The 126,892-nt window shown below is 40.4% G+C and overlaps 7 protein-coding genes across 10 annotated transcripts in view; 6 read left to right on the top strand and 1 right to left on the bottom strand.

Annotated features, from left to right (window-relative positions):
* Window positions 1-5,985, top strand: part of LOC145481064 (serine protease 33-like) — a 6,667-nt gene extending 682 nt beyond the window's left edge. Inside the window, exons 3-7 of one of the 2 annotated variants that reach the window (XM_081459454.1) lie at window positions 1,171-1,317; window positions 2,600-2,662; window positions 3,683-3,937; window positions 4,548-4,798; window positions 4,999-5,985. In XM_081459454.1, coding sequence (XP_081315580.1) covers window positions 1,171-1,317; window positions 2,600-2,662; window positions 3,683-3,937; window positions 4,548-4,798; window positions 4,999-5,301 — 1,019 coding nt within the window. In that variant the 3' untranslated portion in view covers window positions 5,302-5,985. The remainder of the gene's footprint in view (window positions 1-1,170; window positions 1,318-2,599; window positions 2,663-3,682; window positions 3,938-4,547; window positions 4,799-4,998) is intronic. The other variant, XM_081459455.1, reaches the window with a different exon arrangement.
* Window positions 5,986-10,848: 4,863 nt separating this feature from the next.
* LOC145481068 (alkaline phosphatase-like) lies at window positions 10,849-27,273 on the top strand. Of its 2 annotated transcripts, none has more exons than XM_081459459.1 (8): window positions 10,849-10,952; window positions 20,436-20,771; window positions 21,435-21,674; window positions 22,328-22,564; window positions 23,931-24,071; window positions 24,691-24,798; window positions 25,584-25,865; window positions 26,193-27,273. In XM_081459459.1, the coding sequence occupies exons 1-8, from the start codon at window positions 10,892-10,894 to the stop codon at window positions 26,420-26,422; spliced, it is 1,635 nt and encodes a 544-aa protein (XP_081315585.1). In that variant the 5' UTR covers window positions 10,849-10,891; the 3' UTR covers window positions 26,423-27,273. The 2 variants fall into 2 exon arrangements, with proteins under 2 accessions (XP_081315585.1, XP_081315584.1); XM_081459458.1 differs by lacking the exon at window positions 10,849-10,952 and adding an exon at window positions 17,465-18,681.
* A 22,007-nt stretch (window positions 27,274-49,280) lies between these two features.
* Window positions 49,281-55,748, bottom strand: LOC145480548 (serine protease 33-like). The gene is made up of 7 exons (XM_081458784.1): window positions 55,627-55,748; window positions 55,403-55,450; window positions 53,791-53,937; window positions 52,031-52,093; window positions 51,012-51,410; window positions 50,265-50,515; window positions 49,281-50,058 (listed from the first exon to the last, which is right to left on the bottom strand). The coding sequence occupies exons 1-7, from the start codon at window positions 55,730-55,732 to the stop codon at window positions 49,756-49,758; spliced, it is 1,317 nt and encodes a 438-aa protein (XP_081314910.1). The 5' UTR covers window positions 55,733-55,748; the 3' UTR covers window positions 49,281-49,755.
* Window positions 55,749-67,351: 11,603 nt separating this feature from the next.
* Window positions 67,352-73,728, top strand: LOC145481076 (chymotrypsinogen B-like). Its single transcript, XM_081459467.1, has 5 exons — window positions 67,352-67,535; window positions 67,709-67,760; window positions 71,955-72,169; window positions 72,664-72,914; window positions 73,122-73,728. The coding sequence occupies exons 1-5, from the start codon at window positions 67,430-67,432 to the stop codon at window positions 73,422-73,424; spliced, it is 927 nt and encodes a 308-aa protein (XP_081315593.1). The 5' UTR covers window positions 67,352-67,429; the 3' UTR covers window positions 73,425-73,728.
* A 2,895-nt stretch (window positions 73,729-76,623) lies between these two features.
* LOC145481063 (alkaline phosphatase-like) lies at window positions 76,624-97,961 on the top strand. 2 transcript variants are annotated; one of them, XM_081459451.1, is made up of 8 exons: window positions 76,624-77,544; window positions 82,024-82,359; window positions 92,150-92,389; window positions 92,952-93,188; window positions 94,576-94,716; window positions 95,401-95,508; window positions 96,286-96,567; window positions 96,895-97,961. In XM_081459451.1, the coding sequence occupies exons 1-8, from the start codon at window positions 77,484-77,486 to the stop codon at window positions 97,122-97,124; spliced, it is 1,635 nt and encodes a 544-aa protein (XP_081315577.1). In that variant the 5' UTR covers window positions 76,624-77,483; the 3' UTR covers window positions 97,125-97,961. The 2 variants fall into 2 exon arrangements, with proteins under 2 accessions (XP_081315577.1, XP_081315578.1); XM_081459452.1 differs by lacking the exon at window positions 76,624-77,544 and adding an exon at window positions 79,970-80,254.
* LOC145480389 (uncharacterized) lies at window positions 84,699-90,311 on the top strand. Its single transcript, XM_081458671.1, has 2 exons — window positions 84,699-89,335; window positions 89,390-90,311. Exons 1-2 carry the CDS (start codon window positions 84,699-84,701, stop codon window positions 90,309-90,311), a joined length of 5,559 nt encoding a protein of 1,852 aa, XP_081314797.1.
* Window positions 97,962-114,462: 16,501 nt separating the features above from the next.
* Window positions 114,463-126,576, top strand: LOC145481062 (photoreceptor-specific nuclear receptor-like). Its single transcript, XM_081459450.1, has 4 exons — window positions 114,463-115,366; window positions 115,847-116,128; window positions 120,583-121,140; window positions 124,799-126,576. The coding sequence occupies exons 1-4, from the start codon at window positions 115,336-115,338 to the stop codon at window positions 125,038-125,040; spliced, it is 1,113 nt and encodes a 370-aa protein (XP_081315576.1). The 5' UTR covers window positions 114,463-115,335; the 3' UTR covers window positions 125,041-126,576.
* The last annotated feature ends 316 nt before the right edge of the window (window positions 126,577-126,892 follow it).

The raw sequence follows: 126,892 nt of genomic DNA, 5'->3' as shown, positions 1-126,892 counted from the left end.
TTTTTCAGCGATTTTTTTTGCGATTAAACTCGACACCATAACACGGACATTTCTTTGACCGTCAAGGGCCCCTTGCAAAGTGCTTTTTTAGTTAAAAATACTGCAAAATGGACATGTAGGTACAAGCAAATTACGATTGCGTGAAGCAAATGCATTTTACACAACCAATTAGGCGACTCCCTGTTTATAAACAGAGGTTTATTGACAGACGTGCATTCATTGTACATCGGTTTCAGCTTTATCATCTCAAATTACTGGTGCCACGTTGCCTTCGTCTCTCTCTAAGCCGGACATCTCTATACGGACGGAGAGATGAGGCCGGTCCAGACGGTTTCCGTCTTAGAGACCTTAAAGGGAAGTTTTCACGGCTCGGCGCATGTGTAAGCTACAACGTTAATTATTCAATTTCATTGTTTATAAAGCAATCGGATGAGTGCAGTTGACTCTCGCGTGAAGACGAGATTCGAACCAATGAACTCTCCGATACCGATGCATCGCAGAGGTCATGGGCTCGAATCCTGTCCAAGCCTGAATTTTTTTCACACTTTAATTTCACAACTGCTTAAGTTGCGTATATAATTGCGATGGTCAATCATGTCTTCATACCTTTCTCGGCAGTTCAAATATAAGATCTTTCGTATATTCATTTGTAGAGCCGATATTTTTCATTAGCATTCCTTTTGTATGTTCCGACCCCACGCATTAAGTACATTTTCGTTTGTGTATCAACTGCATGTATAATTTTGTGAAAGCAAATGATAGCCTTTTTATAGCCATAGGGCTAAATCAAGCTAGCGGAGTGACTGATGCCCAAAATTCACCGAAGATGTCATAGGATTTACACAAAAAAAGTCGTGTTCCGTACTGGACATAGAATTTGATATATGTTTCTCTTCTGAATCGGAGGTATGAGTTATCTGCTCGCCTCTGATTGGTTTATACACAGTGGAATTGGGTGGACTATATCATAGCTTGGACATGCGCCGAACAGTGAAACTATCCCTTAAATACATGCAGACAAACTTGTATTGGTCTGGGCTTCAGGAACGCAGTTTCAGAGCTGAAGTTTCTCCTGTCGTTTGTACTCTCTCATGCAGAATCTCTATTCCACCATCCAGCCCCATGTGGTTTAAATTGAAGTTCTTCTCAGTCTTCTATTTATCTCCTCAGATGATCATGACAGTGGTATTACGTTAAAATCGATTTTACAAGTCCTCCAACTTGTTCGCCAGGGCGTCAACCCCTGTATGCCTAACTCAAAGCACCATGTCCCACTTCCAAAAGGAGTTATGTCTTCAGTTTGCAAGTACATAAGCGGTAAGTTTAAGGTCAAGCCCATGGGCTTATTTTCGGGATGAAGGGGGTATTATTATGCGAAGAATAATTGAGTCAGAGAAAAAGCATAAAAATCCTTTTTGTTTTTGACAAAAAGAGTTCACAAACCTTCCCTGGGTTTTGATTTAGTGACTGTGTGCACGGTTTCCGACCAGTGTTTCATAATTTTGCAACATCGTTGCTTAAGTTGTGTGAAAATTAGGTTCATAACTTTATCTTTGACTTTCGCTAAGGATATGTACAAAATGCCACGCTAGGCAACAGTGAGGTAAATTTGTTGATTTTTTTTTCGAGACGAATTAATTTACGTGTTTGTTTCGTGTTACTGCACTTGCATAAAAGAAAGTGGAAGGAAAATTCTTTGTTCTTTGTTCTGTCTTTTTTTTTTTTGGCTGCGGACAGCCACCGTTAAATGTTGTGCTCGCCTACTGGGCTCACTTTCGCGGAGGATGTAAGAGGATGGTAGTCCCTTTTATGGACTATATGGATATGTGCGGCCCCAAAGGGTGTGGTTTTTCAGCCGTTCTTTGTCAAAAATAGGGTATCGATTTTTGGCCATTTTGATCATAGATAGGGTATGGTCTTCGCACTCTAGTCTTGAATTGGGCATGTGTTTTTAGAAGAAGCTACTTTTCCATCATTATCGGTAAGACTATCAATAAAAGCCCTTCACAATGCTTTTAACATCGGTCTGAGCAAGGTAGCTAATTATAAGGCAAGCCTGACACAGAGTATTGATTAAAGGGTCAAGTCATAAATGGAGTATCGAATTTTTGGTCAGGTCTTAAATGAGGTTGGGAAAATCGCAGATTTCGGCTTTAAATAGCGTAAGGATTTTGGGAAACGGGCCCCACCCCCCCCCCCGATCTTTCTGGAAGTACCCCCGGGATGGCTGTACGGATGATGGGCAACGACGCAAGGAAGTCAAGAGTAAAGAAGAAACTCTCTTGAACAACTCGGTATTAAAGACCACTGCAACTGAGGGAGGGGAGATATAGCAGTTTTAAAATGAAGTGGTCGGATTTTGGGCAACAAGATAGCATAGAAATTTCACGTTAGCTGTTATGAAACGAATCGTCTGCTTTACCTTCAGTTTACATTCCCATTAAAGAACCAGCCGTGCACCTTGATTACGCAAAACAGATTTAAACCTTAATTTGGTTTACTTTACATCCAGGATTACTTAAATGTTCTTTACCACCAAGACAAGCCCGACACTACTAAGGCACCGCTTGCTATTATTTTCTGTCTGTTCTTGTTGTAGCCTCGTGGTCATGGATATGGCCAACTCGACCCCCATTAGACGGCAACAAAGGACGGACACCGAGTAAGAAATAACAAATTTTTACTGAAATAGAGATCGAGTTGCAATAGAACGTCTAGAGAATTATGCGATGGCTTTGAGTTTTAAATTTGTTGATGCCTTATTAGTTAAAAAAAGTTATGCTTGTTTCAACCAACCAGCAGCAATGACAAAACTTCAACCTTGTTCCCAGGGTCTCTCTTCTTCCAGTCCCTTGGAGGGCGGGAAGATGAGAGACCCTGGGAACGAGGTTGCCGTGACTTTGAATATGCGTATTTTTCCGTCGCCCATCGGTTATTACGTTCGTTGCACCAGTAACTTGCAATTGTTAGGTAGCGAATACTGATTGGTCGATTGCGGTATTAGGGGTTCGGCTCAATTTCTAGCAAGTGAGTTCAAAGTACGGAACTTGATATAGTGAACGGGTCATTTTGCAATTTATGTGCGTTGGCTGTTGGGCTGGCGTTACATATCTTCGCTACACAGTGCTGGCTAGCCCCAAGAAGGGCGAAACAGCTGTCCACTGTTGCGATCCTACTTTATCGGTTTTTGTCATGTTGGTGTCTCGAAACGTTTTTCACGTAGTATCAGCCTTGCAGTCCATTGTTTGTCTTCAATTTCTAGCCGCTGTTCGGGAAACGAGCCCGTGCTCCTCCCTCGAACCCTTCTCGGGGAGGAACAAAGACCAAACACGAGAGAGCGGCGGAAATTCAGCTTATATTAGGGGTAGATTATTAGATTATTTGGGCTGCGTAGGCACTTCAGATAATAGAAGAATCATATAGCGCAGACTTGAAAACGAAAAATCGTGCATTGTTGGAAGAAGAATAAAGAATATCGAGCATCTTAAAGCCATGCATCCCCTCCTCCCCCCCCCCGCCCCCCGCCCCTCCCATCAATAATCTGATGGTCCACCCGTTGAGTTTGCTGTGATTAGCTTGAATAGAAATTTCTCGCATTCAAAATTTTTAGTTCTCAGTTGGAATTTTGTGTTTTGTACATTGACAACTTTACACCTTCAACTGTCTTCAACCTCGTTCCCAGGGCCATCTTCCTCGAGATTGAACTCTCGTTCATCGCTAAGGAAAGTGGAATGTGGTACAAAAAAGTCCGGTTCAAGAATTGTAGGGGGCACAAACGCGCAACCAGGGTCTTGGCCGTGGCAAGTGTCACTGGACTTAAAGCCGCATCCGAGCCCTGTTTGGTGTGGAGGCTCTATTCTTACCCCGTACTGGGTCGTTACCGCAGCTCACTGTTTCGATCGTGAAAACAATCCCGCGTCTTTTACCCTGACCGTAGGTAAGGACACAATTTTCTATCGCACTTTACAATATAGATAGGACCCTGCGCGCGCACTGATTGGTCAAAAACCCATGTTTTATCAGAGAATGAAACATAGAAAAAGTGTGTTTTATTGTTTTTTGCCACATTACCTCTATATCATATCACTCCTCTATATCATATCACTCCGGACATTTGAGAACATTCGAAAAATGTAGAAAACGCTCGCCTGCGGCTCGTGTTTTCTACATTTCCCTCGCGTTTTCAAACGCCCGTTGTGTTTTATCACAATGCAATTAAGTAATGTCATAACAACATCATGACATTTTTCAAATGTTTTGAAGCCGTTTCACTTGAAATGTTTAGATAGATAGTACATTCTACATATACTTTCTACAGCTTCTTTGAACGTAGACCATGAAGAGTAGCAGAATATCTTTCTTCTCTATCCTTGGCAGCATTTAATATCCCATTTGTGGACTGAAAAACGTTTCTACGTTTTAGAGATGTCAACGCGCAAAAAATCGAAAGGCTCAAAGCTTGAACGCGGGTCTTGAAATATTCCCATTTATGGCTCTATTCTATGGATTAAATTTGTTTTCTAACTACACGTTTATCTGTGTAACAGGTGAACATGATCTTCGTAAAGCGGACGGAACCGAGCAAGTTATCCCAATTGACCAAATCTTCATACATCCTAATTATAACCGGCCGGTGACTGGGAAAGACTATGACGTGGCATTGATCAAACTGAGGGAACCAATCACGTTCAACAATGACGTAAGACCTGTATGTCTGCCCACCAAGGATTTTCTTCCTGGAACTAATTGCTCTGTCACTGGATGGGGCGATACACGGTGGGATGGTAATATTGCCCAGGTACTAATGTTTTAATCTTTCACGTGAAAAGTTTTGACTTGTATTCACAATTTAGGTGATAAGCGTTTATGGTGGGAGGAACATATTGCACGGTAAATATACTAATGTTTTAATCTTTTACGGGAAAAGTTTTCACTTGTATTCACGATTTAGGTGATAAGCGTGTGTGAACTAATGAAAACTATGACATGTGCTTTTAGATTTTGCAACAAGCCCAAGTTCCTCTTGTATCACGTGACACTTGTCAGCAGGCATACAGCGACCTCGGATGGAATATTACGGAACGCATGCGCTGTGCAGGTTTCTCTCAGGGAGAAGTTGATTCATGCCAAGGAGACAGTGGAGGGCCGCTGGTCTGTCCGAGCAATAACAAGTGGTATCTTATCGGTATCGTCAGCTTTGGATATCAATGTGCGCGCCCAAATAGATTCGGAGTGTATTCTGACGTGTTGGCACTGAAGCCCTGGGTGGAGAATACAATGAATCAAAACCCAACTCCATAATTAAAAGAGATTGAAATTGTCGCTTGAGGAATAGTTCACGTTTCACGGAAAATAAAAGAATCACGGCAAACTAGTAAAAGCAATCTCGCTTAGCGATTAATTGTTCGGGTAAATAACGGTTTGGGTCACATTTCACGAGAAAATGTTATATTTGACGATAAAATAGCTCCTAAATAACCTAATCCTGTAAGACTGATGCATTATACATAAGCAATAAAAGAGGGAATGTAAAGTATCGTCAATTGTAATCATATTTATACCAGTGTAGTCGACTCGTTGTACTTCCTTCGTCTAAATTTCAGGCTTCTTCAAGTTTTTTCAGTTTCTATTTCAGTTTTGTTCCTTACAATCTGTTCCCGAATGTCGTCATCAAATATCCTCGGTGAGCATGTAGGACTTGATATGCACTTGTTCACTTCATTGAATCAATGTCAGTCTGTTATGGTCCAAACTAAGGTCGAAATGTACCTGATATATACTCAACGCTACTGATGAGGTTCTAAACAAACTCTATAAAGTAAAGATTAAGATCACACTGAAGAATTTATCATGGTTTTCTTTAATTTTGTCTTTATCTTTTTAGCGCTTGAACGAGCTAAATATGAGCGACGGCAATAATATCAGAAGATTTTGGTGTTTGCCGTGGAGGCTGGAATGACCTATTTTCGGGAGGGCTATTATAATTTTGCATGCACAGTGTCAAATGGGGTTAACAGACCTACACTTTGTATGAAATGAGGGGCGATCCTTAAGGATTTTGTTCAGAATTAGTTGTTGTGCTATTAAATGCCATTTTTTTCATGAGAATTTGTTTTTAAGGTTTGGCACTGATGGTTGATATTGTGTGACGAAAGGCAAGAGGGAAAGAGAAAAGAGGAAAGGGAGGGAGGGACAGCGGGTATATCCTTGGAAACCAAGTTATGAAAAAGGCTACTAAGACAAGCGCATGAGAGTCGTGCAGGCCTTTCAACCCCGACTCACGGAAAGAGAGCTAAGCCAATATTCATTCCATGGGTAAAAGGAGCGTCTGGAATTATTTCGCCGTGTTTGGCGTAAGGCTGAGTTCGCTTTTTCGACTTCTTTTTTTTTTTTTTTCGGCTCAATATTTCGACGATCCTTGGATCCCTCTCTGGTCTACTGAAGTTGACAAACTTATAACTTTATAACTAGAACAATAAAGGAATAGTACTGATTTATAGAGGTTTCTAACCTTCCCAAATAATGGCCAAATACTTGGACTTACCCGTTTCCTAAACCACTATCACGGAAGTCCAGTGGAGATCCGCTTTCAAGAAAAATCTGTTTCCTTTAAGGGCCTCAACAGACTGGACATTTAGATGTCGACAACAATTTTTTTATCGAAAACTAAATGTTATCGACAATTAACTGTGTCCGATGCGAGCATTTCACACATTGGAGTATTGGTTGTCGATAACTTAGTCTGTGAGCCCCAGACCCCGCACCATTCCCCCTCGGCCACTTCACTTTTTGGCCCTTCAAGCCGTGGTCAGACCCTTCCAGCTAGGCTTCCAGGCTACAGATAATTAAGAAAGCCCAGCGAGAGCTTGAGAAATGGCGTTCACTACTCATGTTCAAAACCAGGAGCCATAATCGGGGACGGAGACCGTAAGCGCGCGCCATTTCTAGTATTGGGGCTGTCCCCATGATATGGGACAATAATTCTATTTTTAGAACAAATTGCGCCATCGCCTGAGGCACACGCGCGTACATGCTGCGAGGATTTTTGCGGATGTCGCGCGGGGGAAATGGCGTCCGAAATTCCCGAAATTTTTTATGTTTTTGGCCCACAACTCAACGCGTTTACGTCTGTTGGAATTTTGCTTAAGTATCTTCGTCGTAAGCTGCTCCAGTTTGAGTGAAGTAAGACAGTGTCGAATTTAGGTATGTTCCGCTTTAAGCTTTGATATATATCGCTGACCAAGTTGTGTTCCGACGGATGCTTCTTTTACATGAGCTGTTTATTACTCCACTTTAAATTTCACATATGTTGAAGATTAACAACTTTTCCGTTACACAGCAAAAAACTAGGTCGATATATTTAGATATAGCAGAGCTTCAGGACTTCATAGTTTCCTAGCTCCTCTTGCCACACGCTTGCGAGAATTTGCCAGTCTATCGCGACCGAAAAGTAAAACAAAATAATTGCTAGTTTGAGTTTCGCCTGAATTATAAGCAATGCTTGATGTTTCATCAAGGCCCAATAACTTTACGTCCGTAGATACTGCTCAGTTTTATTCGTGTAAAAATCCAGTAAATTATCTGTTGTCGATGAATGAGAGCGCCCGCCGATGCGTGTTTTGTACAGTCAGTAAACATGACAAATTGTACTTCCGCCGCACTTTCGTGTGAAAACGTACATCGAACTCAAACAATAACTCTATAGTTTTTAAATATGTTTAAGATTGATACATGTTTGAGAACATATTAAAAGCTAAGCTGAAAATATGCGAATAAAGCAGAGATAATCAGCAAAGTTACGATGACGCTTTCTTTAATCAACTTTGAATAACGATTTCGATTTTGTTGATTGAGTTTAAAATATCAAAACTCTTGTTTATTTTCATTTTCGTAGTGTAAAACTTCACTATGCTTATGTTGAAGAAACACACATGATGTTAGTAGCCTTTTTTGCGTTCGTGAAATCTGTTGCAGCAACTCAGCAGAAAAGATAACGAAAGAAATCTTTGTCAAGATTTGTTGACAATTGAAAACACCGAATCGGACTTGAAAGTGCACGAGCTGCACTATGTAAATGAGCTAATTGTACGCGTCAGACTTTCCCTTCAAAAACTTTTGCAAACTCACCAAACAAGCAGAAACAATAAGAAACCATCAAAACAGGTTTTGGTTATGATTAACCATTGTCTGAGAAACTCACAAATTAACTCGATACCAGAGTAGAGAGTTTTCTTGCTATATCCTTAAGTCAGAACAAACTCAAAAACATACGCGTAAGCTTACAATTAGCGCGAGCAGATCTTATTATTCATTCCCAGCGCGAGATTGGTCTTGTTTTCGACCCTGAAAAACCCACCTTTTCCGTTGGCTCAGAGCATAAAACTACATATAAGCGCCCTGGTTCGTATTCCCTGCCTTGTTCTCTGCCATCGCTGTGAAAGATACGCAAGAGAATCTCTCAACTCTCACCACTTGATCATGCAACGTGACAACATCCACGCGAGAACCCCCGACATGTGCGTGGATCCGCGCGGATATATGACGTCAGGATGGCGCACTTTGTTCTAAAAATAGAAAAATTGTCCCATATCATAGGTGCGCGCGGATCCCAAGACTTACGGTCTCCGTCCCCGATTATGGCTCCTGTCAAAACACAATACGCATGCTCAAATGTGAGTCATGTTGCGATAGTGTTTGACCACTAAACCAATGATTTCCACACGAGCGAAAAACGGTCAAAACGTACTTTTCGACAACTAAAGCAGTTTCCCTTTTCGAAAAGAGAAACTGCTTAGTTGTCGACAACTAAAAAGTTAGCGTCTAGTTGTGGACAACTCATCTCACACACTATGTTTTTTTAATTGTCGATAACGTTTAGTGGTCAAGAACATGTACTTGTCGACAATTAAGTTTGTAGTCAGTGCAGGCCCATATTCTTTTGACCACGGTTATTACGTGCGTAACAACGAAACTGAAGAGTACGATTACAAAGTTTGGTGGAACCGCGCCTTACTTTCAACCCGTTTATACGATATCTCATAGTTATTAGTTACGGCCACGCTGTTTTGATCCAAATGAGAAATGTTGAATACCAATGGTCCACAGATTGAGTTCGATTAAGTTCGATTTCCGAACGTTCGATTAACTATGCCGGGCATATTGTACTTGCAACAATTTTAAACAAACAGCGACAGATGTAGATAGCGGAAACCATGCAAACCCATGATCTTTTACAATAGGGACTTTAAGATTTTAATTTCCCGCTACGACTTTTGGAACGCGGTGACCGATCAAAGACTGGAACTAGAAAGTTTTGCGACGCGATATACACAACGCCATCGCTGCGGTATTAAAAAAAAATTGTACAACCCAAAAATAAGGGCGAATTTCCGGGGTGGAAAAGAAGGATTTTTCTTAACTTACAGACCGTCCGACTCAGTTGAAATGTTTGTGTACTCTAAGTGGCCTCAAACTTTCATTTATTTGCATTTATTAACTTTGCATTTATTATTCTTTGCTCGATGTTTGATATTTTCTTGCTTTTATGTGAGTTCCCCTCGTGCAACTTTTCTTTGGTGGGTAAGCTCCCAACACAGGATAAGTTTGTCGCTTGTCCAGAAACATAACCGACAAAAAGTACAGTGCAAGAATACAATCGTCTCACAATTTTGCAGCGCCTTTGCGTGACAAGTGTGCTGCGGCGAAACATCGACGGGTTTTTTTTTCTCGGCTAATACACGGGTCAAATTTCGGAAAGATGTGTGTAAAAGACAACAAAACTGTTTGCAACTTGTTCCCATTCACAAGTATAAGATTTTGTACATGTTATAAGCGATAAACTTTAATCCTTGGTATCGAAGGTTCGGTCGACGATGCTAGCCTGTGTCACAGCCGCCTCTCCCCGGGGAGAGGCGGCTGTGACACAGGCTACGATGATGCCAAATTTTGGATTCTTGGACACCTGTAAATAATGCCGAAAAAAAATTGTCAGAATTTTGACATTTCTGCAATTATATTATTTCGTGATTTTAGTGTACCTTATGTTTAATTTACACTGTCAAGTTTGGTTTTACGTATTTCCGGTATTACGCAAATATACTTCATAAACACTCTTCCCAATGTAAAATTCTCATTGTTCCTGAAGAAGTTTGGTTTGGCCAGCCGAAATAAAGCACACCTTGAGAAAATTATCCTAAGTTGCATCAGTCTCTGCTTTTATATTCTTCTTTATCTAGATCCTGGGGTCTCAGTGACATGGCCCGGACTGATGTTTCTGCGCATACTTACTGCGCAGGCAATTCACACGTAATAGACCGTTTTCGATCTTTTGAAATTCACCTTGGTAGTCAGGCTTAGAGGACACAAGCAAAGGGATTTGAATGACATGCTTATTCATTTCTCTTGTTTGTGTCCTCTAGGCCTCATTATCAAGCTAAATTTTAATATGTCGAAAGTGACCTACTACCATTGACGACAAACGTCAAAAGAACATGTTATTAAACTTTTATCAGGAAAACATGCAACCATTACACCTCAACCGAAACAAATACAGAAACTCTAGCTGCTCAGTTGGCACTGATTGAGTTTCCGTAAATCTGTAATATAACCAGAATCCTCCTGGAAGATTCATTAAAACCAATATTCCTAAAGTTATATTTTCAGAGCTCTTGTTTCCCCTTGTGATTATTTTTTCGAGGTACTTCACCAAGATAGTTGTTTTCCGGGAGGTCCTGACAACAAAGGCTGATGTCATGTTCCCATCACCTGATGTGATGTGAATATTTAAGAAGCTCTCGGTTACGTGACTAACAGTGTTGCATAATTGCTTCTTTTACGTATCTTGTTACACTGCTCGCACGCAAGTTGTCTCCAGTTTTGAAACTGAAAAACCATGGCGGCTGTCTATTTCAGCGTAAGGTTATGTTTCTTTGGCATACTCTTCACGAGAGCAGGTAAGTAATTGTTTTGAGCGGAGCATGACTTACCGGTAAATGAGCAATACTGATTACCGTTCAACCTTCTCGACGTGTAAACAGAGCGTAAAACTTGTAACAGAGCGATGCAACTAATGTCTTTCGCATATAAAAGTTCGAAGCCAAGGAGCGTTTATTTGAGATTAGCCTCAAGGTCACATTTATAAAGTTGTTATTGCCCAAATTGTTCGTTCTTGTGATTCCGATACTTTCACAGAGTGTATATGAGAGCTGGAAGAGTCATGTCTCTGTACGGGGGTGCACCAGACATCTAAATTTAGTGTGGACGTGTGTCTCTGACGTGTGGGCTCAGTTTAGGCCGTTCTCTCGAGATATGCATCAGATAACCACTGATCACATCAGCATTCACAGCAGGCAGTACTTAACTACATAACAGATGTAGTGATGACGGTCCCCCGGTTAACTGCAGTGTCATCTGTGCACTATACGGCATATTGTATCAGTATCTCATAAACAATGACATCTCTTACGATAGTATCAATGGAATGCGTACCACGATAATTGATATGAACACATTGCATTATCCCTGCGATTGTTGTTTTAGCGATTTATTAAAGCTTTGATTGATTCGCCCACTGAATTAAGGCTGAATTCAGATCACTTTCAAGACAGAAAATAAACCGTGTTTGCCGACAGTCTTTAAAACAAAATTAAGGAAAATGCCTTGTCTTGAGATATCAAATCGTGCACTCGAACGGAAACCGATAAAAAGTTGTAAATCGAACAATATCGAACATTCGAATTTTAAACTAACAACAACACGAACAATCTTTATTCGCATGGAATGTGACATTAGTTGCCCTGATATATTTCTAGATCTTGATTATAATATCTGAAGGATTGGACTTTGATCTCCGCTGTCGTCTCTTTCTCGTCTGACTTTTGAGCTCTCTGTTTGATTCGACGGGATAAATCACCCCATTGGCCACGTGCTTGAACAGAGTAAGGAGACCAAACGCAATTGTCATCGGGTTCTATATTTTTTTTCAGTTTACTGACCTCTCCACTGCTGTCTAGGTTTCTTGTCTGTATAGATGCGTACAATGTCTCCTTCTTGAATGACTCTTCTTGGCGCTCCTCCTTTAAGTTTCTGGTACTCACGGATCCCAGTCAGATATTCTTCCTTCCATCGATTTCTGAAGTGGGCGATGAGATTGTTCAAATATATTTCTCGCCTGACCAGCGTGTTCATAGGTGCAGTGACAACAGGGGACTGGTCTAACAGTCGACGACCACTCACAAGATGAGAAGGAGTGAGAGGACCTTCTGATAACTCATCGTAGACGTACGTTAAGGGCCTGGAATTTAAAACTCCTTCAGTTTCAATCAAGACTGTTTCAGCTTTGCGTTTCCAAGCACTTTCTTGAAACACCGCTTTACTAGTTTGACGCAGATTTCAAAGAACCCTCACCACCAACTGGCTGTGGGAACATTGAATTTCCAGTCAATGTTCAGATTAAGAACAAATTTCTTCACTTTTCCATCCTTGAAGGTTTTCCCATTGTCTGAAATGAACAAGTTTGGCAATCCTCTTCTACCGAAGAATCGCTTTAGCACTCTTATGAACGAGGATGCGGTAAGGTCTGGGACAAGTTCAACGTGAATAGCTCTTGTGCTGGCACACGTGAAAAGAGCAATGTAACATTTGAACATCTCTCCTTTTGGACTCGTAGATATTCATCACATACAGGGGACCAGCAAAGTCCACTCCAACTTTGGAAAATGCTAGATCATCTGAAACTCGAAATGAAGGTAGAGGTGGAGCGGGTGGAGTACTGTAGGCTCTTCCTAGGATCTTCTTGCATGTGACACACTTCGAGAGTACATCCTTGACCGCCTGACGACCTTTCATAATCCAGAATTGGGCTCGGATTTCAGTAAGAGTTTCTCTGACGCCATTGTGTTTCACGTTTCCATGAGCTTGCACTATCACCAACTTTGTGGAGTGCTGTTTCCTTGGTAACTGGATAGGAAATTTCGCTGAATACGGTAATGAGGAATTCTGGATCCTTCCCTTACACCGTAGAACTCCTTGTTCATCCTTGAAGACTGCTAATTGTTCCCATGTAGAACTAGATTTCTCTCTTTCTTCAAGTTTAGTTTGGACTTCTTTGTACCAGAGATGCTTAGCTTCATTTATGATCTCCATGCTGATATCCTGTGTTTCTGTCTTCTTTCTGAGCCTTTGGCGGAATTTCAGCACAAGAGCGGTCACTCTAAGAAGTTTGCTGAGACTGCTAAATCTTTCTGGTTGGATGACTTCTGAGATGCTCTGAGAACTTTGCACTGATACTGTCATAACTCTTGAGATTTCAGATGAACTTTCCTTCTTTAATTCCCTTAAAGCTTCTTCTGGGACTGCGGTTCCACCTGCTTGACAGTTGGGTAAGCTTGGTCAGTCAAATTCTTCCTTCTTTAGAAATGGTGCTCCCTTCCACCAAAGTTCGCTGGATGCAATGACGGAACTCTTAGCCCCTCGTGAAGCTATGTCAGCTGGATTAAGCTCAGATGGGCAATATCTCCAATGTTCCTTCTTCCAAAGACTTCGGATCTTCTGAACACGATTTTGCACAAACTGCTTAAACTGCTTAGACTCTCCATTGATCCACCACCACACAAATTGAGAGTCTGTCCAATTAAACACCCCATCTACCTTCACAGTGTGGACCAGTGCCTCGTACACAACTGTCATCAGATTTGCTAACGTTAAGGCAGCCATCAACTCCAGTCGAGGAATTGTTTCTCCGCTTAAGGGGGCAACTCGGGTCTTCGAGGCTAGCAGATGTGAAGAACAGGCATTAGAGGTCATCACCTTAATGTAAACATTTGCTCCAAACGCATATTTGCTGGCATCTGCAAATCCATGGAGTCGAATAGATTTAATGTCTCCCACTTCTATCTCATCCAGAATACAACGGGGAACTGCAATACTCGAGACTCTCTCCATGTCTTCAAATAATTCCTTCCAACGTGATGTGAGATCTTCTGACAGGGCTTCGTCCCAATCAATCTTTAACCGGCAAATCTCTTGAAACATGCACTTCAGTGGCAAGATAACTGGTGACAACAGGCCTAGTGGGTCGTAGAATTGAGCTGTAGTGCTCAACAGTTTCCGTTTTGTTAGAGTTCCTTCCAAGGTTTGTCCAGCAAAGGTAGTTAGATCAAACTTGAGGTTGTCTTCTATCCGATCCCACGGAACACCCATCACCTTGATCAGGGTTTCTTCATTCACAGCATTGTTTGAATAGCCATCTTCAACCACATTAGACTTTGATGCAAGAGTTACTTCAGGAAATGGTTTAGGCGTTGCTAATATTGCTGCTTCCTCTTTCTTGATCAGCTCATTTAACTCTTGACTGTTTGATGCCCACTTCCTCATGTTAAAGCCTCCTTCTCCGAAGCGCAACTTCAATTTCCGGTAAAGTTCAAAGCCGTCCTTTACCGAGTCCTTCCCGGATGCAAAATCGTCAACATACAAGGCTCTGACAACGGTGTCTACAAAACTTGGATCAGTGTTCTCATACTTTGATAAGTGATTCCTTAGTGTCACATTCAGAATGAATGGAGAGCATACAAGGCCAAACACAAGCCGTGTGAATCTCAGTGTGATTACTTCCGGGTTTGTAGAGTTGATGTCATCTATCCACAAGAACCTCAACAAATTTCTCTCCTCAGGATTAATTTCAATGTTCAGGAAAGCCTTCTCCAAATCTCCAATCAGAGCTACTTTGTGAAAACGGAATCTCAACAAGATATCAAAAATCAATGGAGTTAAGGCAGGACCTGGCAGGAGACAGTCATTCAAACTAGGTTCGGTTCGAGACTTCGCACTAGCATCATAGACTACTCGCAATTTGGTAGTGGTTCTATCTTCTTTCACCACCTCTTTGTGAGGAATGTAATGAACAGTTCCAGGAAGGCATTGTTCCTCATGTCTCTTGTCAATCATTTCAACTACACCTGAGCTCAATTGTTCCTTGATTACAGTGTCATGCTGCTGTAAAATGTCTGGCTTAGCTTTCAATCTCTTCAAGGAAGATGCGAGACGGTTTTGTGCCAACAAGTAGTTATCTGGAATAACAGGGTGTTCTTCCTTAAATGGGAGAGACACTTCATAACGGACCCCATTAAACTTCACCTTGGTCAGATAATCTTCAAGAAATTCATCTTCTCTTTCTTTAACTCCAAGAGTGTCATAGTCCCAGAACTTGCCCAGTTCATTTTTGAGAGAATCATTCTTTGAGACAGAATCTTCCTCGACCACCCTACACTCCGTCTTCATTACATGCGACATGTTAACGCTTGAGGGACTTTGACCTGAATCTGCCACATTTACAGACCCACTCAACACACACCCCAATCTTGTACGAACTGCTACAGGGTCATGAAGCTCCCCCCGTACCACGTGGTTTTGAACGACTGACCAGTAATAATCTGCTCCAATCAATATGTCCACTTCTAGCTCCTCATCCCCTTGTGGGTAATCAGCTAGAGGTAAACCTTGCAGATGTGGGTAACACTGTTGTGCAACTTCAATCGTTTGGTTTGCAATAGGGCCACAAATCGAATCAACTTCATAGGCATTAATGAACACTGTCAAATTGTCTTGGCATTCCAATGCGAACTGAACAACGTTACATTTCTTCAATGATGCTTCACTGTTTCCAAACGTTTTAATCAGAACTGTTTCAGTTACAATCGGCGACAGGCCTAATTCGTTTCCTAATCGCGTGTTTATGTAAGACTTCTGAGAACAAGAATCAAGCATGATTCTCACATTACAGGAACTCTCTCCATTAGGATTTCTGACAATCGCTTTAGCCGTTTGCAACAAAACACAGTTGTTCTTAACATCTTGAGTGAAATACAAATTAGTATTCACAGTTTGTTCCTGATTGTTGCCTCTCGCTTGTCCGGCTGGAGATGGGTGACCTGGATATTCTTGGGCGCTGCACAATGCTAAATGATGTTTCCCGCCACAACGGTGACATCGAGCCTGACAATCACGACTCAAATGACCACTCCTCAGACAACCAAAACATTTCCCTTTTCGACGGAGAATTTTCTTTCTTGTTTCGGGGTCAGTTACGACAGCACATCTGGTTGTAGGATGTGGTCCATTACAGAAAGTACACCACGTATCCTTGTTTAGTGGCGGTCCTTCGTTGCTTGAAAGTAGAGTTGACGATGTTGGGGGTCTTCTGTTTTGACCTGGACGAAATCCAAACCCAAACCCATGTTTTTCCTTTGACCTTTCCTGCTCGTTTACCAGTCCCAAAGCACATCTCTCGCGAATTCGCAATTCTTCTGTGAACGACTTCATGATAGTATCAAGATCCCATTCATCGGATGCCTCTCGACTCAGGATAAGACGTAATTCTTGCGGAATCTTTCCCATAATTACAGGCGTCAAGAATGTTCCATATGTTTCGGTTGGAACGCCGATTCCTTGAAGGCTTCTAACTGCTGCCTCTGTTCTGTCCAAAAGTTGCCGCAATTGCTTCAGATCGTTTCCGTCGTTTACCTTTGGAAGTTGCATCAATAATTCGATATGCTTCGAAATGATGACTTGTTTGCTTCCAAAGCGCTTGGTCAACAATTCAACCGCATGGCTGTAATTCGAGCTTGTCAGTGTTAATCCAGAAATTGTTTGAGCTGCAGAACCTCCTAGGAGTGATTTCAGATACTGAAATTTGTCCACATCATTTAGGCTGGTGTTTTTGTCAATGGCCGATTCAAACGATTCCCAGAAGGGATGCCAATAGATGGGATTGCCGGAAAATTTCTTCAACTCGAGTTTAGGCAGCTTTGCATGAGTCGCATTGTTTGTTGACCCGCCTGATTTCATCCCTGGCGTTTGAAGGCTTGAATTATTAGACGACTGCGAACCCAAAATCGCTCCTTACCCTTCCTGACTTTTTCCCTCATTTGTTTTCGCATCAATAGCTGATTCTAGGTCGACTATACATGCTTGGATTGCACTGGCGAAATCACAACTTTCACTCACGTTTTCTTCGATCTTTGATTCGTCTACCAAATCGAGAATTTCGTTATTCAATGTCTTTAGCTCCGACAATTTATCCTGCAATGTACAACGCAAGGATTTGAGCTTCTTCAGAGCGTTAGGCTCTTCCGGTTTGTCTAGTTGATCTTTTGCTTCGTGGATGGTTTTCCTAACGAACACGCGGTGACTTTCACGAACCTTCACCTTCTTCTTCAATTTCGACATTGTTTATTCGAAGCTTGTTTTCACAGTTCCTTTCCTGTCCCAGGTCTCGGCACCAGAATGTTGTATCGATCCATACTCTTTATTTTGATCCTTTGATAGATTCCGAGATACGACAATGCTAGACTCCGTTCCGTTTTCTCCGATTCCTTTTCTGCACACGTTTTTCAAGTGTCAATCACGAGACTCGACTCAGACCTCGCAGGTCAAACCAGTTCCAGTCCCTAACTTATTTACAACACAAATTAACTACAATTTTCAACAGGACCGTCAATCATTGAACGGTCACTAAACTCGGCAAGTTTGCTTTTTAATTATTGGTGCAGAACATGGAGAGATTTGAATAAGTACACAGTACGGTTGTTCAAGATATTATACGGGCTACAGTGAAACCTGTATTAAGCGGACCCCATATTAAGCGGACACCAGCTTGAGTCCCAAGTCTTTTCTTGCTACATTTACGGTAAAATAAACCTACAGTCAGCGAACACCTCTGTTAAGCGGACGCGGACACCAATAGATCGTTTTCATGTGACGTCATCATTTTCTAAAATCGAAAACTAAATAGCCACCAAAGTTTTGCCACAAAGCTGCAATCGCACTTGTCGAAAAATGTATACCTATCTTATGATTTTTAGCTTTTTTAGAAGTTAGATCATTAGCAAAAGTGCTCATGTAAATGTTTGTTTGTTTGGCACAGATAATCAGTTCCCTAGAGAGCCAAAGTAAGTTCCAGATGTTTACATTATTTTCCGGCCGCCAAATTGGTGCACTACAGAGGTACTGGCCTCTGTAAATTTCTGCGAAACATTTCGACAAACATCTGCAGTCTGGGAAAACGCACAAACCTAAAACTTGGAGAAGTGTCTTCTTTATCCATTTCTTATAAGATCAACCACTGAATGGTTTTCGATTTATTTTTTATTGCGTGACAGTGAAAACGATCTATATTAAAATAAGCCATTTTGTTGCACAAAACCTGCAATAAGCGGACTCTTCAAGGGCTTTTTACTTCTTAAGGTTCAGCTGAGACTCCTTTAACATCGTTCAGTGATGTCATTTTAAAGCTAAGTAGATTATTCCAGATTGATGCATTGATTGACTGGACATTGTTCTATGCTAGTCTTGACCAGTCTGTGTTTCAAAAGGGTTAATAATTAACTATTATTACACAATATATTAGAACCTGTTTTGAAGGGACACCCTGTGTTAAGCGGACGCTAGTGAGGGTCCCAAGGGTGTCCGCTTAATACAGGTTTCACTGTAGTTACCTTGTGCAAGACAATGAGTTCTTTTTTTAAAGAAATTTACATTTACATTAGACAACAATGATTTCGTGACACGGACTCACGAAACGCACAGCCATAATGGAAAAGTCCCCGCAGACAGTGTGGTCTTTACTTGTGTTTCTTGTTTTAACGAGTGACGAGAACGGATGTAGGATAACCTCGACGATAAAAGGTAAAAGCGCTTTTGATTTACGCTGCTTAATTGATTTTAGCGCAGAAAGGATAGTTACCTGTATAACATTACAATCGTATTTATTCGTTCGTTTTCGTGTAAACGCCGTGCATTGACTCGAAATCGAGCGATGGATTTTTTGCTTTAAAATTTTTTTAGAGATAGGTAAGAAATAAAGAGAAATTGATGATTTTGATAGTGGTATGGCATTTTACGTACAGTTATCGGAAGATAAAACACAGAAGATACGCTCTCTTTTACAAGGATATTGATTTTCCGGCCCAAGCCGAATATCCTTATTTTTCTGTCGATTTTAGGCTGAAATATTCTTTGTGAATATTCTTAGACCATAAGAATACAAAGTGGACAAAAAAATACAAAAGAACTTACAAAGTGGACGTTGTCGACACAATGTTAGGTCTGTACTATCACGATGGCGTTGAAGTAATTTTGAAGCCAGACTGCAGCCAATAAAGCCTGATGTAACACATATATTTTCTTGCAGAAATGTTGTTAGCATCGAACATACAGCTAGCGCTGTTTTTGGTTAGTTTTGCCGTTTAGAGAAAGGATATATTTTTATACGGTTAAGTTAAAAACATATAATTGTTTCGTATTTACAGGTTTTCAGTGCACAAAATTATAGCCTCGGGGCTACGCTTAAAATAAACTTAAAATTTCACAAATCTCAGCCTCGGTATTCTTATAAAATATATTCTTACAAAAACGAAAGAGTGCACTGCACTTAAATCGAAAACATATGCAATTTTTAAGTAGCAAAACATGACGACAAAATTGTTGATACCAGTTATCAGTCGCCTGTTGTAATTATTATGCCAACCAAGGAGCTAATGGCTGCTCAAACAAAGAGTTTTTGCATGTGTTTAACTTTTTCTCCTACATACATTTAAATGAGAAAAACAATGTTTGTAATCTGATATCGTCCTTTTGTCTTATTTGGGCTTCGCAAACATAATTCTCGTATGTAGATATCGGGTATCAAAATTCTGAGCTTGAGGTCTGTTCACAGAACACGGAGAACCGAATTCGGCAGAGTGCTCGATAATAAATTTCGTGCTGACAGCTAACACTTATGAATCTGCAGTGCTCAAAATAACAAAAGCTATAATATTAGCATATTTACCACAATGTCAATGTCAAATTAAAATTTTAAATTCAACACTAACAGTGCTGAGCTCATATTACGGCATTAAATTATCAATTCTATTTTGCCGGCGGTCCAAATCTGCGATCAGCCCTCTTTTTTATGGAGTATATGATCGCAGGTTACCACAGTTCTCTCTAAGAGGCGCGCCAGCAAGGAGTCGTAGTAGTTGTAATCAAAGACTACGCATTTGACAACTCAGATACTTTCTGGACTCTCTCGTCACTCGAGAAACGCCAGAGATTCGGTGTGAAAGAATACTTAGTAAAGGTAACCGTAAAAATGCGAGTGCATTAGCCTGAATATCATTCAGGTTAGCCTAAATAACGCTCTGGTTAGCCTGTTTACGGTTAGCTCTCAATGATGGAAATAGTAACATGATTCAGTTAATAGTCTCGCGTTTCCCGTCAGCCACATGCGTTTGCTTCGAGTTCTGATTGGTCCACTGGATTGCCTGGGTCCTTTCTGATTGGCGAGTGATCACTTTGGCTTTGGCTTTACGACACTCACTTGAATGCTACTCTAAGCACTACGTTACTGGGGCTATTAACTAAGTTCCCATTTCTAATCCGATCTCTTTTTTCCCCAGGTGTTTACGGTGATATCTTTGGGAATCAAGACAGCAATGTCTGGTACGAAGGTGGTGTCCAGCTTATTGAAGATAATCTCAAGGTAAAGGAGAATAGGAACACAGCGAAGAGCGCCGTTTTGTTTGTGGGCGATGGGATGGGCATCACGACCATCACCGCCGCGCGCATTTATGATGGTCAGCTCAAAGACGACATCCAGTATGGCGAAGAGAATGTGTTGAGTTGGGAAAAGTTCCCGTGGACAGCTCTAACTAAGACGTACCTTGTTGATCTCCAAGGAACAGACTCTGCAAGCGCTGCCACGGCCCTCCTATGTGGTATTAAGACCAACAGTGGTATGTTGTTAACTATGATCAGATCAAACATTTTAGTTTTAATTTGTTCAGTAAAATAGCTTCGTTTATAAAAACAGCTTGTTTGACCGCTCGCTTGCGTTCTTGCTTCATTGTTTGATTGCCTCCTTGCTTTATTGACCAACTGACTGACTGACTGACTGACTGACTGATCATGACTGGCTGGCTGGCTGAGTGACTGACTGGCTGGCTGAGAGACTGACTGACTGATTAATTCTGTACATGGGGTTCAGAGCCACCTTAAATTTTTATTAACATTTAAGGTGGCTCTGAACCCTATATGCAGAATTTTTTTAACCTTTGCCAAAAGATGCGTCATATCATTCTTATCAAAAAAAATCACCATGCCATTTCATTAATTATAAGCCCCTAAAGCTGTAATTGAAGGTGTTTTCAGCAGGTCATACTGTTGCTATGGTAACCTATTGTGCCACGAAAATGATAACAACGTGTTCATCAAAGATTGGGCAGTCTTTTGATACCATGATTGTAGCATCAAGTGATAAAGAGTGGTTATAATGATCCATCAAAATGTAACTGTTGGAAACTGTTTTGCGCCACCTTAAGTGGGATTACCTTGAGAAATATAGGATATGTGAGAGATCAAGTCTCTTATCCTTCTTCTTCTTCTCTTGTTTATCTAAGGTGTACTCGGTCTAGACTCTACAGTAGAGAAAGGTAACTGCACCTCGATGACTGATAAAAGCAAAGTTGTTTCAATCCTCACGCTTGCTGAGAGAGCTGGAATGTCAACCGGAATCGTTACCACCACGCGAATCACCCACGCAACTCCCGCCAGCTCGTACGCGCACTCAGTAGACCGTGACTGGGAAAGCGATGTGGATGTCAAACCCTCAGGTGGTGGATCCAAGTGCCCAGATATCGGTAAATAAAATTACTACACTCTTTAAAAATCTATAATAAAATCTATAATCTATAACAAAAATCTATCTATCTATCTATCTATCTATCAATCTATCTTTTTTTGTAAGAATATGTTTTATAAGAATATCGAGGCTAAAATTTGCAAAATTTTAAGAATGTTTTAAGATCAAACTCGAGGCTGAGATTTTGAAAAGAATATAATTTGTGTTGAAAATTTGTCAAAATAACAGAATTTTGCGTTTTTCACTTAACAGTATAAAATTCTTCCTGTCTCTAAGCGCAAAAACTAGTCAAAAAGCAACAAAAGCAGCACCAGCAGTATGTTCAGTGGTAATAAAATTTCTGCAAGAAGTTATGGGCGTCACATCAGGCTTTAATGCATTAGCACCAAATACATTCGAAAACAGAAATGTCATACGCTATGATCTAAGAATATTCACAAGAATATTTTCAGCCCAAAATCGGTAGAAAAATACGAATGTTCAGCCTCGGCCGGATTAACAATATTCTTATGAAAAAAAAGGGTGTGTAGCTTTCATTGCGCCACGATCTCATTTCTCTTTTTAATCTTCCCGTTTTGTTGACGTTCTCATTCCCATTGAGAATTACTCAACATTGCGTTACTTGTTTTTTTTTCTTTCTTTCCTCACCAGCCTTGCAACTTATTGACTACCCATACGGTAACGGAATGGAAGTGGTGTTCGCTGGGGGCCGCAGGGAACTCATGCACCAAAACCAAACCGACCCTGAGTATCCGGATAAGAAAGGAGACAGAGGGGACGGCAGAGACCTGATTCAAGAGTGGCTTGAGAAACGTTCGAACTCACATTACGTGTGGAACAAAACAGCTTTTGACCAGATTGACGTGAACAAGGTCGATCGCGTGATAGGTTCGTCTATTATAACATCAAAACTCCTTTAGTATAAGTTCTTAGAGTGCTCGACTCCGGATCGAGCGGTCTGGGTTCGAGACTTAGCCGGGGACATTGTGGCTTGTTCTTGGGCGAGACACTTTACTCTCACAGTGCCTCTCTCCACCCAGGTGTACAAATCGGTCCCGGCGAATTTAGTGTTGGTGGTAACCCTGCGATGGACTTGCATCCCATCCAGGGGGGTAGAAATATTCCTAGTCGCTTCATGCTACAGAAACTGGGATAAGCTCTGGCCAGATGGGCCACTTGGCTCGTATGCAGACCTTACCTATAGGTTCTTGAGACTATTTACCTAAGAAGATGCGTAATAAGTCTCACACTTATAAAACTTTTAACATTGAGTGGTTCTAGTTAGACGCAAGACCCATGAAATTGAAAACGTCACGCTTATTACGGTTGTAGTTGCCTAGGTTACAGAGTATAAATTATGTTTGTTCTCAGTATTTATCTAGGTTTAATAAGTCATGTGGGAGGTGCGGTGGCGTCTTGGTTAGTGCACTCGATTCCGGATCTAGCGGTCCGGGTTTGAGCCCTTGCCGGGCACATTGTGTTGTGTTCTTGGGGAAGACACTTTCGTCTCACAGTGCCTCTCTCCACCCAGGTGTATAAATGGGCGCTGGCAAATTTAACACTGGGGCTACCTTGCGATGGACTAGCATCCCATCCCGGGGGGAGTAGAAATTATACTAGCCGCTTCCAGCCTGATGGGTCACTAGGCTTGTATACAGTTTACCTACCTTTACCTTAATAAGTCAGACTGGTTTTGCGTCTTCCTTGGTAAATCTATCAATTAACTTGTTTAAAAATTTAAGATGGCTCAAAACCCTAAATACAGAATAGTTTTAAAACTTTGCCAAAAGTTGCGTCTTATCGTGCTTGTCAAAATTTGATAATGTTAAAAAAATTTTACCGTGCCATTTTTGAATTATAAGCCACTAAAGCTGTAACTAAGGGTGTTTTTAGCAGGTCACACTGTTGCTATGGTAACCTATTGTGTCACGAAAATGATAACAACGTGGTCACCAGTGATTGGGCAGTTTTTTGATACCATGATTGTAGCATCAAGTGATAAAGAGTAGTTATAATGACCAATCAAAATCTAGGTGCTGGAAACTGTTTTGAGCCACCCTAAGCATGCTGTTCTCCTATACCGTTTTAATCGTCATGAAAACGGTCGATAAGATAACGCAAATCACTATTAGTTCGCAAGTCTCCCAGAAAACCGCTGTGACGTATCGTTTATGGTTTATCTCTTTTTCTCCACAACTTTTTTTTTTATTAGGTGCATATACATTGCTTACAGTTCATATTTCTCTCTTTTTAGGGCTTTTTGAGCGTTCTCACATGCACTACGAACTTGACCGACATAAGGATAAAGCAGGTGAACCGTCCATTGCAGAGATGGTTGAAAAGGCCATAAAAATACTGCAGAAGAACCCCAAAGGATATTTCCTGCTAGTAGAAGGTATTTAGCATTCATGCTTTGCCATTTATCGTCTACCAACAGCCTGCATGTTACATGTTAAATATAACATAATTCATGATGCAGTCAGTTTTTCAATCCTTATACGGACTTCTGGCTGTTGTTCAACGCCGCTGAAAATACGGTTTTTTTTCTTTTTTTTTTCGTTGTGGCGTGAAACATCAGCTAGAACTGTTCGTCTTGCTTCGCAGGATAGCATGTCAGTGGAGTCTACAATCCTGTGACTCGAGTTTAACTTTCAAATGACCATTCACAAATGAAAAGAAAATATTTCTGTTCACCGAACGTCCAATGCGAATCAAACGGTTGAAAGTTATGGATTCTCAACCGTGAAATTAGTTTGTAGTGGTAAAAGGAAGGTCTAAAGAGTCGTAACCTTTAGAGGCCTGTTTGTTTCCATGCTTAGACTAGTGTCTCAACTACTATTCGCTACTTTCTGATTTCCTGTCAGTCAAGCAAACATCATCCTCGACATCTTTCACAACTAACCTGCATGTCAAACAACCTTCACCTATCAAGAACCTTGTCGTTGTAAAAGAGTGCGTGACTCTTCACTCTCCCTTGCACGTACATAATTTTACCTCTTTCTATTCATTTTCAGCGGGACGCATTGATCATGGGCACCACGATGGCTCGGCCATAAGAGCTCTCACTGATGCAGTTGCCTTAAATAAAGCTGTTGCTAAGGCCATAGACACAGTAAATAAGGGTAATATATCGTTCAATTATTCCATCGTTTTGATTGGCCTAGAGAACACTACGTGAAGTTTGGACAAATAATGTTCGTTAGGCTATTAATTGTCATAGTCATTACCATACATTGGTCAATTGTTTTCTCGTGCCCAGGCCTATTCGTTATTGATTCTTTACGTTAACCGTGGATCATCGGTAGCACAGGCTCTGGGAAAGAGAGAGTCTGCTCATGCAAAGCAAACTAACTGACTGCTTTTGATCAGACTCGATGTCTAGATTAGATCCCTATTAACTTGAAGATAATAATCAGCTAAATGTTTTGTTTTCCTGTTGTCAAAGAATGTCATTTTCTTTCCAATTAATCACTTTGTTTTTACTGGGAAATAGCATTACTTTTTTGGGTTTCTCGTAGCTCTGCCTTCGGCCTCAGCAAATAATTTAGTGTTTGTTCAACGCTGAGAAACCTAGGCTCGATTTCCGCCGTTCTCTCGCGTCTTGTCTTTGCTCGTTTCCCGAACAGCGGCTGGAAATCGAGCCCATGAGAAACCGCTATCTTGCTTCACACCAATAATTGAAAAATTTGGTCATGTCACAAGCTCGAAAGTTGTGTAACACATTGGGCCATTTAACAAATGAAATCGTTCGACATATTGGGTCATGTGACTTGTTGGTGCATGTTAGGCGCCATGCATAATCACAGGCTCCTAGTCATGCCGGCCATACGACTTATTGCATCCTGTATCTAACAACAAATTTTGTGCAGAAGCTTAATCCAACTGATCTTTCGTTTTGATCACGCAGACGAAACCCTAGTGACAGTAACCGCTGACCACTCTCACGTCTTCACAATTGGCGGTTACCCGAAACGAGGAAACCCTGTGTTAGGCCTGCAGGTAGATATAGGTGATACTTTCGCCGAGGATGAGTTTGGCAAGACCTACACCACACTTGGGTATGCGGACGGCCCCGGTGGACTGAACGGATCTCGTCCAGACCTGCGCACAGTGAACACGACAGCTGAAGACTTCCTTCAACAAGCGACAGTCGTATTGGAATATGAAAGTCACGGTTCTGAGGATGTTGGTGAGAATTAGGTCTTTTATTACTAACCCTGCCTCATGAGCATTAGTACAATCACCCAAAAATGCCAGGATAAAAAATCTTTTTTTACGCCATATTCTTCAGTCATGAGAGACAAATCTCATATTCGACGAAAACATTCCATACCGATAAAATGACTCCACAGATGCCTGAAGTGTCTCGAATATTGCTCCTTGTTTAGTGAGGTGGTTTTTTCTCGTGGGTAGAGAATTTAGCGCACCAACAAACCGTCTATTTACTCGAGCTTTGGCACTTCTGTCCCTTTAAGTTTCTAGGGCTTTTTTAATCAATTGTCTATTACATCTACAGGGGTATTCGCGGACGGGCCTGGAGCGTATTTGTTTCATGGAGTGGTGGAACAGCAGTATGTTTTTCACGTGATGGATTACGCCTTGTGTCTGAGTGAGAGCAAGCAGAAATCATGTGTCAAGCACGTGGACAGAGGTGGCTCAAATCCCAAAAGCGTGGCTGGACCTTCCTCTCTCGCCACTCCGTCGCTATATGTTCTGATAATTGCAGCGTTGCGGTTGCTCGTTTGACATATTTCGCTTTAAACCAAAAGTTGAACTTTCCAACTTGTTAACGAGCGAATGATCGCGATAGTGTTGCGATTATACTTCATGTAAGCATTAGCATATAGTGTAACATAGTATAAGTAGAAACATAAAGAGTAACATTGCAACGGTTTGATAACAGGCCCTTTAAATTAGAAGTGTCCAACTACTAACTGCGTAGAAGTATACAGAAATCGTATAATACTCACGCTTTAGAAGAATTTGGGATTTTAAGCAACCTAAAGGACGACGCCGAAGCCAACGTTGATAAAAGATCAATTTGTATTTAACCCTGGAATCTCGCGACAATCTAGATTCAACCACTCCGTTTACCACTGTCAAAAATTTCCCAAACTGAGCTGTAAAACAGCGCAAAAATTTGAGGAGAAGATTCGAAAAAATTGGTCTTCGCGGCTCACGTTCTCCAGGCCACACAGAATGTTTTCGTTTCAAGTTATTTTTTATTTTTTATACAGAACAGCAATGAAATGTACCAAGGTTAACGCACGTTACACCTTTTGTTTCGCGAAGTTCCCGTGGTTGTTTCCGTTGAGGTTCTCTTGAAGTCCCAACTGAATACACTTTTCGCCATACATTACATGCACCTATCACTAGACAGTGGTTCGAAGCTCGAGCTTGTACGTTAATAGTCGTTTTTTTTTTTATGTTAATAGTCTATTTATGTATTTATATATGTTACTTTGCTGCTAGCAACTTCTGTTTCATCGTGGTATTGTTGCACGCTCTTTAATAGTTCAGAGGATTCCGCTGTTTAAGTGTTAACACTTCTGGTAGATTTTAATAAAGACACGATGAAAGAATCATTCAGAATAGAATGGTTTCCATAGAAGTAAACTGAATATTGCATCTTTCTTCGACTATAGATGAAAAGAATAGAGTCTTAATAACAAATACGGACAATTGAAGACAATATGTGGTCCGAGTTAACATGGTGGAAAGGTTTTTATATGACAAAAGAACACTCGAACGTTACCGTGCCACGTGCCTCCCAACAATACTTTAATGTTGGCCTTCCATTACGGACCTCTCTCATGGCTTTTATGCTTTCCCTTTGAAAAGTGCAAGTTACTTCCCATTTAAACAACCACGCACTATGATTTTATACACATTTAGAACTACTGTTCATTGAAGGGGTCACACAAAAGTTGCTTTCACAGACTTGAGAGCTAAAACCATCTTTAGCTTGACAGGAACACATGAAAGTACTAGTAGCTAGCCTTCATTTCAAGGAATGGATTCCTACTTGAGTGAAATTCCCAGAATAAAAAAGATGCTAATTTAGCGGAGTTTTCACTCTGGCCGCGCTGGTAGTTTTAATGGTTGGTATGCAACTGAAGTACGGTAAAGGGGTCGCCGGCTGGCCGTTTCGAAATGACAAATTATGTGAAAATCCCTCTGAAATAAGATTTCAGATTATTGAAAATCTGAGAGAGTTAAATTGAAGTCTTGTTCTCGTTTTTTTTTTTTTTTTTTTTGGTTTTAAAATCGTGCTTTAAAAGTTCACTTTCCTTGCTTTGGCTAACGACCTCAGAACACTGAGTTGGGAATAAAAAACAGGTTTCGTGTTTTAACCTTGAAAACAACTAGCACAAGATGGGTGTGAATGTTAAAGAGGTCTTAAGAGATGTAACTATGGCAGCCGAATACGTTACGAGGGAGGACTTATCAATATAACACGAGACTGAACGCTAAACCAATTCACTTCATTTTTACTGTAAAGTGCACTATAGATTATTCCCGTTTGTTACCACTTTATCGTCCAGCTTGAGGTCAGCTGAACAGAGTCTACGATGCGTAAACGTAAGTAAGCGGACTTTACCGTGATTAATGATTTTAATAACTGAACAAAAGCCGTTTTGCTATTAAAAGTCATTTTTTACACTAAATCTTTTACGCCGTCGTCCTATACACACAAATGTTATTTGGAAACTTAGCGACAGTCAGTGAAAAATAACTTGCGATCAGGAATTCTATTTCGCCGCAATAAAAAGTAAAGAACGCCTGATTGCGGCTTAGTTAATAAACGGATCGCTGAGAAATCCGAACGGAAAATTTAACTGATTCCATAACTTTCAGTTCAGGCCTTCAGCTAAGTAAATGCTTTTTTCTATGTCCAGGTTTTCAGATTTGTGTCCTCCTTATGTGTTTCCTGAAGGTCAGATCTTTAGCCAGTAAACCAGGTACAGTTTACCTTGCAATATGGTAAATCAGATAATTAATCCCGCATGAGGTAACCGGTAAGTTCTGAAAATAAACCCATGCATCTCTTACAAGGAAAGACAAATTGCAACATGGGACGCATTGGAATAACTTTTCACATTCATCATTTTTTCAAGCTTTTGGTTTAACTTTCGAAATGTTATCAAATTAATTCACGAAGCTCTTTCAACGCCAGGGGGCTAACCAATGAGAATCGAATCATATTGGAAAAGGCTTGGCAAGTGTCACCAGTGTGTGAACTAAATTGTTTAATGTGGCGGCCTACCACAATTTTCCCGTTATCGGATTTCGTGTATTTGATCGGTTTACATGGCTGGTTATGGGGCATTTAGAATGGTCTCTGTGATTACTTTACTTAATTTTTTTCTACAGCAACAGAAAAACAACTTCGTCGGGATCTTAATATCATCTACTGCAAAGTCAACCCTTACGATATTAACAGAGCCACTCCTACTGCGGTGAAAAACTTCTTTGGTTTCAGTTATCAGAGATGTTAATCTATTGAAAAATCTTCTTTATTTTCGCGTCTTTTGATCTTTGTTTTTAATATTCATGTCCACAGCCTTCATCTGTAGACATAGTCTACAAATCTATTCACTTGTTTGGAACAATTTGTAATGGCCTTTTAAATGCAGATACATCAAAAAACAGTCGTTTTAAATTGGTATGAAAGACTTAATTTTGTTCAAGTGAGGATCATCTTTTCCAAACAACTGTAGAATTCAGGGGCAAATTGAGCACGTTTTTACGTTGCTTTTCACTTTTTTGTCTGTCAATTTCCCAGTCTATATTCGAATGAGACACTTCCGAGTTTACTTTTGGCTCTGTGTCACTGAACTCAAAACGACTCCTCGTGCAAAACCATTCATATGAAAATGTGTTTCACATGCACTTACATTTTAGTTAATATCAATTAAAAAACGAAACACGTTTTAAACTAAATTTTTCTCGAGGAGTTGATAAAAAAAAGAAGCAAAAGGCAATTCGGAAGTACACCTGTAACCTATTGAGTTGATGACTTCCTTGATTTTATTTTCATTTTTTTTTATTTTGGTCAGGATTTTGTCAATCAAATAATTGGGTAAAGAAAGGTTGCCGTAAAGACCACGCACGAGAAATGGTGTTACTGTTTAGTGACCGTAATCCGACCTCACCTGTTAGGATCAGCTGGACTCACTGGCAAGCCTATCTTACGGAGTTGGTATCATCGGTTATTAACCGCCTAATTAACAGTTATATATTCCACGAGCGCGCTTGGGATATGAGCTATAATCATGTCTTATAAACCATCAAATATTTTCGCTCGCGCGCGATTGGTCCAAACGCATCACGTGACTGAATATTCCCCGGCTAAAACAGGGGAATATCCGAACGATATTCTCCAATTTCCAAAACTGCGCGTGTTTCGAAATATATTTGAAGGATAATAAACACAATAGCCTCTATTTGGAGCGAAAATATGTTCGGATATTTGTCCTTGGACATTATTTGTTCCTCAAAGCTTACAAAGACAAAAGCCAAAGACAAAGTCTAAGTCTTTTACTATGTTTTAATCTTGACTGTGTGTATGCCCGCCTGAGTTCGCCCTGTTGCCAGCGCCTCCTTCTCGGAACAGATAACGCCCGCGGACAAATATCCGAGAATCTTTCCGAGTCAAATGGAGGCTATTGTTTATATATCCAACAAGCGCGAGTGGACTGAATTGTTAATTATTAAAGAAACCCCCAAAATATAGACAACTAAAATAATAATATTTTTCAACAGTCTCTCGAATATCCCTGATGTCTGGATCTCACCAAGTTTCCGCAGGCTTAAAACTTGCATTATGTCAAATGGAGTCTTATAATTTGATATTAGTTTTTAAGTTAAGTAACCCAACGCAGGAGCCCATCATTAGGAGCGTGCAACTCCCATGCTATGCCTATGTCACGGTATTTTTACAGACCGCGGGTCTATTTTTAGGCTTATTTTCCCGCGGAACAGGTCAGTTCCGGTCTCCATGAGCACGCATCGGTAAAAGCAAAAATGGATTACATCATCACTTCTTCCGGTCAAAAATTAAGTCCGTGCTTGCGGTTGGTCACTGAGGTTCGGAGCAGGTCTGAATTCGCGGTAAATTTAAACTAAAAATACATCGGTCTGCGAAAACGCCGTGACAGAAATATAGGATAGTTACACGCTCCCAGTGATGGGCTCCTGCCCAATGCAATTACCACTCTTCATTTTGGAGTGAACATAATTATGTAAAAATCTGCTGCTTAACATTGACTAATTCTGCTTAGCTGGCTATCATATAACATTTTACTCCAGTTTAGCTCGTCGTTGCGCAGCTGAAGCCAGGCGTCAAAACCTTCAGTGGTTTGCTTTACAGTATTATGGCGAGTGCTGGGCTCGAGATGGGTCACTACAAGAACTGCTTCCAAGGTGCGTTAGCTAATCTCAGTTTTACACTACAGTAGTAAGAAGAGATACGTCACGGTATGCGCATTTTGAAAAGCGTACCCTACATTTTTCAAGTTCGGGTAGGTTGTAATCAGTGTTAATCTTTTACATCCTTAACCATCCTTGCTCCTTTATGGTTTGGTATTATCTCTTTAACGGTTTTCAATCTTAGTAAATTACTTTTTTAAGGTTTTTTTTTCAGTTAAAAGGTAATTTTGTACTTGGCCAAAATAACTCAAAATACCGTAACTGAGCTCCTTTAAACCTTACTTGTGGATAAGCAGAAATCGTTAGACGTCAAAAAAAAGTGTTGGAAATGATTTTTAGAAATGAGAGAATAGTAACCCAAAGAAAAGCATATTACGTGCTCCTTCATAAATGACCTTCTTTTGTATTTATTAATAATTAACGCTTGAAAAAGCAGCGAAAAACAAAAGTGGTAAATATTATTTCCTAGCCTTTTACCAATCTGAAACATCTGATCTGAATGTAATGTGTCACAGGTATCCCGTGGATTCGAAGGACGGATGTGTTGGAGAGTCGTTCGAGTCTTGTGATGACCAAGATTCCAAGTCACTTTGTGTAGGACGTGCGTTCAGAGCTTACTTCTACGAATTCAATAGCAGACAAAATAACTCAACTTACCCCGGAGTAACTGGTGGAGGATATGGTATGGCTGCATAAAACTTCAATCCTTTAGCACTGATAGTACCACACTTTCTGTCGAAACCAAGTAATTTTCTGAAGAAGCTGGCTAGTCTGTACAAAATACTGCCAAATGCCCCTTTTGGGACTCCTATGCAGAGTGGGTTCCTTTTTCAAAGCGTAAAGATGTCACCATTTCCATCCCATTTGACCAGAAACTGTCATTTCGTGTGCCATATTTAGGGAAATTGTTGTTAAAATTATCATTATTATTCTTTCTAGACATTCAATTGTCTAGATCTGTTCGGTGGTCTTATTAGTCTCAGAACTTGCTCAAGCCAAGTGTTTAATGCCAGCGTTCCGATTCAAAATGAAAATACGAAAAATTAGCAGCCGTCGTTCGCGTTCTCCAAAATGCTCAGAACTCAGTCATTTCGTGTTGTTGTTGTACGGAGGACGGCAAAGAAATGTTCAAAGATTTCTGTCGCACGTGCACAGCAATAGACCATTTTACAGTTGTCTGCTCAGTGACCTGGCCTTTGTATGGCAGCGAGGCTAGAGTTGACCTTGTTTTGATACAGACCTCACTGCTTTTGTTGTGTAAAACAAGTTGTTCTGATGCGAACTAGGTGCATTTACATGACAAAAGCAGTGAGGTCTGTATCAAAACAAGGTCAACTCTAGCCTCGCTGCCATACAGAGGCCAGGTCACTGAGCAGACAACTGTAAAATGGTCTATTGTTCTACTCATTAAACCTTTTGTTTGGTGGCGTTCTCGTTGCCGTTGCCGTCCTGGTTTGTCTAAATTCTCTGTTCTCTAAAGTAGCACGTCCTTTTCATTCCCCGATGCAACATTTTAACGTCATTTTAGTAGCTATGTATATAACCAGATTAGGTATAAAATCCTAGTTTATTCAGTCCCTTTTAGTTCAATGAACTGTTGTTTACCCTCCATACCCAGGATGCCAGAGGACCGTGGATGTTGCATTGGTCATTGATACATCCGGTAGTGTGAAGCAAGTCAATTTCAACAAAGTCATACAGTTCCTTAAACTATTTGTGGAACGCTTTGACTTCCCTGATAGCTGTACCAGGTCAGTATCGCTACTTTAGTCTTACCAGTCTTTACTAAGGTGATAATTTGAACGGAAACTTTTTATAAGTGGTACCTGAAAGGATTCCTTGGAGGAATGACTGTTACTTTTGGACCCTAGAGAACTGGTTTTTCCAATTTCTCACCGAGGAGTCCCATGCTTCGCGTTGTGGCAAACGTACTCGTCTAATCAAATCAAAGATATGCCACCAGCCTCGTCATAGACACAGAAATGCATGGAAATTATTTAGCCCGGAAGCAAGCCAGGTACCCGAAGGAGGACATCGACTGAAGTTGTTATTTTATACCACCAAACATTTGTGTCAGTCGAATCCAGAAAACCGTCTTGTGTGCACCATATTTCTTTTTAGTGGCTTAACTCAGCTCACAGGCCCTGAAGCCAAGGCTGATTGGGGTTATGAGTTACTTAACCCTCGATCTCACCTTTCTTAAATTTTTATTTCAATTCATCAAAGGTTTGCGCTCATGAGGTTTGATCATCGCGTTTCTATAGACTTGACGTTAGAAGACTCTGCTCTGTATTCCTTGCACGAGTTGAAAAACAAAATCAGCAAAATGAGTTACACAGGAGGGTCCACTGTCACGCAATTGGCCTTGAAGGAAGTAAAGGAAAAGATATTTAAAGGGCCTCCTAGAGACGGTGTACCCAGGACATGCATCGTTATGACTGATGGAAAGACGTACCGAGGACGTGACCAAGTTATACAGCCATCCAATGAACTGAGGGTAATTTAATCAGATATCTGTTAAAAAAAATTCTTCTTTCCATTATTATAAGTTATTTTTCAGGCTTACCGATTAGATGCGTGATTATGTCGCGTAGTGTTTAGACGGTAATTGTAAAAGGTAATAGCGGAGCTCCGGCAGCCCGAAGGTCTGCCAAGCGGAGTACCATACTCATAGAGCGTTGCGTTGCGCTGCTTTGCGTTGCGTTGCGTTGCGTTGCGTAGCATTGAACAAGTCCTCTTTTTCCTTTGTGGTTAATTATTGCAATCAGGAACTCCGCCTAAAAATTTATATCTATCTATTAGTAATTGGACCGAGTGGAGTACTTTCCAGGGAGAATCGGGCGAGTAATCTCAAAATCGAGCTCAAAGTGCTAGGCCGATTGGAAATTACGAGGTCGATTTCCCTGAATTGTACGACACGAGGTTCTATTACTCTGATTAATCATATCAAAAACAAATTTAGGAGTCTTTCATAAGTTTCAAAAACTGTAGGAAACTTAAGAAAACACGCGAATGGCGAAGGTATAAAATTACAAGTATCCAATTACAAAAAGTTGTGAGGATTGGATACCTGTAATTGGACACCCACGTGATCGCCCACCGATTGCGTGACAAATAGGCGCGGGGAAAACCAATCGCGATTTAGGGTTTTGTTATAGATACGATTAAGACCGTTAGCAAAATTGGAAATCATTTGTTTGTGTGAATTAGGTCTTTGCTGCCAAATGAACCAATAAGACTAAAGAGTTCACTTTTTCTCTATGACTTAACTATTTTTGGTAGTCTGTTCATGACTTTTCTGTTTGGCCAGTCTTCAGGTGTTCACATGATCGCAATTGGTGTCGGGAACAATGTGGATTATCGTGAACTTAGACATATCGCTGGTAAACACGTCATCCTGCTGACGTCATTTGACGAGGTTCTCACAAAGGCACATCGTATTATTGATCAGCTCACTCGCAAGGCTTGTAGGTAGGTAAGTTGGCAAGGCACTACTGTCCTGATGGAGCCCTTTCAGTGAAAAAATAGTTTCAGGTAAAACCTTTGGAAGCATCTGAAGTCTTAGCAGTGTAAATGTGGTGCATAGATTGGAGGGTCTCCGTAAAACAGGCCAAAAAATATAATTTAAGTCATGAAAGTGAAAGTCTCAAGGACTCTTGTCAAGTCTTTTTTGTGTTTTGCCTCATGGCTTCGTTTTTATAGCGTACTATGGTAGTAAGCTATATTAGCCCTACAATTATCATAATAATACCATCCCGAAATGGTCCTACGACCATCAATATGTTTAACAGTAATCAAAATATATTTTTAACTTTTTAAAACAATGAAAATGAATTTTCAACTTTTACGGTGGTGAGTAATTTCTAAGATTACTGATAACCGCGCAAGGAAAATAAGTTAACCTATAGCGAGACTTAAAGACGAAAAATCCTGCATTGTTGGAAGAAGAATAAAGAATATCGAGCATCTTAAAGCCATGCATCTCCTCCTTGTCTCCCTCCTCTCCCTCCCCCCCCCCCCGCCTCCCCATCAACAATCTAATGGTCCACCCGCTGAGTTTGCTATGATAAGCTTGAATGGAAATTTCTCGCACTCGACATTTTTAGTTCTCAGTTGGAATTTTGTGTTTTGTACATTGACAACTCTCGTTCATCGCTACGGAACGTGGAGTGTGGCACAAAAAAGTCCGGTTCAAGAACTGTAGGGGGCACAAACGCGCAACCAGGTTCTTGGCCGTGGCAAGTGTTACTGGACTTTAAGCCGCACCCGAGCCCTGCTTGGTGTGGAGGCTCCATTCTTACCCCGTACTGGGTCATTACTGCAGCTCACTGTTTCGATTTTGGAAAAGATCCCGCGTCTTTTACCCTGACCGTAGGTAAGGACACAATTCTTTATCGCACTTAATAATATAGATAGGACGCTGCGCGCGCCCTCTAATTGGTCAAAAACCCATGTTTAACAGAGTGTAAAACATTTGAGAACATTCCCTCGTGTTCTCTAACGCCCTTATTGTTTTATCACAGTGTAATTTAAGTGTGGGAGCTAGTAAATTTGATCGCCATCTTTGGCTTCGGGGAGTGAGAGACTTTGCCTTTGCGGCCGACCTTTGGAGTTTGTAGGATCCGCGGAGTGCCTTTATTTTCAGCTTTTAAACGAAGATTTTGAGTGTGGATTGTGCTCTATGGAGTATCCGAAAAATTTTAGACTGCTGGTAGTCTGTTTTTCTCTCGAAATTCAGCAGGGGTTATGAGGCGAGACGCTTTATCCTGAAGGGGAATGGGACGAGACATAGGCGCGGCATGCACGAGGTTTTTTCTCGTCTCGCCTTCTTCCTTACTCGGCCACATACCGCCCTTTTGCGTTCGCGATGATTTAAGTCATTTAATACTCGTTTAAGTGACCACTAGAGAAAAAACCGGCTGCCAGCAGACTAGAAAAATTTGCGCTCACGGTCAAACTCAAAATAAGAACATTTCGTCCATGTATACAACTTTAGATCGACAAGCATGTCGCACACGCGATAGCTCAAAGGTCCACATTAAATTTACGTCAGTTAGTGAGCGTTGTTTAGGCCGGACCTTTGCCTGTCTTGAGTTGATTTGAATGAGGAGTGTCAGAGCACTGTATGACGATTGTGCGAGCACTGAAATATCTGAACTAAACTCATCTGTGGACTGAAATACACTGTATTGGTGAAAATCTGGATGCGCCACTGGATTCCTCTTGGAGACACCTATCACAAAGTTCTTTATTTAAGTCACACTGCCGGTCATCGGAGTGCATTTAATTTTACCTTTTAAACGAAGATTTCTGGGTGGATTTTGGTTTATCCAGTATCGGATAAACTTGCACTCACGGGCAAACTCATAATGCATCAGTCAATTCCAGCAGTGCCCATCCCCCCTCGGGCTAACCCCCGGGCATTAGCATTTTAAAAAAAAAAAAAAATGGGCAAATTTCCCGAGGTGGGGACGAAGAAAGAGGGTAAATGCCCCGCCCCCGAGATCGTCGCCTTCCAACACCTCTGCATCTTTTTTTATTAATCAGGAAATAAAGCGTTCAATATTTCAGTATTTTAATGCAACGGTAAGACTTCAAGGACACCAGTACGTGTTGGTTGATTCTGATTATATTATTTCTTTATATTTTGTTTTTAACAGTTTGCTAGAGGATAGCGTGACGTTAAATATTTTGTTGTATAAAACCATTTGTTTTGGATATTTCGACTAGAATAACGACAATCCCGTTAACAATGTTTGCAATAAAACAATTATCATTGTTTTAGAAATCTCACAAATTTAATATTTTATTTCAATACTTGATTATAAACAGTTCGTTGAAGAAATACCTAAAATTCAGAAAACATACCTTTAAAAACATCTACAAGTTTCTCTAGTCCCTGACGGACAAGCCATAGTTCGACAAACGTCTCGTCTTTCCCAGTGAACTCATCCATGGCACTTTCGAAAACACGTGTGTCAAATGCCCGGGGGTCGCCTCGGGGTACGCAAATGCCCAGCCCCCGGGCCGCGATAAAATTGTGAAAGCCCCACCCTCGGGACTGACAACGTGAGCAAATGTCCCGCGGTTACCCGGGGGGGGGGGATGGCACTGCTGGAATTGACTGATGCATATTAAGAACATATGGTCCAAGGTTGATAATAGGTAATAGGTATACAGTTTAAACAACAAATTAATTTCCGGTGAGGTAATTAGCGTTACGAAATGTCCTTAAAGATAATAAGGTGTTGATTTCAGAGAGAAACAATGAGAACACTGTTTGTTTTCTGGTAGCTAGTAAAATTCGCCATCTTTGGTTTCGGGGAGTGAGAAACTTGTCCTTTGCGGCCGACCTTTGCAGTTTGTAGGATCCGCGGAGTGCCTTTAAATTTAGCTTCTTCTCATTTGCCTTGACAAATTCGTTGATTTTTCGCTCAACATTGCTTTACGTGAATTTCTTGAGAATGAACAGGTCATGCTGTTCAAAACCTTATCAAAGTAAACACAATGAAAGCGTTACGCTTCCGCTCGCATGGCCTGATCTGACCCACTGGATGCCCTGATCTGACCCATGTTGTATATATACAGTGAGACATGTATTGATCATAGACCTAACAATTAATTTTTGTGAGTTATACCTGTTTGCTTATTCGCAGAAAATGCCCTTTAGAGGTTAGTTTTTAACCACTCATTGTCATCTTTAGATTTTTCTGCGTGACTGAAACCCGTCACTTCAATGTTTTAAGCCTGTTATTTGTTGCCAATTTATTTTAAATGTGAGCGAGTTGTTTTCTCACTACACGTTTATCTGTGTAACAGGTGAACATGATCTTCGTAAAGCGGACGGAACCGAGCAAGTTATCCCAATTCACCAAATCTTCACACATCCTTATCATAACCCGCCACCGCCTGTGCCCGACTATGACGTGGCATTGATCAAACTGAGGGAACCAATCACGTTCAACAATGACGTAAGACCTGTATGTCTGCCCACCAAGGATTTTCCTCCTGGAACTAATTGTTATGTTACTGGATGGGGCGCTACATGGTGGGAGGGAAACATCGCACAGGTAAATATGACTTGTATTTACGATATTCATAATAAGCATGAGTTAACTTCACAAATGAGTTGAGCTGGAAGAGACATTCATTCACTGCGCAAGGTATGAAGAGAATGAGACAATGAAAACTAAGCCATTTTCTTTAGGTTTTGCAGCAAGCCCAGGTTCTTCTTGTACCACGTGACACTTGTCGGCGAGCATACAGCGACCTCCTCGGATTGCCCATTACGGAACGCATGCGCTGTGCAGGTTTCTCTCAGGGAGGAGTTGGTATATGCCAAGGAGACAGTGGAGGTCCGCTGGTCTGTCCAAGGAATAACAAGTGGTATCTTATGGGTATCGTCAGCTGGACAGTTGGTTGTGCGCGCCCAAATAGATTCGGAGTGTTTTCTGACGTATTGGCACGTAAGCCCTGGGTGCAGGAAACAATAAACAACAACTCAGCTCCATAATCGTCGAGGGCAGTAAAGAGATTGAAATTGTCGATTGAGGACTAGCTCATGTTTTCATGGAAAATAAAAGAATCACAACGAACTAATAAAAATAATCTCGGTTAACGGTTAATTATTCGGGTAAATCACGGTTTGTGTCACGTTTCACAAGAAAATGTTATATTTTACGATAAAATAACTCTTAAATAACTTAATCCTGTAAGACTAATGCATTATATGTAAGCAATAAAAGATGGAATGTAAAGTATTGTCAATTGCAATCATTTTTATATATTTGTTGTCGACTCGTTGTACATTCTTCGTCTAAATTTAAGGCAGTTCTTCAAGTTTTCTCAGTTTTCTATTTCCAGTTTTCTTCTTCCTTACAATCTGTTCCTGAATGCCATCATCAGATATTCTCGGTGAGCATGCAGGACTTGATCTGGGAACTGCACTTGTTTACTTTATTGAATCAATTTCAGTCTGCTAACGTCAAACCAAGGTCGAAATGTATTTGATATGTAGCAAACGCTACGAGGTTTCAATAAGGGCGAAATTTCCCATTTTCTCTCCAGAAGCATGCCCCTTTTCAATACTGTATGAGCAAAGTTTTTGGTAGTTAAGTTTATTGTTTGTTTGGATGTTCTTCAGTGCCGTAGCTTGTAACAGGCAAACCGAGGCATTTGCCTAAACACTTTTTTCATTGTTGTTGTTGTTAATAATCGATTCTGACTACACTAACGAGAGACTTTCAATGTAAATAGTTTATTGAGGATGCGTCAGTCAGGCATCTGCTATGAGTTCCGTCTTTCCGGTTTGAAAAGATTTTTTCGATGGGGATAAATTGCATGTCGTTACCAGTGTGGTTAGGAGAGGAGAGGAAATGTTCTGCGACTGAAGAAGGTTTTGATTTGGTCTTAGAGTTATGTTAGGGTTTTTTGCTCAGGTTCGTGACTTTGTCGTTCTCTTTTGACTTTCGGTATCCCCATCTTTCTTTGCTTCACAAGAGTTTCTGAGGCGCACTTTAAGTTGTGTTACTAACAGGGATTGTAAGCAACCTCGTTCACAGTGTCTCTCTTAGCTTCTTCCTCTCTCGCTCCGGGAGGGCGGGAAGATGAGAGATCCTGGGAACGAGGTTGGATTGTAAATAGAGTGGAGCGATTTAGTCCATGGGCCACAATAAATTTTCTTACCAGTTTTAGGGACAAATAATTATGAGTTGTGTCATTTTGAAGAATGAACCAAAGTGGTGAAAAAAAATTATGATAGCCATCTGCAATTTGCTTCGATCTTCGCTGCTAGAGTGGTAGGCTGAAGGAGTTCTGAGTCTCCTATCTTGACTTGGTCGATATTCTGCTGGCAATGATAAGAGCCTCAAGAGAGGGCTACTTGGATCTTCACCTTTCATCCATCATGGAAACCTCATACTGTGGTGCTTCGCCCACGACAACACAAATTACGCGAGGTACCTCTCGTCATATCTGTCGGAAATGTTTCACCTGGAAGATGAACATCTAGACATTTTCACATATTTCAAGTCAGGTGGGTTTGCCGTTCTGTTAGGAGAGGACGATCCCTTCGCTAAGATTCCTGTCAACTGAGCATGTGAGGAGACAGTCAGCTAGGACACACAAACCCGTGGAGGCACCAAGGGTGTTAGCCTGAAGCCCAAAGCAGTCAATAAATATGACTTGGTTGCTGAATATAGAAGTATTTTATGAGGAATTTGAAGGGCATGCTTCACTTGAGCAAATCAAGCTGTCATCACAATGACCTTCAAAAGAGTAGAATTGCAAGAGATGAAGCTGATGCACAGTCCTTACTGACAACAATGGAGGACTGGGTGAACCCTTTTCAGGGCGACATGCAAGACCTTATCTGCTTTTCCACAGGTAAGATGGCTTCTGAGGATGTTGCTGGTGATCTCCTACAAGCCAAACGTTTGGGCAAAATGACATTCCAAAGTTTTAGTAAGGAAAGGCTGGAGGCTAATCCCCCCTAAGAAAGATTTCATGATTCGATGTCCAAGGTAATGCTGAAGACCCTCAAACACATGAGCAAGAAAGTGGAGCTCCAAAAACGAACTGCTAAAGAGATTGTTCTTAAGGCCGACCGCTCACTGTTCGCACAGGTGATTGTTATTACAGAGGCATGGCAACTCAGCAAGAAAGAAGTGCTCTCCCATCCTCTTGGTCTCTGGCAGCTACTAATGGCTCTCTCAAGAAAACAGCGAAATCCTCATTAGCCAAAGAATTACAAAAAGATGCTCCGGCAGTTGAAAGTCTTCTACCTCGGTCAGCGTGTATTATCGATGGCATGGCAATGGTTGAAAGACTTAAAGGGATCAGAAAACGTTTAAAGAAATTACAGAGATGCTGTTGGCCATGGCTCTTCGGGAAGGAAGTAGCAGCAACAGGATCGAAGCTGTATTTGATGATTATCGAGAAATATCGATAAAGAACTTGAAAAGAGAGAAGGGAGAAGCCGAGATGGGTAATACATACAGGAATACTCGCTCGATCTGACTATCGTGTACAGAAGTGGAGGCCGTCTTTGTCCAACACAGAGAACAAACAGCTACTGATTCACTCTATTGGTGACGAATGGCGGAAAAAATATCACAGTGTCAAGCTTGCAGGGAAAAAGCTATACGCCAATAAAATAACAGGGGCACCCAACGACCGTTTTCTCTCTAATGCTTTTAAACGCTGTTTTAGGCTATCTGGAGTTCTTTTAAGGCTCTGTAGGTTAATTTTAGGTTGCGCTGAAAAAATTTTATCTGTTCGGTTATTCAAGGGGAACTTGAGTATTCTCGAATTTATTAGGGCTTTTGTGTCCATTTCCCGAAAACCTTAGGTCGTATCACCTTTCCGAAAATGGTAGCTGACCTTTCTTCGGTGCCCAAAACGACATTTTTAACAATCCGAAAACAACAGACATTAAATTTCTCATATCATGAAAGTTCGAGGGGACAATTCTGTTAAGAAAATCAAAGGGGATTAAAGGCCTTCCGAACAGATAATTTACCGAAACGATCCGTTGGGTGCCCCTGAAATAACATCATCAGATGGTTCAGAACTGTCCGAAGAGCTAGGATCTACACAAGAGGAGGCAGACACAATGCTGTGGCTGCATGCGTACCATGCAGGAAGAAATGGTTTTACTACAGTGGTGATTTCATCTGACAATACCGATGTGTTCGTGCTAGCCCTTGCTTTCAAGAGTTCCGTTACTTCCTCGGTGTATATTAAGTGCGGAACACAGGCCAGAACGAGGTATATTGACACCACGCATGTTGTCCAGTGCCATGGTTGATGTTTTCCTGGACTACACGCCTTTACCGGTTGTTACACTGTAAGTGCCTTTTCCGGAAGAGGCAAAATGTCTGCATTGAGGTTGACGAAGCGACACGTGAGATTGAGAGAGCTCTTCCAATTGGTGAGTACAGATTGGGATGTGTCAGATGAGCTGTTTTCACGTCTTCAAGAGTTCACCTGGTTCGTGAACAGCTCAAATCCGGGAACGAAATATGTCAATGACTTGCGATATCGCCTCTTCTGCGCCAAGACTTGACTCTAACCAGTTGCCACCATTCATCGACACTCTGCGCAAGTACTGTGAAAGAGCCAACTACCAGGCTGCGATCTGGTGCTGGAGTCTCAAGAGCCACATACAGATACCTTCACCAGCTGGACACGGTTGGAGTCTCGAGGAAGACAGGCCGGTAGTTAACTGGATGATCATGAGTGGGGAGCTAGCGCCCGTGGTTGTGTTGGAGTTGTTATCGTGCCGCTGTAAGAGGCGCTGCCAGCTGCCAAACAGCACTTGTCTTTCAAATGGTTTACAATGCACGGATTTGTGTACATTGAAAGACTCTGACAATGAACATGATATGAGAACTCAGTTGAGGCTATCACTGACACAGATGACGAGGACGACAATTGAACACATACTGCCATCGAAAAAAACTAAACCCGGGTCTTGTAGTGATGAAAGAAATGACCTTTAACTAGAATCCCCTTACCAGTATAACTGCGATTTTGAAGAGGAATATTCTGCTTCTACGTCATGTTGGAAGACAAGAGATTTATGTTTATTTATTCTGTATCTGTATCAATGTAATCAAAGAAATATGGCTTCCACAGAAGTGTCTTTTCACTCAAATGTGCTTTATGTTTAACGTTAAAATGCTAAAGAAGCGTGGTCAGTTTGTTCTTGAAAAGAATACGACTAAACTGTGAGGAATTCTTGTTAGAAGGTCGCAAAGAGGAAACAAAAAAAATCAAGGAAAAAAATGTGGAGAAACGTTTTAAGAAATGAAGCTTGGTTGCCATAACAACCATACAGAAACGCCTTTACAAAGATATCTCAACCTCGAAACATGCTGTAGCACTCATTTATTGTATTTTATCCAGAGTTAGTTCACTTTTTCAAAGTAGAATATTCTATATATTGCAACAGTCAGTCAACAAAAGTAATCATTAAACAATATCAGTGACGTCATTTGGCCACGTGATTGTCAAATGAAAGCTACATCGTTAGCGTGGCTATCATGTATAAAGATAAAGTAGAGTGAACAAAGTTTCTATAAAGGTGTGATGGCCTTTGTCCTTAGGAGTGGTAAGAAATTCGAAATTTTGTCGCCCTGGCCCATGGACTAATTTGACTGTACTCTTGTAAAAGATCATAGGTCAGCATGGTTTCCGCTATCTACATCTGTCGCTGTTTATTTAAAATTGTTCCAAGTACAATATGCCCGGCAGAGTCAATCAAACGTTCGGAAATCGAACTCAATCGAACTCAATCCGTGGACTACTGGTATTCAACCTTTCTTATTTGGATCAAAACAGCGTTGCCGTAATACTGAGTGGTCGCATAAACAGGTTGAAAGTAAGGCGCGGTTCCATCTTACTTTGTAATCGTACTCTTTAGTTTCGTTGTTACGCACGTAATAACCGTAGTCAAAATAATATGTGCCTCCACTGACTACACACTTAGTTGTCGACAAGTACATGTTACTGATTACTAAATGTTATCGACAATCAAAAACCCTAGTGTCTGAGATGAGTTGTCGACAACTAAACGCTAAATTTTTAGTTGTCGACAACAAAACAGCTTCCCTTTTCGAAAAGGGAAACTGCTTTAGTTGTCGACATCGACGACTACCTAGGCCTTTCGACCGTTTTTCGCATATGTGGGAATCATTCGTTTAATTGTCAACAACCATCGAAACATGACACAAATTTGAGCTTGCGTATTGTGCTTTGAGCATGCGTAGTGAACGTTATTTCCCAAGCAATCGCTGACATGACTCAGTTATAGACAACTAACACTTCAATGTGTGGAATGTTTGCATCTAACAAAATTAATTGTCGATAACCTTTAGTAGTCGACAACAAAAAGTTGTCGACAACTAAATGTCTGGTTCGTGGAGGCCCTAAACATGTGGAATGTTGGGCGGAAAAGGGTTGAAGACTATTTTTGTAAACGCCATGATTGTTTCTATTTTTTATACCTACTTATTAGCATGTCACTTACTAGCATGTATTGCATCTTCTGTCATATTTTTTGCACTGAAGAAGGCAGAAGTTTCTGCCGAGACATGTTTGAATTGTAAAACTTAACATGGTAGTTTTATACCGAAACTTGGACTGGAACTGTGTTTGGACCGAAGTCAAAGACTTTGCATGAACTTTAGGATTGTGCATACGCAGTGTAAATTGGGGTTAACAGATCTGCACTTCGAGGGGCGATCTGTGAAGATTTCGCTCAGTCATGGTTGTTTCCTATTAAATGCCGTTTTTTTGGCACTGATGGTTGATATTGTGTGACAAAAGGCAAGAGAGAAAGAGGAAAGTGGGAAAGAAATGAGGAAAGGAAGGGAAAGGAAAGTGGGGGTTGGCTCAAAGATATGCTCGTGAGAGCCAAGTTATGAAAAAGGCTAACACACGCTCTTTTTGATCCTTGGATCCCTTTCTGGTCTACTCAAGTTGACTATCTTTTAACTGGACCAATAAAAGAATTGTACTGATGTGTAGAGAATTCTAAACTCCCCAAATAATGGCTAAATTGTCGGACTGAGCCATTTCCTAAGCCACGATTACGGTAGTTGTAATATTTAGGCTTCAAAGCAAGGATTTATTCCGCATACAAGACATACAATTCAAGAAGTGAACAAGATGGTGGATCACCAAAAGCACATGGACCCAAGATGCAACGGGGTCTTATAACCAGAAAACCGGAAGTCTGATGTAATGAACAACTAATCCAACATCTCCCCACAAAGTTTGAGTGCTAACTCTGTGCACACAGTTCGGTAAACTCAACAATAATGTAACAATGTTCAAGGCAAGTTCGCTTTGTTAAATGTTCACAGATCTAGCCGTTGTGGCGGTTTTACTACTCGTCCTGAACGTGTAACACGCTCCATAAGAGAGTTCCCTGTGTTCGGATGGCCTTCTTGGGTTGACACAGCTGTTGTGGATCCGGCAGGTGTTGAAGTCAGCCGGTAGATTCTCTCGCACATGGGTAGAAACCTTTGGAGGTGTTTGGTCCGCGGGCAGTGCGTGATCGCGAGGTGCCACAATTAGGCCATCAGAGGGAAAGGCTGGCTTCGAACTGGTTGGAACTAGAGCAGACCGATTACGTCGCAATGTGCTCATGTCGGTCTTTACCAAGTAGGATCTAGGTAGAAATGGGCCCTGTTTTCCCAGTAGGGACGTAGTAAGGGTTGGTGAGGCATATATGCTGGCCATCCTTGACTGCAATAGTTCCTGATTTGAGCGCATTCTTCGTCAGCGATCTGTGCCTCTCGTATCTGTGACAGGCACTGTGTTTCTAGGACAAAATTCATGCCCACGACATATTCACTAAACTTCTCACATGCCCAAACTCCTTCCAGTGCTTCTTTCTCTATGACAGCATAGCGTTTCTCAGCATCACTGAGTGATCATGATGCATAGCTGATGGGTCTACGATTCCCATCATCTTGTACCTGGAAGAGGACTGCACCAATGCCGTTTAAGGAGGCATCAGCTGCGATGATGGTTGGTCGACTTAGGTCATAGCATGCTAAAACTTCAGCTGATGTGAGGGCCGTTTTAATCTGTTCGAAGGCTCTCTGCTGGGGGTCTGTCCACAGCAATGTGGTGTCTTTGCATAACAACTGACGCAGGGGTTCGCTCATCTCGGCTAGTCGGGGAATGAATTTCCCCAAATGGGTCACCATCCCCATAAAGCGTTGTAGGTCCTTCACATTTTGGGGATGTGGAAATTCTGATATGGCTTTCGTCTTCATTGGGTCTGCATGTATTCCCTGTTCGTCAATAATGGAGCCTAGGAATTTCACAGAGGTCGTGAAAAACTGGCATTTCTCAATGTTGAGGGTTATGCCAGCCTCTTGCAGACAATGCAATGTAGGTCTAACACGTCTGTCGTGTTCTTCTTGATCAGCTCCATGGACTAGAATGTCATCCATTTGGCAAATTACGTCCTATACATCTTTAAGGATTTCGGACATTGTACGCTGTAAAATCTCTGGCGCAGAGCTTGTGCCGAACGGAAGGCGGTTGAAGCGGTAGCGGTCAAATGGTGTTACAAATGTGGTCAGCAGTTTTGACTCTTCATCAAGGGGAAGCTGCCAAAACCCACTATTTGCATCGAGTTTGGTGAAGAAGCGACCTTTTCCCAGCTTGGCAAGACTCTCGTCAACTGATGGCATTGGATGGATCTCTCGCTGGACCGTCTTGTTTAACTGGGTTAGATCTACACAGGGTCGGACATTGCCATTAGGTTTGGGGACTGGGACGAGACCAGAGCACCAAGTAGTTGGTACTGTTACTGGTGAGATGACTCCCTGTTGAAGCATAGAGTCTAATTCTTGTTTGACCTTTGGCAATAGCGGATTAGGGATTTTCCTTGGCGTGTAAACGCAATGGGGCTTTGCGTCAGGTTGCAGCGTTATGAGGACTTCAGTCTTCACCTTTCCCAGGCCACTGAACAGTGAGGGGAATTCGGTTTTGAAATCAGCATTTTGTGGAGTGACTTCACCAATCTCATCATCTGTACGAGTGATTAGCCCCAATGTAACGCAGGCTTTTCTGCTTAGCAGTGGACATGTCTGGTCTGGTATGACATAGACTGGTTCAGTAACTTTTCTCTGGCGGTATGAGAGGTTAGCTTGAAACATGCCAATGACTGGGATTTGAATATTTCCAGGACCTCGTAAGGTTTGTTTCGGTTTGGCAAACTTCTGATCTTTCAGCCACGAGGTATGTGCACCAATGACTGTGACTACGGCACCGGTGTCCCCTTTTTTACATTTGTTACAGGTAGCATCTTTAGCCGGGCAAACTTGGCGCTGGTGTCTTTCGCTGCCGCATCATCCACAACTTTGGGCAGGTTTGGGAGTTTCTTTGTTCGGAAGTTTTTTTATTTCCAGACTTTCCTGAGTTAGTAAATTCAACTGAAGCTGGTTTGTTGTCCCCACGGACAAGATCACGGTTTTGTGCTCTAGATTCTGCCTGACGACTCATTTGAACGGCTTGTACGAGTGTAAGAGAAGCTTTTGATTGAAGTCGATCGGAAAGTGAATCATCAAGTACCCCCACTACAATTCGGTCTCGAATTAAGCTATCCTTTAACACACCATAGTCACAATTATCTGCTAATCTGTATAGATCCTGGATGAATGTGTCGACCGATTCTCCCGCCATTTGAGACCTTTTGTCAAAACGCGGTCTCTCCACGATTACGTTTTGCCGTTCAGCAAAATGGTCGTTTAATGATTTCTTGATCTCCTCGTAGGAGACAGTTCCTTCGTCTAATTGAAGCGTTCGAAGAATACCGTTGGCATTGTCACCCATTGCATAAAGGAGAGTACTGACCTGCGCCGTTTGTGGTTTATTGTTGAGCCCTTACGCTACTCTGTACCTGTCGAATCGGCGAAGCCACTTTGGCCTTGCGTCTGCTGCTTGTGGGCTGTTTGCCTCTTCGAAATTTCCGGGGAGAGGAATTTGTGTGGTCGTTTGGGCCTGATTAATCGTCTCCGACGCTGGTGAACTAGATTCGTCGCCTCCTGGCATTGTTTAGCGTTGCGTGTCTCCAGCTACCGCTGCCACCATGTAATATTTAGGCTTCAAAGCAAGGATTTATTCCGCATACAAGACATACAATTCAAGAAGTGAACAAGATGGTGGATCACCAAAAGCACATGGACCCAAGATGCAACGGGGTCTTATAACTAGAAAACCGGAAGTCTGATGTAATGAACAACTAATCCAACAGTAGTGGAGATCCGCTTTCAAGGAAAATTTGTTTCCTTTTGGAGCCTCCACAGACCAGACATTTAGTAGTCGACAACGTTTTGTTATGGACAACTAAATGTTATCGACAATTAATTGTGTCAGATGCAAGCGTTCCACACATTGGAGTGTTAGTTGTCGATAACTAAGTCAAGTCAAAAGGTGCTTGAGAAATAACGTTCACTACGCATGCTCAAAACACAGTACGCATGCTCAAATTTGTGTCATGTTTCGATAGTTGTTGACAACCAAACCAATGGTTCCCACACACACGAAAAACGCCAAAACCTAGTTCTCGACAACTAAAGCAGTTTCCCTTTTCGAAAAGGGAAACTGCTTATCTCAAACACTACGTTTTTTAATTGTCGATAACATTTAGTAGGCAAGAGCATGTATTTGTCCACAACTAAGTTTGTAGTCCGTGGATGCCCTTATTCTTTTGACTTCGGTTACACCGTAGGTAACAACGGAACTTGAGAGTGCGATTACGAGTATGGCGGAACCGCGCCTTACTTTCAACCTGTTTATACGACAACTTAGTATTACGGCCACGCTGTTTTGATCCGGTCAAAATAAGAAAGGTTGCATACCAATGGTCCACGGATTGAGTTCGATTGAGTTCGATTTTCGAACGTTCGAACGACTTTGCCGGGCATATTGCACTTGCAACAATTTTAAACAAGCAGCGACAGATGTAGGTAGCGGAAACCATCCAGACCAATGAACTTTTAATATAACACAGTTAAACCGCTCATCTCTACTTACAATCCAACCTCGTTCCCAGGATCTCTCATTTTCCCACCCTCTCGGGCAAGAGAGGAGAAGGCGGGAAAATGCGAGGCCCTGGGGATGAGGTTCCTTATAATCCCTCTTACTAACACAAGTTAAAGAGCGCCTCAGAAACTTGTGAAGCAAGGAAAGCTTGGGAGACCAAATAACAAAAGATTACGGCAAAGTCACGAACCTTAGCAACAAACCCTAACATAAACCTAACATCAAATCAAAATCTTCTTCAGCCGCAGATCATTTCCTCTCCTCTCCTAACCACACTGCTAACGACATGTAATTTATCCCCATCGAAAAATTCTTTTCAAACCGGAAAGACGGAACACATAGCAGATGACTGACAAATGACTATCTCTCGTTAGTGTTGTCAAAATTGATCATTAACAACAGCAACGATAAAAAAAATGATTTAGGCCAGTGGCTCGGTTTACCTGTTCCTAGCTGCGGCACTGAAAAACATCCAATTAAAACAATAAAACTTAACTAACTACTAAAAACGTTGCCCATACAGTCTTGAAAAGGAGCATGCTTCTGCGAATAGAAATGTAAATGAAACGGGAAATTTCGCCCGAATTGAAACCTCGTAGCGTTTGCTACATATCAGATGCATTTTGACCTTGGTTTGGACGATAACAGACTGACATTGATTCAGTGAAGTGAACAAGTGCAGTTCCCAGATTAACTTCTGCATGCATCACCGAGGATATCTGATGACGACATTCGGGAACAGATTGTAAGGACAAAGAAAACTGGAAATAGAAAACTAAGAAAACTTGAAATTTAGACGAAGGAAGTACAACGAGTCGATTACAAGTATAAAATGATAACAATTCACTTTACCTTCCCTCATTTATTGCTTATGTATAATGTATCAGTCTTACAGGATTACGTTATTTAGGAGTTATTTCATCGTCAATCATAATATTTTCTCGTGAAATGTGGCCCAAACCGTTATTTACCCGAACAATTAATCGTTAAGCGAGATTATTTTTATCAGTTTGCCGTGACTCTTTTATTTTCCGTGAAACGTGAACTATTCCCCAAGCGACAATTTCAATCTCTCTTAATTATGGAGTTGGGTTTTGATTCATTGTATTCTCCACCCAGGGCTTAAGTGCCAACACGTCAGAATACACTCCGAATCTATTTGGGCGCGCACATTGATATCCAAAGCTGACGATACCGATAAGATACCACTTGTTATTGCTCGGACAGACCAGCGGCCCTCCACTGTCTCCTTGGCATGAATCAACTTCTCCCTGAGAGAAACCTGCACAGCGCATGCGTTCCGTAATATTCCATCCGAGGTCGCTGTATGCCTGCTGACAAGTGTCACGTGATACAAGAGGAACTTGGGCTTGTTGCAAAATCTAAAAGCACATGTCATAGTTTTCATTAGTTCACACACGCTTATCACCTAAATCGTGAATACAAGTGAAAACTTTTCCCGTAAAAGATTAGAACATTAGTATATTTACCCGTGCAATATTTGCCTCCCACCATAAACCCTTATCACCTAAATGTGAATACCAATGAAAACTTTTCCAGTAGAAGATTAAAACAGTAGTATACTTACCTGTGCAATATTACCATCCCACCGTGTATTGCCCCATCCAGTGACAGAGCAATTAGTTCCAGGAAGAAAATCCTTGGTGGGCAAACATACAGGTCTTACGTCATTGTTGAACGTAATTGGTTCCCTCAGTTTGATCAATGCCACGTCATAGTCATTCCCAGTAACTGGCGGGTTATAATTAGGATGTATGAAGATTTGGTCAATTGGGATAATTTGCTCGGTTCCGTCCGCTTTACGAAGATCATGTTCACCTGTTACACACGGATAAACGTGTAGTTAGAAAACAAATTTAATCTATAGAATAGATCCATAAATGGGAATATTTCAAGACCTGCGTTCAAGCTTTGAGCCTTTCGATTTTTTGGGCGTTGATTACTCTAAAACGTAGAAACGTTTTTCAGTCCACAAAGGGGATATTAAATGTTGTCAAGGATAGAGTAAAAAGATATTCTGCTACTTTTCTTGTTCTACGTTCAAAGAAGCTGTAGAAAGTATTTTCAGAATATATACATATATATCTAAACCTTTCAAGTGAAACGGCTCTTAAACATTTGAAAAATATCATGATGACAAATAAAGAAGCCTAAGCCGTCAATTACACTGTGATAAAACAATAAGGGCGTTTGAGAACACGAGGGCATGTTCTCAAATGTTTTACACTCTGATAAAACATGGGTTTTTGACCAATCAGAGCGCGCGCAAGGTCGTAGCTATATTATTAAGTGCGATAAAGAATTGTGTCCTTACCTACGGTCAGGGTGAAAGACGCGGGATTGCTTCCACGATCGAAACAGTGAGCTGCGGTAACGACCCAGTACGGAGTAAGAATGGAGCCTCCACACGAAACAGGGCTCGGGTGCGGCTTGAAGTCCAGTGACACTTGCCACGGCCAAGACCCTGGTTGTGCGTTTGTGCCCCCTACAATTCTTGAACCGGACTTTTTTGTGCCACACTCCACGTTCCTTAGCGATGAACGAGAGTTCGACCTCTTGGAAGATGGCCCTAGGAACGAGGTTAAAGACAGTTGAAGGTGTAGAGTTGTCAATGTACAAAACACAAAATTCCAACTGAGAGCTAAAAATGTTGAATGCGAGAAATTTCCATTCAAGCTAATCATAGCAAAATCAACGGGTGGACCATTAGATTATTGATGGGGGGAGCGGGGACGGGGAGGAGATGCATGGCTCTAAGATGCTCGACATTCTTTATTCTTCTTCCAACAATGCAGGATTTTTCGTCTTCAAGTCTCGCTATGCGATTTTTCTATAATCTGAAGCGCCTACGCACCCCAAATAATCTAATAACCTACCCCTAATATAGGCTCGTTTGTCGCCGCTCTCTCGCGTTCGGTCTTTGTTCCTCCCCGAGAATGGTTCGAGGAAGCAGCACGGACTCGTTTCCCGAACAGCAGCTGGAAATTGAGCCGAACCCCTAATACCGCAATCGACCAATCAGTATTCGCTACCTAACAGTTTACTGATGCAACGAACGTAATAACCGATGAGTAACGTGAAAATGCGCATATTCAAAGTCACAGCAATCTCGTTCCCAGGGCCTCTCATCTTCCCGCCCTCCAAGGGACAGGGAGAAGAGAGACCCTGGGAACAAGGTTGAAGTTTTGTCATTGCTGCTGATTGGTTGAAACAAGCATTACTTTTTTAACCAATAAGACATCAACGAATTTAAAACTCAACGTCATTGCATAATTCTCTAAACGTTCTATTGCAACTCGATCTCTATTTCAGTAAAAATTTCTTATTTCTTACTCGGTGGCCGTCCGTCGGGACCATCTAATGGGGGTCGAGTTGGCCATATCCATGGCCACGAGGCTGCAACAAGAAAAGACAGAAAATATTAGCAAGTGGTGCTTTAGTAGTGTCGTGTTTGTCTTGGTGGTAACGAGTATTTAAGTAATCATGGATGTAAAGTAGATAAAATTAAGGTATAAATCTGTTTTGCGCAATCACGGTCCACAGCTGGTTCTTTAATAGGGGGAGTCATGCTGACGTCATTGTTTACATTTTTCCTCATTTACATACAACTTTGCATATAGAAGGAAATATGGCAGCTAAAGAGCTAGTGAAACTTTGTGCATGGTGAAATATTTAGCTCTTTGGATGTAATATTCAAGGAGATATTATCTTTCAAAAACTACAAAATTTCTTGGTGGCAAAAGCGCTAATGAGCTCATACATTCTTCGTAAAATTTTGAGTTTTTAAACCCGTGTTGCACAAAGTATTCAATACATCAGGTTCATATTCATTGGCAGAGTTAATTGTACTACGACCTTTCAATATTGAGAACCGATTTATTTGTAGCTCTATCGGAAACTGAACTGCTTATGCTAATGAGGCAAATATTGTAAACAAGGATTCCCCTATAGGAATGTAAACTGAAGGTAAAGCAGACGATTCGTTTCATAACAGCTAACGTGGAATTTCTATGCTATCTTGTTGCCCAAAATCCGACCACTTCATTTTAAAACTGCTATATCTGCCATTCCTCAGTTGCAGTAGTTTTTAATACCGAGCTGTTCAAAAGAGTTCCGTCTTTACTCTTGACTTCCTTGCGTCGTTACCCATCATCCGTACAGCCATCCCCGGGGGGAACTCCCGGAAAAATTGGGTGGGGGTGTGGGGCCCGTTTCCCAAAATCCTTACGCTATTCAAAGCCGAAATCTGCGATTTTCCCCCTATTTATGACCCGACCAAAAATTCGATACCCTATTTATGACCTGACCCTTTAATCAATGCTCTGTTTTAGACCTGCGTTATAATTAGTTGCCTTGCTGAGACCGATGTTAAAGGTATTGTAAAGGGCTTTTGTTGATGGCCTTGTCGCTAATAATGGAGAAGTAGTTCTTCTTAAAAACATACCCAATTCAAGACTAGAGTGCAAAGACCATACCCTATTTATGATCAATATGGCCAAAAATCGATACCCTTTTTATGAAAAAACGGCTGCCGAAAACCATACCCTTTGGGGCCGCACATACCTATATAGCCCATATAACGGAGTACAACTCCCCCCCCCCCTCCCCCGTTACACCCTCCGCGATAGTGAGCCCAGTAAGCGAGCACAACAATTAACGGTGGCTGTCCGCAGCCAAAAAGACATAAGGGAAAAAAAGAACAAAGAATTTTCCTTCCACTTTCTTTTATGCAAGTACACTAACACGAAACAAACACGTAAATTTTAATTTACGTGTTTAAAATTCGTCTCGAAAAAAAAAACATCAACAAATTTACCTTATTATTGCCTAGCGTGGCATTGTGTACATATCCTTAGCGAAAGTCATAGATAAAGTGATTTTCACGCAACTTAAGCAACGATGTTGCACATTTATGAAACACTGGTCGGAAACTGTGCACACAGTCACTAAATCAAAACCCAGTGAAGGTTTGTGAACTCTTTTTGTCAAAAACAAAAAGGATTTTTATACTTTTTCTCTGACGCAATTATTCTTCGCATAATAATACCCTCTCCATCCCGAAAATAAGCCCATGGGCTTGACTTAAAACGTACCGCTTATGTACTTGCAAACTGAGGACATAACTCCTTTTGGAAGTGGGACATGGTGCTTTGAGTTAGGCATACAGGGGTTGACGCCCTGGCGAACAAGTTGGAGGACTTGTAAAATCGATTTTAACGTAATACCACTGTCATGATCATCTGAGGAGACAAAGAGAAGACTGAGAAGAACTTCAATTCAAATCACATGAGGCTAGATGGTAGAATAGAGATTCTGCATGAGAGAGTACAAATGACAGGAGAAACTTCAGCTCTGAAACTGCGTTCCTGAAGCCCAGACCAATACAAGTTTGTCTGCATGTATTTAAGGGATAGTTTCACTGTTCGGCGCATGTCCAAGCTATGATATAGCCCACCCAATTCCACTGTGTATAAACCAATCAGAAGTGAGTAGATAACTCAGGCCTCCGATTCAGAATAGAAAAATATATCAAATTCTATGTCCAGTACGGAATTCGACATTTTCTGTGTAAATCCTATGACATCTTCCGTAAGTTTTGGGCATCAGTCACTCTGCTAACTTCATTTAGCTGTATGGCTATAAAAAGGCTATCATTTGCTTTCACAAAATTATACATGTGGTTGATACAAAAACGAAAGTGAATGCATGGAGTCGGAACATACAAAAGGAATGCTAATGAGAAATATCGACTATACAAGTGAATATACGAAAGATCGTATATTTGAACTGCAGAGAAAGGTATGAAGACATGATTGATCATCGCAATTATACACGCAACTTAAGGAGTTGTGAAATTAAAGCGGCTTGAACGGAATTGAAGCCCATGACCTTTGCGATGCATCGGTATCGGAGAGCTCATGGGTTCGAATCTCGTCTTCACGCACCGAGTCAACTGCACTCATCCGATTGTTTTAACAATGAAATTGAATAATTAACGTTGTGGCTTGCACATGCGCCGAGTCGTGAAACCCTCCCTTTAAGGTCTCTAAGACGGAAACCGTCTGGACCGGCCTCATCTCTGCGTCTTATAGAGGTGTCCGGCTTAGAGAGAGACGAGGGTAACGTGGCATCAGTAATTTGAGATAATAAAGCTGAAACCGATGCACAATGAATACAAGTCTCTGACGTCTGTCAATAAACGTCTGGTTATAAACAGGGAGTCGCGTGTTTGGTGGTGTAAAATGCATTTTGTCTCACCCAATCGTAATTTGCTTGTACCTACATGTCCATTTTGCGATATTTTTCACTAACAAATCACTTTGCAAGGGTCCCTTGACGGTCAAAGAAATTTCCGTCTCATGGTGTCGAATTTAATTACAGAAAAATTGTTAAAAAACGGTGGAGACCGACACAATGTTTCCATGTTATTGAGATGACCAAACATTTCTGAAACGCAGAATTTCCCTTCAGTAATTTGATTGACGAAGAATTTCTTACGATAACACGTCTTGAAACACCCTTTCGAATATGAGCCCACTAGAAGGCCATTTCAAGAAATACCGAAGCCGAGGATTTATCATCGAAACTTTATAACTTAACTTATATAACACAGCAATTAGCGTTCGTATAAATACCGACAATGATAAAAGCCAAACTGTTAACGTGGTGGATCTGCTTAATACGAAACTAGGCACTCATACAAACCATCACGCTTGTTTCTGAATTTGTGTTCGCTAAACAGCTTCAAGGTATCTGAAACATATGTAGACAATGATTCATTATCAGAAACAAAAACGAAAATGTGATGAATCTTCTTCGCGCACAATAGACAAATGGCGTGTGAACAAGAAGAAGACTATCAGTTAAAAAAACTACATTGAAGATCCCCCAAAAAATCAATCCTTCATAATAATTCAGGTCAAATATACCATCATTTACGCTGTTTGGTTGATTTTCACTTCCTTGACTGATCTCTGTAAACGAAATAAGCAAACACAGGACAAAAGTGGCAACAAAAGTATAAGACGCCAACATTTTGCCTGAATACGTCTTTAGCAAGTTACCAGATCAAGTTTGCTCTAGGCTGAAGAACAACAGCTCTATATAAACACCAATCTGATATAGGCCCTGCCCATATGCTAGTCAAAACTGACCATAACAAGAAGATTGCTTATTTATAGAATAAGAGTGATATTACTAGATCAACATCAAGATTCGCTGGTCATTTAAAAACACTAACATTCACAAATGTATATTTAGATATAGTGTAGCTATGAATACACGAAAGAGGCTAAAAATGAATGAAGTTCGCATATTCGTTAAGATGCGTAAATTCAAGATCAGTAATAACATAAGCCCTTTTTATTTCCCTTGTGATGGTCTGTTTTTATGTGGGGTTTTGACTACTTTACAGATCGTCCATAAGGCTTATTTTTATTCTTTGTAGTAGTAACTAAATTGTAATAAATATTTAGATATATCTAAGAGACAGAGAAAAGGTTTGTGTGTTTCTAACGAATCTTAGAAGCCACTTGGCTGTGTACTATTGGATATCTGCCAATCTGATCGGTTTATTCATCGTTTTCTCTTGGCTGATAGACAACTCTTGCACCAGCTGCTCTTGAAATTTTAATTATAGCCCTCCCGAAAATAAATCATCTCAACTCCAGCTGCAAACACCAAAATCCTGCTGACATTATTACCTTCACCCATGCCATATTTAGCGCTAAAAAGGAGAAAAAATGAAAGAAAACCATAACTTCTTCAGTCCGGATCATAATCTCCACCTTTATAAAGTTTCTCTCGAGCTTTTAGTTCGTCAGTGTTCATCTTCTTGTCGTTATATTTAACTAGTCTTACTATTCCACATTCTTGTGTATTTGAATTTTTGAAAACAGCATTCCTTCCAAATATAAAGCTCCCAGGAGGATGATCTGATATATCATATATCTTTATATCTAACAGCAACTCAAATCACTCAGACGGGTATGGAGACCATTTATATTGTTAATACGTCAGTAAGGTAAACACTTCACGCGCTCCACTAAGGAGAGCACGGAAAGGCACATGACAGTCTTAGAAGATCGATAATAACAATTATTAAACACGTTGAACAAAATATCACGTTTTGTCTGTGGCGAGCAGATTGATTCTTTGCGGAAGCCGAATTAAAACGCTAAGGCAAATAATGAATCTGCGAGACACTGACAAATCACGATATTTTACGATAACCGGGTTCGATAATTGTTTTATTATTCTATCACCAAGTTTCTTTTCGTACCTTTTTCACTCTCTGACAGCTCAGGGAAGCCATCTGCCATTTCTATCACAAGCGTGGTTAAAATTATGCATGAGCGGTCAGAATATTACTATTTACGTCAGCAAAACGCATTTAGACGACTTTCCGTATGACCAGACCATTATCTGTAGACGGTTATATTCTCAGATCATGTGATAGGCCGGCTCTCGGCCAATGAAAAGGGAGAAAAAATACATCCAATAATAATAAATAATATTTGTTAGAATGATTTGTGTCGAATAATGTTTATTACTCGTTTTTTAAGACGCACCAAACTTGGAGAGCTTCATATATTTTTGTCTTGGTCTGCGAGTTTTGCCGTTACTTTTGACAGGGAAGCTTACGTTGAAGTTGGAATCTCAATCGTGAGAAAGGCTGTTAGAAAATGAGCCTTGAGTAAGCTGCCGCGGGTCACGCGTGAATTCTAGAAACGGAAGGCTGCCGACGATGTTGCAGAGTGTTATTACAGAAGGTACGGCGCGCAACCAAAATACTTTCGAGAAAGACAACGATCTAGTCCGCCAAATATACAACTGAATCGATTGCGGAAATTGAATATAATTTCAAGGATTCAATCACTGTTTAAGGAGCCTTTTGCACATCCTGCGAGAAGCGCTTCTCCTTAATCGGCAACTTTATGACGTTATTAACTCTTTGACACCCAAATTTTCACCAAAGAAAATGCTGTTTTTAAACGTTAAATCAATTTCTTTAAGCTCTCTTGACTCTAAATGGCCCTTAATTCTGCTGAAAAAACTCTTTTTCGGCTAAAAAGATAGAATGCCGGAAGATAAGTTACAAAAGTGTGCAATATTTTAATTTGTGCATGCGCATAAGCCAAAATTTTGGACTTTTTTCTGTTTTTTTTTTTTCGATTGCCCGTTCCGAATTTTTTTCTTGCATCTTTCCTTTCCTTTTTATCGGCCCTTTTACTCTCGCTACCTTTTGCGTTTCATATTCTTTCTGGCTGCCGCAAAAGACGGGTGTTAATTATGGGCAAAGCCTGGAAATGGGACCTTGATCAATTATAAGTATTATGGGCCATTTTACCACCATTTTTGCACCAAAACTGAAAACGTTGTTTTTCAATTTGCTACCTCAGAATGCCGTCGATATCCAATACCGCCTGTTGTGCGAATAGATCTATACTAGCTCTACTGTCTGCTTATCAAGACTATCTATTAACATTTAAATTGATGGCGTCACAAGTGATATAAAGAGGACGACCACTCAGTGCCAATATTAGCGACCTTACGGAAAACACGATGGCAACGGCAACGAGAACGTCACCAAACAAAAGGTTTAATGAGAAAAACAATGGCTGTGCACGTACGTTATAACTCTTGGTACATTTCTTTTCCGTCCTTTCCAAAACAGTAACGTGAAATGACCAAATTCTGCGTTGTCTGGAGAACATGAACCAAAACGGCTAATTTTTCGTATTTCTATTTGAAACTGAACGCATTCGTAGCATATTCAGCAGGGGCAAGTTTCAATACCGACAGACACATGCACTGGATAGTCCCAAATAAATGCGAAATTCCAAAGTAAATAGAAACACATTTTTTACTAGGCGTCTTCCTCGCCGTCGCCGTCGTATATGCGTAAGGTCCGTAATATATGGAATGTTGGGTGGAAAGGGGTTGAAGACTATTTTTGTAACCGCCATGATTGTTTCTATTTGTTATACCTACTTATTAGCATGTACTAGTTATTTATATTCAATTTGCATCTTCTGTCATATTTTTTGCACTGAAGAAGGCAGAAGTTTCTGCCTAAACATGTTTGAATTGTAAAACTTAACATGGTAGTTTTATACCGAAACTTGGACTGGAACTGTGTTTGGACCGAAGTCAAGGACTTTGCATGAACTGTACGATTTTGCATGCACATTGTAAATTGGGGTTAACAGACCTGCACTTTGTATGAAATGAGGGGCGATTCTTGAAGATTTCGCTCAGTAATGGTTGTTGTTCTATTAAATGCCATTTTTTTGGCACTGTTGGTAGACATTCTGTGACAAAAGGCAAGAGGGAAAGAGGAAAGGATGGGAAAGGAAAGCGGGGGTTCGCTCAAAGATATGCTTGTGAGAACCAAGTTATGAAAAAGGCTACCACACGCTCTTGGGAATCATTCAGACCTGTCAACCGGTCCCAGTTAAGATTTAATAGAATTGCCCCAAGATATGACGGGGCTCGAGCCGTGAAACATGGCGGACACGACACGAAAGAGCTCCTAGAATCTTTTAACCTGGTAGCCACAGTAATGGTTGTTATATCTTAAATGCGACAAAATGCCTAACGATCAAGCTAATAGAAATGACGTGAAGGAGAAAGGGAGGAAAAGAACTCGAGAGGGAGACTCCCAAACTGACGAAGAAGACTGCAGGCAGCCATGTGGACAATGCAGCGATGCAACGAACTCAAGACTCAGCAGCATTGAAGAGAAGCTCAACTGGCTCTTAAGTGTCCTTCCCGAGTTGGAAAATTATAAGTCCAGAATCAATCAACTCGAAGAAGAAAATAAATCCCTACAAACAAGCCTGCAATATGCTCAAGTAGAAATCGAAGATCTAAAAACCAAGGCAAATGACGCAGAGTCTCGGCAACAAAAGATCAACGCCGATCAAGAGCGAATAAATAAAGAACTCAAGGAATTACAAAGATGGCATATCAAACTGGAATGCCACAGTCGCAGAGGCAACTTAAGATTCTTTGCAGTGAAGGAGGGAGAACGTGAATCTAACAGCGATACCGAGACTGCTTTACGGGAATTTATGCGCACGAAGCTGAAAATTCCACCCAACGATGTAAAGGAAATACACTTTGACAGAGATCATAGGATTTCTACGCATACACGCGACGGCCGAAACTCCGGATCCCGTCCAATTATAGTCAGACTCTCCGCTTATCAAGACTAGAACTTCATAAAGTCGTTATCAAAAACCTTCCTAAGGGCACCAACATTGGAATATCCGACGACTTTCCAAAAGAAGTGGATGAGATAAGAAGGAAGTTATACCCCGTTCTCAAGGCTGCCAAACGTGAAAAGAAAGAAGCGTACTTTAAGGTAGAAAAACTTTTTATCAACGGCTCACTCTACCGAGGACCGGAAACAGCTCTTTTTCCTCTGTACGGATGTTTAATGAACGGTTAGTTTTAAATATGTTTAATTGACTTTCTTGCTCCGCCGTACAACTCAACCATTGCTAAATTGCTGCTGCTAGTACCCCAATTTTAACCCAGTCAGTAAACGCCGCACAAAAGCATAGGTAAGTCTGAAGTAGTGAGTAGCTTGTGTTGTGTGTGTAGTTGTATTTCTGCTGTAAGTATGTTCAAATGTATTTATCTATCTAACTTCAACTCGGTCAACAAAAGAAAATTAATTCTAAGTTATGATATCTCGCCGCACAGTGAGAACTATAGTATAAACAAGTGCTTAATTTTTTCTCTGGAATATTGTGACTTCTCCTTCTGCAGAGAATCTAAATGTATAAAATTATATCGCTAAATGTAAGAGGGTTAAACGGCTCGAGAAAGCGAAGACAGGTTTTTCGTTGGTTACATCAACAAAAAGCAGATATTTTTTTTGCAAGAAACTTGTTCCTCGCTCGATACTATCGGAAGATGGGAGACGGAATGGGGAGGCAAAATCGTATCTAGCCATGGTTCGTCTCATAGCAGAGGAGTTATGATTCTTTTTAAACCACGGCTTGACATAAACATTGAAAAAATTGCCTCAGATGATCACGGGAGATATATTTTAGCAGAGACTGTTATTTATAATACTAAAGTTGTACTGGTTAATGTTTATGCACCAAACGATCCAAACCAACAGGTTGTATTCCTAAGGGGGCTTTCAAATAATATCCTCGGCAAACATGGAAATGAAAATCTTGTGTTGGGGGGCGATTTTAATTGCGTAATCGGCACTTTAGACAAAAGAGGTGGCAAACCTGTTGACATTAGAAAAGCATCGACTATTGAACTCAAGGCTTTGATTAAAACCCATAATCTGCTCGATACCTGGCGCTACAAAAACCCGGACTCATTTGGCCCTACGTGGGCGAACCCCTCGATGAAAATACAATGTAGACTAGATCACCTCTTCATTTCAAATCAACTGAGTAATCGAATTTGCGAGAGCAAAATAATTCCAAAAATTTATTCTGACCACTCTGCAGTCGTGCTCTCTATATCTTTCATCGAACACGAACCCCCTCGTGGGCCCGGCCTCTGGAAATTTAACAACTCGTTGTTGTCGGACACGAAATATGTAGAATTATTGAATTTCTTAATTCCAGAGTTCGCCAAAAAGCATCAGGGAACTGAGGACAAGGGTTTGTTCTGGGAAATGATTAAAATGGAAATCAGAGCATTTACAATAAAATTTTCGAAAAAAAAAGCAAAAAGCAAGCGTGACGAAGAGTCTGCCCTTTTGTCGGAGATGATCAAGCTGCAGTACAAGCTCCAGACAGCGTACAGCGATTCCCTAAGGAGCGAAATAGAAAGAGTAAAAACCAAGCTTTCAAAAATAGAAAGCGTTAAGACGCGTGGCACGATTATACGAAGCAGAGCGCGCTGGTATGAACATGGCGAGAAAAACAGTAAGTATTTCTACAATTTAGAAAAAACAAACCAAAGGAAAAAACATATAACGGCCTTAAAAGTCAATGATCACGCAAAATTAACCGACCCGAGAGAGATTCTTGAAGAGGAAGAGCGCTTTTTTAAACAGATATATACATCAAAAAACACGAATCCGAAAGGCTCGGCGTTTATCGAATTCTTTAATACGGAAAATGTATTGTCAGAAGAAACTGCAAAAATTTGTGAAGGCATTATGTCTATCGATGAATGCAAACGAGCGCTTATGAAGATGGAAAGCAATAAAACACCAGGTACAGATGGCCTCACTTCAGAGTTCTATCGCTTTTTTTGGAACGCTGTTGGTAAATTCATGGTGGAAAGTTTTAATTATGCATTTCAACACGGATCACTTTCTATCTCTCAACGACAAGGTATTATTTCTTTAATCCCAAAAAAGAACAAGAACGCGGAATATTTAACAAATTGGAGACCAGTTTCGCTACTTAATGTTGACTACAAAATTGCGACCAAAACTATCGCTCTTCGCTTGGAAAAGATCTTGCCAAGCGTAATACATCCTTGTCAGTCCGGCTACGTAAAGGGTAGATTCATTGGAGAAAGTATCAGACTAATAGCAGACACAATGGACTTCACTAAAATTCAAAAAAATATACCAGGTATAGCTCTTTTCTTAGATTTCGAGAAAGCTTTTGATTCAATTGAATGGGACTTTATCCAAAAATGCCTTGAATCTTTCACCTTTGGACCAAATCTCCGGCAATGGATCAGCGTGTTCTATAAAGACATCTCTAGTTGCGTCATTAACAATGGCGTTGCCTCTAAACACTTCTACTTAGAACGCGGTGTCCGTCATGGTTGTCCCCTTTCAGGCATACTCTTTGTTATCGCTATGGAGCTTCTTGCCCAAAGTATAAAACGGTCAAAAGACATCAAGAGCATACATATCCAGGGAAATGAAGAGGTCAAGCTCACACAGTATGCTGACGACACAACTGCCCTTCTTGCTGATGTCCAGTCAGTTTCTAATTCATTTGACTCACTCTCACTGTTTGAAAAGTGCTCTGGCCTAAAAATAAATCAGGCAAAATCAGAAATGCTATGGCTTGGCTCCATGCGCCATAGGAAAAATGCAATATGCAACCTCCAAATCAGCGATGATCCCGTTTACGCGCTCGGTGTGCATTTTACCTATAATATTGAATTGTCTCATAAGAAAAATTTCTTTGAAAAATTAGGATCCCTAAAGAAAACCTTAAGTGTCTGGTCCCGAAGAGACTTATCTATATACGGTAGAATAAATATTGTTAAAACGTCAGCCCTCTCCAAACTTGTATTCATCTCCAGTGTTATGGAGACTCCAAAAAACTTTGCAACAGAGGTCAATAAAATAGTGTTCGATTTTATCTGGAAGCAAAAACCCGCCAAAATAAAAAAGACAACCCTCATCAAGAAGAAATCGGATGGCGGTCTTGGCATGAAAGATTTTGTACTTTTCGATAAGGCTTTGAAACTAACTTGGGTAAAACGGCTGTGCTCAGACTCAGATGCACCGTGGAAGTATATTCCAAAATCGTTTCTCTCTACTGTACTATAACGTGCAAGATGTTATACGACAAACTGTTAACCTTAGAAAATCTTCCTCCTCCCACTTCAGAAAAAAAACTCTTATCATACGGCATCGCAAAAGAGAATCTAAATAAAATTTATCTTCTGCCATTCACAGCCACAAAAGAAGTTAAATTGGCAATGTTTCAGCACAAAATTATACACAACATTTTAGCCACGAACAGTACATTATACAAAATGAACAAGGTTGCCTCCCCATCCTGCCCTTTCTGTCCCTCTGATAGTCAAAGCATACGTCATTTGTTTATTAGCTGTCCGCAGGCGTCTTCCTTTTGGTATAAGTTCCAAAGTTGGTATTCTACCGTAAGTAACGCGAGTTTACTTCTCTCCGAGCCAGAGGTATTATTTGGAATTACTCGTCCTTGTACTCACCGTTTGACCCTCAACCACCTCATAATACTAGGCAAATACTTTCTTTATATCAACGCTCTGAATAATACTATGTTCGTTTTCAGCGACTTCATCTCATTAGTGCAGGATAAAATCGAGACAGAAAAATATATTGCTGCCACGTTGAATGGCGAAAGGGAATTTCAACAGAAGTGGAAATTCCTTCTCACCATTTAAGGCGTTTCCCTTAGTAATTAGTTGCAAGTCTTTGTTTCTCTTTTTTTTGTTTGTTTGTTGTTGTTGTTTTTTTTTTCTATAATTAAGTAATTACATTGTATTGTAACTCCTTAAGTAACGTAATGTGTAAGTCATAATAAGTAATTAATGCGTATTGTAAGTAAGTAACGTAATGCCAAGTATTGTAAATAGGTGTTTTTTGTAAGTGACGTTTGTAAGACAGTAAAAGCATTAGAAATAATAATAATAATAATGATGATGATGATGATGATAATAACAATAATGTAGTGTATTGTAAGTAGGTTAGTTATTGTTGTGAGTAGAGTAAGGCAATGTAAGTAATTATGTGTTTAGCAATAAGATATATATGTATATATATATATGACGGCACACGGAAAGAGAGCTGAACCAAGATTCATTCCGCGAGTAAAAGGAGCGTCTAGGATTATTTCACCGTGTTTGGCGTAAGGTTGAGTTCACTTATTCGATTTTTTTGCACCTCAATATTACGACGATCCGTGGATCTCTCTCATGGACTACTCAAGTTGACAAACTTTTAACTGGAACAATAAAGGAACTGTGCTGATCTGTAGAGGATTCTAAAATCCTCAAATAATGGCCAAATTGTCGGACTGAGCCATATCCTAAACCACTATTACGGTAGTGGAGATCCGCTTTCAAGAAAAATTTGTTTCCTTTTAGCTTATGGCGGTTACAAAAATAGTCTTCAACCCCTTTCCGCCCAACATTCCATATATTAGGGACCTTACGCATATACGACGGCGACGGCGAGGAAGACGCCTTTAGTAAAAATTGTGCTTTTATTTACTTTGGAATTTCGCATTTATTTGGAACTATCCAGTGTGTCTGTCGATATTAAAACTTGCCCCTGCTGAATATGCTACGAATGCGTTCAGTTCCAAATAGAAATACGAAAAATTAGCCGCTGTGGTTCACGTTCTCCAGACAACGCAGAATTTGGTCATTTCACGTTACTGTTTTGGAAAGGACGGCAAAGAAATGTACCAAGACATAACGCACGTGCACGGCCATTGTTTTTCTCATTAAACCTTTTGTTTGGTGACGTTCTCGTTGCCGTTGCCGTCGTGTTTTGCGTAAGGTCGCTAATATTGGCACTGAGTGGTCGTCCTCTTTATACCACTTGTGACGCCATCAATTTAAATCACCAGATAGTCTTGATAAGCAGACAGTAGAGCTAGTATAGACCTATCCGCACAATAGGCGGTATTGGATATCGACGGCATTCTGAGGTAGCAAATTGAAAAATGTTTTCAGTTTTGGTACAAAAATGGTGGTAAAATGGCCCATAATACTTATAATTGATCAAGGTCCCATTTCCAGGCTTTGCCCATAATTAACACCCAACTTTTGCGGCAGCCAGAAAGAATATGAAACGCAAAAGGTAGCCAGAGTTAAAGTGTCGATAAAAAGGAAAGGAAAAAGGAAAAGGAAAAATTCGGAACGGGCAATCGCAAAAAAACAAAAAAGTCCAAATTTTGGCTTATGCGCATACACGAAATTAAAATATTGCACACTTTCGTAACTTATCTTCCGCAAATCTATCTTTTTAGCAAAAAAAAGAGTTTTTTCAGCAGAATTAAGGGCCATTGAGACTCAAGAGAGCTTAAAGAAATTGATTTAACGGTTGAAAACGGTATTTTCTTTGATGAAAATTTGGGTGTCAAAGAGTTAATAACGTCATAAAGTTGCCGATTAAGGAGAAGCGCTTCTCGCAGGATGTGCAAAAGGCTCCTTAAACAGTGATTGAATCCTTGAAATTATATTCAATTTCCGCAATCGATTCAGTTGTATATTTGGCGGACTAGATCGTTGTCTTTCTCGAAAGTATTTTGGTTGCGCGCCGTACCTTCTGCAATAACACTCTGCAACATCGTCGGCAGCCTTCCGTTTCTAGAATTCACGCGTGACCCGCGGCAGCTTACTCAAGGCTCACTTTCTAACAGCCTTTCTCACGATTGAGATTCCAACTTCAACGTAAGTTTCCCTGTTAAAAGTAACGGCAAAACTCGCAGACCAAGACAAAAATATATGAAGCTCTCCACGTTTGGTGCGTCTTAAAAAACGAGTAATAAACATTATTCGACACAAATCATTCTAACAAATATTATTTATTATCATTGGATGTATTTTTTCTCCCTTTTCATTGGCCGAGAGCCGGCCTATCACATGATCTGAGAATATAACCGTCTACAGATAATGGTCTGGTCATACGGAAAGTCGTCTAAATGTGTTTTGCTGAAGTACATAGTAATATTCTGACCGCTCATGCATAATTTTAACCACGCTTGTGATAAAAATGGCAGATGGCTTCCCTGAACTGTCAGAGAGTGAAAAAGGTACAAAAAGAAACTTGGTGATAGAATAATAAAACAATTATCGAACCCGGTTATCGTAAAATATCGTGATTTGTCAGTGTCTCGCAAATTCATTATTTGCCTTAGCATTTTAATTCGGCTTAGCTTCGGTAAATAATCGATCTGCTCGCCACAGACAAAACATGATATTTTGTTCAACGTGTTTAATAATTGTTATTATCGATCTTCTAAGACTGTCATGTGCCTTTCCGTGCTCTCCTTAGTGGAGCGCGTGAAGTGTTTACCTTACTGACGTATTAACAATATAAATGGTCTCCATACCCGTCTGAGTGATTTGAGTTGCTGTTAGATATAAAAATATATGATAAATCAGATCATCCTCCTGGGAGCTTTATATTTGGAAGGAATGCTGTTTTCAAAAATTCAAATACACAAGAATGTGGAATAGTAAGACTCAGTTAAATATAACGACAAGAAGATGAACACTGACGAACTAAAAGTTCTAGAGAAACTTTATAAAGGTGGAGATTATGATCCGGACTGAAGAAGTTATGGTTTTCTTTCATTTTTTCTCTTTTCTAGCGCTAAATATGGCATGGGCGAAGGTAATAATGTCAGCAGGATTTTGGTGTTTGCAGCTGGAGTTGAGATGATTTATTTTCGGGAGGGCTATAATTAAAATTTCAAGAGCAACTGGTGCAAGAGTTGTCCATCAGCCAAGAGAAAACGATCAATAAACCGATCAGATTGGCAGATATCCAATAGTACACAGCCAAGTGGCTTCTAAGATTCGTTAGAAACACACAAACCTTTTCTCTGTCTCTTAGATATATCTAAATATTTATTACAATTTAGTTACTACTACAAAGAATAAAAATAAGCCTTATGGACGATCTGTAAAGTAGTCAAAACCCCACATAAAAACAGACCATCACAAGGGAAATAAAAAGGGCTTATGTTATTATTGATCTTAAATTTACGCATCTTAACGAATATGCGAACTTCATTCATTTTTAGCCTCTTTCGTGTATTCATAGCTACACTATATCTAAATATACTTTTGTGAATGTCAGTGTTTTTACATGACCAGTGAATCTTGATGTTGATCTAGTAATATCACTCTTATTCTATAAATAAGCAATCTTCTTGTTATGGTCAGTTTTGACTAGCATATGGGCAGGGCCTATATCAGATTGGTGTTTATATAGAGCTGTTGTTCTTCAGCCTAGAGCAAACTTGATCTGGTAACTTGCTAAAGACGTATTCAGGCAAAATGTTGGCGTCTTATACTTTTGTTGCCACTTTTGTCCTGTGTTTGCTTATTTCGTTTACAGAGATCAGTCAAGGAAGTGAAAATCAACCAAACAGCGTAAATGATGGTATATTTGACCTGAATTATTATGAAGGATTGATTTTTGGGGGGATCTTCAATGTAGTTTTTTTAACTGATAGTCTTCTTGTTCACACGCCATTTGTCTATTGTGCGCGAAAAATATTCCTCACATTTTCGTTTTTGTTTCTGATAATGAATCATTGTCTACATGTGTTTCAGATACCTTGAAGCTGTTTAGCGAACACAAATTCAGAAACAAGCGTGATGGTTTGTATGAGTGCCTAGTTTCGTATTAAGTAGATCCACCTGACGTTAACAGTTTGGCTTTTATCATTGTCGGTATTTATACGAACGCTAATTGCTGTGTTATATAAGTTAAGTTATAAAGTTTCGATGATAAATCCTCGACTTCGGTATCTCTTGAAATGGCCTCTTATTGGGCTCACATTCGAAAGGGTGTTTCAAGACGTGTTATCGTAAGAAATTCTTCCCCAATCAAATTACTGAAGGGAAATTCTGCGTTTCAGAAATGTTTGGTCATCTCAATAACATGGAAACATTGTGTCGGTCTCCACCGTTTTTTAACAATTTTTCTGTAATTAAATTCGACACCATGAGACGGACATTTCTTTGGCCGTCAAGGGACCCTTGCAAAGTGATTTGTTAGTGAAAAATACCCCAAAATGGACATGTAGGTACAAGCAAATTACGATTGGGTGAGACAAAATGCATTTTACACCACCAAACACGCGACTCCCTGTTTATAACCAGACGTTTATTGACAGACGTCAAAGACTTATATTCATTGTGCATCGGTTTCAGCTTTATTATCTCAGATTACTGATGCCACGTTACCCTCGTCTCTCTCTAAGCCGGACACCTCTATAAGACGGAGAGATGAGGCCGGTCCAGATGGTTTCCGTCTTAGAGACCTTAAATGGAGAGTTTCACGACTCGGCGCATGTGAAAGCCACAACGTTAATTATTTAATTTCTTTGTTAAAACAATCGGATGAGTGCAGTTGACTCGGTGCGTGAAGACGAGATTCGAACCCACGAGCTCTCCGATACCGATGTATCGCAGAGGTCATGGGCTTCAATTCGGTTCAAGCCTGAATGTTTTTTTCAGGCTTTAATTTCACAACTGCTTAAGTTGCGTATATAATTGTGATGGTCAGTCATGTCTTCATACCTTTCTCTGCAGTTCAAAGATGCGATCTTTCGTATATTCACTTGTGTAGCCGATATTTCTCATTAGCATTCCTTTTGAATGTTCCGACTCCACGCATTAAGTACATTTTCGTTTTTGTATCAACTACACGTATAATTTTGTGAAAGCAAATGATAGCCTTTTTATAGCCGTACGGCTAAATGAAGTTAGCAGAGTGACTGATGCCCAAAATTCACGGAAGATATCATAGGACTTACACAAAAAATGTCGAGTTCCGTACTGGACATAGAATTTGCTATTTGTTTCTATTCTGAATCGGAGGCATGAGTTATCTACTCACTTCTGACTGGTTTATACACAGTGGAATTGGGTGGACTATATCATAGCTTGGACATGCGCCGAACAGTGAAACTATCCCTTAAATACATGCAGACAAACTTGTATTTGTCTGTGCTTCATGATCAATGACGCAGTTTCAGAGCTGAAGTTTTTCCTGACATTTGTACCTTCTCATGCATAATCTCGATTCCACCATCCACCCCATGTGATTTGAATTGAACTTTTTCTCAGTCTTCTCTTTATCTCCTCAGATGATCATGACAGTGGTATTACGTTAAAATCGATTTTACAAGTCCTCCAACTTGTTCGCCAGGGCGTCAACCCCTGTATGCCTAACTCAAAGCACAATGTCCCACTTCCAAAAGGAGTTATGTCCTCAGTTTGCAAGTACATAAGCGGTAAGTTTAAAGTCAAGCCCATGGGCTTATTTTCGGGATGGAGGGGGTATTATTATGCGAAGAATAATTGCGTCAGAGAAAAAGCATAAAAATCCTTTTTGTTTTTGACAAAAAGAGTTCACAAACCTTCACTGGGTTTTGATTTAGTGACTGTGTGCACAGTTTCCGACCAGTGTTTCATAAATGTGCAACATCGAAGCTTAAGTTGTGTGAAAATTACTTTATCTATGACTTTCGCTAAGAATATGTACACAATGCGACGCTAGGCAACAATAAGATAATTTTGTTGAATTTTTTTTTTCGAGACGAATTTTAAACACGTAAATTACAATTCATGTGTTTGTTTCGTGTTACTGTACTTGCATAAAAGAAAGTGGAAGGAAAATTCTTTGTTCTTTTTTTCCCTTATGTCTTTTTGGCTGCGGACAGCCACCGTTAATTGTTGTGCTCGCTTACTGGGCTCACTGTCGCGGAGGGTGCAACGGGGGAGGGAGGGGGTGGTACTCCATTATATGGGCTATATAGGTATGTGCGGCCCCAAAGGGTATGGTTTTCGGCAGCCGTTTTTTCATAAAAAGGGTATCGATTTTTGGCCATATTGATCATAAATAGGGTATGGTCTTTGCACTCTAGTCTTGAATTGGGTATGTTTTTAAGAAGAACTACTTCCCCATTATTACCGACAAGGCCATCAACAAAAGCCCTTTACAATACCTTTAACATCGGTCTCAGCAAGGCAACTAATTATAACGCAGGTCTGAAACAGAGCATTGATTAAAGGGTCAGGTCATAAATAGGGTATCGAATTTTTGGCCGGGTCATAAATAGGGGGAAAATCGCAGATTTCGGCTTTAAATAGCGTACGGAGTTTGGGAAACGGGCCCCACACCCCCACCCAATTTTTCCGGGAGTTTCCCCCGGGATGGCTGTACGGATGATGGGTAACGACGCAAGGAAGTCAAGAGTAAAGACGGAACTCTTTTGAACAGCTCGGTATTAAAAACTACTACAACTGAGGAATGGCAGATATAGCAGTTTTAAAATGAAGTGGTCGGATTTTGGGCAACAAGATAGCATAGAAATTCCACGTTAGCTGTTATGAAACGAATCGTCTGCTTTACCTTCAGTTTACATTCCTATAGGGGAATCCTTGTTTACAATATTTGCCTCATTAGCATAAGCAGTTCAGTTTCCGATAGAGCTACAAATAAATCAGTTCTCAATATTGAAAGGTCGTAGTACAATTAACTCTGCCAATGAATATGAGCCTGATGTATTGAATACTTTGTGCAACACGGGTTTAAAAACTCAAAATTTTACGAAGAATGTATGAGCTCATTAGCGCTTTTGCCACCCAGAAATTTTGTAGTTTTTGAAAGACAATATCTCCTTGAATATTACACCCAAAGAGCTAAATATTTGACCATGCATTAAGTTTCACTAGCTCTTTAGCTGCCATATTTCCTTCTATATGCAAAGTTGTATGTAAATGAGGAAAAATGTAAACAATGACGTCAGCATGACTCCCCCTATTAAAGAACCAGCTGTGGACCGTGATTGCGCAAAACAGATTTATACCTTAATTTTATCTACTTTACATCCATGATTACTTAAATACTCGTTACCACCAAGACAAACACGACACTACTAAAGCACCACTTGCTAATATTTTCTGTCTTTTCTTGTTGCAGCCTCGTGGCCATGGATATGGCCAACTCGACCCCCATTAGATGGTCCCGACGGACGGCCACCGAGTAAGAAATAAGAAATTTTTACTGAAATAGAGATCGAGTTGCAATAGAACGTTTAGAGAATTATGCAATGACGTTGAGTTTTAAATTCGTTGATGTCTTATTGGTTAAAAAAGTAATGCTTGTCTCGACCAATCAGCAGCAATGACAAAACTTCAACCTTGTTCCCAGGGTCTCTCTTCTTCCTGTCCCTTGGAGGGCGGGAAGATGAGAGGCCCTGGGAACGAGATTGCTGTGACTTTGAATATACGTATTTTTACGTTACTCATCGGTTATTACGTTCGTTGCATCAGTAAACTGTTGGGTAGCGAATACTGATTGGTCGATTGCGGTATTAGGGGTTCGGTTCAATTTCCAGCTGCTGTTCGGGAAACGAGTCCGTGCTGCTCCCTCGAACCATTCTCGGGGAGGAACAAAGACCGAACGCGAGAGAGCGGCGACAAACGAGCCTATATTAGGGGTAGGTTATTAGATTATTTGGGGTGCGTAGGCGCTTCAGATTATAGAAAAATCGCATAGCGAGACTTGAAGACGAAAAATCCTGCATTGTTGGAAGAAGAATAAAGAATGTCGAGCATCTTAAAGCCATGCATCTCCTCCCCCTCCCCGCTCCCCCCATCAATAATCTAATGGTCCACCCGTTGATTTTGCTATGATTAGCTTGAATGGAAATTTCTCGCATTCAACATTTTTAGCTCTCAGTTGGAATTTTGTGTTTTGTACATTGACAACTCTACACCTTCAACTGTCTTTAACCTCGTTCCTAGGGCCATCTTCCAAGAGGTCGAACTCTCGTTCATCGCTAAGGAATGTGGAGTGTGGCACAAAAAAGTCCGGTTCAAGAATTGTCGGGGGCACAAACGCACAACCAGGGTCTTGGCCGTGGCAAGTGTCACTGGACTTTAAGCCGCACCCGAGCCCTGTTTGGTGTGGAGGCTCCATTCTTACCCCGTACTGGGTCGTTACCGCAGCTCACTGTTTCGATCGTGGAAACAATCCCGCGTCTTTCACCCTGACCGTAGGTAAGGACACAATTCTTTATCTCACTTAATAATATAGCTACGACCTTGCGCGCGCTCTGATTGGTCAAAAACCCATGTTTTATCAGAGTGTAAAACATTTGAGAACATGCCCTCGTGTTCTCAAACGCCCTTATTGTTTTATCACAGTGTAATTGACGGCTTAGGCTTCTTTATTTGTCATCATAATATTTTTCAAATGTTTAAGAGCCGTTTGACTTGAAAGGTTTAGATATATATGTATATATTCTGAAAATACTTTCTACAGCTTCTTTGAACGTAGAACAAGAAAAGTAGCAGAATATCTTTTTACTCTATCCTTGACAACATTTAATATCCCTTTTGTGGACTGAAAAACGTTTCTACGTTTTAGAGCAATCAACGCCCAAAAAATCGAAAGGCTCAAAGCTTGAACGCGGGTCTTGAAATATTCCCATTTATGGCTCTATTCTATAGATTAAATTTGTTTTCTTACTACACGTTTATCTGTGTAACAGGTGAACATGATCTTCGTAAAGCGGACGGAACCGAGCAAATTATCCCAATTGACCAAATCTTCATACATCCTAATTATAACCCGCCAGTGACTGGGAACGACTATGACGTGGCATTGATCAAACTGAGGGAACCAATTACGTTCAACAATGACGTAAGACCTGTATGTCTGCCCACCAAGGATTTTCTTCCTGGAACTAATTGCTCTGTCACTGGATGGGGCAATACACGGTGGGATGGTAATATTGCACAGGTAAGTATACTAATGTTTTAATCTTCTACTGGAAAAGTTTTCATTGGTATTCACAATTTAGGTGATAAGGGTTTATGGTGGGAGGAAAATATTGCACTGGTGAATATACTAATGTTCTAATCTTTTACGGGAAAATTTTTCGCTTGTATTCACGATTTAGGTGATAAGCGTGTGTGAACTAATGAAAACTATGACATGTGCTTTTAGATTTTGCAACAAGCCCAAGTTCCTCTTGTATCACGTGACACTTGTCAGCAGGCATACAGCGACCTCGGATGGAATATTACGGAACGTATGCGCTGTGCAGGTTTCTCTCAGGGAGAAGTTGATTCATGCCAAGGAGACAGTGGAGGGCCGCTGGTCTGTCCGAGCAATAACAAGTGGTATCTTATCGGTATCGTCAGCTTTGGATATCAATGTGCGCGCTCAAATAGATTCGGAGTGTATTCTGACGTGTTGGCACTTAAGCCCTGGGTGGAGAATACAATGAATCAAAACCCAACTCCATAATTAAAAGAGATTGAAATTGTCGCTTGAGGAATAGTTCACGTTTCACGGAAAATAAAAGAATCACGGCAAACTAATAAAAGCAATCTCGCTTAGCGATTAATTGTTCGGGTAAATAACGGTTTGGGTCACATTTCACGAGAAAATGTTATATTTGACGATAAAATAACTCCTAAATAACCTAATCCTGTAAGACTGATGCATTATACATAAGCAATAAAAGAGGGAATGTAAAGTATCGTCAATTGAAATCATATTTATACCAGTGTAGTCGACTCGTTGTACTTCCTTCGTCTAAATTTCAAGCTTCTTCAAGTTTTTTCAGTTTCTATTTCAGTTTTGTTCCTTACAATCTGTTCCCGAATGTCGTCATCAAATATCCTCGGTGAGCATGTAGGACTTGATATGCACTTGTTCACTTCATTGAATCAATGTCAGTCTGTTATGGTCCAAACTAAGGTCGAAATGTACCTGATATATACTCAACGCTACTGATGAGGTTCTAAACAAACTCTATAAAGTAAAGATTAAGATCACACTGAAGAATTTATCATGGTTTTCTTTAATTTTGTCTTTATCTTTTTAGCGCTTGAACGAGCTAAATATGAGCGACGGCAATAATATCAGAAGATTTTGGTGTTTGCCGTGGAGGCTGGAATGACCTATTTTCGGGAGGGCTATTATAATTTTGCATGCACAGTGTCAAATGGGGTTAACAGACCTACACTTTGTATGAAATGAGGGGCGATCCTTAAGGATTTTGCTCAGAATTAGTTGTTGTGCTATTAAATGCCATTTTTTTCATGAGAATTTGTTTTTAAGGTTTGGCACTGATGGTTGATATTGTGTGACGAAAGGCAAGAGGGAAAGAGAAAAGAGGAAAGGGAGGGAGGGACAGCGGGTATATCCTTGGAAACCAAGTTATGAAAAAGGCTACTAAGACAAGCGCATGAGAGTCGTGCAGGCCTTTCAACCCCGACTCACGGAAAGAGAGCTAAGCCAATATTCATTCCATGGGTAAAAGGAGCGTCTGGAATTATTTCGCCGTGTTTGGCGTAAGGCTGAGTTCGCTTTTTCGACTTCTTTTTTTTTTTTTTTTTCGGCTCAATATTTCGACGATCCTTGGATCCCTCTCTGGTCTACTGAAGTTGACAAACTTATAACTTTATAACTGGAACAATAAAGGAATTGTACTGATTTATAGAGGTTTCTAACCTTCCCAAATAATGGCCAAATACTTGGACTTACCCGTTTCCTAAACCACTATCACGGAAGTCCAGTGGAGATCCGCTTTCAAGAAAAATCTCAACAGACTAGACATTTAGATGTCGACAACAATTTTTTTATCGACAACTAAATGTTATCGACAATTAACTGTGTCCGATGCGAGCATTTCACACATTGGAGTATTGGTTGTCGATAACTTAGTCTGTGAGCCCCAGACCCCGCACCATTCCCCCTCGGCCACTTCACTTTTTGGCCCTTCAAGCCGTGGTCAGACCCTTCCAGCCAGAGTCAGTTCACAGGCTACAGATAATTAAGAAAGCCCAGCGATAGCTTGGGAAATAGCGTTCACTACTCATGTTCAAAACATAATACGCATGCTCAAATGTGAGTCATGTTGCGATAGTTGTTGACCACTAAACCAATGATTTCCACACGAGCGAAAAACGGTCAAAACGTAGTTTTCGACAACTAAAGCAGTTTCCCTTTTCGAAAAGAGAAACTGCTTAGTTGTCGACAGCTAAAAAGTTAGCGTCTAGTTGTGGACAACTCATCTCACACACTATGTTTTTTTAATTGTCGATAACGTTTAGTGGTCAAGAATATGTACTGTAAGTTTGTAGTCAGTGCAGGCCCATATTCTTTTGACTACGGTTATTACGTGCGTAACAACGAAACTGAAGAGTACGATTACAAAGTATGGTGGAACCGCGCCTTACTTTCAACCCGTTTATACGATATCTCATGGTTATTAGTTACGGCCACGCTGTTTTGATCCAAATAAGAAATGTTGAATACCAATGGTCCACAGATTGAGTTCGATTGAGTTCGATTTCCGAACGTTCGATTAACTATGCCGGGCATGTTATACTTGCAACAATTTTAAACAAACAGTGACAGATGTAGATAGCGGAAACCATGCAGACCCATGAACTTTTACAATAGGGACTTTAAGATTTTAATTTCCCGCTACGACTTTTGGAACGCGGTGACCGATCAAAGACTGGAACTAGAAAGTTTTGCGACGTGATATACACAACGCCATCGCTGCAATATTAAAAAAAATTTGTAAAACCCAAAAATAAGGGCGAATTTCCGGGGTGGAAAAGAAGGATTTTTCTTAACTTGCAGACCCTCCGACTCAGTTGAAATGTTTGTGTACTCTAAGTGGCCACAAACTTTCATTTATTTGCATTTATTAACTTAACATTTATTATTCTTTGCTCGATGTTTGATATTTTCTTGCTTTTATGTGTGTTCCCCTCGTGCAACTTTTCTTTGGTGGGTAAGCTCCCAACACAGGATAAGTTTGTCGCTTGTCCAGAAACATAACCGACAAAAAGTACAGTGCAAGAATACAATCGTCTCACAAATTTTGCAGCGCCTTTGCGTGACAAGTGTGCTGCGGCGAAACATCGACGGGGTTTTTTTTTTTTTTTTCTCGGCTAATACACGGGTCAAATTTCGGAACGATGTGTGTAAAAGACAACAAAACTGTTTGCAACTTGTTGCCATTCACAAGTATAAGATTTTGTACATGTTATAAGCGATAAACCTTAATCCTTGGTATCGAAGGTTAGGTCGACGATGCTAGCCTGTCTCACAGCCGCCTCTCCCCGGGGAGAGGCGGCTGTGACACAGGCTACGACGATGCCAAATTTTGGATTCTTGGACACCTGTAAATAATGCCGAAAAAAAATTGTCAGAATTTTGACATTTCTGCAATTATATTATTTCGTGATTTTAGTGTACCTTATGTTTAATTTACACTGTCAAGTTTGGTTTTACGTATTTCCGGTATTACGCAAATATACTTCATAAACACTCTTCCCAATGTAAAATTCTCATTGTTCCTGAAGAAGGTTGGTTTGGCCAGCCGAAATAAAGCACACCTTGAGAAAAATATCCCAAGTTGCATCAGTCTCTGCTTTTATATTCCTCTTTATCTAGATCCTTGGGTCTCAGTGACATGGGGCCCGTTTCTCGAAAGCCCCGGAAACTTTTCGGGCCCGGAAAGCCATAGCAAAATCTCGAACCTTACGATTACAGCGCTGTTTTATTCACATATTCTTAATATGAACAGAGGTTCTCTACATACAAGACGTTTCAGGCGTATACGTTTCTCCGTTTTTAGATACAGATGAACTAAAAATCTCTTTACGGGCCCGAAAAGTTTCCGGGACTTTCAAGAAACGGGCCCATGGCCCGGACTGATGCTTCTGCGCATACTTACTGCGCAGGCAATTCACACGTAATAGACCGTTTTCGATCTTTTGAAATTCACCTTGGTAGTCAGCATTAGAGGACACAAGCAAAGGGATTTGAATGACATGCTGATTCATTTCTCTTGTTTGTGTCCTTTAGGCCTCATTATCAAGCTAAATTTTAACATGTCGAAAGTGACCTATTACCATTGACGACAAACGTCAAAAGAACATGTTATTAAACTTTTATCAGGAAAACATGCAACCATTACACCTCAACCGAAACAAATACAGAAACTCTAGCTGCTCAGTTGGCAATGATTGAGGTTTCCGTAAATCTGTAATATAGCCAGAATCCTCGTGGAAGATTCATTAAAACCAATATTCCTAAAGTTATATTTTCAGAGCTCTTGTTTCCCCTTGTGATTATTTTTTCGAGGTACTTCACCAAGATAGTTGTTTTCCGGGAGGTCCTGACAACAAAGGCTGATGTCATGTTTCCATCACCTAATGTGATGTGAATATTTAAGAGGCTCTCGGTTACGTGGCTAACAGTGTTGCATAATTGCTTCTTTTACGTATCTTGTTACACTGCTCGCACGCAAGTTGACTCCAGTTTTGAAACTGAAAAACCATGGCGGCTGTCTGGTTCAGCGTAAGGTTATGTTTCTTTGGCATACTTTTCACGAGAGCAGGTAAGTAATTGTTTTGAGCGGAGCATGACTTACCGGTAAATGAGCAATACTGATTACCGTTCAACTCGCTTCTCGACGTGTAAACAGAGCGTAAAACTTGTAACAGAGCGATGCAGAACTAATGTCTTTCGCATATAAAAGTTCGAAGCCAAGGAGCGTTTATTTGATATTAGCCTCAAGGTCACATTTATAAAGTTATTATTGCCAAAGTTGTTCGTTCTTGTGATTCCGATACTTTCACAGAGTGTATATGAGAGCTGGAAGAGTCATGTCTCTGTACGGGGGTGCACCAGACATCTAAATTTAGTGTGGACTTGTGTCTCTGACGTGTGGGCTCAGTTTAGGCCGTTCTCTCGAGATATGCATCAAATAACCACTGATCACATCAGCATTCACAGCAGGCAGTACTTAACTACATAACAGATGTAGTGATGACGGTCCCCCGGTTAACTGCAGTGTCATCTGTGCACTATACGGCATATTGTATCAGTATCTCATAAACAATGACATCTCTTACGATAGTATCAATGGAATGCGTACCACCATAATTGACATGAACACGTTGCATTATCCCTGCGATTGTTGTTTAGCGATTTATTAAAGCTTTGATTGATTCGCCCCCTGAATTAAGGCTGAATTCAGATCACTTTCAAGACAGAAAATAAACCGTGTTTGCTGGATAGCAGCTGCTCTTCACACAGATTAATGGGGTGCGATGTTTTCGACCGGAAATGTTTGACAATCATTTTTATTTGCACTCGCGTCACCTGCCATGTATTAATAGATCGCAATTTACACGAATCCCGACAACCTATGTTTAAAAGAGCTTCAAGGTTCAAAAATCCTGGCAACCTATGCTTGTAAAGCTGTAAGGTTCAAAACATGTAAACTGTAGTTACTGTAAATTGCCGACAGTTTTTAAAACAAAATTAAGGAAAATGCCTTGTCTTGAGATATCAAATCGTGCACTCGAACCGAAACCGATAAAAAGTTGTAAATCGAACAATATCGAACATTTGAATTTTAAACTAACAACACCACGAACAATCTTTATTCGCATGGAATGTGGCATTAGTTGCCCTGATATATTTCTAGATCTTGATTATAATATCTGAAGGATTGGACTTTGGTCTCCGCTGTCTTCTCTTTCTCGTCTGACTTTTGAGCTCTCTGTTTGATTCGACGGGATAAATCACCCCATTGGCCACGTGCTCGAACAAAGTAAGGAGACCAAACGCAGTTGTCATTGGGTTCTATTTTTTTTTTCAGTTTACTGATCCCAGGCCTATGATTAATTTAAAGTGACCAGTCCGCATTTCTTATGCAACAATGTTTTGTTGAAAAATGTGCCCCTTTGTTGACTACCGATTGAAAATTAACTACAATTTTCGACAGGACCGTCAGTCATTGAACGGTCACTAAACTCGGTAAGTATGCTTTTTAATTATTGGTGCACAACATGGAGAGATTTGAATAAGTACACAATACGGTTGTTCAAGATATATATTATACGGGCTACAGTGAAATCTGTATTAAGCGAACCCCATATTAAGCGGACACCAGCTTGAGTCCCAACATTTTCTTGCTACATTTACGGTAAAATAAACCTACATTCAGCGAACACCTCTGTTAAGCGGACGCGGACACCAACAGGTCGTTTTCATGTGACGTCATCATTTTCTAAAATCGACAACTAAAGAGCCACCAAAGTTTTTATCCCCATCAGGCATAAGACGGGGTAAATTTATATCTGTTTACAATATTAATGCTCAATAGTGTGCTTCGTTTGAAAACCAGCGTATTTTGAATTTCAGAGTTATGGCGGTGCCTGCCACAAAGCTACAATCGCACTTGTCGAAAAATGTATACCTATCTTATGATTTTTAGCTTTTTTAGAAGTTAGATCATTAGGAAAAGTGCTCAGGTAAATGTTTGTTTGTTTGGCACAGATAATCAGTTCCCTAGATAGCCAAAGTAAGTTCCAGATGTTTACATTATTTTCCGGCCGCCAAATTGGTGCACCACAGAGGTACTGGGCTCTGTAAATTTCTGCGAAACATTTCGACAAACATCTGCAGTCTGGGAAAACGCACAAACCTAAAACTTGGAGAAGAGTCTTGTTTATCCATTTCTTATAAGATCAACCACTGAATGGTTTTCGATTTATTTTTTATTGCGTGACAGTGAAAACGATCTATATTAAGCCAGTTTTTTGCACAAAACCTGCAATAAGCGGACATTTCAAGGGTTTTTTACTTCTTAAGGTTCAGCTGAGACTCCTTTAACATCGTTCAGTGATGTCATTTTAAAGCTAAGTAGATTATTCCAGATTGATGCATTGATTGACTGGACATTGTACTATGCTAGTCTTGACCAGTCTGTGTTTCAAAAGGGTTAATAATTAACTATTATTACACAGCCAGTATATTAGAACCTGTTTTGAAGGGACACCCTGTGTTGAGCGGACGCTAGTGAGGGTCCCAAGGGTGTCCGCTTAATACAGGTTTCACTGTAGTTACCTTGTGCAAGACAATAAGTTTTTTTTTTTGAAGAAATTTACATTTGTATTAGACAACAATGATTTCTTGACACGGACTCACGAAACGCGCAGCCATAATGGAAAAGTCCCCGTAGACAGTGTGGTCTTTACTTGTGTTTCTTGTTTTAACGAGTGACGAGAACGAATGTAGGATAACCTCGACGATAAAAGGTAAAAGCGCTATTGATTTACGCTGCTTAATTGATTTTAGCGCAGAAAGGATAGTTACCTGTATAACATTACAATCGTATTTATTCGTTCGTTTTCGTGTAAACGCCGTGCATTGACTCGAAATCGAGCGATGGATTTTTTGCTTCAAAATTTTTTTAGAGATAGGTAAGAAATAAGAGAAATTGATGATTTTGATCGTGGTATGGCAGTTTACGTACAGTTATCGGAAGATAAAACACAGAAGATACGCTCTCTTTTATAAGGATATTGATTTTCCGGCCCAAGCTGAATATCCTTATTTTTCTGCCGATTTTAGGCTGAAATATTCTTTGTGAATATTCTTAGACCATAAGAATACAAAGTGGACAAAAAAATACAAAAGAACTTACAAAGTGGACGTCGTCGACACAACGTCAGGTCTGTACTATCACGATAGCGTTGAAGTAATTTTGAAGCCAGACTGCAGCCAATAAAGCTTGATGTAACACATATATTTTCTTGCAGATATGTTTTTAGCATCGAACATACAGCTAGCGCTGTTTTTGGTTAGTTTTGCCGTTTAGAGAAAGGAAATATTTTTATACGGTTACGTTAAAAACATATAATTGTTTCGTATTTACAGATTCTCAGCGCACAAAATTATAGCCTCGGGGCTATTCTTAACATAAACTTAAAATTTCGCAAATTTCAGCCTCGGTATTCTTATAAAATATATTCTTAGAAAAACGAAAGAGTGCACTGCACTTAAATCGAAAACATGTGCAATTTTTAAGTAGCAAAATATGACGACAAAATTGTTGATATCAGTTATCAGTCGCCTGTTGTAATTATTATGCCAACCAAGGAGTTATTGGCTGGTCAAACAAAGAGTTCTTGCATGTGTTTAACTTTTTCTCCTACATACATTTAAATGAGAAAAACAATGTTTGTAATCTGATATCGTCCTTTTGTCTTATTTGGGTTTCGCAAACATAATTCTCGTATGTAGATGTCGGGTATCAAAATTCTGAGTTTGAGGTCTGTTCACAAAACCCAGAGAGCCGAATTCGGCAGAGTGCTCGATATAAAGTTTGCGCTGACAGCTAATACTTCTGAATCTGTAGTGCTCAAAATAACAGAATTGATAATATTAGCACATTTACAACAATGTCAATGTCAAATTAAAATTTTAAATTCAACACTAACAGTACTGAGCTCATATTACGGCATAAATTATCAACTCTATTTTGCCGACAGTCCAAATCTGCGATCAGCCCTCTTTTTTATGGAGTATATGCTTTTATGGAGTATGTGATCCCAGGTTACGACAGTTCTCTCTAAGAGGCGCGCCAGCAAGGAGTCATGGTAGTTGTAATCAAAGATTGCGCATTTGACAACTCAGATACTTTCTGGACTCTCTCGTCACTCGAGAAACGCCAGAGATTCGGTGTGAAAGAATACTTGGTAAAGGTAACCGTATAAATGCGAGTGCATTAGCCTGAATATCATTCAGGTTAGCCTAAATAACGCTCTGGTTAGCCTGTTTACGGTTAGCTCTCAATGATGCAAATGGTAACATGATTCAGTAAATAGTCTCGCGCTTCCCATCAGCCACATGTGTTTGCTTCGAGTTCTGATTGGTCCAATGGATTACCTGGGTCCTTTCTTATTGGCGAGTGGTTACTTTGGTTTTGGCTTTACGACACTCAGTTGAATGCTACTCTAAGCACTGCGTTAACTGGGACTATTAATTAAGTTCCCATTTCTAATCCCATCTCTTTTTTCCACAGGTGTTTACGGCGATGTCTTTAGGAATCAAGACAGCAATGTCTGGTACGAAGGTGGTGTCCAGCTTATTGAAGATAATCTCAAGGTAAAGGAGAATAAGAACACAGCGAAGAGCGCCGTTTTGTTTGTGGGCGATGGGATGGGCATCACGACCATTACCGCCGCGCGCATTTATGATGGTCAGCTCAAAGGCGACGTTCAGTATGGCGAAGAGAACGTGTTGAGTTGGGAAAAGTTCCCGTGGACAGCTCTAGCTAAGACGTACCATGTTGATCTCCAAGGAACAGACTCTGCAAGCGCTGCTACGGCCTTCCTATGTGGTATAAAGACCAACAGTGGTATGTTGTCAACTAGACTATGATCAGATCAAACATCTTAGTTTTAATTTGTTCAGTAAAATAGCTTCGTTTATAAAAACAGCTTGTTTGACCGCTCGCTTGCGTTCTTCCTTCATTGTTTGTGTTACTTTCGTAACTCGTTTTCCTCTTTGTTTTGTTTAAATAACTATTACTTATTAACGATTATGTACATTTTTTAAGTTTTTGCTATTCATGCTGTGATTGCTGTGATCAATGCAGTTTCGCAATATAACCTTTGGAATCATGTAATTAGAGACACCACATTTTTATCAGTTTAGTTACGCCATCTACGTTTTCGCGATTATTTTATGCAATCGCTATCATCGCTATCGTGCTAAGCTATTGTTCCTACCATTGCTACCCTCGCAGGAGCAAGATCAAAGTAAGTCTTTGCTACATATATTTTAGTTGTAATCGTGTCGTTATAGTTTACGATTTACGTTCCATCGGTATCCTTGATTTATGTTTTGTATCTTAACTAGTATTAGCTTACATAAGCCTTTTGTATCGTTTTGCTTTTAGTTCGAACCACACATAATCACAACCGTTACTATGACTTCACTTCACCAGTTCATCTCTATTTTGTTATCCTGATTTCTATATTGTTGATTCATCGCTCCTTCCAGTAAACGCTAACTATTGATTTTACTGTGACCTGGTTTCTTTGAATTACAATGTGCGTTCGAGTGGTTCAAGCTCCTGTTAAGCCCTAATCTACACGTGGCTTCGCTCCTGGAAAGTCACATTAGTTCGAATTTGACGCAAAGTTTCGCGTTGTCCATCATTTATCGTTGGATTTTCTACCTTTACGAAGACTTTAGCTACGCTAGCCACAGGCGGCCCAAGCTCTCAATGTTATCCTTTTTTTTTTCCTTTTTATGTGAACGTTCAGGCTAACGTGACATATGGCATGTACTATTACATAACGACCGAATTTGACCACGCGAAACATGACTCCCGCCTTTCAGCATATGGAGGTGTTGTGTTACAACGGTTTGAATTTATCAAGGTTTGTATGGGAATGCAACGGCTTTGCTTGAAAAGCCAATTATTCTTATATTTTGTGAATAAAATCTACTTACCCTGTTGCTGTGTTGTATTCTTTGTTGTTTGCCAGCTCCTCGGGCCGATCTAACGCGATTTCGGCGAGCTATCGTTCTGTGGGTTTCCACTACTAAAAGAAAGACAAGGCCGGACACTGATTTCCGGAGTGCCCGCCGCTCGAAGCGAATAAATCCACTGAAAATAACCCTGCCGGCTCAATTCCTCCGTAGAATCGAAGAAGAAATGTTGAAGTTCCATGTCAGTTCACTCGCTACGCGATTCCGTCCACAACGCCTTCGCAACGATACATTTATTTCGAGATTGCTTCGCTCGTAAACTCGAAAACAGCCGCGTCACAAAAGTTAGGACACTTTCGCGGTGTTGGGTAACTATAATTAGCCCGACCGGGGGTAGTCAGCAACGATTTGTCAACGGTCAAACCAAAATGCTCCCCGGGTACCCTCGTGCTTTAGTTGTCAAACCCATAGAGGAAGTGCCCAGTTACCCGGGGAGCATTTTGGTTTGACCGTTGACAAATCGTTGCTGACTACCCCCGGTCGGGCTAATTATAGTTACCCAACACCGCGAAAGTGTCCTAACTTTTGTGACGCGGCTGTTTTCGAGTTTACGAGCGAAGCAATCTCGAAATAAATGTATCGTTGCGAAGGCGTTGTGGACGGAATCGCGTAGCGAGTGAACTGACATGGAACTTCAACATTTCTTCTTCGATTCTACGGAGGAATTGAGCCGGCAGGGTTATTTTCAGTGGATTTATTCGCTTCGAGCGGCGGGCACTCCGGAAATCAGTGTCCGGCCTTGTCTTTCTTTTAGTAGTGGAAACCCACAGAACGATAGCTCGCCGAAATCGCGTTAGATCGGCCCGAGGAGCTGGCAAACAACAAAGAATACAACACAGCAACAGGGTAAGTAGATTTTATTCACAAAATATGAGAATAATTGGCTTTTCAAGCAAAGCCGTTGCATTCCCATACAAACCTTGATAAATTCAAACCGTTGTAACACAACACCTCCATATACCGCAAGGCGGGAGTCATGTTTCGCGTGGTCAAATTCGGTCGTTATGTAATAGTACATGCCATATGTCACGTTAGCCTGAACGTTCACATAAAAAGGAAAAAAAAACCCGATAACATTGAGAGCTTGGGCCGCCTGTGCGCTAGCTAATGTAACAGTTGAAACACGTGTTGTTCACTTCAAGTTATGCAATAAGCTATCACGTTCCACAACACGCGCGTGGAAATCCTACACCGGTTATGGCCGACAAAGAAAGCGAACAAACCACAGATGGTGAACATGAATCACTTCCAACTATTTCTAGAGTCAGGGTAGAAAATGTTACTCTCGACTGGGACGGAGTTCGATCCGAACAACTCCTACAGCTTAAAAGAAGCAGAAGTTCTAAGAGGGGAATTCTTACTAAGGCCCAAAACGAAATAAAAGGGTTGATGCTGAATTCTAACAATTACAATCTAGTAAAGGACAGAATCGAAGAATTCAAACAACTCTTACAAGAGTTTAAGGAAGCCCATGCCGCTTATCATTCTCAACTTCGTGACGAAAACGAAATTAAAGAGTCGAATGATTATTATGACGCCGCAGTTCTCTTAGGAACGGTTTTGGCACGCGATGTCGGTAATTGGATCTCGTCAACAGCTACTGAAACAAGGTTACTACAGGAAGAGTTACGCCCTGAGGATTCAATTAGCAACGCTGGTTCTCGTGCCAGTTCAAAGTCATCTCGCCGATCGAGAAAAGGTTCGTCGATTGGTTCCCGTGCAAGTTCTCGCGCAAGTTCCCGCGCGAGTTCAATTTCAGCCGCTAAGACGAAGGCCGCCACTAAACGAGCAGTTTTACAAGCCGAAGCCGAGAACCTTGAAAGGTTCCACGCCTTCCAAAAGGAAGAGCTAAGCATCCAGCAACGAAGAAGAGCTTTGGAACTCCAAACAGAGATCGGAAAGGCACAAGCTGAGGAGCTGATATACGCAGAAGCAGAGGCAGATCACTTGGCAACCCCTAGATCTTTAGATCCAGCTGCCAACCGGCCTACATACTCCGAAAGCGCAGTAAACGGTTGCTTATCAGAATCCCGACCGCCAATAAACGAGCCGACATTGGATAAGACCGATAGTAGGCCCCAGAATTTTACTGAAGTTCCTAAAGTTAGCAAACCTCTCAATCCGAATACCGACAGTTGGCCATGCGATGACCTGAAGCCAGTAGTTAAGCCGTCTTCTTTGCTTACTGTTAAAGAGGAACCTGCGAAAGAAGCTTGTGGCCCACCCGACACGTTTCTCGAAAGGTTGTTAGCTACTCAAAGCCAGCAGAATTCCGTGATGCAACAGTTACTCCAGCGACAACAAGAGAGCACACTTGCCCTGACGCTCCCTCAGCCAGAGGTGCCTACTTTTAGCGGAGACCCTATTGAGTGCTGGGGATTCATACGAGCCTTCCAAAACGTAATCGAAAGCAAACCCACCAGTGATAGCGCAAGATTATACTACCTGGTACAATATACATCCGGAGAAGTACAAGAGTTAGTGTCCAGCTGTTTATCTATGAAACCTGAGGAAGGATATCAGGAAGCTAGATGTCTACTTAAGAAACGATACGGTCAAAGCTACCGGATTGCTACTGCCTACGTTAACAAGTTAACAAAGGGACCACCCATTAAAGCAAAGGATAGCTCCGCACTACGGCGGTTCTCGATTCTGCTCACTGGCTGCAAGAATACTCTTAAGGAAATCGGCTATCTTAACAAAGTGGAGAATCCAGATACTTTAAAAATGATCGTTAGCAGGCTGCCATATGGATTGAAACTGAAGTGGCGTGACGTCGCTGACAGGATCACCGAAACGGAAGAACGGGAAATTACCATAGAGGACATAGATAATTTCGTTACCTCAAAGGCTCATGCTGCCACACACGCCATCTTTGGAAATGTTACGAAGGACAACCCAGTACCTCCCGGAGGATCGAAGTTCAGAAGCAAGCCACCCCTTAAGGCGTCCAACTTCGTCATCGACGCGATCTCACAGCAGGAAACCCACACACCAGTTAATGGTAACAACCAGAAATGTCCTCTCTGTAATGCCCGACATTGGCTGTCCCGTTGCGATGAGTTTAAGAAGAAGTCTCTGAAAGACAGATTTAATTTCGTCCGCTCTAAGAACATTTGCGATAACTGCCTTGTGCCTGGCCACTTCTCCAACTCTTGTCCGAAAGAAAGCTTCTGTCGCGTAACTGGTTGCAATGTCCACACCAAACACTCCTCCTTCTTGCATCCCAAGAATAGTGGACCAGCTGCTAATATCGCTTCCGAAGCCAGCGGAGCCAGTGGTACAGGGGTTACACAGCAAGTGGACAATCAGAAGGTTCATAACGGCTTTGTCGATGGAAGAAATGAAACTCTAGGTCCACACAACGAACAAATTCGAGCATCTGAAACCGGTCTCGCTATCTTGCCAGTTAAAGTGAAAGCAAAGGGCTCCGATCGGATGATTCAAACCTACGCATTTCTGGACAATGGCTCCAACGCATCTTTCTGTTCAGAGAAGCTAGCTAAGGAACTGAACTTGTCGGGAAAGAAAACCACATTGTCATTAACAACTATGGAAAAGGAGAACAGCAAAACCGATTGTCGTGTTGTTAGCTTAGAAGTACTGGACTTGGATGAGGAGAATCTCTTCGAGCTCTCAATCGTGTTCACAAGACCGAGCCTGCCTGCTACTACAGAAAGTGTCGCGAACCAACAAGATGTGGAAAAGTGGCGATATCTCTCTGAAGTGAAGATTCTCAATATTGATGCGGATGTCGGCTTGCTCATTGGCAGCGACGCTCCAGAAATCCTTGAGCCTAAGCAGGTTATTCCGAGTCAGAATGGAGGACCGTACGCTACAAGAACCACCCTCGGTTGGGTGGTAAATGGTCCACTAGGCAAGGTTACGAACACAAACACTCGCACCGCTAACTTCATAAAGGCCGACCTGCGGCTAAATGAACAGTTTCAAACTTACTGCGACATGGAATTCAACGACTCAGCATACAGTGAAGTTAGATCGATGTCAGCTAACGATAAGCGCGCCATGGAGTTAATGAGGAACTTTATCAATCTGGAGAATGGCCACTATCAGCTTGCCCTACCCTGGAAGAACGACCCCCCTTGTTTGGAGAACAAAAAGTCAGTTGTCCACCATCGCCTTAAGCTGCTAAAACGGCGCCTATCAAGAGACCCAGAGCTGAGGTCCAAGTATAAAGATTGCATTGAAGACCTCTTGAAAAAGGGATACGCAACTAAAGCCCAACCAGCCGAAGCGCAAGGCAAGACATGGTATCTCCCCCACCACACCGTCCAACATCCAGCCAAACCGGGAAAGGTACGTGTCGTGTTTGACTGTTCCGCCAAGTACCACGGCAAGTCTCTAAATGATGAACTCTTACAGGGGCCGGATCTTACAAATTCCCTCTTCGGAGTACTGACAAGATTCCGCCAGGATCCGGTAGCATTTATGTCAGACGTGGAAGCGATGTTCCACCAGGTTCGTGTGAACCCCGAAGACCGCAGTGCGTTACGTTTCCTCTGGTGGCCCGATGGAAATCTGGATCTAGAGCCAGAAGAATACATGATGACCGTCCATCTATTTGGGGCTGTATCTTCCCCTAGCTGTGCCAACTTTGCTTTGAAGAAGACCGCGGCAGATAATTTAGCAGATTTCAGCAGTGAGGCTGTAAGAACGGTCGAGCGAAACTTCTACGTGGATGACTGCTTAAAATCCGTTAATTCAGAAGAAGATGCTATCCAGCTATCGAGCGAGCTCTCACAACTCTTGAAACGAGGAGGTTTCCGGCTAACCAAGTGGCTGTCAAACAAGCGCAAGGTCGTTGAATCTGTCCCTCAGTTGGATCGGGCAGCGTCCGTCAGAGATTTGGACTTCGACCACACCCTTACAGAGAGAGCCCTTGGGGTACAATGGCACGTGACTTCAGACACGTTTGGCTTTAAAATTGCTACCAAAGATAAACCACCCACCAGAAGAGGAATCCTCTCCATGATCAGCTCGATCTACGATCCACTCGGCTTTGTGGCTACCTTCCATCTTTCTGCCACGATTCTCCTTCAAAACCTCTGCAGGAAGCAACTTGGTTGGGACGACTTAATCCCTGAAGAGGACCTAATATGCTGGAAGGGTTGGTTGGAAGAGCTACCTAGACTGAAGCAGTTCTCTATCGATAGGTGCTTCAAGCCTCCGAATTTTGGTGATATCAGTTCCTGCCAACTCCACCACTTCTCTGATGCCTCTCAGGTGGCCTATGGTGCTGTTTCCTACCTCAGGCTCGTAAATGCCCAGCACGAAGTTCACTGCTCGTTCGTTATGGGAAAATCGCGCTTATCGTCTCTAAAGCCAGTGACCATCCCAAGACTGGAACTGTCTGCCGCTGTGCTCTCCACGAGGCTTGACAGAATGATACGCCAAGAGATAGAACTCCCTATCAACGACTCCTTCTACTGGACGGACAGCACTTGTGTCCTGCGCTACATCGCTAACAGTGAAAGAAGGTACAAAACCTTCGTGGCTAACCGAGTCGCTGCTATCCGCGAGCAATCCATCCCAAGCCAATGGCATTACGTTGGAACAAAGACGAACCCCGCTGACGACGCCTCAAGAGGCTTATCAGTCGAGGCTATCATCAGAAGTAACCACTGGACAAAGGGTCCAGAATTCCTTTGGCTGTCCGAAGAAAATTGGCGCCAGATTCCCGCCGCGATCGACGAGAAGATCAAACAGAAACCTTTAGAAGAAGTTGCTGCCACGTTTGCAACCATGACCTGTCCTCCAGATTACGATGTTTTGGAAGTTTTCAAGCGATTTTCGTCGTGGTACTCGTTAAAGAGGTTCGTGGCGTGGATACTCCGGTACTGAAATCGGCTGCGAAATGCCGACACCAGAAGACAGAAAGGAGGCCTGTTGCAGTCCCACCATGATCAGAAGATTGATGCCTTGAAGGTCCACGAGCTAGAGGAAGCCGAAAGAGAAATCATCAAGGTCGTCCAAAGTCGCTGTTTCAACGACGAGTTGCTATCTTTACAGGGCTCTGCCTCTGAAACCACAAACGCCCTGAAGATAAAGAGCGTGAAGAAATCAAGCCACATATGCAAATTGGACCCAATCCTTTTGAGAGGTCTCATATGTGTAGGAGGTCGCCTCCAACGCTCAACGATCAGTGAAGATGCTAAACATCCAGTCATACTACCAAAGCAGCATCACGTGTCCGACCTCATCATTCGCCATTATCATCTACGCTGTGGTCACTCTGGTCTTGAGCATACGCTGTCAATGATTAGAGAGAGATATTGGATTGTTCAAGCGAGAATCTCCCCACGCCGAGTTCTGAACGGATGCTTCCACTGCAAGAGGACACAGGCATCCGTGGGACAACAGAAGATGGCAAATTTGCCCGAGGACAGAGTTTGCCCATCCGAACCTCCCTTCAGCCATGTTGGAGTCGATTTTTTTGGCCCCCTGCTTGTACGTCGTGGAAGAAGTACAGTAAAGAGATATGGTGTCCAATTTACCTGTCTGGCAGTTCGCGCGGTTCACATCGAAGTTGCTCATAGCCTAGACACCGATTCTTTCATCCATGCTTTAAGGCGTTTTATCGCGAGAAGAGGCCAACCTCAACGCATACGATCTGACAATGGCAGTAACTTTGTCAGAGGCGAGAAGGAACTGCGAGAAGCCATCCAAGATTGGAATCAGCAGAAGATTCATGACTTCCTGCTAGCTAAGAACATCGAATGGGTTTTCAACCCTCCAACTGGTTCGCATCACGGCGGCAATCTGGGAAAGATGTATCCGGACAACCCGTAAGGTGATGAAAGCTCTTCTGCAAGACCAACCGCTGGACGACGAAGGGCTGTATACCTTGCTATGCGAAGTGGAATCCATCATCAATGGACGCCCATTAACCAAGGTTTCAGATGACCCCAGGGATCCAGAGGCCTTAACACCCAATCACCTGCTACTCTTGCGGTCGGGTCCCACATTGCCACCGGGAGCATTTTTCAAAGACGGCAGCTTTTCGCGCCGCAGATGGCGTCACGTGCAGTACCTAGCCGACGTGTTCTGGCGTCGCTGGATGCGTGAATACCTGCCAGTTCTACAAGAGAGACAGAAGTGGAACAAAGCCAGTAGAAAATTCGCCGTCGATGATGTGGTCCTGGTCCTTGATGAATCTACTCCCCGCGGTTCGTGGCCACTTGGAAGAGTACTAAAGGTTCATGAGAGCCGAGATGACGGCTTAGTACGGAGTCTAAAAGTGAAGACGAGAACATCCGTTCTCACCAGACCAATAGATAAAGTTGTTCTATTGGAGGCCGCTGATCAGAAATGAACTGAACTTTGTTTTGCTTTTTCTTCTTATTATTATAAGGACTTTATTATAGTGTTTTTAGTTAGACGTTTGCCTGTTGTCACCGCCTTTAAAGGGGCCGAAATGTTACTTTCGTAACTCGTTTTCCTCTTTGTTTTGTTTAAATAACTATTACTTATCAACGATTATGTACATTTTTTAAGTTTTTGCTATTCATGCTGTGATTGCTGTGATCAATGCAAGTTTCGCAATATAACCTTTGGAATCATGTAATTAGAGACACCACATTTTTATCAGTTTAGTTACGCCATCTACGTTTTCGCGATTATTTTATGCTATCGCTATCATCGCTATCGTGCTAAGCTATCGTTCCTACCATTGCTACCCTCGCAGGAGCAAGATCAAAGTAAGTCTTTGCTACATATATTTTAGTTGTAATCGTGTCGTTATAGTTTACGATTTACGTTCCATCGGTATCCTTGATTTATGTTTTGTATCTTAACTAGTATTAGCTTACATAAGCCTTTTGTATCGTTTTGCTTTCAGTTCGAACCACACATAATCACAACCGTTACTACGACTTCACATCACAAGTTCATCTCTATTTTGTTATCCTGATTTCTATATTGTTAATTCATCGCTCCTTCCAATAAAGGCTAACTATTGATTTTACTGTGACCTGGTTTCTTTGAATTACAATGTGCGTTCGAGTGGTTCAAGCTCCTGTTAAGCCCTAATCTACACGTGGCTTCGCTCCTGGAAAGTCACAGTTTGATTGCCTCCTTGCTTTATTTACCAAATGACTGGCTGACTAACTGGCTGACTAACTGGCTGACTGACTGGCTGGCGGCTGGCTGGCTGGCTGAGTGAGTGACTGGCTGGCTGAGTGACTGACTGACTGATTAATTCCGTACATAGGGTTCAGAGCCACCTTAAAGTTTAATGAACATTTAAGGTGGCTCTGAACCCTATGTGCAGAATTTTTTCAATCTTTGCCAACAGATGCGTCATATCATGCTTATCAAAAAAAATCACCATTCCGTTTTTTAATTATAAGCCCCTAAAGCTGTAATTAAAGGTGTTTTCAGCAAGTCATACTGTTGCTATGGCAACCTATTGTGCCACGAAAATGATAACAACGTGTTCACCAAAGATTGGGCAGTCTTTTGATACCATGATTGTAGCATCAAGTGATAAAGAGTGGTTATAATGATCCATCAAAATGTAACTGCTGGAAACTGTTTTGAGCCACCTTAAGTCGGATTACCTTGAGAAATAAAGGATATGTGGGAGATTAAGTCTCTTATCCTTCTTCCTCTTCTCTTGTTTATCTAAGGTGTACTCGGTCTAGACTCTACGGTAGAGAAAGGTAACTGCGCCTCAATGACCGATAAAAGCAAAGTTGTTTCAATCCTCACGCTTGCTGAGAGAGCTGGAATGTCAACCGGAATCGTGACCACCACGCGAATCACCCACGCTACTCCCGCCAGCTCGTACGCGCACTCAGTAGACCGTAACTGGGAAAGCGATGTGGATGTCAAACCCTCAGGTGGTGGATCCAATTGCCTGGATATCGGTAAATAAAATTACTACACTCTTTCTTTTTTATATAAGAATTATTTGCGAAATTTTAAGACAATTTTAAGAATAAACTCGAGGCTGAGATTTTGAAAAGAATATAATTTGTGTTTTGAAAATTTGTAAATACTGTGCAATAGAATTTTACGTTTTTAACTAAACAGTGTAAAATTCGACTTTTCTCTAAACGCAAAAAGTAGTCAAAAAGCAACAAAAGTAGCTCCAGCCGTATGTTCAGTGGTAATAACATTTCTGCAAGAAGTTATGTGCGTCACATCAGGCTTTAATGCGTTAGCACCAAATACATTCGAAAACAGAAATGTCATACGCTATAATCTAAGAATATTCACAAGAATATTTTCAGCCCCAAATCGGTAGGAAAACATGAATATTCAGCCTCGGCCGGATTAACAGTATTCTTATGACAAGAAAAGGGTGTAGCTTTCATTGCGCCACGATCTCATTTCTCTTTTTAATCTTCCTGTTTTGTTGACCTTCTCATTTTCATTGAGATTTTCTCAACATTGCGTTACATAGTTTTTTCTTTCTTTGCTCACCAGCCTTGCAACTCATTGAATACCCATACGGTAACGGAATGGAAGTGGTGTTCGCCGGAGGCCGCAGGGAACTCATGCACCAAAACCAAACCGACCCTGAGTATCCGGATAAGAAAGGAGACAGAGGGGACGGCAGAGACCTGATTCAAGAGTGGCTTGACAAACGTCCGAACTCACATTACGTGTGGAACAAAACAGCTTTTGACCAGATTGACGTGAACAATGTCGATCGCGTGATAGGTTCGTCTATTATAACATCAAAACTCCTTTAGTATAAGTTCTTAGAGTGCTCGACTCCGGATCGAGCGGTCTGGGTTCGAGACCGGGGACACTGTGTTGTGTTCTTGGGCGAGACACTTTACCCTCACAGTGCCTCTCTCCACCCAGGTGTACAAATCAGTCCCGGCGAATTTAGTGTTGGTGGTAACCCTGCGATGGACTTGCATCCCATCCAGTGGGGTAGAAATATTCCTAGTCGCTTCATGCTACAGAAACTGGGATAAGCTCTGGCCAGATGGGCCACTTGGTTCGTATGCAGACCTTACCTATAGGTTCTTGAGGCTATTTACCTAAGAAGATGCATAATAAGTCTCAGACTTACAAAACTTTTAACATTGAGTGGTTCTAGTTAGACGCAAGACCCATGAAATTGAAAACGTCACGCTTATTACGGTTGTAGTTTCCTAGGTTACAGAGTATAAATTATGTTTGTTCTCGGTATTTATCTAGGTTTAATAAGTCACGTGGGAGGTGCGGTGGCGTCGTGGTTAGTGCACTCGACTCCGGATCTAGCGGTCCGGGTTTGAGCCCTTACCGGGCACATTGTGTTGTGTTCTTGGGGAAGACACTTTCGTCTCACAGTGCCTCTCTCCACCCAGGTGTATAAATGGGCGCTGGCAAATTTAACACTGGGGGTACCCTGCGATGGACTAGCATCCCATCCCCGGGGGAGTAGAAATTATAATAGCCGCTTTATGCTACAGAAACTGGGATAAGCTCCAGCCTGATGGGTCACTAGGCTTGTATACAGTTTACCTACCTTTACCTTAATAAGTCAGACTGGTTTTGCGTCTTCCTTGGTAAATCTATCAATTAACTTGTTTAAAAATTTAAGATGGCTCAAAACCCTAAATACAGAATAGTTTTAAAACTTTGCCAAAAGTTGCGTCTTATCGTGCTTGTCAAAATTTGATAATGTTAAAAAAAATTTTACCGTGTCATTTTTTAATTATAAGCCACTAAAGCTGTAACTAAGGGTGTTTTTAGCAGGTCACACTGTTGCTATGGCAACCTATTGTGTCACGAAAATGATAACAACGTGGTCACCAGTGATTGGGCAGTTTTTTGATACCATGATTGTAGCATCAAGTGATAAAGAGTGGTTATAATGACCAATCAAAATCTAGGTGCTGGAAACTGTTTTGAGCCACCCTAAGCATGCTGTTCTCCTATACCGTTTTAATCGTCATGAAAACGGTCGATAAGATAACGCAAATCACTATTAGTTCGCAAGTCTCCCAGAAAACCGCTGTGACGTATCGTTTATGGTTTATCTCTTTTTCTCCACAGCGTTTTTTTTAATTAGGTGCATATACATTGCTTACAGTTTATATTTCTCTCTTTTTAGGGCTTTTTGAGCGTTCTCACATGCACTACGAACTTGACCGACATAACGATAAAGCAGGTGAACCGTCCATTGCAGAGATGGTTGAAAAGGCCATAAAAATACTGCAGAAGAACCCCAAAGGATATTTCCTGCTAGTAGAAGGTATTTAACATTCATGCTTTGCCACTTATCGTCTACCAACAGCCTGCATGCTACATGTTAAATATAACATAATTCATCACAGTTAAAAGACAGCTCAGTGGAGGATGTCACCGTCAGTGTTTTTGTGGTGGAAGATGTAGTCAGTTTTTCAATCCTTATACGGACTTCTGGCTGTTGTTCAACGCCGCTGAAAATACGTTTTTTGTGTGTGTTGTTTTTTTCTTTGTGGCGTGAAACATCAGCTAGAACTGTTCGTCTTGCTTCGCAGGATAGCATGTCAGTGGAGTCTACAATCCTGTGACTCGAGTTTAACTTTCAAATGACCATTCACAAATGAAAAGAAAATATTTCTGTTCACCGAACATCCAATGCGAATCAAACGGTTGAAAGTTATGGATTCTCAACCGTGAAATTAGTTTGTAGTGGTAAAAGGAAGGTCTAAAGAGTCGTAACCTTTAGAGGCCTGTTTGTTTCCATAGAAATGCTTAGACTAGTGTCTCAACTACTATTCGCTACTTTCTGATTTCCTGTCAGTCAAGCAAACATCATCCTCGACATCTTTCACAACTAACCTGCATGTCAAACAACCTTCACCTATGAAGAAGCTTGTCGTTGTAAAAGAGTGCGTGACTCTTCACTCTCCCTTGCACGTACATAATTTTACCTCTTTCTATTTATTTTCAGCGGGACGCATTGATCATGGGCACCACGCTGGCTCAGCCATAAGAGCTCTCACTGATGCAGTTGCCTTAAATAAAGCTGTTGCTAAGGCCATAGACACAGTAAATAAGGGTAATATATCGTTCAATTATTCCATCGTTTTGATTGGCCTAGAGAACACTACGTGAAGTTTGGACAAATAATGTTCGTTAGGCTATTAATTGTCATAGTCATTACCATACATTGGTCAATTGTTTTCTCGTGCCCAGGCCTATTCGTTATTGATTCTTTACGTTAACCGTGGATCATACGTAGCACAGGCTCTGGGAAAGAGAGAGTCTGCTCATGCAAAGCAAACTAACTGACTGCTTTTGATCAGACTCGATGTCTAGATTAGATCTCTTGAAGATAATAATCAGCTAAATGTTTTGTTTTCCTGTTGTCAAAGAATGTCATTTTCTTTCCAATTAATTACTTTGTTTTTACTGGAAAATAGCATTACTTTTTGGGTTTCTCGTAGCTCTGCTTTCGGTCTCAGCAAATAATTTAGTGTTTGTTCAACGCTGAGAAACCTAGGCTCGATTTCCGCCGCTCTCTCGCCTCTTGTCTTTGCTCGTTTCCCGAATAGCGACTGGAAATCGAGCCTATGAGAAACCGCAATCTTGCTTCACACCAATAATTGAAAAATTTGGTCATGTCACAAGCTCGAAAGTTGTGCAACACATTGGGCCATTTAACAAATGAAATCGTTCGACATATTGGGTCATGTGACTTGTTGGTGCATGTTAGGCGCCATGCATAATCACAGGCTCCTAGTCATGTCGGCCATACGACTTATTGCATCTTGTATCTAACAACAAATTTTGTGCAGAAGCTTAATCCAACTGACCTTTCGTTTTGATCACGCAGACGAAACCCTAGTGACAGTAACCGCTGACCACTCTCACGTCTTCACAATTGGCGGCTACCCGAAGCGAGGAAACCCTGTGTTAGGCCTGCAGGTAAATATAGGTGATACTTTCGCCGAGGATGAGTTTGGCAAGACCTACACCACACTTGGGTATGCGGACGGCCCCGGTGGACTGAACGGATCTCGTCCAGACCTGCGCACAGTGAACACGACAGCTGAAGACTTCCTTCAACAAGCGACAGTCCTACTGGATAGTGAAAGTCACGGTTCTGAGGATGTTGGTGAGAATTAGGTCTTTTATTACTAGCCCTGCCTCATGAACATTAGTACAATCACCCAAAAATGCCAGGATAAAAAATCTTTTTTTGCGCCATATTCTTCAGTCATGAGAGACAAATCTCATATTCGACGAAAACATTCCATACCGATAAAATGACTCCACAGATGCCTGAAGTGTCTCGAATATTGCTCCTTGTTTAGTGAGGTGGTTTTTTCTCGTGGGTAGAGAATTTAGCGCACCAACAAACCGTCTATTTACTCGAGCTTTGGCGCTTCTGTCCCTTTAAGTTTCTAGGGCTTTTTTAATCAATTATCTATTACATCTACAGGGGTATTCGCGGACGGGCCTGGAGCGTATTTGTTTCATGGAGTGGTGGAACAGCAGTATGTTTTTCACGTGATGGATTACGCCTTGTGTCTGAGTGAGAGCAAGCAGAAATCATGTGTCAAGCACGTGGACAGAGGTGGCCCAAATCCCAAAAGCGTGGCTGGACCTTCCTCTCTCGCCACTCCGTCGCTATATGTTCTGATAATTGCAGCGTTGCGGTTGCTCGTTTGACATATTTCGCTTTAAACCAAAAGTTGAACTTTCCAACTTGTTAACGCGCGAGTGATCGCGATAGTGTTGCGATTATACTTCATGTAAGCATTAGCATATAGTGTAACATAGTATAAGTAGAAACATAAAGAGTAACATTGCAACAGTTTGATAACAGGCCCTTTAAATTAGAAGTGTCCAACTACTAACTGCGTAGAAGTATACAGAGATCGAATAATACTCACGCTTTAGAAGAATTTGGGATTTTAAGCAACCTAAAGGACGACGCCGAAGACAACGTTGATAAAAGATCAATTTGTATTTAACCCTGGAATCTCGCGACAATATAGATTCAACCACTCCGTTTACCACTGTCAAAAATTTCCCAAACTGAGCTGTAAAACAGCGCAAAAATTTGAGGAGGAGATTCGCAAAAATTGGTCTTCGCGGCTCACGTTCTCCAGGCTACGCAGAATGTTTTCATTTCAAGTTATTTTTTTATTTTTTATACAGAACAGCAATGAAATGTACCAAGGTTAACGCACGTTACACCTTTTGTTTCGCGAAGTTCCCGTGGCAGTTTCCGTTGAGGTTCTCTTGAAGTCCCAACTGAATACACTTTTCGCCATACATTACATGCACCTATCACTAGATAGTGGTTCGAAGCTCGAGCTTGTACGTTAATAGTCGTTTTTTTTTATGTTAATAGTCTATTTATGTATTTATGTATGTTACTTTGCTGCTAGCAACTTCTGTTTCATCGTGGTATTGTTACACGCTCTTTAATAGTTTAGAGGATTCGGCTATTTAAGTGTTAACACTTCTGGTAGATTTTAATAAAGACACGATGAAAGAATCATTCAGAATAGAATGGTTTCCATAGAAGTAAACTGAATATTGCATCTTTCTTCGACTATAGATGAAAAGAATAGAGTCTTAATAACAAATACGGACAATTGAAGACAATATGTGGTCCGAGTTAACATGGTGGAAAGGTTTTTATATGACAAAAGAACACTCGAATGTTAACGTGCCACGTGCCTCCCAACAATACTTTAAAAACTGTAGCTCCAAAGACCTGAACTCGATAGACTTATGTTGGCTTTCCATTACGGACCTCTCTCATGGCTTTTATGCGTTCCGTTTGAAAAGTGCAATTTACTTCCCATTTAAACAACCACGCACTATGATTTTATACACATTTAGAACCACTGTTCATTGAAGGGGTCACACAAGAGTTGCTTTCACAGACTTGAGAGCTAAAACCACCTTTAGCTTGACAGGAACACACGAAAGTACTAGTAGCTAGCCTTCATTTCAAGGAATGGAATCCTACTTGAGTGAAATTCCCAGAATAAAAAAGATGCTAATTTAGCGGAGTTTTCACTCTGGCCGCGCTGGTAGTTTTCATGGTTGGTATGCAACTGAAGTACGGTAAAGGGGTCGCCGGCTGGCCGTTTCGAAATGACAAATTATGTGAAAATCCCTCTGAAATAAGATTTCAAATTATTGAAAATCTGAGAGAGTTAAATTGAAGTCTTGTTCTCGTTTTTTTTTTTTTTTTTTGGTTTTAAAATCGTGCTTTAAAAGTTCACTTTCTTTGCTTTGGCTAACGACCTCAGAACACTGAGTTGGGAATAAAAAACAGGTTTCGTGTTTTAACCTTGAAAACAACTAGCACAAGATGGGTGTGAATGTTAAAGTGCCTATGAAGTAAAAATTAATTGCTGCTTATTTGAAAGGCTGTTCAAAGTAAAGAAGAATGGCGTTTCCCTTTTTGGAATATCTTTTTTCGTTCTAGAGATATTTACGTTTTTGTATTATGCAAATGAGGAAAGTGATGACGTCATAGGTGGTTCCACTTGAACAGTAAAACACTGAATCAAGAATATCTCTAGAAATATTGGAGCAGTGTTCTTCAAACTTGTCACCACAAATGTACATCACAAAAGAAACAGAATGACACCTTCTGTGTTGTTGCCATGGCAACACTTTTGGCTCCAGTTTCTTTCTGTGAAAAACCAAATATGCCAATTTGCAACCCTTCAAAAAGGGACAGAGGGTCTTGCTCGGAACACACATGATTCCCATATTGTCTTAACTCTCCCCATTAGATTGTTGGGAGTGGATGATCCTTGTTTAAGATAAAACCTGGCAATGTTAGTTTTAATTAAAACAGGACCAGCGGCATAGCTGTTGTCATGGCGACGGCTTGACGGGTGCCATTTTGTTTCTTTTGTGATATACATTTCTGGCGCCAAGTTTAAAGAACACTGCTTTAATATTGTTAGAGATATTCTTGATAGAGTGTTGAACTGTTTTAGTGGAACCACCTATGACGTCATCACTTATAATACGAAAACGTGAATATCTCTAAAACGAAAAAAGATATTCCAAAAAGGAAAACGACATTTTTCTTTACTTTGAAAAGCCTTTCAAATCAGCGGCAATTATTTTTTACTTCAAGGGCACTTTAAAGAGGTCTTAAGAGATGTAACTATGGCAGCCGAATACGTTACGAGGGAGGACTTATCAATATAACACGAGACTGAACGGTAAACCGATTCACTTCATTTTTACTGTAAAGTGCACTATAGATTATTCCCGTTTGTTACCACTTTATCGTCCAGCTTGAGGTCAGCTGAACAGAGTCTAAGATGCGTAAACGTAAGTAAGCGGACTTTACCATGATTAATGATTTTAATAACTGAACAAAAGCCGTTTTGCTATTAAAAGTCATTTTTTACACTAAATCTTTTACGCCGTCGTCCTATACACACAAATGTTATTTGGAAACTTAGCGACAGTCAGTGAAAAATAACTTGCGATCAGGAATTCTATTTCGCCGCAATAAAAAGTAAAGAACGCCTGATCGCGGCTTAGTTAATAAACGGATCGCTAAGAAATCCGGACGGAAAATTTAACTGATTCCATAACTTTCAGTTCAGGCCTTCAGCTAAGTAAATGCTCTTTTCTATGTCCAGTTTTTCAGATTTGTGTCCTCCTTATGTGTTTCCTGAAGGTCAGATCTTTAGCCAGTAAACCAGGTACAGTTTACTTCGCAATATGGTAAATCAGATAATTAATCCCGCATGAGGTAACCGGTAAGTTCTGAAAATAAACCCATGCATCTCTTACAAGGAAAGACAAATTGCAACATGGGACGCATTGGAATAACTTTTCACATTCATCATTTTTTCAAGCTTTTGGTTTAACTTTGGAAATGTTATCAAATTAATTCAAGAAGCTCTTTCAACGCCAGGGGGCTAACCAATCAGAATCGAATCATATTGGAAAAGGCTTGGCAAGTGTCACCAGTATGTGAACTAAATTGTTTAATGTGGCGGCCTACCACAATTTTCCCGTTATCGGATTTCGTGCATTTGATGGGTTTACATGGCTGGTTATGGGGCATTTAGAATGGTCTCTGTGATTACTTTACTTAATTTTTTTCTACAGCAACAGAAAAACAACTTCGTCGGGATCTTAATATCATCTGCAGCAAAGTCAACCCTTACGATATTAACAGAGCCACTCCTACTGTGGTGAAAAACTTCTTTGGTTTTAGTTATCAGAGATATTAATCTATTGAAAAATCTTCTTTATTTTCGCGTCTTTTGATCTTTGTTTTTAATATTCATGTCCACAGCCTTCATCTGTAGACATAGTCTACAAATCTATTCACTTGTTTGGAACAATTTGTGATGGCCTTTTAAATGCAGATACATCAAAAAACAGTCGTTTTAAATTGGTATGAAAGACTTAATTTTGTTCAAGTGAGGATCATCTTTTCCAAACAGCTGTAGAATTCAGGGGCAAATTGAGCACGTTTTTACGTTACTTTTCACTTTTTTGTCCGTCAATTTCCCAGTCTATATTCGAATGAGACACTTCCGAGTTTTTGGCTCTGTGTCACTGAACTCAAAACGACTCCTCGTGCAAAACCATTCATATGAAAATGTGTTTCATATGCACTTACGTTTTAGTTAATATCAATTAAAAAACGAAACACGTTTTAAACTAAATTTTTCCTCGAGGAGTTGATAAAAAAAGAAGCAAAAGGCAATTCGGAAGTACACCTGTAACCTATTGAGTTGATGACTTCCTTGATTTTATTTTCATTTTTTTTTTATTTTGGTCAGGATTTTGTCAATCAAATAATTGGGTAAAGAAAGGTTGCCGTAAAGACCACGCACGAGAAATGGTGTTACTGTTTAGTGACCGTAATCCGACCTCACCTGTTAGGATCAGCTGGAATCACTGGCAAACCTATCTTACGGAGTTGGTATCATCGGTTATTAACCGCCTAAATAACAGTTATATATTCCACGAGCGCGCTTGGGATATGAGCTATAATCATCTCTTATAAACCATCAAATAATTTCGCTTGCGCGCGATTGGTCCAAACGTATCACGTGACTGAATATTCCCCGGCTAAAACAGGGGAATATCCGAACGATATTCTTCAATTTCCAAAACTGCGCGTGTTGCGAAATATATTTGAAGGATAATAAACACAATAGCCTCTATTTGAAGCGAAAATATGTTCGGATATTTGTCCTTGGACATTATTTGTTCCTCAAAGCTTACAGTTACGTAAAGCCAAAGACAAAGTCTAAGTCTTTTACTATGTTTTAATCTTGACTGTGTGTATGCCCGCCTGAGTTCGCCCTGTTGCCAGCACCTCCTTCTCGGAACAAATAACGCCCGCGGACAAATATCCGAGAATCTTTCCGAGTCAAATGGAGGCTATTGTTTAGATATCCAACAAGCGCGAGTGGACTGAATTGTTAATTATTTAAAAAAAAAAAAACAAAATATAGACAACTAAAATAACAATATTTTTCAACAGTCTCTCGAATATCCCTGATGTCTGGATTTCACCAAGTTTCCGCAGGCTTAAAACTTGCATTATGTCAAATGGAGTCTTATAATTTGATATTAATTTTTAAGTTTAGTAACCCAACGCAGGAGCCCATCATTAGGAGCGTGCAACTCCCATGCTATGCCTATGTCACGGTATTTTTACTGAGCGCGGGTCTATTTTTAGGCTTATTTTCCCGAGGAACAGGTCAGTTCCGGTCTCCATGAGCACGCATCGGTAAAAGCAAAAATGGATTACATCATCACTTCTTCCGGTGAAATGGTGACATCAATCAAAGATTAAGTCCGTGCTTGCGGTTGGTCATTGAGGTTCGGAGCAGGTCTGAATTCGCGGTAAATTCAAACTAAAAATACATCGGTCTGCGAAAACGCCGTGACAGGAATATAGGATAGTTACACGCTCCCAGTGATGGGCTCCTGCCCAATGCAATTACCACTCTTCATTTTGGAGTGAACATAATTATGTAAAAATCTGCTGCTTAACATTGACTAATTCTGCTTAGCTGACTATCATATAACATTTTACTCCAGTTTAGCTTGTCGTTGCGCAGCTGAAGCCAGGCGTCAAAACCTTCAGTGGTTTGCTTTACAGTATTATGGCGAGTGCTGGGCTCGAGATGGGTCACTACAAGAACTGCTTCCAAGGTGCGTTAGCTAATCTTTTACACTACAGTAGTAAGAAGAGATACGTCACGGTATGCGCATTTTGAAAAGCGTACCCTACATTTTTCAAGTTCGGGTAGGTTGTAATCAGTGTTAATCTTTTACATCCTTAACCATCCTTGCTCCTTTATGGTTTAGTATTATCTCTCTAATGGTTTTCAATCTTAGTAAATTACTTTTTTAAGGTTTTTTTTTTTCAATTGAAAGGCAATTTTGTACTTGGCCAAAATAACTAAAAATGTCGTGACTGAGCTCCTTTAAACCTTACTTGTGGATAAGCAGAAATCGTTAGACGTCAAAAAAATGTGTTGGAAATGGTTTTTAGAAATGAGAGAATAGTAACCCAAAGAAAAGCATATTACGTGCTCCTTCATAAATGACCTTCTTTTGTATTTATTAATAATTAACGCTTGAAAAAGCAGCGAAAAACAAAAGTGGTAAATATTATTTCCTAGCCTTTTACCAATCTGAAACATCTGATCTGAATGTAATGTGTCACAGGTATCCCATGGATTCGAAGGACGGATGTGTTGGAGAGTCGTTCGAGTCTTGTGATGACCAAGATTCCAAGTCACTTTGTGTAGGACGTGCATTCAGAGCTTACTTCTACGAATTTAATAGCAGACAAAATAACTCAACTTACCCCGGAGTAACTGGTGGAGGATATGGTACGGCTGCATAAAACTTCAATACTTTAGCACTGATAGTACCACACTTTCTGTCGAAACCAAGTAATTTTCTGAAGAAGCTGGCTAGTCTGTACAAAATACTGCCAAATGCCCCTTTTGGGACTCCTATGCAAAGTGGGTTCCTTTTTGAAAGCGTAAAGATGTCACCATTTCCATGCCATTTGACCAGAAACTGTCATTTCATGCATGCAAAGTAAAAGTGCCATATTTAGAGAAATTGTTGTTAAAATTATCATTATTATTCTTTCTAGACATTCAATTGTCTAGATCTGTTCGGTGGTCTTATTAGTCTCAGAACTTGCTCAAGCCAAACGTTTAATGCCAGCGTTCCGATTCAAAATGAAAATACGAAAAATTAGCAGCCGTCGTTCGCGTTCTCCAAAATACTCAGAACTCAGTCATTTCGTGTTGTTGTTGTGCGGAGGACGGCAAAGAAATGTTCAAAGATTTCTGTCGCACGTGCACAGCAATAGACCATTTTACAGTTGTCTGCTCAGTGACCTGGCCTCTGTATGGCAGCGAGGTTAGGGTTGACCTTGTTTTGATACAGACCTCACTGCTTTTGTTGTGTAAAACAAGTTGTTCTGATGCGAACTAGGTGCATTTACGTGACAAAAGCAGTGGCGTTGGTGGCGTTCTCGTTGCCGTTGCCGTCCTGGTTTGTCTAAATTCTCTGTTCTCTAAAGTAGCACGTCCTTTTCATTCCCCGATGCAACATTTTAACGTCATTTTAGTAGCTATGTATATAACCAGATTAGGTATAAAATCCTAGTTTATTCAGTCCCTTTTAGTTCAATGAACTGTTGTTTATCCTCCATACCCAGGATGCCAGAGGACCGTGGATGTTGCATTGGTCATTGATACATCCGGTAGTGTAAAGCAAGTCAATTTCAACAAAGTCATACAGTTCCTTAAACTATTTGTGGAACGCTTTGACTTTCCTGATAGCTGTACCAGGTCAGTATCGCTACTTTAGTCTTACCAGTCTTTATTAAGGTGATAATTTGAACGGAAACTTTTTATAAGTGGTACCTGAAAGGATTTCTTGGAGGAATGACTGTTACTTTTGGACCCTAGAGAACTGTTTTTTCCAATTTCTCACCGAGGGGTCCCATGTTTCGCGTTGTGGCAAACGTATTCGTCTAATCAAATCAAAGATATGCCACCAGCCTCGTCATAGACACAGAAATGCATGGAAATTATTTAGCTCAGAAGCAAGCCAGGTACCCGAAGGAGGACATCGACTGAAGTTGTTATTTTATACCACCAAACATTTGTGTCAGTCGAATCCAGAAAACCGTCTTGTGTGCACCATATTTCTTTTTAGTGGCTTAACTCAGCTCACAGGCCCTGAAGCCAAGGCTGATTGGGGTTATGAGTTACTTAACCCTCGATCTCACCTTTCTTAAATTTTTATTTCAATTCATCAAAGGTTTGCGCTCATGAGGTTTGATCATCGCGTTTCTATAGACTTGACGTTAGAAGACTCTGCTCTGTATTCCTTGCACGAGTTGAAAAACAAAATCAGCAAAATGAGTTACACAGGAGGGTCCACTGTCACGCAATTGGCCTTGAAGGAAGTAAAGGAAAAGATATTTAAAGGACCTCCTAGAGACGGAGTACCCAGGACATGCATCGTTATGACTGATGGAAAGACGTACCGAGGACGTGACCAAGTTATACAGCCATCCAATGAACTGAGGGTAATTTAATCAGACATCTGTTAAAAAATTCTTCTTTCCATTATTATAAGTTATTTTTCAGGCTTACCGATTAAATGCGTGATTATGTCGCTTAGTGTTTAGACGGTAATTGTAAAAGGTAATAGCGGAGCTCCGGCGGCCCGAAGGTCTGCCAAGCGGAGCACCATACTCATAGAGCGTTGCGTTGCGCTGCTTTGCGTTGCGTCGCGTTGCGTTGCGTAGCATTGAACAAGTCCTCTTTTTCCTTTGTGGTTAATTATTGCAATCAGGAACTCCGCCTAAAAATTTATATCTATCTATTAGTAATTGGACCGACTGGAGTACTTTTCAGGGAGAATCAGGCGAGTAATTTCAAAATCGAGCTCAAAGTGCTAGGCCGATTGGAAATTACGAGGTCGATTTCCCTGAATTGTACGACACGAGGTTCTATTACTCTGATTAATCATATCAAAAACAAATTTAGGAGTCTTTCATAAGTTTCAAAAACTGTAGGAAACTTTAGAAGACATGCGAATGGCGAAGGTATAAAATTACAAGTATCCAATTACAAAACGTTGTGAGGATTGGATACCTGTAATTGGACACCCACGTGATCGCCCACCGATTGCGTGACAAATAGGCGCGCGGAAAACCAATCGCGATTTAGAGTTTTGTTATAGATACGATTAAGACCGTTAGCAAAATTGGAAATCATTTGTTTGTGTGAATTAGGTCTTTGCTGCCAAATGAACCAATAAGACTAAAGAGTTCACTTTTTCTCTATGACTTGACTATTTTTGGTAGTCTGTTCATGACGTTTCTGTTTGGCCAGTCTTCAGGTGTTCACATGATCGCAATTGGTGTCGGGAACGATGTGGATTATCGTGAACTTAGACATATCGCTGGTAAACACGTCATCCTGCTGACGTCATTTGACGAGGTTCTCACAAAGGCACATCGTATTATTGATCAGCTCACTCGCAAGGCTTGTGGGTAGGTAAGTTGGCAAGGCACTACCGTCCTGATGGAGCCCTTTCAGTGAAAAAATAGTTTCAGGTAAAACCTTTGGAAGCATCTGAAGTCTTAGTAGTGTAAATGTGGTGCATAGATTGGAGGGTCTCCGTAAAACAGGCCAAAAAATATAATTTAAGTCATGAAAGTGAAAGTCTCAAGGACTCTTGTCAAGTCTTTTTTGTGTTTTGCCTCATGGCTTCGTTTTTATAGCGTACTATGGTAGTAAGCTATATTAGCCCTACAATTATCATAATAATACCATCCCGAAATGGTCCTACGACCATCAATATGTTTAACAGTAATCAAAATATATTTTTAACTTTTTAAAACAATGAAAATGAATTTTCAACTTTTACGGAGGTGAGTAATTTCTAAGATTACTGATAACCGCGCAAGGAAAATAAGTTAACCTTTAGCCCTTTGACCGTTAGTTGTAGAAGCCACCACCCCGTTGACACCTTTCAATCTGTGTTACAAAAATGAATAACTGAATGTTTTTATTGTTTCTCGCTTTATTGTACAGGATGTTAAGAAAGCAAGAAGAGAACTGGAAAGAACTGAATTTTTAATATTCTAGTATTATAAATGTTCTTGACAGTATTGTAAAATACTTTAAGGCCTCCAAGATTCAAACTTCATTTTCAAGTTAAGTTCAATAAACGTGAAATCACAATCTCTTTATCTTTACTAATTTCTCTCTTTATCTTTACTAATTTCATCAGTTGTTGAAGATGCATTTTGAGTTTAGGATTATATTCAAAAACTTATGTGTATTTTTCATTGACGAAAAGTAATAAAATTCGTTCATAACTAATTTCATTCCCTTCAGTGTAACATTTTCACAATGCCAAAACGGTACGAATTGTGGGAGACAGTTCAACTCAGAGAAGTGAGAAAGTTGGAGATCATTTCTTACTGAGCAATCGCAGACATGCTTTTCGAGAAAGAAGTAGTGTTCATAATGTCGGAATGGAGGACAAAGAAAGCATCTGAATTGACGATAGGATTCGAATACATGATCTCACTTACTATTAAAGCCTGGATTATTGGATAATGCCAGGAGCCATAATCGGGGACGGAGACCGTAAGCGCGCGCCATTTCTAGTATTGGGGTTGTCCCCATGATATGGGACAGTAATTCTATTTTTAGAACAAATTGCGCCATCGCCGGCGGCACACGCCCGTACATGCTGCGGGGATTTTCGCGGATGTCCCGCGGGGGAAATGGCGTCCGAAATTCCGGAAATATTTCATGTTTTTGGCCCACAACTCAACGCGTTTACGTCTGTTGGAATTTTGCTTCAATATTTTCGTCGTAAGCTGCTCCAGCTGGAGTGAAGTAAGACAGTGTCGAATTTAGGTATGTTGCGCTTTAAGCTTATATATATCGCTGACCAAGTTGTGTTCCGATGCTTCTTTTACACGAGCTGTACATTACTCCACTGTAAATTTCACATATGTTGAAGATTAACAGCTTTTCCATGACACAGCAAAACACTAGCTGGATATATTTAGATATAGCAGAGTTTCAGGACTTCATACTTTCCTAGCTCCTCTTACCACACACTTGCGAGGAATTTGCCAGTCTATCGCGACCGAAAAGTAAAACAAAACAATTGCTAGTTTGAGTTTCGCCTGAATTGTAAGCAACGCTTGATGTTTCACCAAGGCCCAATAACTTTACGTCCGTAGATACTGCTCAGTTTTATTTGTGTAAAAATCCAGTAAATTGTCTTTTGTCGATGAATGAGAGCGTCCGCCGATAGGTGTTTTGTACAGTCAGTAAACATGACAAATTGTACTTCCGCCGCACTTTAGTGTGATTACGTACATCGAACTCGAACAATAACTCCATAGTTTTTAAACATGTTTAAGATTGATAAATGTTTGAGAACATATAGCTAAGCTGAAAATATGTGAATAAAGCAGAAATAATCAGCAAAGTTACGATAACGCTTTCTTTAATCAACTTCGAATAACGATTTCGATTTTGTTGATCGAGTTATCAAAACTCCTTGTCTATTTGTGTAAAATTTCACTCTGTTGAAGGAACACACATGATGTTAGTGGCCTTTTTGCGTTCGTGAAATTTGTTGCAGCATCTCAGCACAAAAGATAACGAAACAAATCTTTCTCAAGATTTGTTGACAATTGAAAACACCCACTCGGACTTGAAAGTGCACGAACTGCACTATGTAAATGAGCGAGTTGTACGCGACAGACTTTCCTTTCAAAAACTTTTGCAAACTCGCCAAACAAGCAGAAACAATAAGAAACCATGAAAAACAGGTTTTGGTTATGATTAAGCCTTGTCTGAGAAACTCGCAAATTAACTCGATACCAGAGTAGAGAGTTTTCTTGCTATATTCTTAAGTCAAAACAAACGCAAAAGCATATACGCGTAAGCTTACAACTAGCGCGAGCAGATCTTATTATTCATTCCCAGCGCGAGATTGAAGTCTTGTTTTCGACCCTGAAAAACCTACCTTTTCCGTTAGCTCAGAGCATAAAACTACATATAAGAGATTCCCATTCATCGCTGTGAAAAATCTGCAAGAGAATCTCGCAACTCTCACCATTTGATCACGCAACGTCACAACATCCACGCGAGAAGCCCCGACATGTGCGTGGATCCGCGCGGATATATGACGTCAGGATGGCACAATTTGTTCTAAAAATAGAAAAATTGTCCCATATCATAGGTGCGCGCGGATCCCAAGACTTACGGTCTCCGTCCCCGATTATGGCTCCTGATAATGCTTCATTGGCTTAGCCATCATGGTACAGGAGCCAGTAGCATGCTATACAAATATAGTAAGCGTACGCGTGAATTTTGGGCATTTCTATTTCTACCTAATTTAAGTTTTCTGTATTTTGGGGGCGTTTTTGATGGAAACAATTATTCCACTCGGGCTTGATCGAAATGAGATGATTAAAGCGCTATGCAGCTCGTTGGCTATCTACCATCATCATACCCAGCGCGTGCTCGTGGAATAATTGTAAAATATAGCTATAGCATTGAAGTCAGTTTCGGGATTTTAAATGCGTGTAAAAAAAATGCTTCAGCGATCCACATGCTGCTACAAAACACGGAGAAACAGTTATCATATTAAGTAGTTTTTTATGTTTTCAGTGATACCGAACAGAGCCCGCTAAAGATTTCTAAAATTACGATTTTAAAACGACGACTCACAAAACGATGTAAAGCCTAATTCATTGGAAAGTCTTTCGTGTATCCATAAGTTATAATACTTGCTACGTGCTAACATTGTAAAATGGATTAACATTTTGAAGACGCAGCATCTTGGAGCAAAATAAGAATTAACAGCCCACAAGGATCATAATTGCCCAGCTGTCAGCTAGGAGGTTACAATACGGCAGAAAGTAAATTTATCGGAGACTTTTCGGTACAGAAATATATCATAGAATTTTCAAATTTTGAAATGCTTTTAAAACTTAAGATTTATGTGTTTTAGTTGCCTAGATGCCAATAGCTCAGGCAGCGTGAGAGTTGAACGGATTTCAGAAAGTAATTACCAAATTAACCTTTTCGCTATACTCATGCAGTTTGGGTGAACAGAATATTTTTGTTTCTTAGGGAACTTCTCGCGCAATTTCAGAACAAGTGCGCCCATCAAAAGCAAGACTTCACGACTGCAATTCTCTATTAGGTATAAACTCTCGACCGAGATAAAAGGTAGGCTTAGTTTAAATTTATTTCGACAAAATCATTTGTAGACTAGAATAAAATCTGTAAAAAGGACTGATTTCCTGGTGGACTGTTTCACAGCTTTCAATTAATTAACATTATTTTCCTTTCCTCGCAGACAGTCGGAACGACAGCAGCAAAAATAGCGAAAGTTCTCAAGTTCTGGGTACTTAGCTGTCAGGAATAAAAAAACATAATCGAGGTTTGTTATTGTTTTCAAAGATCCTTTCGATGCACAAGCGTTTGAAATCACAGCTCTATTTGCGTTTGGCTTAAGCGAAGCAGCATTAAAATGGGCTATAGCTAATGTGAAATGAAACTGCATGGTCTATTGTGAAGGCTGTTTACCGTCTTTTTCAGTTTCTTCTCGAACTTCTCATTTGACAAGGAAATAGCCAATTGAGTCTTTGGAGGTATAGATAGAATAAAACTCTTGCAAAAACAGTTCATTATAACCTTATTATTTCCTAATCAACGGCAATAGGGTTGGTGTAACACAAATTGTCGCTTATTGAGGGATTAGCAAGTCGGAGTTACTTGACAGGTAATTGAAGTAGCCGCCTAAAAGGGTTCAAAATGTGTACTTTTCAAAATTAATAGGTTCCGTGCCAAAAAAGGTTTCAAAATCATACTGGACGTACAGAACAGCCAAAAGTCAACCCCACAAAACATGTAGACATTAAAAAAATGCGCCATTTTCAGCACCTGCAAGTGGCTCCTCATTGTCGGTGTTTTAATTTCATTTGGTAATTTATCTTCAGTTGAAGTTGAAAAAGACTGTCGCGTGCCCCGTGTTCGCACGGGAGTGGGAATTAAGCTGGCTTTGTAAATCTGTCGCCCCACACCTTCAAACGGTATTAACCCACGTACTGTTATTTTTCCGTTCGGCAAGGCAGTAAAAAGAGGTATTTATAACCTCCCTATTACTTTTGTAATATCAGTAATTTGTCCATGTTTTCATGATAGCTTAAAAACTCGAGTAACATGTCACATTTTCGCTTTCGTACCGTCCATTCGGGCGCCGTTTCACGCCTTACAGACAAGTGCACTTATACTAACTGTATTTCAATCGATTGAGTTGTACAAACATGTCTTGTGTAAAAACGTGAAAGGGTCCTTAACTAAAATCATTGTACACACGCCCTGTGTATTCAATTTAAAATCACAACAGATAAATCAAAAATGACTTTTTATGATTTAATTAAAAGTTTATGCAGAGAGGATATTGGTCAAATGCCTTTTTGTGAATTATTTTAATCATCAACCAGCTGACAGTTTTTGCTATTTTCCCGTTGCGTTCTTTTCAAAATCGGGTGAATAACAAATATAATTTTAAAAAGTAACAGAAGGCAAAAATCAAGATTTTAGGCTGTAGGTAACCACCTAAACAATGTTAAATGTTACTGGTTGGCACAGTTCATTTCTGGTGAATTTAGTAAGTTACAAACGCAACTGATTTCAAGCCTTACAATCGTTCAAGCGTGTTTAACTAGTAAGTGGGCCCAACGAGCTCGCGAGCTACCGAGAATTAACGGTGTTTCTGGTCTACATTGTAAAGCCAGTTCGCTTAGTCTGGCCAGGTACAATGTTGCGAGAGAGTGAAACTGATTTGCCGACTGTATGAGTTAATCAAGGCGATAAAATCCCTAAGCTCGTTGAAAATTTTATTACTTGTCCTTTCAGTCCTATGTACTGTTGACAAAGTGTTGATGTTTTAAGGAGAATTAAGCTATCGATGATTCCGAGCTGACCGAGCGTTTATATAAAAAGGCCTACTTTAGGATCAAATGTGGCCGAAATTGGGCGTACTTATAGAGAATTGCAAGCTACACCAGTTGAAGAACGTAGAATATGGCAGCGATTGAAAGCGACTTGAGCCCATTTATGTCTTTCCTCTTTAACTGGAAAGACATAAAAATTTATTCCCAAGCCAATATTTTGAATTAAATCCCAGAAATTTGGCTGAACATCGAAATGTTTCCCTTCTGTTATGTCAGCGTTTTTAGACGTTAAAACAATATCTTCAATGTTCCAAGTATCAGCCGTTACTTTCTTCACAACAAAATTTGCGTACGGGCCGATTTTGTGGTGATATTTCCACAGCAGAAAAAGTACAATGTGTGACACACAAAATCTATTTGTTTGAATGGCTCACACATGGAATCCATCTACCAGAAGAACAGAAGAATCATTATTTAAAATGATATCTCCAAGAACAATGAGTCTTTCGCTGTCTTAACCAGCGATTTTATTAAACAGTGAGAAAAACAAAGCATCCAGACTTTCCTCACGACGACCTACGAGCGAAGACGTTACGACCGACTTATGAGTTAGACCAATCGAAATTCAAGAGTCCTGTTTTATATAGTTTACTAATTTTCCTGCAGCGTTGACTGTGATAAACTAGTCTCTTTTTCTACACTCAAAACTATTGTGTGAAAGTCTGATATTGTATAGGACTTTCAGAAATTCTATTTTGCATCCTTTTAAGCATAATGTAAGGAAGTGTTAAGTCTTCCTCTGTCTTGTTTTTTTTTCTCTCTCTCGTTTTTTTGTTGTTTTTTTTTTGTTGTTGTTGTTGTTGTTCGTCTTTTTTTCTCTCTCTCTCGCTCGTCTCTTTTTTCTTTGATTTTAATGCAATCTAAGACCAATAACCGTGATCCAAACAGAGTTTAACGGACTTAATCTCTGATGTAGATTTGAAGATTTATCAACTCCAAACTCGAGCCTTTTCGAAAAGAAAGAGAACGTTAAATCGCTTCAAACATCCACCAAGTTAATTAGCGAGATAGAACGAACGGAACCTTTTTTCCTCGAGCGGAAATTCAAAGGAAATGTATAGCAGGTGAAAAATGGCCGGTATTGTTTTGGAGCTGTAAGTGCCCGAGAATGTTATTTTTTGAGAACGCTCACACCAAGTTTATTTCTCATTAAATACCGGAGATACGCCTTTAGCAAAAAGTGCGCTTCGTCCATTTCGTTTGCAAATAAACCACTTTGTCCCTTTGTAAAATAAGCCGGAATTATAGCTTATTTCAAAGAAAAAACGGTCATTTACGAAGCAATTTTAGTCTAATTAAATTGCGCTTTTCTCAGGTTTAATTTGTGGGCATAGCATCTAGAAAAAGCAATCAGTGATCTTTTGTATTTACCTTAACTGCTATTTTATCTTTTCAAATATTAATTGAACAATTAAGAAGCCCCGTGTAAAGAGAGCGACTACGTTTTCTCCCAGTCAAACCTCGTTGTATTCTGTTGAGTAAGCGATGTGTAGTTGTGTAGTAAATACTAAAATAATTCCACTATTTTATAAACCGTCATGAGCTTTGAACTTCTGAGTAGAAGTTTTTGGGGTAATTTGAATTAGTTATATAACTGAGGTAATAACTGAAAACACAGCATTATAACCGGCACAAAATCCGAAATATTATCGGAAGATGTAAATGTTTAACAAAATTTTACGGCGATAACTCAACTTTAATACGGACGTTTTGATATATTCCATACGTTTTAATTATGGGGACGTTAAAAGAAACTTGATGTTTTCATGGAAACACGAAAAAGACTGTAGCTTAAAGCCCCGGATTGCACCAGGATCAACTGAGTTGTGACGAAGTGCGAAGACGGCTATTTAATTTTTTGTAAACACATGATGGTGATCCCAGACTTTGGATAAAAACAAAATTTTTCGATTGCCTGATCTCGCGCTTTTGGCAAGCTGAATGACATATCTGCTGTGCTTGCTTATTAAAATGAAATTAGAAAACGTGCTTTAACGTCTGAAAACAAAAGCCTTTTTCTACAGGACACTGGCCATCTCAATGTAGACCGACCTAGAGGAGAAGAGCAAACACCAGCGATTGGGAGGAAATTTGAATTTACTTTTTCAAGAGCAAGTGCCAATTCTATTCTGCCATCTGCTGCGGGGATGATAGATCAGCAAATTTATACTCTGAGCGGATCATAATCAGTTTTTATTTATTTGGAAACGTCAAATCTTATTCAAGTCTCTTTATTTTCACTCTGGGTTTGGCCTCAGTAATTGGCTTAAGACGTATCTAATTCCACGTTTGAAACAATAATGTTTTGTTTGGCCGAGTTGATACAAATGAGTATCTTTTGCGGTGTATTGGTTTTGCGCTGCATTCGTCGCGCTTTTTCTACTCCCTTTAAGAAAAACTATTTTCACCTGTGATACAGAGAGGATTATTTCCGAATCTCATGTGAACTATTAGAAAAATCAGACCCTCTAACAGAAGTATGATCAAGATGTGTTTTTTGTGTGGCGAAAAAGCGTTAATTTCGCAGGTAACCATTGATTAAAAAGATTCCCTTCCTGCTAAGAAGCCGTATCGATATTTCCAATCAATTATATATTCATCCTAGTGATAGAAAAATACCCATCTCTTGTTGACAATACGCGAAAAAACCGTGAGTTTGTATCGTCTCAAATCTAAAATGTCCGAGTTGTGTTCCATGAAACTGCAACAACGTTATTCGAGGTTTAAAAACATTTGTACCTAGCCACAATATAAGCAAAAGCCTAGAGTCTCTGCATCCTTTATTAACATCACAGTTTCTGTTGACAGTCGGAAACTAAGTTTCCAAATCAAATCACAATTAAAACTATCTTTGTGACAACGGTGTGAAAAAAAAATCACTTCTCTATTATTATTTAATCTTAACTTGACGCGTATAGCATTGGCAGGTGACTAGAACAATATGCGCGAGACACGGAGACATGGTTTGTTCAATTTCCGAACACATCTCGAAAAAAATTCAAACTGCGTTCTATCTGAAGTTTTCATCACTTAAAAGGAAAATCGTTCCAATGCTACAAATAAGTAAACCATTGCAATGTCAAGGAAGTCACTCGGTGTAGCATGCCCTGATAGGGTATGTACGGGGGCACGCGTGCCACAATTACTTATATTCACACACCGCGCTCTAAACATATAATGCGTACCGATAATTAAATTTTGTGGTGTGATATAAGCCGTTTGTAAGAAAACAAGCAGTTTTGAATGCGGTGATACTGTAATTAAAGCAACACAATGCTACCTTGCAAAGAACCTTAAAAAAATAAAATATCATAACTGCAGCGCCCGCTATCCACACTAAATCAATTTGGCATGTTGTCGCATACAAGAAATTTTCCAATATGGGCGATATATGGCTCTTGTTTGGACAGCACGTGTCGAGCACATTATCTTCAAATTCTATATACATAGAATCAACATTTCAAAGCAATGGATCGCTAATTGTTTTGATGGCGAATAAAAGTGTAAAAAAGCTGCGAAAACACTTTACCGCCTAAACAAAAGTCATTGATGACCAGATTAAATTACAAAGATGCTACCGATCTACATGGGCCTTTCATTTGGGGCACCCAGCTTTAATTAGCTTTGCCAGCCAATCACCGCTTAGGCTGGTCACGTGATCATCATAGCAGCTGGTCTAGTCAAACTACAAGGTGCGACAGCACTGTACAAGTCCAAAAGCCCCTTCAGTATAAGCAAGAGACTATAAAACGCCACGACCTTGGAGGAGGAATTTAGCAAATTTTACCAGCCGTTTTTTCGTGAATTTAAATGATGGACGTCGACCAACAGACCGTAGTGGGTAAGAGAACTCAACTTGAAGCTTTGTGTATTCCTTGGTATTCCAACTGACAAGCTACGGAAGTTTTTCATGTAGTGAGTTTAAAAGTTTAGAGTTCTTAAAGGGTTTTACTTTTAATTAAAATCCCATTAGCTAGAATACGATACTGAGCTGTAGCTATGTTTTCGCTTCAAAAATGTACTCTCTCTTTATTTTTCCACTTCTAATGTCGTGTGCCTGTTCTGACGCGGCATACAAATTACGTCTGAGGAAAAGACAGCTTTTAATTCTCTCCCATTTCCATGGAATCAAAGCCTACGAAGAATTCGTACACCAGAAAAATTTCTCTCCCTAAAAAAATCCCAAATCGCTTCTTTGATCGAGCGTCGAAGCCCAAGCGATTTTAATTTCCAAACAAGTTCAAAACTTCGACACTTAGCGTCTTGAGAAACTCATCGAACGGTTTTCTGACTTTCTTGTTTTGACTGTTACACTCTTTAGAAGATCGCGACATGGATCGCGAAAGCTCCTCGCCGAAGAAACAAGAAACCGTCGAGCGAAAGCCAGAGGTGCTGTGCAAAGTATGTGGAGATATTTCATCCGGAAGGCATTACGGCGTGTACACATGCGACGGGTGTAGTGGGTTCTTCATGCGGAGTGTAAGGAGAGATATGGTCTATTCCTGTAAGGGCAACGGAAATTGTGTCGTTGATAAGAAAAGACGGAATCAGTGCCAGGCTTGCCGCTTTCAAAAATGTCTTGATGTCAAGATGAACAGGTTCGGTAAGTGAGAAAGTTACACGTAAAGTTACTTTAAGATCGTCATTAGATCATGTACACACAGAGAGAGCTCACGCCCAGTTACTGGCTGGCCAGCGAGGCAATTAAAACTCGCCCCGATCATGAAATTTGTTTTCGTTTTTGGCACATATCTTAAGAGAGGGGCTTAACCCAATTCCAGCATATCATTGTTGGATAATCGACGAACACAACACATTGTACGCGCTGTTTTGTCACTCCGTCTTAAATGTATGATTAAAGCCCAAAAGAGGCGGAAAGCGTTTAAAATGTAACGCGCCGTTGAAACGTGCTGTTTTGTAAAGCGGCGTGTATTTTTCCGTTGGTTTGGAATGTATTTAATCTTCTTCTCCTTTGCGAAAAAATTAAAATTTAATTTTGTGACAGAATGTTTACTCGGGAGATCCAAAACGTTAAAATTGCAGAATTTTGTCGAAAAGTTCTGAAAGTCGACTTGGACGGTTAGTTTTGATGTCTAAGGTGAACATGGGTGTTAATGTTTTCACATTATGAGAGGAGGCGCCACAGTTTTACCCATTTTCATAATGTTTGGTATCTCGGAATTTTCTTCAATTTAACAATGTGATAGATATTTGGAAGATGATATTTTGATACTCCGGTGGAGGCACATTGTTCCCTAAATACATTGAATTTCGAAGACAGCAATTAGTTCCAATTAATCTTTATAATAAAAAGGAAACGTCAAACTTTCCTTCCATTCTTCGTTGACAACAAATCAGTGTGTATTTTCGCAAGCTGCGGTTTGGGAACCTTCGCAATTAAACTTTATTTATTCAAAGACGAGACCGTGTAGTGCTCTAAGAAATTAGAGTTTCCCGACGAAATGGGTAAATAAATGTCTCCTAATGAAATGCTAGCATGATATCTCGGGAAGATTAGAAAAACAGTAAATTGTTTCAAGTGATAATCTGTGGCATTTCCGAGAACAGCATATGTCGAGCTAATGAGCACAGGTGAAAAAACCCTTTCAAATGCTTCACAAGAAAAACATTTGGCGGTATCTTTGAGGAGGAGTTTATATCCTGTAGGTGGATTTTATTTAGGCGTTTTAGGGAGATATTTAAGACTGCACACTCACTTTCTGGCTTTTTAGAGACGAAAAAGTCTAAATGTGGTGCGATTCCAATTCGAATCACATCATGCAGGTGATCCTCGGGTCGATTGCAAAGACATTTTGTTCCATTCATCAGAACAGCCAGACCGTGTTTTTCTTTTGAAAGGTAACTCGTCCTTATTCTTTCGTAAACAATAAACTGAGTTCTTCAGCAAGGAAACAAATGCTTCTATTGTGTTTTTTCAATACAATTTCTCCTTGAAAACTTTGAACAAAACGAGGAAAGCCCGCCAAGTAAACTACGGCAGCCTTAAGGTTGAAAGCAGGTCTTGTTTAACACTGATACATAAAACGAAAGAAAATTACTCTTGCTAAGCTAGAGAACCAGTGTTAACATGATTATGGTTTATTTGAAATATAGGCAATTTAAAAGCTCCACGCCGCTTGTTTTGAATAGATTAATATCGATAGTGATACACTATTGTAATATTGGGATGAGCAGAGAAAACTGATGAAAGGTAAACAGAAACGCGTGGCGGCCCCGAAAAATTGAAACCCCATTCTTCATACGCTATTCTCACTTAAAGAGCTTAAAAAAAAGCACCACACTTACCAAAATTAAAATCTCTCTTTCACCTTGCATTCCCAGATAGGGTAGCATTTAAACCTGTGGAAGTATTTCGCTGGGAAAACAAAGTTGTTTGAGGAAGGGATCTGTTTATTGAACCCGCGCTAGTTAGGATCCGTGTTTAAGAACAGCCTTTGTTGTGTATGTACGTTAGTTGTAAACAATGGTTTTTCGTTTTCTATAGTGAGTTCTTTTCCATTGTCTTGAATTAGACATTACAATTTAACTCGATTATAAACAGGTAGTTCTGTCTTATGATCCTCTCGAACTGAAATAAATTTGAATTAGAGAAGTTTTCCGATGAAACGAAAGCGGGCTGCGCAAAAATGTTGGTGGTTAAAATTTTATTTCGTTCAAAAAAGCCTGTGACGAGGTGATAGATCTTTGGTCGTAACCGCTAAATACTGAGAAATTTCTGCTCATAAGAATAAATTTCTCTGATGACCAGCAAGCAGGAGGTCCATACAGTGGTAGTATTTTAAAAACCGCAGTCAATTTGCCAGAAAAAAATGAGTGTTATCGACAAAACTTTTACACTATAACTGGATCAAATTTCCTGAATGTTTGAACCTTACGATGATGCAATGAGGGAACGTACCGGGCTCCTTTTGTATGCATATTCAAAATTGCTGCTTCAAAGTAAACAGTTAAGTTTAATCTTACTCCAAAATAACATAGTCAATTTTGAAAAGCACTGTTCGCTTTTAATTTCTCCCGATAACTAACTTGAACTTACCTGAAAAAATATACATCTTACGCTCTTTCTTTAGAACATGCAGTCGTTAAGTCATAAAGAACCAGGCATGAGTTTGATACGTGATTTGAATATTTCATTTTTGAAACGTTCCGATCTCCTAATAACCTTAGACTTCAATGAGACAACTAAAAATTATTCATATTTCTTGGCGCAAATGCGTTGTGTTTTTTAGCGTCAATTCTTGATCAGTCAAAGTAACATATTGGAAAAACAGCTTTGTTCAATGTCTGACGATGAATACCGCGGCATGTCAAGGTCGAACCTTCCGCTATCTGTTTGTTTGTGTGTTGTCAGTTAGTCACAGGCCGTCACATTTGTATGCAGGGTTGTTCACCGTTCGGACGGTCTCTGTGGTGACATGCCTGTAGGCGAGAATATAACGAAGGGAATAATGGAGTTATTTTAAAGTGTTGTATCTCTCATCATTATACAAGCACTTCAAACCGTGCGAAAAACCGTTATTATACCAAAAGTGTCGTCTGCACGCCCATTTCATTGTTCATCCTAAGAACAGAGGAACTGGCAAGTACTGAACGGTTAATTTGCAAAGCTTTTGTCAGCCGTTTCCTAGGTTTTAAGATAGAAAGAACAGGTACGCTGGCGGGCAGCAAGGGAACTTACATGAAACTAAAATTAATTGCATCTTCACACACTCATAAAAATCAATAAAACTCTTGTGCAGCATGAGGCTGGTTATAGTATTCACAGTGTTGCGGTCAAAGATTTTATTCCACTAAAAAGTATTTTTTTTTAGTTTCAAATATGCACCTCCTTTTCGAATGAAAGGAATAGAAACAAACAGCTGCGGATTCTTGCAACACTATTAATTGCTACGTCTCTAAGATGCGTAAGTTGATCTGAGTGATTTTACCTGCTCCTTGACAGAGCAAGACTGTTTTAATTTCTCTTATTTTTTCATTTTAAAATTTCACATTCTAAAGTTTTAGCGAGGACAAATAATTTTGTTTTTAGTACGAACGCTTCCGTCATTTACGCGCACGAAGAAATGTACCAAATTACTTTACTGCGTAAAAGCCAAAGAAAATATCTCTGTGTCACAACTTACCAGCTATTCATATTCACATAGTTTTGCTTATTGTGAAATGCATAAATAAAACATGGTAGGAACGCCACCTTCAGACAATGTCTTTCATGATGGTATAACTTCCATATTTCATAGTTCAACAGAACACATTGGCTTGACTTTCATTTTGAATATATCTTCAAAGAAGTTAAATTAAAGCAAATAATTCTGCTAGAAAACGTAAGAATGGCCTTTGTGTTAGGCACATTAGAAGTAAAACAAATTTCAACTTCAAAATGGTAATTCCAAAGAAGCAAACTCCTTCGAATGAACCGATGTAGACAGAAATAAACTCTCTGGCAATATTGAGACTGTTTTTGAAAAAGCAATATTTAGAGGTGCGAGGTTTTAAGAGATTCACTTAAATGGTCTCGAAAAAACTTGAATATTCATTTCACACTGCACTGACAACGTTTCTTCTTCTTAAATTAGCGAGTGCAAATTCCATTTTAGGAGCGAGAAACGTGTCTCCAACACTAGCTTATCTTCGGGCTAGCTTTCAAGAGGAAAGTAAATTCAATAAAGGCGAATGCTATATGAAACATGCCAACTTTTTGATTAAAACGATAAATTTAACAACATTGGGTAGCGTTCGTTTGTTTCCCTTCCATCGTTCTTCGTCAACTCGTTGAATAATATAAAGTAACGCAAATAATAACTATCTCGCTATACGGTTTATCTAGCTAGCGAAAAAACCATGTATGCCTAAAGATTAAAAAGTCTATCATACGTGCCAACCTTCTTTCTTGGTATTAGGCTAGTCAATATGAAATAAAATGATTGAATTTACCCTCCAAATTTTCCATTCTGTTGGTTTAAGTGGGAAGCTATACATTCAAAGCAGTTTTTATTTTAGAATCTGTGTAGTGAACTCTTTTATTTTGTCATTTACCAGCTGTTCAGCAGGAAAGACAACCCAACTCTACTCGCCTACTCAAGCCGCCGATGGGTGATGAATACGCAAGCAAATTCATGAATAACGACTTTCTGACGAGCTTGATAGTGGCAGAACCCTGCCGAGAAGCCGTACATCGATTCGGACACCAAACCTCAGGAATACCCTATCCATCACAACAAGAAATAGCTACCTCGCTTTACTGTTCAACCCCTGACGCCATCTGCGAATCTGCCGCGCGTTTGTTGTTCATCTCTGTGAAATGGGCGCGAAACATCCCTTCTTTCGTGAACCTGCCGTTCCGCGACCAAGTGATCTTGCTAGAAGAAGGCTGGAGGGAGCTGTTCATCATGGGAGCTGTCCAGTGGAATATGCCCCTTGAGGTTGCGCCCCTCCTGGCAGCGGCAGGAATGCATGTGGACAACACGCCAGCGGAGAAGATTGTGGCAACCATGGCTGACATTCGCATGCTGCAGGAAATTAACGCGCGGTTTCGAAGTCTACAAGTTGGCGAGGCCGAATTCGCGTGTTTAAAAGCAGTGGTACTTTTCAAATCTGGTGAGTTGAATAACAATGAGAATTAATATCCGTCAGATTTTTGATAACGAGTTCTCACATAAACCCTTCCTCCTTCGCATTGTAAGCTTCAGGAAGTTTTTGCTTAAATCGTTCGTCCCACATTGTAAACAATGCGCAACGTTGTCGAAACTATAGCCTAATATCTTTTTATACAATCATTTCTGTAGCAGAGAATGTAAACTTCGCGCCAAAATATCTGAGTTAAACTGGTCCACAAACCAGAAATGTCATGAAGAGTCAAAATTAAGGCGTAACTCCAACACGAAATAAATATGAAGTAAATAAGAGCTTGATTTCAAAAGTTGTCTATTGAATGTGAGGAGATAGATTGTGTTATTGCCAGAAAAACAGAAGGGAACAGAACAATACTACAAAGAACTTTAAAACGGTGATGTTACGTTGTGACACGCTTTTAATAGAGAACCAACGACGGAAAAGATACAAAACTTTATTTGTCTTTCATTTAAGTGTATCTTTAATTCTTTCATGTGACGCATTGGAGTTGGTTTTCATTTACGGTGACTATTTGCGACAGAAATGGGCGTTCTTGGTCTTAATACTCTTACCAAGCTTAAAACATACTAATCATCTAAAATTAGAAGTCTTGTATTTTGAAAGTAAAATTTATTCTAGAAGGGAATAATCCATTTGGAACTCTACAGGCGAGAACACATGTTGGGCAGTTTCTGACTGGCTAACCACTTAGCTTGAAACGCCTTGTGTATTAGCGACGCGTAACAAGGTGAAGTGTGTTTTTCAGTTCTCCTTTATTAGCTGAGCGTATCAATAACCATATCATAAAAAAAATCATAGCCGCTTAATTTACGCTAATTACAATACGCTTTGCTTTGCTCTCTAAGCCTACACAGCTCCTCATTCATAATTAAAAAACCATTTCCCAATGATTGAATTCCTTAATAAGACTGTATGCTTCGGTTATTGAAATATGGCTAATTACGACCATACCAAATTTCTCGTATTAACTTTAATCAAATATGAAACTTATACTCTTTCATATTAATGAAGTCGCAGAAACCCCGTCTAACTTGTTATCAGCCATAAATAATTTCATTTTACAATAAAAAAAAAAGTCAGGCTATTGCAAAGCTGCTTCAAATCTGTTTGTGACCAAATTTTAATCAGTTATTTTTTCACGGAGGAACAAGGGAATAACGACGGTTTTCAAAGAGGAGTGAAGTTTGTTTTTCTATTTGTCAAAGAGTTTAGAGTCTTGTTATACCACTGTCGGAGTTCGAAGTTTCTTCAAAGAACTTCAAGTTGACGTTGGTTTGATCAATGTAAAGATTACGCGACAAAGTGCCTAATGGAACATACCATAACAAGACAAATTGCTACTCGAGTGGAGTGGAGTAAGATTATCATCTAAAGCCTACAGCCGAAAATTGGGCGGCATTGTAAAGAGTCGGTGTTTGATGTTTACACACTTCAAGCGTTGAATTGAAAACAGTTGTTTCGAGTAAAGAAAGGAAAAAATCTCCATGAACTTAAATTTATATTTAAAGTTTTATCGTTAGAAAGTGTCTTCCTCTTCTACAATAGCATTGAACCAGGACGAATAGAATACTTAGGATTTTAACAGGTCAGAGATAACTTCCTCATCTGTGCGAGAAACTTGATTTTGAATAGATTTAATCTACTAGCAGTTGCAATTTACCGTATCAAGGAAGTCACGAAATACGAAAAAGGTTTTTTTTTCTTTACGAGCGTTATAAAATAAAACACTATCCAAACAAGAAGTTGATTTTACACAGAGAAAGAAATATTTTGTACATTTAATATTTTACATCAGTACTTGTAGGCAGAAAACGTGTCAGATTTTTCACTCTGTGGTTTTCTAGTAACAGGTGTTTTTGTGAAAAATAATTCAATAAAAAATCATCTCGGATCATTTTACCTCCCGCCAGTTCGCGAACGTCAAGTTTTATTCAATAATGTATCCAATTTTTTGTTGTACCGACATGGCTAAAACCGCGCTGCGAGAACGTCACGCTAAAGTTTAACAAAAATCACTGATTTTATCAAAGGTATTTTCATGGCTTATTAACCTTTAAGTGATTTTAAAAACGTTCGGGAAACTTTTAGGAATTACGTAAAAGAAATGAAGCGGTTTCTTTGAACCCGAACTTCAGAAAATCCGAGTGAAAAGGAAACCGTATTTGTGACTTAAACCTGGCTTCATTCTCTTCAATCTTAGTGGTGAGACACTTTCTATTTTGAAAGAATAGCTTTTAAAAAGCACATTTTGAATCCTACGGAGTTAGCTTTGGTATCCTCTAAAGAATACATTCAATGAAAGTTTACGTAGTTAACTTAGAGAAAATGGAAATATAGTTGGACAATAACGAACATAAAACTTAACACTATTAAGACATTACCTCGTGCTTGAACATATGACCATGAAGAAACTGACTAAGAAAATTTTAAATGGAGAACTATTTGGGTAAAAATTATGAAGTTTACATTTTCAGCATTTTGGTCCACGCTTATAAAGTTAAAGGAATACAAAGTTAAAGGAAGCTAAGCTCACACAAAGACAGATTTTCATCACAAATAAATTGCTAGTTTCTTACAAAGGATTTTAAGTTATTAAAAATTTCATATTTAAATAGAGAGGCCTCACGCGTGTGACTAAAGAAGACAATACTAAGTTTTGTGCTCAACTTTTCCGCGTCAGATCAGTGGAAATCGCTTGAAATATTTCCGGTTAAGGAAATATCAAGGTACTCAAAGGCTGTTAAAACTCAGTAAAATTGTACAGTTAAGGGGCATATACCCCATTCTTTGGTTTAAACTTTGTTTGAAAGATATGCGATATAAATCAACGCAAAGCATCTGTCACTTCGTATTCAAAACGTAACAAATTAAAAGATCATTATAAACCCCTGGCCAAACAGACTTACAAGTAGTTACAACTAGCTGCAAGTTGAACGTGCGTAGAGACTCGCGTTGGGTGGCTAAACGGACCCGCATGCATCCTCGCAAGTACACGCAAGGTGCAAAAACCTATTTCAAGGCTATGGGCTTAGTCCCACGCAGACAAAATGTAATCAGCACGATAACATATCCTGTATTTCATTGGCTAATAGATTGCTAAAACAACGAATGGACGTCACTCAACTAGCGTTGACTTGGGTTGGGTGAGCAAACGTTGAAAACCCTACATTGACTTGCGTGTAAATTTGATCTCGACCAAAGTGAGCTTAAGTCCTCGCAAGTCAACGCATTTGTACGCAAGACCTGGTCAAACGGAATCGCAGGTAGACCCAAGTTTTTAACTTACGTCTACTTGCGAGTCCGTTTGGCCAAGGCTTAGGCTTGCACTCAAGTTCTTTTATCTTGGAAGGTTTTACCCATTTCCCCTCCATGATTCGGATCACGTGACAGTTTCAAGCGCTACGAGGTTTAATAGGCTTAGACGAAGCGATGCGTTAACAGCACGAACAGTGCCCCTGAGAACGGAAGAGGTGCAGTTCAAAAAGAACTAATTTTAGGGCTCAAACTTTGCGCCAAAGTTACTAACGTCACACGGCGTGAGACTTCTACAATTCAGTAATTATGTCATTACAAACTATACAGCCTTCTCAGTGTTTGGTTGTTGTTTTCTTCTACACATTAGAGCTCAGAGGATTGCGTGATCCACAGCAAGTGGAATGTTACCAAGACCAAGCACAGATCATGTTAGGAGATTACATCAGGAGGCATTTTCCCGGTCAGCAAGTCCGCTTTGGAAAGCTTCTGTTAATGTTACCATCCCTGCGTATGGTGAACCCCAAGACGATCGAAGAGCTGTTCTTTCGTCAGACCATCGGCAGTGTTGCAATTGAAAGTCTTCTTTGTGACATGTTTAAGTCCAGCTGATTGGCAAAAGGAAAATTTCGTTACACTTTCCCCAAGGACAACAAGCATTGAAATGAGGCTCCGTTGTTGTGGAGTACCTCGGTTAACAACAGTGAACAATCACATGGTAGCCTGTTACAAATCAAACATGGGTGTGATTTCCAGGCTAAGTTGTTTTTCCAATTACCGCAGACTTTTCTGCCAATAGCAAGGGAGAAAGTATAAGTAAATCATAATTACAGGTTTGTGACTAAGAAAGCTTTGTTTTAGAAAAAAAAACTAGTACAAGATATTAGCGTAGAAATATACTATAACATGTAAAAGCAAAGTACATTTTTAAGGGATTGAAAATTGTTAAGTACATGAAGATTTCCTTACCGAATTTTATAATTAATGGCCAGAAAGCTGTCATTATACAAGAAGCTTATTTTAAAACACTATGTAAAACGTTAGGCTTCAGATTACTGTCAACAATTTTAAACTGTTGAAACAGAAGGGACATTGCCCGAGGGGGATATCCATTTAAAAAGGACGGGGGGGGGCTCGTCGTACCTTTCAGGGGTTAAAAAAGCGGTTTTGGTACATCTCTTTATGGTACCTTTTAGGGTATTGAGTCGAAACAAGTTGCTGTCGCTTAAATGTGTTGTTTTAGAATTGGTACCTTTCAGGGGTGAAAAAAATTCAAGCCACGCCCACAAAACAGGACCTTGGTACCTCTTAGAGGTTCTTTTCAAAATTTCCGACGAGCACCCCCCGTCCTTTTTATAAGGAAGCCCCACCTGGGGATATTGCTTGTATGCAATGGCGAAATGTACAAAATCCATTTCAACGTATGTTATAGGTCAAATGATTCCAAAGTAAAGGTAGATGCAGTAGATAAAACATAATTATTTTATGAACGTGCTCGAGGGACAAATATCGGTGAACAACAACTGCTTCAACGAAGCTTTGCCATACCAGGAGCCCTTGGTTAACTTGACAATAGTTACATCAGCCAGGAAAGAATATTTTGTAAAAAAAAAAAAAAAAAGCATAATCGTTTTTAGAGATCAATAAACGCTCAGTTTGTAAACTGACAGGATGAAGAACAAGTACCGCTACTTAAAGGAACTACGTCACGTTTTGTGTATCTAGAAAAGTTTGGCCCAAATTTTTCAAGTTTGTCGTTTGTAATTCGTGTAAATCTTCTCCACCCTTTACCATCCTTGCTACTTTATGGCTTGTTTTTTGTTCTTTTGTGTTTTTCTATCTTAGTAAACTATTATTTTCAGGTTTCCTCCAATTTAAAGGTAATTTTGTACGTGGTAAAAATAACTAAAAAAAAACCGTGGCTGAGCGTCTTTATGAGCCATTTTCTCTAAATAGAGAGAATAAGGCAACAGACGTGAAGCGTTGGATTTCTTCATATCTTGCCCAAATAACTTTTATAGTGAGTTGTTTTCGAAAATATCATTCAAAGGTCCTGAAGTGCTTTAGTTTTTCGAAATCACTATTCGTGAAGTGAACATGGAACTTGCCCAGTGACCTTCTAAAGAGTAAAATAGGCGAATGTAAACCTTTTTCGTCATTACGGATGCTTCAAATTGGTTTTTTCACAAAAGTAATATTCCTGTTATATTGACAACATCATTAACGTTTTGTAAACGCTTGCACTGAGTTAAACGAAAATAGACTACGACTAAGGCTTCTTGGTTAATTGCACCGCTCTTTCCAGATTTCTCCTCACAAAGGTCCCAGAATTTGCTCTCTTTTAAAGACTTCGCTTAAGAATCGAAACGCTCTGTTTGGGGACGAACAAAGAATCCTCAAAATTCAATGCTTTCGCGCAGGCTCTAGCTTCTAAGTCCTACCCCACCCCTACGTCGGCTTGCGC

The sequence above is a fragment of the Orbicella franksi genome, chromosome 3 (genome assembly GCF_964199315.1).
Source record: "Orbicella franksi chromosome 3, jaOrbFran1.1, whole genome shotgun sequence".
Taxonomy (NCBI): domain Eukaryota; kingdom Metazoa; phylum Cnidaria; class Anthozoa; order Scleractinia; family Merulinidae; genus Orbicella; species Orbicella franksi.
The sequence above is the reverse complement of the archived record's forward strand: the minus strand, read 5'-3'. Positions and strand labels throughout refer to the sequence as shown.

What these genes read in the sequence shown, in the direction of transcription:
- LOC145481068 (XM_081459458.1), top strand. Translation starts at nt 18,588, where the DNA reads ATGGAAAAGTCCCCGCAGACAGTGTGGTCTTTACTTGTGTTTCTTGTT. An exon ending in ATCCAAGTGCCCAGATATCG is followed by an intron (nt 21,675 to 22,327) that starts GTAAATAAAATT and finishes TTTCCTCACCAG; the next exon opens with CCTTGCAACTTATTGACTAC. An exon ending in TCACGGTTCTGAGGATGTTG is followed by an intron (nt 25,866 to 26,192) that starts GTGAGAATTAGG and finishes TTACATCTACAG; the next exon opens with GGGTATTCGCGGACGGGCCT.
- LOC145480548 (XM_081458784.1), bottom strand. Translation starts at nt 55,732, where the DNA reads ATGTTGGCGTCTTATACTTTTGTTGCCACTTTTGTCCTGTGTTTGCTT. An exon ending in GTCTTTCACCCTGACCGTAG is followed by an intron (nt 50,516 to 51,011) that starts GTAAGGACACAA and finishes CGTGTGTAACAG; the next exon opens with GTGAACATGATCTTCGTAAA. An exon ending in GGGATGGTAATATTGCACAG is followed by an intron (nt 50,059 to 50,264) that starts GTAAGTATACTA and finishes ATGTGCTTTTAG; the next exon opens with ATTTTGCAACAAGCCCAAGT.
- LOC145481076 (XM_081459467.1), top strand. Translation starts at nt 67,430, where the DNA reads ATGTTGGCGTCTTATACTTTTGTTGCCACTTTTGTCCTGTGTTTGCTT. An exon ending in AGAAACAAGCGTGATGGTTT is followed by an intron (nt 67,761 to 71,954) that starts GTATGAGTGCCT and finishes TTCATCGCTAAG; the next exon opens with GAATGTGGAGTGTGGCACAA. An exon ending in GGGATGGTAATATTGCACAG is followed by an intron (nt 72,915 to 73,121) that starts GTAAGTATACTA and finishes ATGTGCTTTTAG; the next exon opens with ATTTTGCAACAAGCCCAAGT.
- LOC145481063 (XM_081459451.1), top strand. Translation starts at nt 77,484, where the DNA reads ATGGCGGCTGTCTGGTTCAGCGTAAGGTTATGTTTCTTTGGCATACTT. An exon ending in TGGTATAAAGACCAACAGTG is followed by an intron (nt 82,360 to 92,149) that starts GTATGTTGTCAA and finishes TGTTTATCTAAG; the next exon opens with GTGTACTCGGTCTAGACTCT. An exon ending in ATATTTCCTGCTAGTAGAAG is followed by an intron (nt 94,717 to 95,400) that starts GTATTTAACATT and finishes ATTTATTTTCAG; the next exon opens with CGGGACGCATTGATCATGGG.
- LOC145480389 (XM_081458671.1), top strand. Translation starts at nt 84,699, where the DNA reads ATGGCCGACAAAGAAAGCGAACAAACCACAGATGGTGAACATGAATCA. An exon ending in TCGTGGTACTCGTTAAAGAG is followed by an intron (nt 89,336 to 89,389) that starts GTTCGTGGCGTG and finishes TGCCGACACCAG; the next exon opens with AAGACAGAAAGGAGGCCTGT.
- LOC145481062 (XM_081459450.1), top strand. Translation starts at nt 115,336, where the DNA reads ATGATGGACGTCGACCAACAGACCGTAGTGG. An exon ending in CGACCAACAGACCGTAGTGG is followed by an intron (nt 115,367 to 115,846) that starts GTAAGAGAACTC and finishes TACACTCTTTAG; the next exon opens with AAGATCGCGACATGGATCGC. An exon ending in TGTCAAGATGAACAGGTTCG is followed by an intron (nt 116,129 to 120,582) that starts GTAAGTGAGAAA and finishes GTCATTTACCAG; the next exon opens with CTGTTCAGCAGGAAAGACAA.